General features: G+C 32.5%; 12 protein-coding genes across 28 annotated transcripts; 6 read left to right on the top strand and 6 right to left on the bottom strand.

The window, feature by feature from the left end:
* Nucleotides 1-211: 211 nt before the first annotated feature.
* On the top strand, nucleotides 212-2,132 carry LOC135839240 (aminoacyl tRNA synthase complex-interacting multifunctional protein 1-like). Its single transcript, XM_065355171.1, has 5 exons — nucleotides 212-480; nucleotides 567-722; nucleotides 995-1,133; nucleotides 1,269-1,423; nucleotides 1,493-2,132. Exons 1-5 carry the CDS (start codon nucleotides 400-402, stop codon nucleotides 1,862-1,864), a joined length of 903 nt encoding a protein of 300 aa, XP_065211243.1. The 5' UTR covers nucleotides 212-399; the 3' UTR covers nucleotides 1,865-2,132.
* A 236-nt stretch (nucleotides 2,133-2,368) lies between these two features.
* On the top strand, nucleotides 2,369-5,740 carry LOC135839241 (aminoacyl tRNA synthase complex-interacting multifunctional protein 1-like). 3 transcript variants are annotated; one of them, XR_010557565.1, is made up of 5 exons: nucleotides 2,369-2,540; nucleotides 2,629-2,789; nucleotides 2,872-3,887; nucleotides 4,732-4,877; nucleotides 4,967-5,740. XR_010557565.1 is itself a non-coding variant. In XM_065355173.1 (3 exons), exons 1-3 carry the CDS (start codon nucleotides 3,824-3,826, stop codon nucleotides 5,441-5,443), a joined length of 687 nt encoding a protein of 228 aa, XP_065211245.1. In that variant the 5' UTR covers nucleotides 3,731-3,823; the 3' UTR covers nucleotides 5,444-5,740. The 3 variants fall into 3 exon arrangements, 2 of the variants coding, with proteins under 2 accessions (XP_065211245.1, XP_065211246.1); XM_065355173.1 differs by lacking the exons at nucleotides 2,369-2,540; nucleotides 2,629-2,789 and having other exon boundaries at nucleotides 3,731-3,887; XM_065355174.1 differs by lacking the exons at nucleotides 2,369-2,540; nucleotides 2,629-2,789; nucleotides 2,872-3,887 and adding an exon at nucleotides 4,326-4,463.
* Nucleotides 5,741-6,266: 526 nt separating this feature from the next.
* On the top strand, nucleotides 6,267-7,338 carry LOC135838327 (tyrosine--tRNA ligase, cytoplasmic-like). The gene is made up of 3 exons (XM_065353910.1): nucleotides 6,267-6,436; nucleotides 6,525-6,661; nucleotides 6,738-7,338. Exons 1-3 carry the CDS (start codon nucleotides 6,355-6,357, stop codon nucleotides 7,131-7,133), a joined length of 615 nt encoding a protein of 204 aa, XP_065209982.1. The 5' UTR covers nucleotides 6,267-6,354; the 3' UTR covers nucleotides 7,134-7,338.
* A 198-nt stretch (nucleotides 7,339-7,536) lies between these two features.
* LOC135838326 (retinol dehydrogenase 11-like) lies at nucleotides 7,537-9,918 on the top strand. Of its 2 annotated transcripts, XM_065353908.1 has the most exons (7): nucleotides 7,538-7,959; nucleotides 8,032-8,242; nucleotides 8,348-8,557; nucleotides 8,652-8,810; nucleotides 9,252-9,371; nucleotides 9,470-9,677; nucleotides 9,765-9,918. In XM_065353908.1, exons 2-7 carry the CDS (start codon nucleotides 8,122-8,124, stop codon nucleotides 9,916-9,918), a joined length of 972 nt encoding a protein of 323 aa, XP_065209980.1. In that variant the 5' UTR covers nucleotides 7,538-7,959; nucleotides 8,032-8,121. The 2 variants fall into 2 exon arrangements, with proteins under 2 accessions (XP_065209981.1, XP_065209980.1); XM_065353909.1 differs by having other exon boundaries at nucleotides 7,537-8,242.
* A 110-nt stretch (nucleotides 9,919-10,028) lies between these two features.
* LOC135838324 (palmitoyltransferase ZDHHC15) lies at nucleotides 10,029-15,482 on the bottom strand. Of its 3 annotated transcripts, none has more exons than XM_065353905.1 (7): nucleotides 15,044-15,482; nucleotides 14,798-14,931; nucleotides 14,570-14,690; nucleotides 14,246-14,478; nucleotides 13,612-13,756; nucleotides 13,411-13,540; nucleotides 10,029-11,443 (listed from the first exon to the last, which is right to left on the bottom strand). In XM_065353905.1, exons 1-7 carry the CDS (start codon nucleotides 15,177-15,179, stop codon nucleotides 11,323-11,325), a joined length of 1,020 nt encoding a protein of 339 aa, XP_065209977.1. In that variant the 5' UTR covers nucleotides 15,180-15,482; the 3' UTR covers nucleotides 10,029-11,322. The 3 variants fall into 3 exon arrangements, with proteins under 3 accessions (XP_065209977.1, XP_065209979.1, XP_065209978.1); XM_065353907.1 differs by having other exon boundaries at nucleotides 13,612-13,741; nucleotides 15,044-15,480; XM_065353906.1 differs by lacking the exon at nucleotides 10,029-11,443 and adding an exon at nucleotides 11,836-12,449 and having other exon boundaries at nucleotides 15,044-15,478.
* Nucleotides 15,483-16,282: 800 nt separating this feature from the next.
* Fdx2 (Ferredoxin 2) lies at nucleotides 16,283-17,647 on the bottom strand. The gene is made up of 4 exons (XM_065353911.1): nucleotides 17,153-17,647; nucleotides 16,926-17,050; nucleotides 16,714-16,846; nucleotides 16,283-16,462 (listed from the first exon to the last, which is right to left on the bottom strand). The coding sequence occupies exons 1-4, from the start codon at nucleotides 17,326-17,328 to the stop codon at nucleotides 16,372-16,374; spliced, it is 525 nt and encodes a 174-aa protein (XP_065209983.1). The 5' UTR covers nucleotides 17,329-17,647; the 3' UTR covers nucleotides 16,283-16,371.
* Nucleotides 17,648-23,378: 5,731 nt separating this feature from the next.
* Nucleotides 23,379-72,378, top strand: LOC135839364 (uncharacterized). The gene is made up of 6 exons (XM_065355356.1): nucleotides 23,379-23,653; nucleotides 49,968-50,048; nucleotides 60,133-60,188; nucleotides 64,342-64,516; nucleotides 65,142-65,266; nucleotides 67,783-72,378. Exons 2-6 carry the CDS (start codon nucleotides 50,003-50,005, stop codon nucleotides 70,735-70,737), a joined length of 3,357 nt encoding a protein of 1,118 aa, XP_065211428.1. The 5' UTR covers nucleotides 23,379-23,653; nucleotides 49,968-50,002; the 3' UTR covers nucleotides 70,738-72,378.
* Nucleotides 72,379-75,973: 3,595 nt separating this feature from the next.
* Nucleotides 75,974-77,317, bottom strand: LOC135841312 (uncharacterized). The gene is made up of 2 exons (XM_065358212.1): nucleotides 77,077-77,317; nucleotides 75,974-76,993 (listed from the first exon to the last, which is right to left on the bottom strand). Exons 1-2 carry the CDS (start codon nucleotides 77,128-77,130, stop codon nucleotides 76,109-76,111), a joined length of 939 nt encoding a protein of 312 aa, XP_065214284.1. The 5' UTR covers nucleotides 77,131-77,317; the 3' UTR covers nucleotides 75,974-76,108.
* Nucleotides 77,318-80,219: 2,902 nt separating this feature from the next.
* sim (single-minded) lies at nucleotides 80,220-121,964 on the bottom strand. Of its 4 annotated transcripts, none has more exons than XM_065358167.1 (12): nucleotides 121,813-121,926; nucleotides 116,311-116,579; nucleotides 101,189-101,365; nucleotides 97,856-97,944; nucleotides 97,690-97,779; nucleotides 97,483-97,597; nucleotides 96,663-96,748; nucleotides 93,257-93,456; nucleotides 87,805-87,911; nucleotides 83,090-83,237; nucleotides 82,788-83,004; nucleotides 80,220-82,696 (listed from the first exon to the last, which is right to left on the bottom strand). In XM_065358167.1, the coding sequence occupies exons 3-12, from the start codon at nucleotides 101,361-101,363 to the stop codon at nucleotides 82,382-82,384; spliced, it is 1,542 nt and encodes a 513-aa protein (XP_065214239.1). In that variant the 5' UTR covers nucleotides 101,364-101,365; nucleotides 116,311-116,579; nucleotides 121,813-121,926; the 3' UTR covers nucleotides 80,220-82,381. The 4 variants fall into 4 exon arrangements, with proteins under 4 accessions (XP_065214239.1, XP_065214240.1, XP_065214236.1 ...); XM_065358168.1 differs by lacking the exon at nucleotides 116,311-116,579 and adding an exon at nucleotides 121,689-121,722 and having other exon boundaries at nucleotides 121,813-121,925; XM_065358164.1 differs by lacking the exon at nucleotides 116,311-116,579 and having other exon boundaries at nucleotides 121,813-121,964.
* Nucleotides 121,965-122,587: 623 nt separating this feature from the next.
* Lrr47 (Leucine-rich repeat 47) lies at nucleotides 122,588-124,641 on the bottom strand. Its single transcript, XM_065358170.1, has 6 exons — nucleotides 124,344-124,641; nucleotides 123,985-124,284; nucleotides 123,712-123,915; nucleotides 123,527-123,639; nucleotides 123,244-123,441; nucleotides 122,588-123,158 (listed from the first exon to the last, which is right to left on the bottom strand). The coding sequence occupies exons 1-6, from the start codon at nucleotides 124,497-124,499 to the stop codon at nucleotides 122,828-122,830; spliced, it is 1,302 nt and encodes a 433-aa protein (XP_065214242.1). The 5' UTR covers nucleotides 124,500-124,641; the 3' UTR covers nucleotides 122,588-122,827.
* Nucleotides 124,642-124,747: 106 nt separating this feature from the next.
* LOC135841283 (zinc finger protein ZFP2-like) lies at nucleotides 124,748-132,093 on the top strand. 9 transcript variants are annotated; one of them, XR_010557883.1, is made up of 9 exons: nucleotides 124,748-124,885; nucleotides 124,963-125,171; nucleotides 125,264-125,410; nucleotides 125,507-126,610; nucleotides 127,306-127,442; nucleotides 128,011-128,127; nucleotides 128,205-128,279; nucleotides 128,661-129,715; nucleotides 131,880-132,093. XR_010557883.1 is itself a non-coding variant. In XM_065358169.1 (3 exons), exons 1-3 carry the CDS (start codon nucleotides 125,010-125,012, stop codon nucleotides 126,605-126,607), a joined length of 1,410 nt encoding a protein of 469 aa, XP_065214241.1. In that variant the 5' UTR covers nucleotides 124,748-125,009; the 3' UTR covers nucleotides 126,608-126,703. The 9 variants fall into 9 exon arrangements, 1 of the variants encoding a protein (XP_065214241.1); XR_010557881.1 differs by having other exon boundaries at nucleotides 124,748-125,171; nucleotides 128,661-128,778; nucleotides 129,624-129,700; XR_010557880.1 differs by having other exon boundaries at nucleotides 124,748-125,171; nucleotides 128,661-128,778; nucleotides 129,624-129,715.
* A 463-nt stretch (nucleotides 132,094-132,556) lies between these two features.
* On the bottom strand, nucleotides 132,557-138,951 carry Ms (Myosuppressin). The gene is made up of 3 exons (XM_065357222.1): nucleotides 138,919-138,951; nucleotides 138,086-138,323; nucleotides 132,557-132,654 (listed from the first exon to the last, which is right to left on the bottom strand). The coding sequence occupies exons 1-3, from the start codon at nucleotides 138,949-138,951 to the stop codon at nucleotides 132,557-132,559; spliced, it is 369 nt and encodes a 122-aa protein (XP_065213294.1).
* Nucleotides 138,952-142,993: the final 4,042 nt, after the last annotated feature.

The raw sequence follows: 142,993 nt of genomic DNA, 5'->3' as shown, positions 1-142,993 counted from the left end.
ATCTTACCAAATGCATGATAAAATTAAAAATTTTGTCTGGGTTTACTCTCGAGTAAACATGCATGGTAACATTCCTTGAAATTTTCGTCGGGGTTTACCCCTAGGTAAACCTGATCGTAACATTCCCTAAGGTACACGTTATTCTCGCCTGTGGGTGGTTTACCCGGAGGTAAACCAGAACATTCTCTCTAAATTGACGCGTGTCTGTCAGGTGTGCCGGTGTCTTATCAAAATCAAAGTCGAGTGATAACATGATCACAAGAACTAAGTAAAATTAAACTATTAAAGAAAAGGCTTGTTGTCTTGTTCTAAGCAAATTGGAAATTTACTATTCTCACTCAGTTTTTAGTTTCAAAATACTTACTTTTCCTCTTTGAAAGACATAACGTCATAGCAATCATGATCATTTCGGAAACTCTATCGAAAGTTCATTTGAATTCGTCCAGAATCGCCAAACTTTTGAAATCCATAAATGACGAAGTACGTAGTTGGTAAAACATTCACGTTTCATAAGAATTCAAACATTTTCAATGCAAACGTATTATTATGATTTAATTTCATTTTAGATATCAGAAGTTTCGTCTGCTGCTTTCCAGTTGAATAAGACGAATGGTGAGAATCGAATTTCTCAGTTGCAGGCGGAAAATCGTGTCCTAGAGCAGCAAGTTGAGGAATGCAAACAAGAACTAATTAAATTACGTATTGCCAATAACATACCTCAAGTAATAATTTTTTACAAACCTTACCTAATGATATTATATTGGTGTTTGAAGTGTAATATTGATGTGCACGACCATAGCGAGCGAAAAAATCATTACCCACTTGAAATCATTTGATTGAATTTCAGCTATGTAAATGCCTATAAAACATTAAAAGACCCTTACATAGTCATCTGTTTATTATCACCTTTTCAATTTCTTATTCTTTCATTTCTGTGATTAGTTTATCACTCATACGCCTAGTAACAAGTGGCCTCATTATATTCGTTTTTCAGATTCCCATTTCTCCACAAGCTGCTACCACCACTACCACAGAAGTGAAATGTGTTGTTGAAGAACCTGAGAAGGTTCCTCAAAAATCCGACGTCGAAGAGAAAAAGACTGATGTTTCTAAAAGCAAGAAATCAACGAAAGGTATCAGAGCTTTGGATAGCAGTTAATGTACTTTTATTCATTAAATTTTGATGCCATGCAATGAATGAAACTTGTCTGGCACTTTCTGTTTATTGTTGATACTTTATCCGAATGAAATTCTTAAATTTTTAAAAGGGCAAACCAACGTTACGAAAGCGAGTGAAACCGAACCAGATTTCGGATTACTCGATATCAAAGTTGGGAAAATTGTGCAAGTTGAAAGACATCCGAATGCTGACAAATTGTACGTGGAAAAAGTAGATTTTGGCGGTCCTTCATGTTTGACTATTGTAAGTTGCTAAACTTCTTCACGTTTTGCCATGTTTAATAGTTGATTAATTTTTATGTATCCATTGCAGCTGAGCGCTTTGGTTCCTGTTATTCCGATTGAAGAAATGCAAAATCGTGTGGCTTTATTTCTTACAAATCTGAAACCACAAAAAATGCGAGGCATTACTTCCGAAGGTATGATAATGTGTGCCAGTGAAGGAGAGAAAGTCGAAATTTTAATTCCTCCCGAAGGCAGCGTCCCTGGTGATATCGTTCGTGTTGAGGGATATGAATACAAACCTGAACCCAATATTACTCCTAAGAAAAACATTCTTGAGGTAATATCGCCGCATTTGAAAGTGAATCAAGATAAAATTGCTACTTATAAGGGTATACCGTGGAATGTCGGTGGAAAAGGACCAGCTACCACTCGTTTCATTACTAATGCTAATATAAAATAGAAAAAAAAACTACCATCGTTCTTAGTCATTTTTTCTACTTTTTTGTTTTTTTGATTTGTATTTCGCATGTGCTTACGAAAAAAGTGTTGCATTATTTATTGATAGGTAGATACCTACATGAATAAAAAGCAATGCCGAACTTCTCGTGTAATGATATTTATTGTTTGTTCTTCAGATGAATGATTTCATTATTGAGAGTTGATTTGTTGTGTCTTCTATCGATGGAACACTTTGTGAAATACTTACCCAATAAAAATATGAAAAGCTACTTGTATTTAATGAATTTATGTTTTTGTAATCTGATTTTATTTTAAAAACTTGCTCTTATACTTCGTGTGCGAAATTTAGAAAAACATACCTAGTTTACAAAAGCACGAAATCACTCTAACCTGTTGGTATGCATTGAAAAGTAGCACTGACCGTCTTTCAGAAATTCAAAAAGGAAATTACATGAATATTATAGAGAACTTTTTGATCAGTAATTTCGGTAACATCGTTTGATAAGCGCAATTTGCGATATGTCGCATACTTAAATATTAAAAAAAAAATTCCTAAATTCTTTCTTTCAATTTATTTCAAATGTGATGTAATGCAATTACGTAAATGATGCATTCTTCTAAAATAACCACTTCTCTGTGGTTTTGGTTTTCATTTTATGCGATTGTTTATTCTTTCGGTAAGTGAAATTTTTAATTTTAGTTGATATCTACTGTATCTGATTTTTTTTTTGTCTTGATCAGAGTAGCATGATTTTGCTTTTACAGATTCAGATGAACCTGTTACCGAAAGCGGAGAACTTTACGAACTTGATTTTGGTGACCTTGATATCAGAGTGGGAAGAATTTTTTGGGTAGATGTTCATATAAACGATTTAGGGCATTTTCACATGAAAGTGGATTTTAATAATAGTATCAAGTTGACTTGTGTAAGTAATTTTTCATTTTCGATGTAGGCCATTATACCTACATATGTACAGTTCTTTAAAGTTTTCGTATTTATATGTCTAGGTGTGCGAAATAGCGACTTACTTGAGGGTGGAAGACTTCAGAAATCGTTTATGTGTTTTCATTATCAACGTAAAACCTCTCAAAATTATGGGTCCTATAACTCAAGCAATGATTTTATCTACTGTGGTAGATGATTGGTGGCTCAATGTCATTGATCCTCCCGAGGGTAGCGTAGAGGGTGATATCGTTTATGTTGAAGGATACGAATACGAACCTCTTCCTGAAATCGATACCTCGAAGTCAAATTTCTGGAAATTAATGTCTTTCATGAGAGTGAACGAAGAAGGTGTCGTAACCTATAAAAACATATCTTTGAATGTTGCTGGAAAAGGACCCGCAACTACGGAAAATCTCAATAATATCGAATTAAGGAATGAGTTTTAAAATTTTAATAAACGTTTACACGTGCATTTTTTTCAATCATTCGCCGAATTCTGTTCTTTTTTTATATCACAATGCTCAAGGATTACAACTACCTACTTGATAGCTTTTTAAAATTAGTATTTGGTACCTACTTAAAAAATACAGTTCTGTTAATCTTTAGAAATGCTTTCTTTCATTTTTCTGGTCAAAAGTACAATAGGTATACCTACTTGGAGTTGAGAAAGAATCTCTTTATTCGTTACCAACGCAGATTGGTGTTGTGCAACTTTAAATTCTTCTATACTTTTTTTCAATTCGAAGCTTACCTATTTCAGTCATTTTTCTATTAAAAAGTATTACAGTACGTGTTGGCTCAAGAAATGGGCTACATTTTCCAGAAAAAATTGGAAATCTCCTTCCCCTTTATAAACTATAGGCACCTACTTATATTCAAAGAGAAATTTCAGTCCTTTAAATCAATAAAACCTGTTAGGTAGTAATTTTCGATATTAAATCGATGATTTTAGATTAGGTAACTATTTAATCAATAATAATATTCTCAGTAACTCAATTCAAGTTGCAAAAAAGGATGACGTTGAAAGAAAACTTCAATTTTTTGTGTTTTTTGTTTTGTGTAACAAGTTTATCGTATGGTAGGTAATTATGTATATATAAATTAGATGTGTTAGGTGTAATGTCCAAAACCAAAACTATACCATACAATTCCTAAAATTTGCAACTTTTTTTGTGCAATATCCAAATCTTGCAGTTGATTTGGTAAGAAGTCTGAAGAAGGTCGCACTTAAAGGAGAGCGTTGTGTGTGGTTTAACCCTACTTCTTGGAGATAAATGCTAGAATCAAGAGGGTAAGTTGATTTTATAGACTATCAGTTCAGTAAAAATCGAGAATCCAAATTTTGAATTTGTTTCAACTGTCAGGATAGGTATTAAAAAATAAAGGGAAATGGAATGGGAGAAAAGAATGTGGTAACTTATTGAATGCATATAGGGCGAAAAAATTCTTTATCTGGCGCAGCAGAGATTTCAAACTTGATCACATTAATCTTAATGATGATTGATACGAATTTAAATTCTAAATTTTAACTGGACTTACCAATGAGCATTTATCTTCAATAAATAGGTACCTAGTGATTGAATCACAAAAACCTTCTTTGAGTGGCCTTTCTCAAAAACACGTTTCACAAGTATTCAGGATTCAACTTTTCATTGTAAGTGAGACATGTTTGTATAATTTCGGCCTTCAGGCTTTGCTCAAACAACTTGTACAGAGTTGTTTAAATTTACGATTTTGTGCAGAAATATTGTAGGTACATTTCGCCATTTGTACAAAAAAAAACTGTCAATTTCAGGAATTGTAGGTACAATTTCAAACATTGCATCTAATAATAGATGTACCTACCTATCTTTTGAAATACAATTTACGTAGGTACTTACTTATGTGAAAAATTTATAATATTTTTTCTTGTGATGATATAGGTCAAAATGAACAGAAAGAAACAGAAGTTGGTTTTGGTTTACTTGATATAAGAATAGGAAAAATTGTGCGTGTAGAAAACATTCCTCAAACGAGTGACTATTATCAGTTGAAAGTTCGGTTTGGTGATATGCCAGTTAGAACCATCGTAAGAAACATCTGTTGCCTTCCAAATTTGCTTGTCACACTTTTAAAAAAATTTTCTTCGATAATCTGCGATTGCATATTCTCTTTCAGGTTAGTGGTTTGGCGGAAATCATGAAGATAGACGAGTTTGAAGGCCGTCTAACGCCTTTTTTACTGAACATAGATCCTCAGAACATATATAATATCAGTTCTCATGGTTCGGTCTTGTACACTCAAGGCCCTGATAGTGAAGAAGGCTATACAATGACCGAGTTGTTGAATCCTCCTTTAGGAGCTCAACCAAACGATGTGGTTTTGATTGAAGGAATAAATTACGAGCCTAAAACGTCTTTGGATTTTGCCACGACAGAAAAAATTTTCCAAGATTTGACTATTGATATGAACAGAATTGCCAAATATCAGAGAAAGAAATATTTGAATGTCAGTGGCAAAGGAATTTTGCTGTCAACATACGTGAAAGCTGCCCCTATCATATGTGAAAGCTGTCCTAATAATCCTGGCTTGAAAAAAGAATTCATTGTAAAAAAGAAAAACATTAAGGAGCTTAATGAATTGTTCAATTTATAACTGAACAAGGTTTGCTTTTTTGTTTATTTTAATCTCGTATGAATTATTATTATTTAGGCTATTAAGTATTTATTTATGTATTGTTGTTGCTGCTTTTTTATTTTTTTGTTCTTCAATTTTTTTGTTTGTTTGAAATTAGTACCTACAATTTTTAATTGATTAGTAACTACATAATTAATGGCGTAGGTAAATATCCAATTGTAAATTTAATATCACTTGCTTCATTTTACATTTTTTTTAAGTTTAAAAAAACATGCAAAAGTTTTCAGAAAAAATAAATTAGGCTGTGCCACTGTTCGTCTTTTTTTCGTTATTTTTGGTTTCTTTACGTAGGTAGTTCATGTTTCAAATTCAGAGTTGTTCCTATATTTAAGGTACCTACCTATACTTACGAGGAGAGAAATTAGCTATGATCATTTCATTTTACTTACATGACTACATGAGTCAGTAGTCAACAATGACAAATCTCATTCAACTTTATTCAAATGAAATGATCACATTTTATTTGCAAAAAAAAATTCGTATATATTTGCGTTAGTGCACTATACTTACGTCATTTGAAATTACATGTTGCAGATGTAGGTGTACCTAGTACCTACCTAAGTTTAGTGTTTACTTACTTGATGACGAATCTGTTACAAATTCGTATAGCCTACGTATCGCATCTGCGTAGAGCATAAATTTAGGTATATATCATTTGCTTTAATTAATTCAGGATGAAATGTATTCCCTCATTTAATTCTTGATTGAATTGCTTAGCAAAAGATATGAGCTCCACATATGATAAAGATAATTCATCCGTTATCTCATCCCATCAAAATGTTACCCACCAATATACAAAATAATGTTTTTACCTACCTCAATTTGAATAAGTGATCATGATTACTTAAATTGGTGATATTTCAACTGAAATGTATCGATCAAAAAATTTAGCGATGATTTCCATTAATTTGAAAATATTATGTTGCTGTTTGATCCCTTCACACGTATTGGGTACGTTGAAGATTTCGATAAGTAATTTTGGTGCAAATATGCAGTTATGTGGTAGGCATTTCATTCATTGCAAAATTCTGAAGTGTAGGTACGAATATAGTTGAACCTGATTTTGGAAGTTTGAATATTCGCGTGGGAAAAATTTTGGAAGTAAGCTGTCATCCGGAACATCCAGAATTAGCGCTCATAAGAGTCGATTTTGCCACATTCGCGCCAACAGTGATCGTAAGCGATGCAATTTTATTTTTGAGAATTCCAAGTGTGTATGCGCTAGCTCACCTACACAAATTTATTTTTACAGCTCAGCAACCTTTACAGATACAAAATACCTTTAGGACACCTCCGAAATAAAAAGACATTATTTTTACTGAACATCGCATCACTACAGTTGTACAATATTAGCCATACACCAGGTGAATTTTCCAATGGAATGTTACTTTTAGCCCACGATGGAGAATCAGAAGATATTCTGGATGTGCCTCCAAAAGCTGTTCAAGGAGATATTGTTGAAGTTGAAGGATACAGTAGATATCAACAAGGTACTAATTTGAAGCTTGAAGATTTTGAAAAAATTGCCGATGATTTATACATAAATTCTTGGAATGTTGCTACTTATAAAGACAAAGAATTTAAAATTAGGGAGGAAGGATGTGTTACTACAAAAGCAGTGCACGATTGTCCAATAATAGCGGTTTGAGAATGTCTCACTTACTTATTCAATGATCTGCTTTCGCATAAGTATAGGTACGAGTAATTAGGTACATCTAAGTAAATGTTATATTTTTTATGATTACACGCTTGTTTGGGTAAGCTCTAGTTGGCTATAGGTATACTTACCTAATAATAAAATTTAAGTATTCTTTGCTTCAAAAAAATAATAATAAAATGAGTATAAAAATGTGCCTGCTGAGCTTATTTCAAAAACTTTCACTTATGACTGGTCAAAATGTCAAAAAACATTTGCAAAAGTTACTATGTTTCTATAACCACCAAAAACCTTTCAAGAAAAAAGGATATTCTCCTTGAAATTTTTAAGGTTCGCAACGTTGAAAGGAGGTGAATGAACTAGGTATACGAGAGAAGAACAATTCAATTCGGTACAGTACCCAGTCAGTTGAAATCGAAACGCCTGTAGAGGTACCTACCTAAATATTAAGTAAGTATCTACCTACATTCTACCAACACTAAACATTCATCGTGCACCTGATGGAATGAAATATCCCATCTTTGCTAGTGCACATCACTTGATTTGATTGCTATGGACACTGGACAGGTAGAGGTACCAAGGTACCCACTCCATAACCCATACCATACCTATACCCACTGTATACGTATAGTTCTATACAGTTAGTTGAACGTTTCTAAATTTCGGTTAGAATACCTGTTTCGTTTTTCTACTCTCCTATCCCCGGTGCTCTCTGAATTGTGTTAAGAATGTCTCTAAAAGTAAAAGAGTTCATAACCGAACGTACAAGCAGAAGTGACCTCAATGTACGGCAACAGCAGCCGTAGACAAAGTATAGGTAGATACAATACGCATATCGTGTACCTAAAGTGAAAAATCCAGTTTTATTAATTTTTATCATCATTTTCAGTGTTGAGATTTGTTACGCGGTGTTCTGATGATGTACACAAAATAAAATAAATTAGGTATATTCAACTCGTAAAATAAAATCGTTCCAAAGATGAAATTGTTGAAAGCCGGGAAATGTGTCAGTAAGGCGAGACTTGATGGAAAAACAGCCATAGTTACCGGATCAAATACTGGAATTGGTAAAATAACGGCAAGAGAATTTTACAGAATTGGTAAGTTATAGTATGTACTTATGTATTGAATTTTATGCAATTTATGTAATGTTGAAAAAATATCTACTTATACCTAGATATGTTCCTTGTAAAAATAATTTATAGGTGCCAGAGTTATATTAGCATGTCGTGATGCAGAAAAAGCTGCCAAAGCTGTCGATGACATCAAAGAAACTGTCAAGTCGGAGGACAATCAACCTTTGGGAGAGCTAGTTATTAAAAAATTAGATCTCGGTTCTTTATTGTCTATCAAGGAATGTGCTAAGGATATCCTTCAATCTGAAGAACGTATAAATATATTGGTAAATAATGCAGGTAAGGGCGACGAAGCCAACTTATTGAATTTTTTGCTATTTTAAAAATCGACTAAGTTATACGTTTCATAATATTCTAATTGTTTTTTACGAAGGTGTTATGATGTGTCCGAAAAGTAAAACTGCAGATGGGTTTGAATTGCAGTTTGGAACCAATCATCTAGGACATTTTTTGTTTACTTGTTTGTTGCTTCCTCGAATTAGGCATTCTACGCCTGCAAGAATAGTGAACGTTTCATCTTTAGCTCATAAAAGTAAGTCGTGTCATTCAGGCAAATCTTCTCTTTATTAGGTAAATTCTCTCACAACATGACAGATCGAAAAAAATGTTCTTTACCTATCCAATTATGCACAGGGCGAGTACCCAAAGAAAGTTTTTTATCAAAAATATAGGTTGGCAACGTAAAATACTTAGATGCATTATGATTGGTGGAATATTACCACCTCAGTCCAACAACCAATCTTGTGCTAACATTATTACCATTCACATTCATTGTGACCAACTAAAAACATTTTGCATACAATTTTTTTAGGTGTACTCGATATTTCTGCGCACCCTGTACCTATACTTTTACCTACCTACTCGAAAAGTTTTTTGATGAACGAGCTTTCGCTGCCTCTGAATTTAGATTCGCATTGTAGCATTTTTTGCCATAATAATTATTTCTCATTTCTGTTTTTTTTTCTCTTATCAGAGGGTAGAATTCATTTCGACGATATAAATCTAGAAAACGGCTACACGCCGTTTGGAGCTTATGCACAGAGCAAATTGGCTAATCTTTTATTCAGCCACGAACTCGCGACAAAACTAAAAGGTAATTAGCCTATTGATAAAGAAAGAGTTTTCGCATTCATTTCGGAATAAGAAATACCTATACAAGTAAACGATAATCGTTCGATGTATTTATTTCAGGCAAAGGCGTAAACGTGTACTCTCTGCACCCAGGTATTGTGCGTACTGAATTAGGACGTCATTTAAATTCTATTTATTTCCCTGGATTTCGCTCTGTAGTTCGCCTAGCCTTCTGCCTGTTTGATAAAACTCCTGAGGAAGGAGCGCAAACGACCATTTATTGTTCAATTGAAGAAAGTTTGGAGGACGAAACCGGATGTTATTATAGGTTGGAAAAATTTCTATTCTTTGAATATTTTTCATCAAATGATCAACGAATATGACGCTTATTTTAAATTCAAATTTAATTTTACAGTGATTGCAAAAAGGAGACTCCTTCAACTGCAGCAACAAATGCCGAAGAATCGAAAAAGTTGTGGGATTTAAGTTTAAAAATGACAGGATTAGGCGATTGGGATCCGTTTACAGCGCCTAATGATATTCTGCCACCATCGTTAACGAATATTTAATTTCGTACAGAGATCAAACTTCAACCTTTTTTTCAATTTTATAATTTTGTGCATTTGGCATTTTGAAAAAAACATATTTTCAATGCCTAATATTCATGTTGATGAATAAATTATCAAGCAAAAAATTATTATATTTTTCAAGAACAAAAACAATAAATATTTTTATGAAAAATGGTTTTATAAAAATCATGGAAGGTCAAGTACGTATGTTTCTATGTTTTTTTTTTTTCACACGTGCCTCATTAAATCCGTTCATTATTAAACCGTGAAAATTCCATCTAACTGCACCTAAAAGATATATTAGATCCAATTTTTCTTCTTGTACGTGGTACAGTCGAAAGGACTGGTCGCGTTTGATAAATGAACGACTCAATTCCGAGATCAACTCTACCTACTCTAGAACTGATTGATAGTTGGTACATTGCAATTATTTATAGGTAGGTACTTTACTTGCAACTATTGGCGATTTCATTAATCTACCACTTTTAACTAAAACATTAACTAGTTTAGAACACGAAAAAATGCAGTCTTAAATTAAAATATAAAATATGTACAATGAAAAAAGGAAAAAGACTGAGCCAACGTCTCGAAAATGAAAGTGGCCGGAAGAATGATAGTTTTTTTTGCTTGAATATTAAAAGTAATAATATTTGAGATCAAAATTAGAAAAAAATTTCCATAACTAATTATTAATGATCAAGATATTAATACAAGATATACTGATCAATGTCATTCATCTGAAATCTTCTTGTTAAAAAATAAATACATACTTAAGTACCTAAGTGAAAGGGATGATCAAGTCAAGTAACATGTTACCTGCAGTTTCAGAGAAACAGATAAGCATTTTATCAAGATGAATGTGAATCATACTTCGTACAAGAATTGTACAGAATTATATAAAAATGTCACTTTTCATGAAATTGAATAATGTAGATAAAATAGGGATACAATAAGAATATACTCGTGAGAATTACAATACACAAATCTGAGTATTTCAACACACTTGAAAAATGATTTATTTCAGAAAATTTATTCCATCCCCGGGGGAAAAAACGTACCAGATGGTTCTCAAAAATAACCTTCTTGAAAATATTCAACGTGGAATAGTTTTAGGATTAGTTATTTCAAAAGTATAACGCATATAATCCAGGTTTCTTTAGGTTTTCTTTCGAGTTTCAATTAATTTAAAAAATGGACGGTCGTGGTTTGAAGACGGCCCTCAGAACGTGTAACAAAAATCAATGCAAAAGTATCTTACTTCACAATTCATAGTTCTTCTTTCTCATGACTGAATTTAACGAAACTCAAATAAAAGTAGAATTCACCCCTCCAACACTGAACGTATGAGTGTTGTTATGAAGAATGTTTTCAATACCAAAGAAAACGTAATCGTTTACATTACTTTTACACGAAGAATACATCTCGTATTTCGGCATCATCTTCAGAATTATTTTCATTTTCATCGAGTAATGTTTTCCTGTCAGCATGTTGACGGGCTCGTTCAAATGTTATGCCATTTCCCAAACTATAAATGAAAAAAAAAATTGTTATGAACAAGTATCTCATTATTATCATGAAGACAGAAGGTGAACCCAAAACTATTGAAAAATTGTTGTTCTTAAAGAAATGTTTTCTAGTGTTATTATACGTATATATATTTTTTTTTTTTTTGTTAGAATACATACCCAATTAGGTATGATTTACCTGATGAAAAAATAAAACTAATCAGTAAATGATAACGCAACAAATTTTTGAAAAATCTAATTCGATTTTCGCTATTTCGAATCAAAATAACATGTCATAATGGAATGAGAAAATAATATAAAAACAATTTCAAAAAATTTGAAATTCTGTTCCGTTTCATTATTATTAACACCAAGCAATTATAAACGAACGAAAAAAAATACTGAAACAAAATTTGAACAAATTTATATATTCCATGATCAAGATTTATTAAATTGAATCCTAACTTTCAGTTAATGATTTTAATGTATCTATTACGGTTCCTAAATACAATAAAATATCAAATACAACCATAAACAGAAGACAACACCGGAAAATGCGTCAAGCTGTGTCCCAACGCAAGCACAAGTAACAATTAAAAGCAAATTATTCACAAAAATGAAGTAATAACAGAGCCCCTTGAATAAATGTAATCAGTTATATATTTAGCGTGAAAAAATAAAAATGAAAATATTACGTAAACTACAAAATTTTTCAAATACTTGTAGAACCATAGACAAAAAATAAATTTGGTTCGGAGCGATACTCAAATATTACTATGCTTACAAAATTAAGGAAAACAAGTATTTCGTTTGCGTCGATTTACAATAAACAATAAAATTAGATATACAATTAACAAAGATGTAAATATAAAAAAAATTACTAAGTGAAAAAAAAAATACAGGCAGTCAAATTAAGTACATTATGGATACATCACATCATGAGCTGACGATGAATCGGCACCAGTCACTGTAGCACGAATAGCAACAGATTCAAATCGTTGTGGGAAGCACACTCCATCGCCGCAGCTATAAAAAAAATTCAAATTATTGCAGCAACTGCTTCGCATTGATATTTTTAGTTAATAGACTAACGTTACAGCATCGTCACAATCAGCATTCAACTCGTCTTTAGATATTATTATAAACGGTTAAATCTACAAAAATACCATATTTCCTCAAAACATGCACTTTTTGCAAGTAAAATTTGTCGAAAGAAAGATTCTACTTATAATTTTACATCGTGAGCAAAAATTCAAAATTCCTCCACCATTTTTATGAAAATAAAATTTAAAATCATGAGATATTCTATTGACTAGAATTTGAGCATGAAAAAGTAACTTTTATTGTATTACAACACAAAAAATATCGAGTTAATTTTTTATCTATTAAAGACGAAAATCTCAAATCGATCACATACCGTGAATGAGTTACGATCAATGCAAATAATAACTTATCAAATAATTTATTCATAAACAGCATTCAATTAATGGTCAAACAACACAAAAAAGCAAAAACATTTCGAATGAAAAAATAGCGCGTTGATCGTTGCATTTTTTCTTGTAAAAGTAGTCTACTAAAAAGAATGACCATCATCCAATTATTTCATTTTCACACATGAAAGATTCTTTTGTAAGTACACTTGAAAAACATTTTAAAAATGAAAATGAAACTTTGTTCAAGATATTAAAACTCAGCCTAAAAAGACATCACAGCTTACAATACATTAAAACTTAGGAACAAGAAAGCACCAAAATACCGAACGAGTTTGTTACACTTTTATCTATCAGACATCCAAAGAATCGAGTTAAAATTAATATATCTACCACAATAACTCCATAAACAATTGAAAATGAAAACTTTCGTTAATGTTAACACAAATGTAAAGCAAATTATGTAAGGAGCTCTGTTAATACATGAAAAAGCTATTAACTGTGAAATGTGAATAACTTTTGAAAGGAGCGTTAATATGCCATTTAATAAAACTTACCTGGTAAATATTGGAAAAGGCCACAACGCATATCTGTTTCCAAATATTTGCTTGAAATTATTCACTAGGCCTAAATTGAATCCGTTTTTGTCGACTCTACCGTTCTCAAATACTGGCGCTCTGAAAGCCTCTGCGAATAAAAATTATAACGTAAAAAAACAATCCAATTTTACAAAGTAAGCTCATTTTAATGAATGTTACCTAAAGTAGTTCTGTTACACCCAATGAGATACAAATGGTAAGTGAAAATAGACATAATGCTGAGGAAAAACATTGCTGCGATGATGAATAAAAATAATATATGGATACCTCCTGAAGGCGACGCGGAATGCTGAAAATAAATAATCTATTTATTACTTAGTTGCACAAGTATTTAAGGACAGATTCTGCACCTTTTTGCCTACCCTATGTCATACTAATTTAGATATCAAAAATAGATGTTCCTGGGTCCTTTCCGTTTCAATACCTCAACAGCGAATATTGCGAGAAAGTTGTTTAAATTCGAAATGCGTCAATGTTTTCTGGTACTTTCACAAAAATTGAAAATCATTCCGCATAAAAAGATAAGATTAGTCATAAAATTATCTAATTACCAACAACCAGACGAACGAAATGTTAAAATATTATGCTATCGAATGAACACTTCAAACGAAGTGTGTTGATTACTAATGAAAATAAATGACTAATATGGAACAAAAATTTCCAAGTTCACCACTAACTGCAATTTCAAAGATGAATTGATAAGAAAAATGATCATCTAAATTTAGTAGACATAAGATGGATAAAAAAGTATTCAGAACTGCCCTTCAGTTCGAAAAAAATTTGAAATACTCACTTTCCAAATCAATAAAAAATACGGTAACGTTGTTATCACAATATAGGAACAGAACATAAATGCGTAAAACAGAAACAATACGAAATATTTATAATTCGTGTAGGAAATACAGTTGTTCACCCATGGGCAATGATGGTCCATCTTAAGTACACACACGCCGCAAATCCGACAGTGATGACAACGATCCGGTTTCAAATGATTACAAACGAAACAAAAACGATATGTGGCTCTACCTGATAATGTATAATGTACAAACGAATTAGTAATAAACACAAAGGTATGTCTTCGTGCACATTTGAAACAAGAGTATTCATTCACACATACCACCGATATATGTTCTAGTGACGATTGGTAGATCGTTTCCATACTTTTCAATTGCTTGTAATTTTCCTTCTTCACTAGTTGCAGATTTGAACTGTTCAATTATTTCATCACTTAACTTGAACTATAAGAGAAAAACCATGAATAACAGTCAGAAATAAATCATGGTCCATGGGTGGAACGATAATGATTAATTTTTTTAAATTTCTAGTTGAAAAAGCTTAGACTTACTCTCTTAGGCACAGCACCGGTACAAGTGAAAACGGTTTGCCAATAGGACCAAAGTAGTAATATCAGCAGGACATGATAAATCAATATGTAGAATATTTGTTGAGGTAAAGAAGATCCAAAGTTTTCTAAAGTTCCTGCAAAGAAAAACACAATACATTAATAGCAATTACCTCATTCGGGACAAATAATAAATTTTAAGGAAAGCAAATGAAATTGAAATATGAATACACTTCTGTGTCAACTTACCTAGACATAACTGAATGATGTAACAATAATACGAGTATCCAATTAGAGAACAAACCAAAAGCACTGGTAAACTTTTGGCAAGTTTGAAACAACACGTAAATCTTTTCTTCTTATGCAGAAAATTGAAATCTTCCATTTTCAGCGAATAAATTGAATTTTTAGAAACACATACTCAAACATGAATTCGATGAATGGAAGGTGCTCCTTTACAATGGGCAAATGCTAGAGGTTGTATGTTTTTTGGATATCGTAACCCATAAACCACTTTCACATTGTTGAATACCCACAATTCGATGCGAATCATTAATTAAATTAGATAAAATAACATGAACTACATCACAATTAAGGAAAACATATTGACAAATCATTAGACTACACTACATTGCTCATTGTTCCTACCGAAAAAAGTAAAAAAGTTGTCAATTTCTTCGCGAAATGTTTATCAACTGAGTCATTCAGTTTGTCATCGCACTCTCCACAATGCCTCGAATGGATTTCGGTTGTGTTACAATTCACAAAGGTCAAGGTCAAATGGTCAATCCGTTGCATTTTTCAATTTTTTTTCAAGTTTTAATTTAATTAAATTTTAAATAATTATTTTCATTTCAAATTTAAAGTTTAAACTTCTGATGAAGGATTGAAGTGATGAGTTCTGACGAGAAAAAAAAAGTAAAATCAATTTTCAAAAACACTAATCAATATATCAATAAATATAATTCTTTGCATTTCTGCAATCTGCATCATCAGCAACATGTTTTGCAGTTTCGTTTGCGCTTATTTGCACTTTGCAGAGTCGATTTTTGTGGAATCAATCATCAATCATCATCATTTTAGCGAGCTTGCTTCAATTAATAATATTGCATCTCAACGCAAAAATTTGATTTTTCATATATCTCGAGATTCGAGAATATAATACGAGTTTACACGAATGATTTTGAATTCAAGTATGAGATAAAGAAAAAGAACTGCACTTTTTTCGTATTTTGTTTTGCTCTCTTACTGATTAAATCAAATTTGACCCAGTTATTTATGTACACTGTAATTGTACAGTGTTACAAATAATCAAAGTTGCGTTTCTGCTTCTTGTTGTAATTTATAAATCAACCAGTTGAAATTTACTAGACTTAAAATTCATCTACTTTCCATGCGAACCACTTATCTATTTTATGCAGTATTTTAATATTGTTACTTAGGATAATACGCCCTGAAATTACATAAAAATTGAAATTTAAACGTATATAAAATCAATAATTTAATTTATCGCAAATAAAACAGTTCGTAATAAACTTGATAACATGCAAATTCAACGATGCATTTCAATGTTTAAGTTAGCCTCTGGCATCATTAATTGTTGATGGTAACTGTACTTCTAGGCCATCTAGGTCTTTGCTGAGCATTATTTGACAACCTAATCTGGATCTGCAACAATACAGGAGAAATTAATAAAATAGCCTACTTCAATAAATAATCACTCGCACCAAATAATACAGGTTTGAAAAATGATCTTTTAATAGCTTGTTCAATAAACTCGAGACTTCTTTTTCCTCCGCAAGTTGGACGAACATTTCAAGTAAATTACAATCATGAATGAACGAATTCGAAATTATACAAAATTTGCTAAATATTTTCTACTGGTACGCATAAAATATCTGATCGAAATGAATACTTACGTATCAGTTAATTCAAAAGCTAAATCCAGCATATCAAGTTCTTCTTCACTCGGCTTTTCTGGTAATTTATCATAATCTTGTTTTTTCAGAATGACGTGACAAGTTGAACAGGTCAATGTTCCTTCGCAGGCGCCTGACAAATAAAACACATCATGAAAAATATAGCATTACAGGTGCATGAAAATTCAACTAAACAAGCTTAAGTTACACACCGAAACCATCAAAATCCAGATTATTGTTAACTACAACATCCAATAAAGAATCGCCCTCTTTCCCAGAAGCTTTAATTCTGTCCCCATTTCGTTTAACGAATGTTACCTCGTAAGTTTGAGGAGATCTGAAACAAGAAAGTTCATAAACATAATGTCATCAATACAATCATGTAAATAGTACATTAAATTTTCAGCAACAGTGTTCAGTAGAAGCATTTAGAACTCACTTTTCCTCTTTTTTCACATCATTAGGAGCAGTAGAGAGATATTTCAGATGGTTCAATCTCGTTAATAATCCAGTGTGTGGTCTTGAATCACGCAAACAAGATTGAGTTAATTGACTCACTAAATTAGATAAATAAGCATGTTGTCTGTAAGATGCCAAAAGTCTCATGGTGTGCATTATTATCACAGAAGAAGCAAAAATGGAAATTCAACTAACTACACAGTCATTCTTGTGAAGCATTAAACTTGAATCGATCTGTGTTTTAGTGTTTACATTGGAACGAACTGATAAAGAGAAATTTTCTAACAGACGTACATTAATGGAGTGACTACATATCGAACATGAAAAAACTAGGATGTTACATAATAACCATTCACAATGTGAAAATGAAAGCTCCAATAATTTTTGTTGCTGTCCTTATCACCGTATTATCACGAACTTCGAACTTGACACACCAACAAGTTCTCACACAAACACACTGATACATTCCACTCGCGGCGTCGCGGCACTTTCAAATTCACCAATCATCACGCATGTAGTCGATGGTAGCGCTCCCTAGATTGAACTTTTTTTCCAGTCAGTACAGTAGTGTGGCCCATGGCATGGCATAGGCAACTTATTTGACATCCTAATTTTTATTTTTTTTATAACCGCACCACAAGGCGCAAAACTGAATACCTATTTTGAACTGAACCCTGAACGCATTGGTTTTGCAAGGCATCCTTCACTCTCACGTCATTCAGGTTCAAGAATACGTACAAGAATATGTATTAGTGTATGCGAATTGCGAAATTTTTGTTAGGGCTGTGTATAACACTGAATTACATTTTTTCATTTTTCCAATTTTCAGTGTTTCACTTTCTTTCTTTTTTTCAACTACTTCCAGTTATTCAGTCTTCCTAGGTACCTATATACATTTCTTTTGTGGAGTTATAAAACAAAATTGGAAATCGAAATTTTAAAATGAAACTGAGCGATGACGATGACTGGATGAGGAATGAGAAAATAGTGCAATATCGGTAACCGTAATTCGGTATTGTATTGTATTGTATTGTATTATTATTGTATTACCTATAATATTTATATTTTGTGGGAATGCCGAATGCCTTTAGTGTCATTGCTAGGCGAAGAAAGGACTATTTTGAACTAAACTACTCGTATTATTACTGTATAAGCAATAACAGCTGTCAAAAAAACAGGAAAAAAATTGAAAAAATTTCAGTGTCAATTTTTGTTTTTCAATTTTCAGCTTTTGTAACTTTGTTTCTTTCGGATTAAGTTTTCTTAACTTGCAATTGCAACCCTGGCCTGATTTTAGCTTATCTCACTCCTCGCAATGAGAGTCCTACTACATTTTGAAGGAGATTAATTTCTGGAAGTAAGTATCAGTAATCAGAAAGAACATTTAATTTTTTTTTGCGTTCACTCTAATAATCTTGTCTCTTTGATACCCCTTTGTAAACCTACCAAAAATGGTAATTGAAAAAAAATTTTGGCTCCTCAAATTACTGGAGCTGATTAACATCTTGCATCTTGCAATATTAAAATCACTTACCTAGTTAATATTCAAACAACGTATACCTACCTACATTTTATACCTCGTGTTTTCTGATCACTTCGTTTCTCTTACTTATTTTCTGTCATTACTTATTCAATTAAGTAATTTAATAATTTTTATCAATTAGTAATATTACCTTCCTCTCGCAGAATCTTTGCTGTATATTTTCACTGAAAGGTACAAAAATTAATTAGGTTGTAATCAAATAATAAAAATTCCAACAACGTGTATTAATAATAATAATAAACGTTAACGTCAAAAATTAAACTTTAATAAGAATTTATTGCCGCTTAAGAACATATCCGTAGCTGTAGACTTCCGCAGTCAATAACTTTATTACTGACTTTCTTTACGGGGAGTAAAAATTGTGCATTTTTTTCTGGAAGTGAAAAGATGACATTTTAGACAATTGTATGTAAACTTACGATTAAAGCATTGTACTCGTTCTTCCACGCAATAAAATCATTCTTATGATTCAATATGAGTGCACATTTGGAATTTTTCAAACATTACGTTAGGTAGATATTAAATAACATTTTTTTTCTGCAATTATTCGAAGATTCCGTTAATATTGAGCTATATGAACATGCCATCTGGTTGAAATGTCACACATAAAAAAAATATTACATATACTCACAAGCTTTCAAAATGGCATTACCTAGAAGGTAATTTTTGAAAGATTATAGGTATTAGGCATGTTATAATTTTCTCAAACGAGTTAACTTAATAATGAAATTTTGTGAGCACCGATGAATAATATTATCACACAACTTTCTATACGAGTATTATATGTAGTAGATAAAATGTATAAACAGATGCCTGGATATGTTTTAAATTATTTTAGATGCATTTTTTAGAACATTTTTTTAACAAGTTATTATGCTTAGGTAAGGGCTTAATACTTATTTTACAAAATGAGAAACTTTATGGGACTCTAAGCTAGGAACAACGAATTTAATAAGTACAGCATAGAATCGTGTAAAGTACATAGGCAATGGTAATCGGATTAAAATACATAGGTAATTACCCGTTATGAGTGGAGTTTTTGGTTTCAAGTTACATTCAACCAGTTATAATAATATAAAAATGTTTCACAGTAAGTTTCAAATAAGTAGGTACTATAGCTGACAAATTGAATAAACAAAGATAAACTTGGACAAGTCACCTATCATTTTTAGAAAAATGCCTACATCTGCAATGACTATTCCATAAATTTAATCTAGATAAAAATTATTATTTTTTGCATCGTTTTCCGGTTTTTTTTTTCAGAACAAGTTTTAAGTTTCAAATTAAACAAGCACTTCGTTTTACTTTTCCATATAAATGAATGGAACCTAAAAATATTGGGCACTTAGATACATACGTCGGATATCATTTTCGGAAGCATTAGCGCTGCAATCTGAAATTCGTGTAATTGAGTGCGTAAAGAACCTCTGCCTGTAGGAGGTACCTAGTTAAGGTGATTTACAACGCCTACAAAGTGAGAATATGCAAATTTAAAAACGTCACTACTGACGCAGCGTGATTTAGAGTTATAAGAACTAGAAAAAAATCCACGCTTTATGCAGATGCTACAAAACCATTAAGTGCTTTTGGCATAAAAAGCTATTCCATAGAGAGAAGCTTCCTGAAACAAGCAAATATAAACAAAAATTATCTTAATATGTATCTACAATCAGGGAAACATTTTCATCTACTTAATTTGGATTCCTATGGAGCTAGACATTTGCAATTTTTTCAAATTCATTAAAAACTTGATGAAGTGGTCGGTCCTATTCATTATTATAGGTTAGTACATAAAGCACAGCTAGGAAATGAGAAAAAGTAAAATTCAATATTTTCTCTTAAATAAAGCAGGTAGGTATTTCGTTGAAAATTATACGTTCCCAAGAGAGTTTTTATTTTCTCATTTGATGCTTGTAAATAATTTTTTTAAAAATTAGATGGATATACTTACAAAAATAGTATAAATACCCGCAGAATTACAACAAAACAGAAAACTTTTTTTAAAATCTAGGTACCTTAAATCGAATTTAAAAAACGAAAGTTACCTTCATTTTTTAAAACTTCATTAGGTACCTATTTTCACTTTTCTCAAGTTTCGTTTCCAATACTTTTTCCATTATAAAATTAAAGGGATGTCTTGGTCAGTCGATCTAAAAAACAAAATTAATTTTACCCAGATTCTTTTCTTTTGTGCAAATTGAGTAATAGACCACATACGCTCATAAGACGTCATGATGTAGCCTAGCCACAGTTGTGTTATCGAAAAATATATCAGGATAAGTATTTGGTTACAACAATAAAATTTTATTCTTCGAGGTGTAATCTTATAAAGAGGTTTCGAATTATGTAATGTTTTATAACAAATTTCATTTTCTGTTTGGATTGCATCATTGAAATAAACGCAATGATGTCACCTAAAAAATCTCAATTGATTAAATTTCAATTTTTGGGGAGCTATAAGAAAGAACGAGGAAGGAAAATACACCAGATTAACATTATGGTCTTATTTTCATATACCTACGTTTACGTACCTAAGTACCTACATAGGTAAAGTTTCTTTAATGAACCGTGGATAAACAGATTAGAAATATGTAATTGCTTCAATTTTTCTGGAGAGATATAAAGGTGTTCATTGAATTAGGTATGTTTTTTGTTGGTAGGTATACCCATGATGAGTCCTTCCTTCTATTTTCGACTGATCACTCCTTCCAAAAACTGTATCTTCCCCTGAATAATTTAATATTCTGCAATTATTGTATATAAAAAAAAAAATTTATTAAAAATTTGTAGGTACCTAACTATTTTAAATTTTTTTCTTTTTTTACCCTGCACGAATATATAGGTATCTATATAAGAATTAACTTATAGACGAATTAATGCAGTGTAAGATATAAATTACCACAAATTCGAAGTCCCCGAGTTGAAGTATTAAAATTATGTTTCGGATTCGACCATCAGTGCCTCCCTATTATGCTCACCAATTTTAAAGAGAGTGAGTCGTCAGAGAGGTGAATGGAAGACAAAGAGAAAATGAATCGGAAAAATCAGAAAAATGGATTGATATGTGGGTAAACATTGACTTCTAATTAGAGAAAACTTGATTTTCATGATTTGATCGAACTTTTTTTCAAAATGGATAGCTATATGTTAGAGGCATTATTAAACAGTCGTATTTGAAAAACCAGATATTCAAACTCGATGTCCATGCTCGCAAAATCTTTCCGAATGAAGAGTCACACGTTATTTTCTATATTTTTTGATATTTTTGCTTTTTCAGAGTTATTAGTGAAAGTTAGAGAGATCAGTTTGAAAAAACGAACTCTCATTCAAACTCAAACGTGGTCGAATTCATAAAATATACCAACCTTTAATTTTAACATTTTTTAAAAATTTTAATCAAAAGTGATAACCGTTGTGGTTTGTTGAAAAGTGGAAAAAATCGTCATTGTAAGTTTTTCAAATTTTCGAATACCACTTAGTTTTGTATATTTCATGAAAAGTTAAGCTTTTTCAGCAGTTTCTCAAAAAATCTTAAGTCCCATCCCTCATTTTCTTAGTTATTGAAAAAAGTTTTCTCACGCACTTTCCTATCTAAGAAAATAAGTATATGCTTACCCTATTTAGAATCTAGATGCTATTTACCTGCAAATATTTGTATTCACAAAAGAGTTTTTCATTTTATGTAGGTATTTCATGCTCAAGTAAAATTTTCTTCAGTGATAGATAACAATACCAAGGTAGCGATACCTATTTCAAAAATTTACGTTTCAAATTGGATAATCGTCGGTATGAAACACCTACATACAAAGATAAAATCAACATCGAGGAAAAATTGTTCTAATAATCGTGTTTATAAAAGTACAACCCAGATAAATCTGTACCTAGGTAAGTATATAAGTACCTATCCTATCCAAGAAAGACACACTTCATGAGGCAAATTATAATGTAATGATGATTGTTAGCTGTGAAAGATTATTATAAAGGGAGTATCGACAATCGACATAGATTTGTTAAATATCACCTATAAAACTTATGACTTGTGAGCATAGACATGATTTTTTAGTGGTTCTCATTCTTTTTTAAAAATTTTGAATGATATTTTTACAGTACGATTTTATTGAAATTTTGAAAATGGAACTGGAAGCTTAGGTAGGTACCTATTTTAGGTATAAAATATTGTTTCCGTAGAAAAGATACTTAGTCAGTTTTGTTTAGATTTTTCCATTTCGTTATGATAATCTGTTGTGATCCAAAGTTGTTCTTTCTTTCTCATAATCCATTTCTTTACAGAAACATAGACGAGGTACCCACCTATAGTTAATTAAATCTTGTTTGAATGGCGTAGCAACACGTTGTGCTGGGGAAATCTTTAATACCTACAAAATATGCATTAATAATTCCAATTCGGAATAAGCAAACGTGCTTAAAAACTCCCCTCATCATAATTATTCATAAAATAACACAAGAATGAAAAATTAAAATTTATGAATAACACTCAGAATTTTTTTTAGCGTATTGATCCATTTTGATCTATCTCGCTGCGGCTGTACCCAAAGGAGTCCTTGACCTGATTCGGCATTGCAACATCTTCGTGATAGGTTCATCTTCTGGATCGTTGCGTGGGAATCCGCTAGAAAGAGCTGCTGTTCCGTTACGGCTGGGTCCATCAACTCGGGCACAGCACGTAGTGCAATGTTGTTTCAGGTAAATCGCCTTCTTATTCTTATCACAAAAGTAAATGTTCTCAGTATCTCGGTATTAGTTGCGGCTATGTTGCGGCATATCTTGTATCTTATTGTGTGATGATTTTGTTAACTTTGTGAAATTCTTCCGTAATTCGACTTTTTTCATAAAAGTTTTCTCATTAATCGTTTCGTGTTATGAATTACATTTTATTGAAATTTTAAATAGTGTGTGTTTTTTTGTGTTGGAGAAATTGTGAGTAGCTGTTTGGTTTTTGATTTTTGGTGATGGATTAGTGATAATGCATGATAATAGTGAAGCACGGTAATTGGGTAATTAGTTACATCTAGTTACATGATGATGATTGGTTAAGTTGATGTGTGAATAAAACAAGAGGTAGCTTTGAGAAATGTGCGTACAATTAAGCGATCGATTTTTGATTTTTTTTACCAATATCTGAAGAAGATCATTCTAGACGCAGCCAAATGAGTTACATATGACTCATTCTTTGCTGATATCGTGTTCTCGTGTTTCAAATTTCTCATCAGAAGTACATAGTTAGGTACCCATTAAATCCGGTAAAATGATGAGTTTGAAATCTGCACTTGTTGTTCAGGTTTGAGGTGGGTGGCTGCTTTTCATCGCCTCATCGGTAATTTTCAATTTACATATTATTTTGGGAAAAGACAATGTTAAGGCAGGTGTACAGAAGGACTCTACTGACTCAGCTTTTGAAAATCATGATATCGATGGTTATCAAAACTCAAACTCACTGAACTCACGTCACCCACTGGATACTATTAAACAGTATGTAGCGCCGTGGCGGACTGAAATTATTTTTGTATCGTAATTCGTACCTGATTGCTCCGAAAGTTTGTTATTGTAGTACATACATCAAACTAATTTTCGATGCATACACTTTCAATGAACATGCGAGAAGTACGAGTATTGGTGTGAGGAATCACATGTTTTATGCATTTTTCCTCAATAAACTGTTCCTTATTTTTCAATTTTTGTGATGTAGGTAGATTAATTTATCTATCAAGCGAATCATTCGAAATGTCCACTTCCGATTTGAACGGGGCCGCGATTTTTGGAAAGAACGTGAACTGAAACCCCCATAATCAAAATTTCAGGTGCTCAAATTAATTTTTCGATTTTTGGTGAATTTTTGAAAATCCAAGATTGACTATTTTCAGTGCTTAACGCTTTAAAAAAATATGTACGTACGTAATTAATATAAATGTATAAAAAATGATGAAAATTAGTCCTCAAACTAATATTACCCCCCCCAACGATTTTTACTGTTTCCAGCCACTCTATAGAGCTTCCAACGCGATTTTTATTTTTCCAAAATTTTGAATTTTTGTTCTCGAGCTGGCGTGAATATTAACTCAAGTTGCTAAAAATCGAGTAGTGGCTTATAAGTGCAAGTGTGTTTTTTTGAACAGCTTTTTTATAAGGAAAATAGTCAACAAATCGAAAGTCTCCTGAAGGCTCTAGAATGGTTTGAAACAGCGAAATTTGGACTTCGGGAGAGGGGTTGTTGGCTTTAGACTAGATCTACAGCGATTCGTGCGAATTTCAAACATTTTCTCGCGCTCAGAAAACGTTTGTACTTTTGACTATTTCCTTTATAAAAAGGCTGCTCAAAACGACACACTTGAGGTGCCCGCCTGTGGATGAACCCGTTGAACAGGTGGAGTAACTACAACTCGATTTTTAGCTGCTCAAGTCCGTATCCACATCTTCTGAAGCAAATTTGAAATTCTGGAGAAATCGAAAATTGCACCGGAGGCTTCAAAATGGCTCAAAATAGTGAAATTCAGATTCGTTTTTTTTTAATTTAAAAAAAAATGATTTCAGGATTAATTTTCATCATTTTTATTGATCAAGTACGTTTTTTTTAACAATCAAAAATTACTGAAAATGGTCAATTTTTGATTTTCAAAAATTTGCCAAAAACCGAAAAATGAATTTGAGCAGCTGAAATATTGGTTATGGGGATTTCAGACCATGATCTTTCCAAAAAAAAAATCGCGGTGCTTTTTGAAATCCTTAAAAACTTTTCTGCCAAGTTTTTATTTCATTTAATTTTCAGTTTTTGAAAATGAGTTTGAAAGCTGTTCCAGCAACATTTTTACTCAAGTATATTAGGTAATAAATAGGTAATTAAGTACCTACATAACACACCTATGCAATCTTTTCTAAGATATATTGGGAAAATTTCTTTATCCATATATTTGGAATTCAGTTGACACCTGTAGATTCTTTGGAGCCATGTTGTTGTTGAACTGTTGACAAACTAATTTTCATGTAAAATTCGCGACATACGCTCTTACCTACCTACTCTTGTTTTCTGAAAGAGAAATATGGACTACTTTAAAAAAGTGTACCTACATGTATTCATTATTTTAATTAACTATATGAATACATCTGGTCAGCTATATCTCGAGAATTGAATTGAATAACCTGTCTTATGATAATACAATGTACAATTTTTACCATGTATATTCTTGCAATTAATTATCGTGTCGCAATCTATTGTTATTAATAGGTATATATTCGAATGTTGCCAACTTTTATGAATAATTTTGTTAAAAAATAATCTGCTATTTTGGGTAATATTTAATATTTTAGAGATCAAGGCTAGTGCTTTAATCAATGCTATTAAGTAGTGCAGGGCATGCCGACTTTTGATCTAAAGATTAAAATAAGCTTTTGGAAAATTCTTCGCCAAAATTGTTTCCTTCATTAAAATGTTTTTGGTATTGCTACAAACGAACGTGCTACACCATAGTCGAGAAAATATATGGAAATTTCGAAACAAATACGAGACCAAAAATTGTTCTATTGCTATCTTTTCACTTGAAGATACAAAAATTTCGACTGTGGAGCATTATGAAATTTATATATTTAGAACCTACCAAATCAAAAACCATAAGCGCGCCAGTGTTCATCCAAATCGAAAATTCTCTATTCATTCAAATTAGCGCAATATCTTACGCGTGAAAATAAATTATTATGCATTCAACGTAGACCTGAGACCTCCTCTTTATAGCAAAATTGGTTCTTTGAATCGAGACGTTTTCATATCAAATAAAACAGTACACAACGCAAGATTAAGGATGCATTAACGGTTAATCTATAGAGAGGAAACGAGCGACGCGATTATAAATTCTTTGCATAGGAATAGATGACTTATGTATATCATTCAATAAGTACCGTGACTAATGTTTCACGAAAACAACAAATACTAGCTAATAAAATCATTTCGTTTTCATTTCAGAGAAAGTATAAGTAGGTACGCTAATATAAAATTTGCAATATTATACCCATTCGATAGTACCAACGAATATTAAGATGCGCGAATTCAATAATTGATATTTATTTTTTTGTTTCTTCAAAGCTCTATGCAGTATGACCTGATTATTCTGAAAACTCTTGTAGTACCTACCTCTTTGGGCAGAGGTTAAAACCTAAACCTTGAAATAATTCGTTATTTTTCTCTATATTTCGTGATGATTAAATCTTAATTACGCGTATTGATGATACTGGTTTTGAAATCGTTCCTAGCTTAAAACAGATTTAATGCCTATTAAAACTCATATCATTTTTAATACACCTATTATTTCAACAGATCCCTGTAATATGTACCGAAATATTCGTTACAGGTAATTGGGACTCGATTGGATTACGAATCCTCGGATTTTTTTCACGGCGAGAAGATTAATTTCATTTTGTGAAAAAGGCATACCTACTTACTCATTGAAATTATTTTATTCTTCTTAAATTTGATAAGTAGCTATCTATACGATGAAAAAAAGGGAGCTCCGTAAATTGAAAAATTTCATGCCAATAAGTAAACAAATCAAATTTGGTTATGTACCTTTTACCATTTTTTATTTTTTTGAAATCCCTCTCGTTTGATAATTTTACTTACTTACTCAATACCAAAAAGTTTTGTATTGTCTCACTAGCTATGATAAGGGTGTCATAAAAGCATCTTCCACTTTGTAGTTTGTTGTGTGCAAAATTTATTTCCATTTTTCATCGACAAAAAATTTTAAACAATTTTTTTGAGTTTTCAAAATTAATTTTTGATATTTTTTAGGCAGCATGTGGACCGTTTTCGCTCCCTTGTTTCTCCTTGTTCATTTTATTCTCTCAATCATTTTCCTAGACCGAAATTTTCCTCGATAACTTATCAAGTTCCAGCTTCAATTCAACATCTGTGAATTTTAAAAGCAGGTATTTTGAAATCTCATTTTGAGCGTTTTTTTAGGATTTTGAAATTCAAACTTTCATTTTTAATAATCTGAATTTCCACAAGTTTTTTTAATAAAATGACTTTTGGTCTCTTGGTTAGATGTTAGTTGTAGTGTTAAGATCTCCCCATACTTGTTTGGCTCAAAAGGACGGTCTTAACATCCTGGAAAAATGAGTTGAAAAAAAAAAAAAACTTGAACTAGTGTACTTTGGGGCTGTTCTACCAAGAGTAGGTATTTCTCGGACTCCTGTTTTGGAAAATATCCGCAACAATTCCTTTTTGCTGAGTTGTTATTGCATGATTAACGACAGTGGGCCTTTTTTGTAAAGTAACATTGTATGCAATAAAGATCACCCATTGATAGGCACATTTCAAAAGAAATGAAATATCGCAAGAAAAAAAGATCACCCGGCCAAGTTTACCTATGGTTTCTAACTTGGATCCTCCATAATAAAAACTGCGTGACCAAAACACGTGCTCGAAGGCATGTAAAAAACTATACATATTCATACACGTATAGGTACGAGTAAATTCGTTTACCTACCATTTGGGCGCTTTCATATCATTTCTTTAAAAGAAAACGAAAAGGATGCGATTTTCTTCCAATAATATAAACAGACAAGAAAATTACATTCGATAATATGTTATTGATGGCACGCAATGTGATCGTAATTGTTTCACGCGGAACCACGCTTTATCTTGTTACGGCATGGCATGAAAAACACGACAGCAGATTTTCGTCGTGAAGTTTACATTATACCAAACTACGAATAGAATACTCCAAAAAGAAGGCGAATTCGTTCGCAGATGATTATAATTTGTTTATGTTTATAACGGAAAACGTATTGAATCGGATTTTTACCAAGATCCGGATACTTTTAATGGGCGGCCAAGTCTGCATTAGATACCTACATACTATGGCTAAGTTGTCAATTTTAATTGCAAAATTTTACGAGCCCGGAAATATTTGAGAATTTACGATGCCAAAATAAGTGAAGTGAAGGTAGAAGTATTATCTATGTTTAGTATAATTTTAATTATACATACTAGCCCCTAAACAGTGGTATAGGTCGAGGTACATACCTTAAATTTCCAGCGGCTAAGCTACCTGCGGGTCTGGGAATTCAAAAAACCTAAAAACTTGCTGCTGATGATATAAAATGATGCAAGATAAAGTATTAAAGATCATTGACCTATAAGAACGGAGTTCGCTGGTAGAAGATGCAAGTGTTAAAAACTTGAAAAAACGTCTAAATCCAAAAAAAAAAAAATTGTTGGAAACAAACGCAAAATTTCAACTTTTTTTTACAAATTTCAGTTTGTACTCGAAGATACTTCTTACTTCCTCATGGTGTAACTAACTAAATTTTGTTTTCTACCCTAAAAGTTCTGGGATTTGGATTTCGCCGCCGTAACTGAACCTCACTAGCCAGTAGTCTGAAATTTTTTTATAAAGCATTTTCAACTTATTATCATGTAATTATCTTCAAAACAATGTTTCAATTCACTTATTGGAAAGGTTACAGGAAGATAGTACCTAACTACCTATTCTGTCAGAAGTTTTACTTCCATTAATTTTGTCAGGTTTTACTTCCAAGGAAATAAGTTTTCCATAATGATCCTTTTATTTTTAACCTTACAACCCAGCTCATCCATTGTTTAATTGTTTTTATTACTTTTATCAAGAGCAGTATGAATGAACCAAAATTTCGGTTAAAATAATACTTACTTAATAATATTAAATTACCCTTGCAACCGTCATACTATCAAATAGACAATGATAAATGTTTATGTACTTCATGTACTTATCGAAACTTATCCTTCGTTTAAAGTACCTACATATGTAACATGAAACTGAGATTTAAACACATACAAAAAAAAGATATGTATTTAATTACTAGGTACCTGGCTTGTAATGTATCTTTGCAAAATTATTGGTTAATAATTGAATGTGATAAGAATCTTAACCGAGAGCGAAATAGACACGTCAGATAGAAAGACATGAATGTGTTCTGTATTTAATATGAAATAACTGTATACTATTTGTACTCTAATATGCTACCGGAATTTTAATATAAAAGAATCGATATCTTAATCCAAACACTGGATTACGTATGTGCACGGATTTGCCTTTATAAAAGCGCGTTCGATTTATGAAGATTTCAGATAAGTAGATAGAGGTAAAGTACATAACTGTGTAGGTATTATTATTACCCTAAAAATTGAACACGTTATTTTTTTTTTTAATACTTACATACAAATCAACGATATGGGTTTACGATGAAAGTGAAACGAAAATGTAGTTATATATATCTTTTGTTAATAATGTGGGATGTTGTTATTAAACATGATTGGAATATCTATCTAGATACCTTTACCTACATATCGTATACATATAATACTCGTACATAGGTACTCGTATGTGTCTAGTATGGTACCTGTCCGTCTGCTTTGTCTATAGTTCGTAATATTAATGTCCGAGCACCAGATAAATTATTTTCGTTTCAATTTCAATTTCGAGATTTATGGATTATTTTATTTCTATTTTGTTCCCAAGTTCCAATGTTTCCATTCACTTCTGGGGAAAAATTATAGTCAAATATTCACGTATGTACTTACTTACAGTACATATTCTTATCTAACCTGAATTTCCTTTATGCAGGTGAAATAATCGAATAATTTTATGTTTCAAAATAGAAGAGAGTTTTTGTTCAGAATTCCATTTTTGTATAGTGCCAAAAATTAGTTTAATTCCATCTGAATCCGCTGTGATTATTTACCTAAAAAATTAGGTATATTTTGCAACTTCGATGATCAAACGTCTCCTTGCCTTTTTAGCTACGATTGTGAAAAGGGTTTGAATAGTTGCATACCTATGATCCTTGAAATTTATGAAATGACTTAGCTTGCTTAGAAATACGTCATTAAATTTTCAACTAATCCTCTTTTTTTGAATGGACTTATAACTGAGTTGATCTTCGATTAAGCTTTGCATGTGATATGTAATAAAATCTTTCTACGATTATGATTGCACGACTTTATGGGTAGCCTACATAGCTTTTACTATCTACTCATTCTATTATTATTTCAAATATATCGATTCAAATAAGTTTGTAGATAGCTGAAATTGGAAAATTTCTTTCCTGTGTCGCCGAGAACCAATGTGGGCCTGGGGCAAAACTATATTATGATGGTCTCTTAAAAAGTTTTCACACCTCCTCCCTTTTCTGAAGCAGGTATATGATGTTTTTTTCCAAAAAATTTGATCGGAAATAAGTTGCTACAAAATAGAATTTTTCCACGAGTTTTCTCCTATGAAGAAGTCTCCTCCCTCAAAATAATATCATTTTCGAAAAAAGTTTATTGGAGAAGTTTCTTCTAAAAAGGTTTTTTTTAAAAAGAAGTTTTCTCATATGTGAAGTTTTTTGTTTCGCAAAAAATAGCATTCAGAGAGGAAGTTATAGTTTTTTTTGAGAAGTTTTTTTTTACAAAAAACTGGTTTTTAAAGTAAAGTTTATTAGCTTTTTGTTGCATGAAGTTTCCACTTTCCCTTCAAAAATGAAGAAAGGTCTCATTTAAAAAAAAAAAAAGAAGTTTGCATTTTCTGTTCCAAAATGAAGTTTTCACTTTTTTTTCTTCAAAAATGAAGGGCTCATTTTTTTAAAATGTAGTTTGCATTTTCTCTCCAAAAGTAAAGTTTAAATATTCATTTCAAAAACAAAAAATTTTCGTTTTGTGTTCAAAAACGAAGTTTTTAGTTTATTTTCAAAAATAGCAATTGCATTTTCTCTTCTAAAAGTGAAGTTCATAAATTTTTTCAAAAAATGCAAATTCTTTGGAAAACGCGGGTCGGGGAACAAATTTTTCCACTTTTGCTTCCTTGTCGGTGGCATTTTTTCTTTCCAAAAGTGACCATTGTGTTGGATCAAATCTGTTTTATAGAAATTCTCATTCCAAAATTCATTAGATATTTCAGTATTTATTAAAAAATGGATTGATCCATTAATCATGAAAAAATTAGATTATTGATTAAACTAGTATGTTCATTTTTAGCCTCCCTTCGCCCATGTAACCTGCTGAGAGCCAATTATGTGCGGTTTTGGAAGGATGTTCAGCTGGTTTCTTTTTTTGGAGTGGAAGAGAGTGGGGTCTTTTTAGATGCATATAATGAAGTACAAAACGTTATAATGCCCTTGATCGATTGAGCATGCCCTAAAAGCGGCATACCGACAATTTATAGGCTCAAGTTCATTTTTGATGAATTTTTGAAAATTTTAAAAGCTCAAAAGAACACTTTTGAATATGTGTAGTAAATTTCCAAATTGTTCACAATGTGATTTTATACAAACAAAACGAACCAGTACAAATGTTTCACCATTTCAACACTGCAACTAGAAAACCACCCCTAATGTACATAGTATGTAGGTACTACTTTTGAACCAATTCGAACCCATAACCTTGACCTTCCAGCTCCTACTAAGTACTTTAGTTAGTACTTATTGGAAACTTTAAAATTACTTATTATTTTTAAAAAAATGATTTTGTTTGTCGCAGAAAATAAGCCTATATAAGCAAGTGCTAATGCAAGAAATCTACATACATTAATTTCATTATCAATAATTTTTGAAAATGAAAACCTACCTAAGGCCCCTCCCTCCTACAAATTTTATAGGTGAAGTAACATCTAGATCTATTATGTACTGCATGATGTAAATTCCTGGCTATTTTATATTGATTACCTAGGTACTCCAGGTACCTCTAACTAATCACCTTATATAGAACTTCATGAGATTACTTTTGACGAATTATAAGGTACTATCGAAAAAAATATTTTTTTTAGCGTAAACAAAGAAAATTACATCTTTTATGGATGTAATTTGCTTTTTGGTTATAGTGTCGAGTAGAATACCTAGCTACCTAGTAATTTGAACATTTTGATTTTCTACGATGGCGCATTTAATTACGGTAGAAATGCAATTTATGATTGGTGACCGATGTGTTTACATTTAGACGCTCCTCACAATGACCTTAGCATTTCTCTGTCGCCGATCTAAATGACAAAATAACTGGTCGCTAGGTGTGATGACAAACAATTCTTTTCATTTGGCAACGAAGATAACAATTGGCAAGAGATCGCCAGACGTCGCTTTCTCCTAAAGGAACAGCAAATACGCCGGCATTAAAGCTAGATAAACAGTTTAGTTGGGACACGACGTCACGAGATCATGTTTGCATTAAACGGATAAACATTTCCCAAAGAAAAGAAACACATGTGCTGAATTTACCGTCGGCCGCCGCCATCCCATCCTGCACGACATTCGATGCCTGGGAAATGTCTGAAATTCTTTCGCTAGGTAGGTAGTTGCTGCCTTTCATCGACATATGTCATGAATGGCTACAGAAAACAAAATTCTCATGAAATCTTTATCAAAATTGAAGAAAATTCTTTGAAAAACGCGAATTAATGAATTTTAATCGAAATGTTGCCCAACAATGGTTTATCCGATTCACATAACCAATCTTAATCTCATAACAAGTTTAATGAAAATCAATTTTTATTTTGACTAACTGGCGAGATAATTACCTGTGTCTGCGCTCTGCAAGATAATATCAATTTAATTAAAATTTTTCGTATACCTATATTATCATTCGAAAAGGATTTTTTGTTAATTAAATACTTACATTCATGCTGTGTACTCGAACCAATACGCTAGCGTATAGTATTACCTGCCGGTGTGTTATCAAGTTGTCTCATTACTCGAATATTTTAACATGGGATATGTGAGTGTGTATTGTCTTGTATCTTAGATCTTGGAAGAGAAGATCTCCGGTAATATATTGTAATTCTAAATCTCAGGAGAAACAAAAAAATAACCGTTCTGAAATGGTACATAATACCCGTATCATAGTTTCAGGGCGATAGGTGATAATGGTAATTTTCAATTCTTATTCTTGGCAGTAATATGGTTATTAGCTTACATTTTTCATTTTACTGAGCTGGATCGAAAAAAAAAACATTTTGAATTTTTACTGAATGTACTGAGGTGCTTCACTTTGAGTTGAGAGTATCTCATAAAAATTTTCACACCCCCAACTCAAAGCGTGGAGAAGCTGTAAGTCCCTAAAGTGTTTTCACTGTTTTGTGAGGGAAGGGAAGTGTGATAGATAAACATTTTTAAAGTAAATATGTATGTAGGTAAGAGCGGATCATGGAAAAAAAAGTTTGTGGATTTTGACCAAATTCAGCAGAGACCTTCGGAGGTGCCCCAAGAAGGAAATTTAAGCTCTCAAAGAAGGGATATTTTCGAAAAAAATCATGTTTTTTTCGCTCTCTATAGTCTCTATCCAACTTTTTTTGGGGGGGGGGGAGATGGCCCAATTACAAATGACCGTATCTATTTGAGATTCTACGTCGATCTATGCGATTGCCGTCAAAATCCAAGTCCATTTTCAGGGTTCTATTGAACGTTAGAAAATTTGCAATTATCGCCTGATTTTGAATAAATTCATGTTTTGAAAATTTTTTCTTCGTAAATAAGTACCTATGTATTTCGCATTAATTTGGCCAAAATATTAATGAAAGATATCATTTCTAACACTGGGGAAATATTTTGGAACGCAGTGGTGCCAATTTATTGATCATTATTGCCATAAGTAAATAAGCTGATATAAGCAGGTAGGTACTTGAAAAAAATCACATAAATAGACAGGTGAATACCTTGATTCATGCCAACATATTTTCCAACTTACACTCATAGCATAGATTTAGTTAGTATCAGCTAATGAATAAAAGCGGTAAAGAATGGCGGAAAATGGTTGAATTAATTCGTTTTTTATTTTGTTATTTAAGATGTTTCCATACGGTACCTACCGTGTTATTCAATAGAAATAACTCGCAGTAAAAATTTCTTCTTAAATTCATTAAGCTGAGAAGTACCTAAATTCATGTGAAAAAAAAGCTTTATGAAAAGAAAATGACAACAGAAGTAAGTATATGTAGTTTGGGATTACAACCTCCAAAAAGGAAGTAGGTTGTGAGTTATTATATCGTGATGCTTTATAATTAATGTGGGAAATGTTTCATAAAAAAATGTTATCCGTAAATCTTATGTTAGCGAACTAAAGTAAGATTAACGGACAAATACACAATTTTATCGCGAAAAATAAACGCAAAATTTGCGGGAAAAAACAGTGGCGCAGCCAGGGGACCGGGCTGGGTTCACTCGAAAATTTTTGGACAGTATTACTGAAAAGTGTAAAAATGAAAAAATCATGGGGAAGTACTTAGCTATAGGTACTCTGCAGTGACAATTTCTGTTAATGTTTTCAATATTAGTTTTGAAATGTTGATTTGTTTTTGTTTGGTACTGTACGGTAGCCCTAACCAAGGGTCGTCGAGCTAGAGGGTGGCAAAGAGGGTAGTTTGCCCCGCACCCGCATTTTTTGTAGAGTCCGACCAAAGAATAACATTGTTTTTTTACTTCTCAAAGTACAAATTTTCAAAAGTTTTCTCCCTCGCTTCGCTATAGGGTTAATTTGTTTCTTGTTTTGCAGCAAAAAAGTTCACATTTTAGACCTCCAAAAAGAAAAATGAAAATTTCTTTATGATTCGTGTTTTTCCCCATATCAGTTGGCAAATTTTCAGTCGACACTCTCCCTTCTTATGAAAAAGCCTATAATTTTCATCTCCAGAGATGAGGCCAAATGATATATGACCCAGCCTCGCATTGGCTTTTCGGCTCACGACGACCGTGGCACTAATCCTTTTTCCATTGCTTTAAAATTCTTATCAGAATACACCTTTTTTCTTGAAATTGTTGAGTATCATTCACTAGCCCCCGCAAAAATTGAAAGTTCGCTGTCCCAATCCTCCCCTCCCTCTCCCCATCACTCACCAACATGTACAGAAAAATTAGTAGGCCCTCGTGCAATTTTCTTTGGCTTACGTTCGGCCCAAAACTGGCTACGCCAGTGGAAAAAAATTTAAAAAGTGAATTATCAATAAAATCGAGAGTTTTTCCTTATAGGTTGGGATATCAAACGTATGTGTGTTGTGTATCATACACGTTAAGTATGAATGAAGAATGTGTAATGAAATATGACCTGGCGGAACTTGAGAGTTTTGTTGTTAAATATTCAGTTTCTTTGACCGTGGCCAGCTAGCCATCCGTAAAGAACACATAGGCGTTAAACAGGTGCATATTAGTTTACATAACTATTATCAGTGTTGTTTGTGTAACACCATATAGGTATATTTATATTTTCCTCGCATTATGATGCTGTTAATTATGGAATAATTGCAGTCTTTATTTATTACGAAAATAAGAACACAAATGTTCCATATACGTTAAAATAAATACCTAGGTAGATACGTTTAAAAATAGGTCATCTTTTGAACACACTATTTTTTTATTTTGTTTTGTATTCGGATATATTCGCACGTAAAGAGTTGGCCCATATTTTGCATACATACATACAGTATAGTCTTCTTCTATGACTGGGTAGGTATACTGCTCGTCTAATGTAATTAAAAATTTTTACTCGATTGATGTAGGTATGAAAAATAAACATTTATATGAATTATCACGTCTAATTGTTTGCAAAAAGTTTTTTTGGTACGACTAAGTTGTTATAGGTGGGTAGGTATCTATTTCAAAATTACGTATATAAAATTTAGAGTCTATTCGTAATTACTTGTATTAGCGAGTATAGGTATTTAATATTATAATGAAGAAATATTATACACAGGTATCTAATTATTTTTCATTAAGTAGGTATCTTATACTAGTAACAAACCTGAATGATTGTATGTATTATCGTTCATACTGGTATGTTGCGAGGAGTGATTCTGCTACAAAGGTGTGTTTTTCATAAATTAAATAATCACTGTAATTTTCAACGAGTTGTTTAATTGATTAAAGAGATGGGCAGTTCTGTAGTGTTATTTGCGGATTTTTAAGCGCGAAACGAGTTTAGTGATGGCTTTATCGAGCGTGAAGTGATGAAAAAATACCCGCAAAGTTAAGGTGGGTTGGAAATTTTAATTTCTTACCTCTAATTACGAATCCGGAATTTGTTCTTTGACTTGTGAACTCTTACGATATAAGTATCTGAACTTCAAATAATAAAAATCAAGAATCGAGTTCGTTCGAGTAATACTTAGATATATGTGAACCTATAGGATGTAACGAGTACTTACATACTTATGTAGAATTATAGGTAAATCTTCGTTATGCAAAATAAGCGAAGGAAGCAAGGAATTTGTTAGTCAAGAGTGGATCTATTTGTAGGGTAAAGATTGGAAGAAGGAATTAAGAATATTAAATCGAAAGTCCAAGGAAATGATCCTAAAAAAATGCTGCTGAAGTGGCCAATCAGGTACATGATAAGTAACTTCTTGTTACTCGTAGTTTTGTATGGTTGGAATTTTTAAAGAATATTACGTACCTACCTACTTACTCACAATAAAAAAGTTCGCATTGCATAATTCCTTTCTCATCATCTCCGATGCACAACAGCGCAGTGCAGTATGGCAAATATGAACGATTTTAAAAAATTACGAATTTCGTTTTTTATAAATTTCAAAGTGTAAAATTGTTCAAATAAGTACTTAACGTAGGTATAGGTAAAAATTCGTGCAGTACGATTTGGGTAAAGACAGCATTCAATCTAGAAAATTTCGTCAACACTTTACTGTTTTTTTCAAATACCTACTGAATTTTATGTTTATTGAACACTTTAAAATTCACAATTTTAAAGAAGGGAAAAATGAGTGAATTTTTATGAGTAGGTATACTTTCTCTTCGAAATGTTTGATAGGTTTGACGAATTTCTTGAGATTCTGGCAAGTGGCATGCATAGCTAGTTTTCAAAAAAAAAATCATTTGATGACTTTTTTGCAGGAATGTTAGACATTTCCATATTTATAATTTTTTGAAATGTTTTCAAGCAGGTGTTCTGAGCAAGACGTGCAATTTCAGCTTCTAAACAGCATCACTTTTGAACAACTTTTCAAAAAAATCTTCGATAAGTGTATTTTTTCAAATTGAAAAAAACTGACTTAGGTTAGACGAAAATGAGTAGAAAAAAAGTTTGATGTACGTACATCTCAATGTACCCATAATTTCGAAATGGCTTCTGGATGGCTATAAACTGTGAAATTTCAATTTAGAGGGTTGATTTTAGTCTGAAACAGCGATTCGTCCAAGTTTCGAAAATTTTGTTGTGAACAGGAAATGTTTGATTTTTCTTGATGGATGGATGGATGGATGGATGGATGGATATAAATAGTTTGGCACTTTTTTGTTTGAAAAAATTCTGGACAAAAAAACACAACTTAACTAGGTACTAGATTTGTTTTTTTTTACAAGGATTTTGGCAGATTTTCGAGAATCTGGATTTTGGCAGATTTAAAATCCACCAGAATCTGCTAGGATAGTAGCTTTTGAAAATGGATTTTGGATTTTACTTGAAGAGAGAAGACTTCTGGTGTTTTGAAAGTTTGTGGTGGGGATCTAAAAAGTGTTTAAAAAAGAGATTCAAAAAACGTCCAAAAACCAGATTTTTGAGAATCCGTGTAAAAAAAACATACTTATTGAGATGTACGAGAAGGTATGCCTTGAAATCGGTCTAAATGTGGATAAAATTGCTAAACGAGTCGAGTGTAAGCCTCAACTTTATTTTTGGCTGCCCTAGTTAATTTCTACGTGTTCTGGAGAAATGTGAAAATTCTGAAGAAATCGAAAATCGCGCTTTGAGGCTCCAAAATCGCTTCAGAAGGTAAAATTTGGATTCGAGGGATTAACATTAGTTTCAGGACTCATTTTAATCATTTTAACCAAATAATTAGGTAGGTACATACTGACCTTTTTAAAAAAATAAATGGGAAAAAAATAAAACGAATTTCCTGAATTAGGGACATACTTACTTATACCTGAAAATAGTCAAGTTTTGATTTCCGAAAATTTACCAAAAATCGAAAAATCAACTTGGGTGGCTGAAATTTTAGTTAGGGCGTTCCAGACCATGCAATTTCAAAATCCTTGAAAAAATAATCGCGAAATTTACGTAAATAAATTCCCCACTTTTCACGATGGAATCTTTTCACTAGGCCATTTAATTCTAGAAGCTAAAATTTCTCATCACGAGAATGATGTAATTCAGTGGAATAAATGTCGAACAACGATGGCTAGTCCGTGTTAATTTTTGTTTTTTGACATTCTTCGATTTCTTCTTAAACATCTAACATTTTTAGAATTAGTATCGCAAATCGCTTTTGATTTACAGACCACCTGTAAGAGTACTTTGTTGAATGACCTCCAAGAACTAGTAATTCACATAAAACAGGAATTTTTGGAAGTACCGAACCGTACTATAATACCTTATACCGCAACACCTTAATCGGTTACTTATTACCATATACTATACTTATACCTTATTACGAGAGAAAATTATAGTCTTTGATGTTTATAGTAAATAATATCGGGCTTAAATGGGAATTGCTAATCAAGTGCATATGCTCGCGTTTACGCTAGGTATCCTATCCTATCATAACACAATTTTATCCGACGTTAAAATTCTTTCGATGGGTTAATTTATTTACAAATATTCATCTCACCTTTCACCGTTAGATAGGCACATCGTGTAACCTTTAGAATATGATTTTTTAAAACGATCGCGTTAAAATATTTTGTTTATATAGAAGACAATTCAATTACCGATCAGTTTATCTGTCCTAAATAGGTATAGTATGTGGTACCTCTACCTTTACCTATGAGATTATCATAAAGGTTAGCCTATTCATTGATCGAGTATGAAGACAGATGTGCATGTGCGGCTATTGTTGAAGTACCCTTGTATTGTAATATGTAGGTATAGGTACTATAGGTAGAGGTACGAGTACATATCTCTATATACAAATAAAAATGTGTTATTATATTTACAAAATACGTATCTACACAAACGGATACGCCTATATTCAATTTAAAAAAACGTTATTCTTTCGCCCACGTAGCCATTTATATTGATTGTGCATTATATTATATTATATTAGGTACATTATGTACGACATACTACGATAATTTGTTTATTATTGACCGATAATGTTCTCACAAGAAATTGACAAAAGTTACTTTCGTGATATAATCTCTTTGGGTGATGTCACACAAGATTAAACGTTACGTAATTATTGGTATCGAGGTTTTCAAAAATGAAAAATACATGCACGTATATGTACATATAAGTACCTAAGGATACCAATTTTCAATATTCTGGACGAGACAATCAATCGATTTATGTTTGAAGTAAATCAAGCTTTTGAATGCTTGTAGGTATGTTGTGTTGTACATAGAGAAATCCTGATGAGTAATTCTATAATAATTTTTGAAGGGGGAAAAAATCTCCATTGATAGATTCCTATAGGTGGGTACCTAGACCTACCTACCTACTTGCATCGTGTGAATTATGGCACTTGTTCGTTGTTTTGCTTGAGACATAAGTTAGAATATCGAAAACTTTGAAATATTCGATTGACACACTGCACACGCTGAAGAAATAATAAAATAGACGGAAATGTTTATCTAGATTAGTTTGCAATATCCTGCAATATGCCAGCAGGGCGATTCGACAATACTCTTGACGCTGGCGATACGATGTGGTAATTCGTTATAACGTCGATCGCGAGAAGAAGGCAAAATATAGTAAGCTCAAGTTAAGAGGTAATACGGGGTATTAATATCATTCAAATGGAACGTCTAATTTTACCCATTTTATTGCTCAAAACGTGGAATATTTTAGCAATATTTCTGCCTACACGTAGATTGATGAGTAGAAGTGTACCGTATACCTATAAGGTACAATAGTCTAAGTACGCAGAATATGAATCCGCGATATTATCAGTTTTTAACGTATTAATCTGAAACGAGAGGGACTAGAATATGAAAATAAAAGTAAACGAACAGAAGAAAGTAAATACGCGAGTACTGTATTCTCTCACGGATTAACTTCATTCCGGAAATTCCTCGCAGTCAAATGAACCGTGTAATTGCGGTTTGACCTTAGACAGATGCCTAGACTTGGTTATTATTTCTAACCATTTAAGTAAAGACGCTTTTCGGTGCCTTATGCGTTGCTTAATCGTTGCGAAATTGTTACGTGTGCCGATTATTAGCTCGAAAACCAGTAGGTCTCTTCGTTAATTCGTGGGTTAATATACTACTTTGATATTTTAAGATATGCGTTGAAATCTTTTCGTATAATGTACTTACTTACTTGGTGTAGTATACTAGGTGTATATGTAGAATGTAGATGGATAAGTAGGTATACGTATTATGACTACACGGTGTTAGAATGACAAACAACTTCAAGTTAATCACTTCGAAACAGGTATAATGCACTTTTGTATCGAAATACGTAGGTTTAAAACGAAAATATAGTACCTATAACAACCTACCTGTCTGTTTATAAATTTTGTTGCTGGTTCTTGAACTTTGTTTGGAAGATTTCGCGAATTCATTTGACATTTTGTGTCTAATTCGTTTGCCAACTTCAATCTCTCAACGTCGTAATTACTGCCAAATCACCAGTGCCACCGACAGGGGGGGGAGGAGATAAGGCACTTTTCCCCAAGCCTGCGTATTCCGGAAGGCCGGCGTTTTTTTTTTAAATTGCGAACTTTATTTTTAGGAGAGAATAACAGAGAAATGCCTTAATCAGTTTTGAGTATAAAATGAAAATTTCATTTTTGAACAGAAAATGAAAATTTCATATAGGTTTTGAAAAGAGCATGCAAACTTTATTTTTGGAGAGAAAATGTAAACTTGATTTTGAAAAGAAGATGCAACGTATGTAGATTTTTGAAGAGGAAAAAAATGAAAACTTCATTTTTGAATGCTGATAAAGAAATACACCGTCTTACTTACCTACTTTTTAATTTTCGAGGAAAGAAAACTGAAAACTTCATTTTTGAAGAGAAAATGGAAACTTCATTGAAGAAAAGCTATTAAACTTTGCATTTAAAAAAATCTCGTGTGAGAAACTTTCTCTCCAAAAACTGCTTGCCGCGAAACAATATTTATTTTTTACTCTCAACTTTCAAAAATTAATTTGAGAAAAATTCTTTTAAAAAAAAAAAAAACTTTTTTAGAAATGATATCTTTTCATGCTTTTGGATAATGAACACGTAATATTCGGGTGGGAAATATTTTCAAAACACGAAATTACAGAAAATAAGCTATTTGCTCCCTTCAACCATCCATGTAAAAAATTAGAAGTGGTATTGGATTTCGATGGCAATGGACGAGGTCAATGCAGGTTGGATAAATTTCTCCAAATGTGGTCTTGCATGGATTGAAGCAAAAAAAAACTCATTTCTATCAAAAATGTCTTCTCTTTAAGAGAAGATCTTTTCAAAGACATCTTCTTTGAAGCTAAGTTTTTTATGGTAACTTATATATCAATAGATACAAAACGCAGGTCTTTATGAAATTCGACAAAATCCTCTGACTTTTTTTCATGATGTAGGATGCAGCCTAATGTTTTTCGATGTAGTGGTACCTAAGTATAAGTATTGTAAACGTTTCTTCTGTTTTAATCGAAAGGAGAGTGAAAGGGGCATCAGAGGTATGTGTCAAGAAAATTGATTTTTACGAAAAGTTACAAATTTAAATTCTGCTTCCAAAAATTCAGTACCTAACACACAATGTTATTGCACATTTTTCAGGAAATCGTTGAACAAATTTCAACATTTACAGATCATTGACGTTCTGAGTTATCCTTTTATTTAAATTCATTATTTTTATGTTAAAAGAAGACCAAGAATAAGGTATTTAAATGGAGGGATGGTGAAGTTCCTTCGACTCCTCTCTATCTCAGCTTTGGTAGGTACCGGCTAAGAAAGCAAAAATTCATGGAAAAAAATATTCGTATTAAGTAGGGTTCATTCTTACCATTGGAAAATGAATGATGCGAAGTAAATAAGTCTAAATATCCCATATGGATATGAAATGAAAAATATTTGTTCAGTAAATACCCACCTCCTATACATATCTGGTACCTACCTACTTGTATTTATGTATTACTTATAATATGTCATATTATAATGATTCAGGGAATGATTTCTGTTTCATCATTATAAAAAATTCAAATTCTAAAAATCAATTTCGTTTTTCAATTAGAGGTGTTTAAAAGTACCTTCTCGTATTCTATCCATAGGTAAGTTTATTAACACTCAGGTTACTGTGCGAGTGAATGTGATTGGTTTTTTTGTGCACGTTAATAGAAAATCTAAATTATTGAAACACGGAAACGAAATAAACTTTTATATGTATTGCCTATAGGAAATTTCCTGTTATAAAAACCAACCAATTAAAATACGTCCGAAACGCTTCGAAAATAGCCTTTAAGTATTAAACCGGAACAAAATCGGACATGGGCATGTACCTACCTAATATTGTTTTAAACTTGTAAAATACGAGCTCACTGTGTAAAATTTATCCTATAGGAAGTGTAATTGTCACATAATCATCACGAAAATTATGATTCAGTATATAGTAGCCTACATAGTATTTTTTTTAATTGACCATAATAATTTACTCGTATAAAATTGGGCTACCTGCAGGTAGGTAGGTACATACATATAATATAGGTATTTTTTTTTACATATTAAATTTTAAAACTTTCTTCGGCGCTATTTAAAAATTGTAAAAACTGGGTTCTTTTTTTATCGACAAATTGCCCGTTGTAAAATTTTTATTGCATACGCATCTATACGTACTTTCGCTTTATTGTATCAGAAGTTCATGAACACGGAGAACCAGAACGTTATCGTTGGCGTAGGAGAGAGACTTGATATTATTAGGAATAAAAATGTTGAACTTGGTTAGTAGTCACGATTATAAAATAATGGCGAGTACTCATGAAGGTTCATTTGCTTCATCGAATAAGGATACGAAAGTGTGAGTTGAAAATTTTCAACAGATAACTCAATGTGCAATGTCATTTTAGTTTAAATAGGCTAGCCTATCATCCGAATTCGTACCATCTTTATAACGACTGCCTTGCCTTTCGCGTTACCTAAACGTTTAATAATCTCGTATATTCCCTCACGTGATTTTTTTTAAGCAGCATTGTTCGCCTTGTGCGAGTCGTGAGTAATAATTTTTAAGTCAGATTCGCGGATAATTTGAGTTGTATGAATATATTAAAACTTGTTCTGGGTATTTATCAACGTGTCCGTTTATGTTTCGGATACTGGGATACTAACCCTTCTTATCCTTTAAATAATCTTCATCATTAATCAAAACGGAACTCGTTTTTAATTTGTCATATTAGGTATCAAGTTAATTTTTAGCTTTTATGTTCTATTTTGGTTACCTGGGATTCTGTCGATGCCATCTCAGTGGGTGATTATAAAAAAGTTTGGTAAAAATTGTCGTATATTTTTGAGTCAACTTTCTCAAAATTGTTAATTTCCTTGTACATGAACCTGCACTTTTTCATTATATGTATGTTCATCTACATACTTGTAGGTAAAAGATTAATTGACTCGGAAATAATTTATAGCTATTACATACTATTAGGTAAGTACTCGAAAATAAGATTTCGGTTTAAATGCAGAGATATTTACTTTTTGGGTGGATAATCTTACATTTTGGCATAACTTGAGCAAGAGGATAGATAGGTACAAATTATGTATCAATAGGCCTATACATACAGCAATTACAGATCGATGGTACTTACACATAATAAAAACAAGTAAATCAATCACCTCATCGTTACAAAATCGACAGCCGGCCGCGCCGTTGACCATCTTAAGAATTTTCTAATCACGCTTCATAATCTCAATGCTGCTAGAAACTTTTTAATCAGATTCAGATGGAAGTACTCAGCATCAATCATCACTGTTTATTGTCAGATCGAACTATTGACCTTTATTGATGAACTAAATAATCAGTCATCGTTTTGTTTCGTTGTTAAGTAGTTTTTTTTCTTCGAGCCAATATTTTCAGACGTAAGAGCTGAAATGTAGTCTAATATAGAAGCAGCGTGAGGTTTGATGGTATACGTAAATGAAATGAGAGTTATTTGTTCGCGGTACACCTTTGGTGTATCAACCAGTAGGTATGTGATACTGATTGATGGATAATTTAAATTGTATCAGTTGCTGAATAAAATCAACGCTGGAATCAGCGATTCGTTAATTTTTGCCATTTGTGAACCTGATTTGTGCTTATGTAGTTTGGTTCTGTTAAATAATAACCTACTCATTATGTCAAATGAAAGTGAAAGTTTTTCAATTTAGATGTTCAAACTTGCTGTAAAATTCCAAATAAATCGATATAATGATGTAGAGAATTTCCTGAGAAATTCATTGGGAAACTAACGTGAATTAATTTTGAAGTGTTAGCTATAGTTTCTTACTCGAGTTACTACTCAGGGAAGCAGGCGAGATGTGCTGGGCTTTTTTGAAAATCATCTTTTAAAAAAATTACCCATCTAGCGAATTTACATGACTGTTGTAATATTTTCGCAGGGTTGTTCGCTTGCTTGTGATCTATGTATTTTATGTAGAGGATTTCGACCAAATTCAGTGGAGACCCTTACCTTCACTTTGAGTTGAACTATTTTTTCCCTCAAATACTTGTATTAGGCATTATGACGAGGAGCTTGGAATCAAAACTCACTTTTGATATCGGACAAAGTTTCGAGAAAATCGACAATAACTGATTTCGCCTAGTGCGTTGGTGAAAAAAACGCCGCAAAGTGTGTCGAGCTCTTGAGTAAGACTACTAAATAGGATTCCATGAGAATTCTTTTTTTTTTCAATTTGCCATATCGTTGCGGTATGGCTATCAAGTTTGGCAAAAGTGAGTTTTGATTCCAAGGTGGGGTAATTTAACTTTCTTTTGCAAATATATCGAAAAATAAGCCTCCTAGAAGAAAACTAACGACATTGTGTCGATTGGAAATATAATTCTCTACAATTTCCTTCGACCTAATTTTTTCGTAGAATGCTTCGTTCCACCTCCAGAGAGCTTTAAAAGTTTTGAGCGCTGAATTTTTCCAAAAATTATACTTTCTTTTGCAAATATATCGAAAACTAAGCATCCTGGAAAAAAACTAACGACATTATGTCGATTGGAAGTCGATTGGAAATTTAATTCTCTACAATTTTCCTCGACTTCATTTTTCTGTAGAGTATTTTGTTCCGCCTCCAGAGACCTTTAAATGTTTTGAGCGCTTAATAGTATGTACTTTCACTTTTTTACCTCCTCAGTTGCATATCTTCCAAATTCAAAACGACCATTTTCGCTAATTTCACTATCAAAAAATGCTTCCGAAGTTGCAATTGAATTATTTTGGCTTTGTAGACTGTCATAATACACGTTTTTTTATGGCTTGGAGTCAAAACTCACTTTTGCCATTGTCACTGTCAAAAGTGAGTTTTGATTCCAAGGGCACTTTTTAACACGAAATTGTGAAGACCTGAGGCCGAATTCGGAAAAATTGATTTTGTAGGGTGATAGAGAAATTGAAGAAGTATCCGAATCCGCAAAAAAACGCATATCGATTTTTGGTGTCAAAAGTGAGTTTTGATTCCAAGCTCCTCAATTATGCCAGAACATCGAAAGTTATAATTGGTTTCTGAAATTTGGAGAATATTTTAGAAAACAGTCTAGAAAATTTGATAACTTTTTTGGTTAGGTATTTTTCTCGATTTTAAAAGAAAAATTATCAATAATGATAAAAAAATTAGCGTCGCCGGTTTTCGAAATGTTACCTTTGGTTAAAGCACTCAGTGCTTTATTTGGTTACCCCTGTTTCAGAAAAAATATTATTCGATGGTACTGCTCAGTAGAGCCCTGCAAACACGAGTAGTCTTTGATTTTGATGGCAGTGGCCTAGGTCGACGCAGAATTTTAAGTTCTATCTCGTGGAACCAGACTATTTTCCCCAGAACTGATTGGGCAGAGGAAAAAGCGAAAAAATACGATTCTTTTGGAAATACCAATGTCATCTCTTTTAGGTCCTTTATCTCCCTTCTAGAGGTACCTTCACAATTAAATTTTTTCTGGAAGATTTTCAACTCAAAATGAAAATCTCTATTGAATTTGGTCAAATCTCTTCTCGGAGGATTTATATAGGGAGTGTTAACTATCTCAGTGTAAGGCAAGGTCCATGACCTTAACTTGTCTGATGACTTGAAAATTAGAAAAGAAATGCAAATTTTGGATTACAAACATTCTGTATTGAAACAAAATACGTGTTTATGTGCAGGTATGTACACGAAGTCTTTCAGCTATTCCGAAGGTTGCTTCCAACAAAATGATAAAAAGATGTGAAAAGACAAAATGTATTTCATCTCATGATGTTCATGTAGACTATACCTACATTGTACTCGTACAGTAAAACAATAGAACTTTTGAAGCAGGGTCAGGCAGGTGCCAATGGGTCGATAGAGGGTTGAAAATAACTTCGCGCTCCCTCACACCATTTAATAGATTTTTTTGCAGCGATTGCAAAAATTTATTTGTTTGCCCTTTCCTTCAAAAATTGAATTTTTATCGTTTATAAAAAAATTAACCGATAGCTATGTAAATTAAAATTTCCAAATTTAGCTCAAAATATTTTAAGCGAAAAATTGTATTACTTACCTATGTTCTACGATTTTATTCTTTTTCATGTTTTCTGCAATACTCTTTGTTTTTTCTCAAAACTTGATTTTTGTGATTTCAAATTTTTTATCACAAGCAATAAATTTCTTGTGGAAAGCTAGGGGTCGTCCCACTGGACAAGTTGCATATTTTTCGTATTGTAAAAATATTGTAAAATAAAAAAAAAACTGAAAATACAAATTAAAAGATGAAGATTTTTTTTAAAAAAAATCAAAATTGGTCCTTTCATGTAAGTATGCGAGTTTTAATGAACCAATTTTCAACAATAATTCTAACGTTGATCTTTTACGTGTGAGTTGTGGAGACATTTGAAATCAAGGAAGGAGGAATTCTTACTTATTACTGGTAGGTAATAAAGTCATTGATTGAAAGAAAACAAGATGAGAGTTCAATAAGTAGATTGATATTATCTATTTGTTTTTCTAGTTCGCATAGACAACTTATGGTCAATCCATAAGTAAATTATCCACCTCTCCTGCTTCAACGAGGAATTTTGTTCCTCAAGAATGTACTTCTGTCTCTACCTTCATCATACTCTAGCTGGAGGAGGAGCGGATTAGATGCTATGAAAGTCGGAAATCGATTGTTTGTTAAATTTTTATAAATAGGTATGACTTCTATTCCTGGTGACTTGTAATTGAAAAGAATAGCAGCTACCTATGTTCTACCTCAGAAATTCATCAAAAATCGAATTATGTAAAATTAGGTAATTATTTTTCATTCTAAAAACAAAAGTTTGTCAAAAAAAATGTTTGAAAAGTATTAGTATCTACGTAAGTTGAATGAAAAATATTTCGAAACTCTTATAAAAATTCTGGAATAACGAATCAATCGCCTAATAAAGACATTTCTCTTTTTTCACCTCTCCTGCGAACTTCATATTCTGAAACAAAGTGCATGTAGGTTAATATTTCAAAATGATCACCCAAAAAGAATCACTTTTACTAATCATCCTGCCAAAAATATTCATTTTATGCAAAAAGGTGTCAATGACGTCCTCGAAATTTAAATCACCAACTGTTAACTAATTTATTTATTATGTCAGCTTGTATCATAGTGAGTTGCAAAAAACCGTTCTTATGGGCGCTGCCAATTTTCTATGCAAATGAGATGCACCTGCGTGTTGATGTAACGTGATACCAATTACACTACCAACCTACGCAAGCATCTAGTGAGTAGTGGCCATCAAAAATTCATTGTTTACCTAGCGTTTGTATCACAATATCCATAGGTATGGGTACGTTCGTTGCATTTTTTAAAATGGAAATAAAGTAACGAGAACTTGAAGCACACTATAGCGTATCTTATTCAAAATTCAAGTAGGTATATTCGATAATTAAATTATTGTAATATGATTTAAATACCTAAATCTGTTGAAATCGTAATGTTGAGGTAGTGTGGCATGCAATGAAATGTGAGAAGAGGGAGACGACGTAGTGATGGGGAAAGTTCGCGACATATTGAACTTAGGAGTAATTCGTTTTAAACGTTTTACGTAATTCGTAGAAAGTGAACATGTAAATTAGTATTAAGAGAGTATCATCCTCGCGTAAACACACTGACAATCTGTTTCGCTTGAAAACTTTAACATCTTGTAACATAATAGCTTTTTTTAAATTATTGCTCGAAACAGTTCAACTGCATAATTCTTTCCGTTTCCTTTGTTTACCTATGGTACTGATCGTAATTAGACTTGGGTTTCATACTTGTGTGTGATTTGAGGGCCTAATACATAATTTGATTGATTAAATTAAGGGTTGACTTTTTTGCATACTTACGTAGGTATTGAAAGATGAGATAGGTATAGGTAAACTGCAATGAATATCAATTTAGGGTTGAGAAAACAGGAAATACGTGTAGGTGGCTCACGTAGAACGTCGGCATAAATAGCCTATTTAGCCGTATCGAATCCGCGTAAAATTTAAAATTATAATCGAATAAATTACCAAAGGTATTGGTTTCGATGTATTTTATTAATGAGATAAAAATGGCGAAATTATATAAATTGCTACCGTGCGTAAATATATGCGCAAGTTTTCGCTTTTCATAAATTCATCGCATCTTTTCTGCAGCCTGCCTTCTCTTTTACTTTTCATTCATTCGAATTTCATATCGTCTCTCGTGCTAACTAATCACTCCAACTTACTAATAAAATAGTATCTATTTTAATGAAATAGAATTAACGCGGATTTTTATCACGTTGGCTAATGAATCTGATAATTTGCGAATATCACGAATAGGTAGGTAAATTATTTATTTCTCAATGTCGTACTCAATCTTCAATCTTGGAGAGGTCGATTTAATTAATTAATATTACGTAGGTACATACTTTACTTTCTCATACTATCACATCGACGATTATTTTTTCTTCAAAAATGTCACTTATCAAGTTGATTCAGTAAAGTACCCACATCTACGAATTTTTTCTCCAAGTTTCCACGATTATCTCATCATGTATAGTACTATAATCCATGGCGATGGTAACCTACCTGATATCAATTATACATTAATATTATATAATTAAATTCTTTTGTCAGGTTTTACCTAATACTCGACTATCCATACATGTGATATTAAAAAATTCTCATCAGTTAATTTCTAATTGGTGTAAAATTTGTTTTTCTAGGCGCCCAAGAATAAATTATACCAGATGTAGATACAATGGTTGTTAGGTGCTACAGAAGTAGATGCTCAGCTGCGGTGTTTAGTGAGTATTACATTTACCTATATCTATTACCTACCTGTATTATTATTTTTATAAGATCTCGAATTGTAAATTTTTCAGTAATGAAAATAATGCCATCAATTAGATATTCGTACGATTTCTATACTTATATATACCTATACATTTTCATAATGTTATCTTTTCATCAATGCTGGGACATATTTATTTTGACGATTTTTTTTCACGAATGTAGAATCACATTGGGTATACCTATTACCTACCTATCTTCGTATAGCTACTATACCACTATTTACAAACTGATTACTCTGACTGATAAAATTGAAAAAAATCTTCAAATGTAGATAGGTATTAGGTATAGGTATACATAATATTATATTCTCGTGGTAATGTGAATAGCTATTGACACTGAATTTATTATAAAGGATTGTTCTTCATCTTGTGAGTATTGAATTTTTCGTTAGCATTTTGATGGCTTAATTTTGTATAAATTTTTCTCTTGTTTTAGCATTGATGAATAAGATTTAATTAAACAATTTGTTTGCATACATATAATTAGGGATTATTAATCTGACAATTTGTTCTCACCGCGAGAAAATGAAAAAAAGTTGGTATGAGAAATTAAGAGGAATCTCTTGAATTTTCTTGCGCTGAGGCAAAATTTCAGTTTTTCAACCCGAAAACGTGAGAAATTAGGCAAAAGTAGAATACATATGTGTAGGTATATGGATTATTTTGTTTAATTTGTTTTTTTTGAGGTGGGGGGGGGGGTGAGGAGTTGAAATCAAATCCTGCAATAAATTTAAAAAATGATATTTCTGATAATACTGAAAATCTAGTGTAGATAGGTTATTTATGAAGGTACCCTGTTAGAATGAAATTATTTGAAGAGGGGGTGGTGGAATGGAAAATACCAAAGATATAAACCAAAAAAGCAATTTAAAATCTTCCCATATTAGAAGAATTCATGCATTTTCGCAAAAGGTTCATTTAAAAATGAGAGATTTCATCGAATAATGTGCCAGCTTCTTTTTAATAACCAAACTGGGTATAATACTCCTTATAAATTTCTAGTTCAAAAATGATCTCTACTTCAGAGGTCCTGTGATTTCTAGATTGGTGATTGTATATATTATTACATGGTTGAAAAAGCAAAAGATATTGCTCAAAGAAATTGAAAGATAAGTCTTGCGTTTTTCATAATTCTTATACACAAATTATAATTTACTTGAAAATTGTACGTACCTATCTGAATATCTACATACAACAGTTGGAGTGAGACCAAAAAAAATGACGTTATCCAGAACTCGTTGTTGATTTTTCAACATTTATGCCATTTTTGCTTCATTTTGGATGTTCATTTAGAATTATTATCAAAAATTTTGGTAGCAGATCGCAACATTTTCTGTTTCGTATTTTCGATCTAGACGATATAGATATACAATTTTTAGTGATCTTATGAGTGAGTCTTTGGTGCATTTGAATTTTCCTTCGTGTAAAAATTATGCAGGTAGTTGATGAAAATATTCTCGTCGTTGTTTCTCTAAAAAATTATCCTACCTAGCCAGTTAGCCTTATTAATTTCGAATACAGGCCACATGCTAGATTGCTCGCAAAGTTTGCTCGTAGATACTTACACAAATTTAGGTACCTATCTAAATCTCGCACTCTGAGCGCAATGGTGAATGAAAATTTTGTTGAAAAATGAGCTGAGAAAGACTTGAATTTTTATCACATATTATTTTAAGAGGCAGATAGGCACGCGTGTAATTTTATGTGGCTATTCTCGATCAGCTTTTGAAAAAAAAGCATCAAAATGCTATTGCATGTTGAATTGATTTTTTGCAAGAATCTATCCGCAGGTTTTTATTGTACCACCCATCAACATTTTCTAACCAAAGTAGGACACTTTGTATCTGTTGTGCAATTATACTTGGGCGAATACTGACTCATAATTTCGGTGAGATGATCTCGCGTTCTTTTACGATCGGTAATCGGTCCTCGGTTACCTATAATGATTACTCAAAGGGATTAATAGAAATGACAATATCTAAACGATGAACCGCGACCGAGCAGTAAACCGGTATTGTTCATCCGTTCATCGTTGCATTCTCTGAAAACTTATAGTTACCTATCTATGTCGTTTTGTGTTGGAGTTAATTTAAAATAAAATGTAAGTATTATTCATATTCGTAATTATACATCACGATGTAAACTTTAACTCTTACGATATAGTTTCTCGATAACCTACGAATCGTATCGTCTCTTCTTCTTCGGCATATACATACAAATAATACCTACCTACCTAATAATTTCTAGCGATCTGACAATCGTTCTTCCGGGTGCATTTTTTTTTTACAACTCGAGTGTGCATTTTCGAATTAATTCCGATGCACGTGAATTTAATTCAACGACAATTAGTCTTGTATGATTCGACGAATATGGATATGGTATTCAGATGAAAGATGGGCGATGAATTACTTTCACGGAATCTCGCGTAATAATTATTCCTCGGTGGAATATTAATTCGTAATTTTTCAATAATCTTTTATTTACGGTGTCGTATCAATTTTACCTATCTAATTTACACATAAAGATAAATAAAACCAAATGTATAATTATTTTCAATCATCGAAACCTCTTCAAAACAATGTATCGGTGTTATTCAAATCAATATTCTGTAACTTTCTCGTACTCATTGTCAGGATGCGTACGCGATTTTTTCACGAAAGGTGGTATTATTTGGATAATGTTATGCAACTACATAGTACAGTACATACATAGGTATACCTATGCAAGTTTTTAATTTCATTTCGGAGGTAGAGGTAGAGAATTTTCATTTTTGTGGGTGTAGTGATTTCGCCCTTTTGATCGTACTCGTAAAGATACTTATGTCAAGTACCACATACAGGAAGAAGCGTTTATCATTTATGAACAATATTGTATCTACGTACCATATACGTAGGTATCCATATACGTGGATATAATTGCATGTATTTTTTTTTTAAATCCTTGTAACTTAATTTTAATGCGTTACGCGAAAAGCCTCACCATTAAGTAAATTCGCGAAATGATTTAAATGATTACACGTCTTTATAGTGGAATTTTTCTTACACTCGAGAAGAAAGTAGAATACCTTTTTGGGTTATCAATAAAACAAAACTGTTTTTATTTTTTTATTTAATGATCGGCTGTACAAGAAAATCGAATTATCTACACGTTATTTGAAAAATCACGATGGTTAAAAATGTAATTTTACAATAACAATATATACCTATAGTCTCAGCTGTATTATTCTGAAAAAATAATTACTACAATCGAATAACCATTACGAAGAGGTCTCAACGATCATGACATCGGTTGACCTGTGGTTTTTTCGCGTATTGAAACTTGAAACACCTTAAAGGTATACATCTATATGTATCCTATACAGCTTATAGCTAGGTGTAAGTACATATACCATAAGAAAAAGGTGATTGGCATCTACGAATAGAATAATTTATAGCACACAAATAGAGGTGTCGAAGTGGTTAAATTTCTCGCGTATAAAGGAAAGGAATTGACCGGTGATTCATTTAATGAGCGAATCTTAATTACTATTTTATTATATCATCGGAACTCATTAGATATTTGAATTAGAATTGATGAGTATTTGACGTTTCCGATGTCTAATAGGTAATCGATTGAACCCTCAATGTAAAGTGCTTAGATTACCTGCCTAACTAGTAACTACTAACTACCTACTAGATTACTACCTCGTATAGTAGAAGTACTATACAGTATGCAAGGTGGTCGGTCAATATTAAACCTTTCACATTTTTAGCAATGTTGTTCTATTCGCTGAAAAATCACTTTCAAGCAAATCTGCAGCGTCCAACAGAAGTATGGGTTTCCTTCCGGCGGGTCCAGTGCGTCGCAACTTTTTTACATCGTGCTGTAATCAACATTTACATTGGGTGCTGAAAATTTAGCAGTTTGCCACGTCATAAATTCGTCTTTCCGAATCGATTAATGCAGTTATAATTGTTTTATAAGCTTAAAAAATCTCAAATTTTAGAAAAATTCCAAAATCGTCAGCTTCTGCTTCAAATTTCTCGAAACTTTTTCTATGTCATAAAATTGACCTCCCGAGTAGATTGTCACTATTTTCGTGCTGAATTTTTCTTCAGCGATCTAAATCACTTCAGAAGGCGTTCTAATCAACTTCGGCGGTCGAAAATTTGCTCTGGTCATAAGTTTGATATCCTGGACCGATCTCAATAGTCAATTTTAGGACGAAGAAAATATTTTGTGTACCTATAGATAATTTGCTACAGAAACTGACAGAGATGATTTGAAATCGCTCGAGAAAAGTTGATTTTTATTGGAGGCTTCTGATCAGCGCGAAAATGGCAATAATCTATTCGAGAAGTTGATTTTATAGGAGGTAAAGAAAGTAGTGAGTAATTTGTCACAAAAACTGACGATTTTGGATTTTTTTTTCTAATTTGAGAGTTTTTTAACTTGTAAAAAATATACTTTTCAACTCGTCTTCTTGCATTTGCGATTCATTTTACCTAATCGATTAGAAATGTCGAATTTATGACGGCGTTAAATTTTCAGCTGCCTAAGTTGATTGCAACACCTGGAGCAATTTGAAATTGCTGGGGAAAAAGTCAATTTTTGCTGGAGGCTCCAGAATAGTTCAAAATTGCTCGAAATGGAATCGCAGGTCAACTGTGGTATATAAACTCGGTTTCAGCTTTTTATCCCAATATTTACTCTTTTTGTAGAAAATTAATATAGGTACCTAGTACCTACCATAGGTAGGCTGTTTCCTACATTTTCAAAAATTCTTCAAAATCGAAAAATCTGCCTACTTTGGTGGTGGTTCTAAGATCTGAGTAACATGCTGTTTCAATGAGCCAAATAAAATTAAAAAATCAATTTTGCTGCTCATATTTCGAATTTGAGATACGGGTGACATGACATGCTCTTTAATTTAATGAGCCTTCCAGATCTACTGGAGGAGAAAAGTTGAAAACGTTTCCTTGTTAGATCAATATGATGAGAAATTTTGAATTGAAAAAAAACGTTACGTTATAATATCTATACCTACCTATTGGTTTTTTAAAAATTTCTTGAATAAATATTTTCAGTTTTTCGTGTGCTGTGTTAGGTTTATTGTTTACATCAGTCATCCATTTTTATAAAACATGGGCAAATGTGAAAAACAAGATTTCAGCTTGTAATAAGTAGGTACCCATACCCACGCATTTTTCCCTTTTTGGTAAATTTTTAACGATGTTTTCTCTTGAAGGCAGTGCTTGTTAGTCAAATAAAATTTCAGGTGAAAGCACAAAAAAAAGTCAAGAATTTTTCTCAAAAAATCATCAAGTGATGAGAATTTTTCATTCAGAAAATTATCGGCAGGTATCTGCACTTTTTTATCTGCATAATTATAAAAATCTCACTTTAAAAATCATTTTACCTATTTACTCTGATTTTTATGCAATGATTTTGGATTTCTTAATTTTCAAAAAAAAAAAAAAGGAGAATTCAATTTTAATGATGACATATTTTAACAAAATTATATTAGATACATTGCTCAAATAATTTTTCATTTTAAGGCAATTTTCCAACAAATGAAAACTAAGTGAAATGTGAATAGGTACCTATCAAACTATTTGGTATGTTTGCTTTCAACGAATTACTATATAGCCATTCCAACTATGCTCATCGATGTACAAATATGAAAATTTTCAAACGATTATTAAATTATAGCGCGAATAATCATAATTCACAACGCCTTCCGTTATTGTAGCCTTACAATGTTACACTTGCGATTTAACTGACACCCGGAGTACGTATTTCATTACGGTAGGCACTAGGCAGGCACTTATCGGTCGTTAACGAGAGAAGAAATCCGCGTATTCTTTCACTTATTATACTCGTGGTTACCTGCTACCGTTGGCGTTTGATGTTTTTTTTGATTCACGAATATAATTTAGCCTTATCTTCCATTAGGTGCTTACTACATATAGGTACACTTTCGTTGTGACATCTCTCGATCACATGTTATCTCTTTACACTGGATTATTTTATTAGCTGGATATTTTTCAAACAATTGAAGCGATTTTCTACCTATCACGTAGTGTGAGATTTTGATTAAAATATTTACTTAGATACCGTTACGACTTACGATCGATAGGTATCTGTCCCATGTTTCATCGTATCGTACTCACCTAATTAGTTTGTTTGCTATTGCATGATAAGATTATCTGCGGTATCAGGTACTACAAGACACATTCCTATTTAAAGATGAGAATCAACGATTAACATCTTGTTTATAAGAATAAGAACACAATGAACTCGTTATCAGATGTTTAACCGCAATGCCATAATTAAAATCAATTTGTCACTTTTTCAAGGTTAATTTCAAGTGTTGGTATAAGTCTAGTTATTACGCTACCATCTTAACTTCTGCATCTCGTATTGTTCTCGATGGAATAAATCATTAGGTGTATAGCAGACACCTGCGATGCTTTCTTCGTCATTATTATTCTTTCGAATGTTTTAATTTCATCAATTCGCTGCATCGCGCTCCTTTTGATGAATAATTACCGCGTGAAATAAGATTAATGGCAAATTACCTGTGACATTTCTTTCTTTGCGTTTTTGACACATTCAATAAGCATGCCTACTGTTTGTATGTACTTTGTAATTCGGCAATTCTAGCTTACATAGGTGCGAATATAAATGTAAATGTGAGCAATATTAACGTTTTTGTTGATGCATGTCACACATTAACAATCGCATTTATGCGATTTTGCATTCTTGGAGAGATGTAGAATGTAGGTATTAGTTTTAGGTACATATATTCTGGTCGTGTGTTTTGTCAGGACGTTTTCTTTTCACATAGAATCAATCTTTATGATTATGAGTCACTTTAGCTGTTTATTTCCTCATGCATAGTATATTTCACTTGCCTCTTGAAATGTGACATTTGTTTTCCATATAGGCCTACATACGCAACGTTGCCGGCTAAGTATCCATGTAGGTACATAAACACGAAGAAAAATAAAGTGTTTATTTGGTGTATAGGTTTAGGTACATATGTAAAAAAGAAATGGCGAAATCTAAATTAATGGTAGTACATACTTACCTGTTTAGGAAATGTCATAATTTACTTTTTTTATGCACTTTAAGAGCAGCAATAGCGAAACTATGGTTGCAAAAGTACATATATTTTTTCCATTCATTGCTCTTTTTCCGTTTTTTCCTATTCTTGCACCATCTAACGAGGCAAGTACCTATATAAATTATGAAGGCAGAGTTTTTCACTCTCAAAAAAAAGGTATCATTTGAAGAAATTGTTGGTGCTGAAACCCCTTCTGGTGCTGAATATGGTGATCAGGGCTCTGGCTGACGACGTTCTTGTTATGAAAGAGCGATAGGAAGGGGAGAAAAAGATGAGAGGAAATAACATAAGTATGTACTATTACTTTTCATTATTTTATCATGAAATTCTCGTCTCAAAATTTATTTCCTATTTTTGTGAGAAAAAAAAATGGTAAATTCTCCAAAAATCTAAAAATCAATTTGTGCAGTTCAAAATTTAATTCTGGGATATGCTCTTTTAGATTGTCTTTCAGTTTGATCGGAATTGACCAGCTATAATATTGAAGTAGTGAAGGTTCTTCGTTTTAGTTAAAATAAAAAATAGTGGTTTAAGACAAAGGATTTCTCACCAACGAGCTATCAATTTCAACTTTGCATCCATGTACCTCCTATCATCAATTGTGTTGAATTTAATTTCTCGATTGTTAGCAAATTTTTGAATACTCATAATATGAGACTTAGTCTAGGTTGATAATTAGTATTTTTTTTTTCATAAAAAAAATCAAAATTGGGTCTAATTGAAATTAAAAGCCGAAATGTAGTTTACATTTCGATTCCGATTTTACAAATTGAAAATCGTTCTGTAGCATCGATTGATAAATAATGAATAATGAATTTTCTAATTTTTGAAAAATTTCATAAAAAGAACTTTAATAAGATTCATCATCGAACTCGGATTAACCGTTTTTAGGAACCATTTTAATTGATTTTATTGAGCAAAACTATCCAAAATGTGGTCTTGCTTTGTTCAAATCAAATCTATATCAGTACCGATTTTTTCGATCGATTTGTGATTTTAAAAAAATTTAGCAGCAATTGAGAGCTGTCCTGAAGCTATGAATACAAGACATAATCCTCGTAATTTCTTCCGTACATCAATGCTGTGCAAAATACATATATTCCTGAAATTGAACTTTTTAAAACAAATTTTCATAAATTTTACTTAAAAGTCTAGGTATATGCTCTTTTAAAAATTTTTTTGAAACGGAAAATCTCTAATAAGCTTTTTATTCTTCAACTTGATCAATTACGTATTTTTCGCAAACACAAGCTGAACACGTATACCTATTATCTAGCCAAAATTTAAAAAATTAAATTCAGTTCTCGAAATTAGCAATGTGGAGTGATCTAAAATGTTCTATTGAGATCTCTCTTTCTTTTTCTTGTTAAATTGAAATTTCCTAACGCACTTTAAAACTTTTTGACTGAAATTGCAATCTTATCGATTTTAAATTACCCGGTTTTTGTACAAAAAACTATATTTTTTCTTCAATTTTCTGAGGAAGAGCTTCCTTTTTCAAGCCGTTCGTTGTGGCTCTGGCATTGGAGATGTACTTACCCAGCGATTTCTGAACTTGTGCGTTTGAGAGGGCTGAGGAGTTTCAGATATTTTATTATGCTTGTTTTATAAAAATTTTGAAATTATACTTACAAAAGGTCAGATGTCTCTCAAATTAATTTCAAATTCGTCTGAATTTTTAAAAAATTCAGGGGTTCACAAAATTGTGTATCTAATGTTGAGAAATTGAGCTATTTTTTCTATGAGACGTAAAAAGTACAACATACTTATTGCAGAAAACGTTACCTTTCTTTTTTTAATTTAATTGAATCACTAAGATTCGATAAATAATCAATCAAATTGACAATCTTCTCTTCATCTACTGCAATTACTCAATTAGTTTTTAATTTTAACACAAAAATTAAGTACCATTATCTATATTTCTTAAATATCCTTGTCCCTTGATGAATGTACCTAGTACCTACGTATCAAAATCGATCATGCTTTGATATTACGATGAAATGGTGCTACCTATAATTTTAAATTTATGCACTTTTACCTGTCTGCATGTATAGTTCATCGATATGCAGGTGCAAAACGTTCAATGTGTGATGTGATCCACTTGAAATGTGATAAATGAGAATATGTAGTTGAGTACTTTGGAAGTCACGTTTTTTATTCGTAAATAAATTTACTTTTTCATATAATTTATTAGGTACCTATATTATTTACGTGTGCAGTATTTTGTCACAGTTGAGTTGATTTGACTTCGTTTGGGAATACATGTGTGACTAAATTATTGAACTTGATAATTTTGTGTGAATAATTAAGTTTATCGTGTATTTCGCGTCTTCAACAATGCCATTTTTCGTCGGTCGTCTTTGCACGACTGATTTCAAATTGAATTTCACCACGTCTTTTTGTCGTCACTTTTACATGTGTCTGTCCTACCTGTGTACGAGAACACAATATTATCAGTATTGTACACCCACGCGCCTTTGATTAGGCTACCTGTACTGCCCTTTGAACAATATCTATTTTCACACTGAATCAAGGTTTTTTGGGATGAATTTATTTCAAGTTGAGCATGAAAAAATTTTGAACATACCTACCTACGTCCATCTAGATAATACTCGATTAAAGCGATTGAGTTTTTTTTTTTGTAAAAGGAGGAAGTTGAGACCGTCAGGTTACTGGTACGACAGTAAAGTAGTGATCAATAATTATGCATTCCTTCGCATTTTAAAAAATTATTAGGGAGTTTCCCTTTTAGCCTATAAAACAACTTTGATGGGGATATTTCAGTCAATTTACCTACTTTCTTTTTTCATGGCTTTGATATTGTTTGAATTTATTTTTAATTCTTTCCCTTTCGAAATACATAAATACTTACCTACCTTACCTGTACTATTTTCGTATTGACTAATTGTGAAATATTGTTGATTTCAGGTGCATTTTACATATTGCTGTCACTTCAATGCATGGTTTCATCGTTTTCCACGAAGGTAAGATATTTTTAAATTACGTTGCCTGTAAACATAGGCACAATCTTGCACCATAATACACATTTTAAACTCGATCTAAAGCATGTTTTTCTCAAAATGAAACGCTGAAAAATTAATGGTGCTTCGGTCATCAGTTAAAATATCAAAGGATTACGTTGGTCGAAAAATTGCTAGATGATGTTTTGAAATTTAGATGTAATAATTCACACCTATCATCGATGAAATGGCTCAATAAAAACATCATAATCGAGTAACATTTACCACCTGTCGCGATCTTTGAAATTGCTACTGACTAGAGCGTCTGGGTATCTAATTGAGTTGAAATCTTCCTATCCATTAACTTTGTTGAAATGATCCGAGTAAGTGCTGTACAACAAAAACTTCCTTAATCTAGAAGCGGGCGGGCGTCCATTAGTGGCATTCGTTTATTTGTCCATTTTATTTATCGTTATTTTGTTGTACCTACTCACGAGGGATTCCTAATTTACAAACAGCTTTTCGGATTCACAATTCATGTTTGCCCTGATCGACTCCCAATTTCATGAACCGATTTTGAGGCTTTCATCTCAAGATTTGAGTACTGTGTTTGTAAGAGATCAATGTACCGATACCGATGGGTTATTTCTGCCATTTTTAAAAACGTCTAAAAAAAGTGTAAAATCAACTTTGGCTGTTCAAATTTGGTTCTGAAGCGATGAGTGACACGATTTTTCAGTGAGTGAAATTTAAGCTTAGTTCGAGCTGATTGGTTGCACCTACGGAGAGAAACTTTATTTTTACATATAGACAAATTTGATGTTTCTTTGACAAGCTGTTTTCCCCAGTTCTAATTTATTAGGTTGTTAATTGTGTACTTAAACTTTTCAATTTTTCTAACATTGCACAACGAATGAGATAATAATACTTCTACATGATTAATTAATTAATTTTTATGCATTTAATTTATGAAAATTTGTTGGACTTGGATCAGCGAAAGCTAATAGGAATTAATTTTTCATATCAGCCTAAAAGTTACCTACTTACCTCAATTCAACACGTTATGAAACGAATAAAGTTGAAGATACTCAATTAAAACATTATTTGTTTTGGTATTTAAATAATCTATCTACCCATGTGTTAAAACTCGTATTATGACTTAATCTAACAACCATTTTTCACGTTGAATAAATTGATAGCTGGGTTCAGCGGGGTCTATATGGTACCTCATACGCTAACATTGATCAATGTAAAAATATAGGTATATGTACATCGACCGGTAATCTGTTGATATTAAATTTAACGCCATCAAATGAAGGAAGTCGAAAGCGCGAATTCGTTTGTTTTTAACATTCTCATCGTAAATCTGTTAAATTCTTAAACTGCTCTAGTTTTTTACGTAAATCATCTTAACATTGTCGGCCGCACGGTTGCTCTATTGTGTCTGATCGCCTGGCTCCCGAAAGAATAGCAGATAAAATAGAAATAGGCGAACAACACTGAGTGGGTAATGGATGTTATGTAATATAATTAACAAATATTTCGATTCTAGACACAAGCCAACGCACGAGATACTTAATAATTTGAATACCTTCTTATGTAGCGTTTTGCACTCGACTCGGTGCTGCTAGTGTTAGATAGATAGTACCTTAGGTACTTTGCAGAAAGAACAAGGATTTACTTAGGTACCTTTGAAGAAGAAAAAAATTGCCGTTGTAATTCGTTTTAATGGGTTAATATGCGGTGTGTCAGGAGTGCGAGAAGCGAGATGGCTTGTGTTGTTTCCTAAATTGAAATACTGCCGAAGATGATTCTTTAATGTAATTATTATTGTTTCGTTGTTATTCTTTTATTTAGGGTAAACTGAGTGGGCGGCCTTTTTATCATTTTTTTTTTATTTTTTATTTCTTTGACTACCTACTAGTACTTAGGGAAACCAGTGATCTAACAAGTAATTTGGCAAATGCGGTTAAATACCAATGACGTGCATTATCTTTCATAAGAACGAATACCATTAGATATCTACCTATTACTTTTTGAATCGTAATACGTACGTCAGAGAAAAAGTTTCATGTAAAGAAATTTTGTCGTTTTTTCGCTCATAATACTTATTTGCTGTCGTATGATTCATTGACATGAATAAAGTACTTATGAAAGCTATATGAGAGTAATTTATTCGTTGATTCCCTAAAAAATATGATTCTAATGAAATTATGTATAATAATTTTACTTCTCATTGATTAGTGTAGCCAGTGTAGGTGCCTTCTTTTTTTTTTGTGAAATTCTCTTTCGGCCATATTTTAATCACAGTGAGTATGCAGGTATTTAAAACATTAAAAATTATCACCTTCAAATTCAAAAATTTCACAAAATTGAAATTGGTAAGTAAATTCAAGTGTTCAAGTTGAACAGCTACGCAGGTCACTCGTTTGAAAAAAAGTTTCAAAACAAGACGTGTATGGAGGGGGAGTGATTTTGTGCAGTACAAAAATTGAAAAAAAATTCTAAATAATGTATGTACGAGTATGTACCTACTTACGTGGCTTTTCGTAACAATACTTCAAGAAAGTACATATGATATGTAATGTTATTAGAGTCGAGGGGAGGAGGAAAGTGAAAGTGCTATTATTTCTTTCGATTTCCTTGCAATTTGAAATTTTCAATAGATTATATATTTGGAAAATATTGATTGATGGCGTTAGAGAGAATATGTCGGATGTCCAGCAACCTTTTGGCACAATTTTTGAATCCTTGTTGAAAAAACTTCACGCCAGATTTAAACGGCTTTCCCTCATTCTGAGGCAGAATTGTCAAATGAAAATCTGTCTATTCAACCTAACCAACTTGACCTTGAATGAAGGTAAATATTTTCATTTTTCAAAGACACGTCGTACATCCATTTCAAGTAGTGTTGAGGCAGGTTATAGAGATTAAAATTAACCTAACAGAGCGCAGAATGATACTTTTAAGGAAAACATCCCAACAAGCTTAAACATTAATTTCAAGCGGACAAAAGGCAATCGAAGAGCTTCAAAATACACCACCAGCAAAGTTTTTAAATGCTAAAATTCATTTTTAGTGAATTTAAAAAAATTTAAAAGGCCATTTCTTGTAAAAAAATCAAAATTTGATCAAACATTTTCGGCCTCCCAACCAGATTGATGATGGTTTGAACCGTTCTGGATCTTCCAGCGGATTTACAAATTCTCCAGATTTTGAAACAACGCTGTACCTAAGTAAGTTGGGTGAAAACGAAATTTAGCGTCTATAAAATCAGATTTACCTTCTTAGTGATCATTTCGATCGATTTCGGCACACGTTTTCAAAATGTTTTTGTGTTTGCTCAAACCCAAAATTTTCTCCTGCGATTGTCTTTTAATTTTTTCAAAAATAATTTCTAAAGAAAATTTTGAATTTGAACTCGCATAAAAAGATTTTGAAAATATTTTTATTAGATACTTTTTTTGGAAAAAGCTGCAGTGTCTTTTTTCAAACGTGACGATCAAATTTCCCGTTTATCAGAGAGCGAACTTCCTTCCTCTCCCCCTCCTAACCTTAATCTAACCCTGATTTTTCAACAAAAAAAAATAATAATAAGAAGAAGAAGATTATTATGCATCTAGGTAGGTAGGATATCAACTAATTTACTTTTAATTTGAACACACCATGACGAAACTTCCTTTAAACTTTAAAGTGATCGTGAACTATGTTGTACATGCAGGTGTAGGTAGCTAGGTACCTACCTAATATATATTTGGATTATTAGGTATAATTTTTTCTCGGATAGAGCACAATTTTTTGAGCACATTCAAACTGATTTTCCAATGCAGATTTAACCCATATTTTAGTCATGCTGCATTATTTTCTTTGAGCAATTATTCTTTATCGAAGGTTTAAGAGCAATTATGATAAAAACGACGCGACGATGTAAGAAAAATAGCGCTACCGAAGTACCAGCCATACGAATCGATGATATAATAATACGCGATTATCTTATGTGAATTCTCTCACGATACTCATTCACAGTATTAATTTCCTTTATCTTTTTCTTCCATCCAATGAATTTACCTATTTAAAGAATAAGTACACCTAACACTTACCTACACTCACGAGACTAATAAATTTTACCAATTGGTTCCAGCGTTATAATTTACTCTATTTTTTCTTCTTCTTATAGGCCAGACTTAGAGAAGAAAGCAGCGTTAGTAGGAAACCAATTTATGTCATAGCTAATTCTGAAAACACAAGCGAGCAACCGCAACTGTACACGAGACACAGGCGGAAACTGCCGGCCGAATCAAATGACCAGTTAAATGCCCTCGACGATGATGTCCCACTGCAGGAGTATCAAGGTGAGATGGGTTAAATGGTTAAATTCGGTATCTATTTTTTTTTCTGTCACAGGTAATCTGATCTGCCTCTGCGTAGTAGGTTGAGAGATGTATGCTTACTGCGAAGTAAATCAATCGTTTATCCCTTTCAAATACGTACATAAAATCATCAATCAATCGGTCGCTGCGAAGTTACGCAATTTTCTAATAACCAAGAAATAGGAGTTTATTCGGGGCAACAAATAAATGGCATTGTATTCGTATTTAGTGTAGGCAGCAGTTCAATGTGTTTTAAAAGAATAGAAGTGTACCTATTGCAAACTTCTTCAAATAGGAGATATAGTCATTGGGATATAAGAGGAGACAGAGAAAGAGAGAGAAAAATGAAATATCGCGGAAGTACCTAAGAATATTAGCGCAAACGGATGTTAATGTAGGTACTTGAGTAATCTTTGTTGTTACGTTGTGACAAACGGAAAACATGTTGAGCGTGTGTGCTCCTCTATGTACCATTATGACCATTAGAGAGAAAGAATTACCAGCGAACCTATTTATTAAAAATGCGATCAGCTTTTAATTCAAACTTCAACTTACCTAAGTGCTTGGAAAAAGTAACCAAACTAAAAGATTTCTGTTCTTTTTATAGGTGTATTCGGACGTCCAGGCATCGACTTTCCGGTTTTATCAAGTATTCCGGTGACAAAATTCAATTGCAGACATGTGAAAAATTCCAACACCGGATATTACGCTGACACCGATACAAATTGTCAAGTAAGTACAATACATCCTTAAGGTGACCCATGTGAATACGTATTTCTGAAGTGCATTTCGATGCCACACTATGACAATAATCATCTTTGTATAACTTAGATATTGAGGTAAAAAATTGCCGGACAAACAATTTCAAAATTATGAAATTCCCGTCTATTTAAATTCAATTTTTTCGTAATTTTTCCCCATTTTTCAAAATTTATGGATAATTTTTTTCCATTTATACTGAAAGCATCCGATGAGTAAATATCAAGGCTTATAGATAGGTATAGCTACAGGGTGCGCAAAAATATCGAGTAGGTACCCCATAGAAAGTTTTTTTATTAAAAATAGAATTCTGTATGTAGGTTGACAATAAGTATGCAATTATGCATAGGTACTCGTATGATTGGTGAAATGTCATCACCTCTGTTCAACAACCAAACCAATCATGTGCCATCATTATTATTATTCACTGTGACCAGCCGAAATGTTCAGCAAAACACTTTTTAGGTGGTAGGTACTCGATATTTCTGCGCTCAAAAAAAACTTGTTCTAGATGGACAGGTCACCTATCTTCAAAATTGAAGGGACAATTGCCCAAAAATTAGTGATACTTATATCTTTATGCATGCCGGAAAAATGAAATTTCCGTTCTAAATTTTTTGCATTCCTTTAAAATTGAAGTGGTCGTTAACATTTTAAACAAAATTATATCCTTACTTTAAGAAATTGTCTTAAAAAAGGGGGGGAGGAGCGTTGAAAATATGAAAAAAAATTCTTAAAGGTCAAGCGCGTATTTTCAACAACAAAAAAAAACAAAAACAAAAACAAAAAAAAGGAGAGGAGATGGAATAAAAATCTGGAAAAATCCCTCAAGATATTGAGTATAGAAAATCGGAGAAAAACTGTCTAAGGTCATTACAGAAATTTTGAAAAATTCGCTGAAAATTCTGCGTTGATTGAAAAATTATGTAAAAAAATGTTTCTTGGCACAGGAAAAAATTAGCTATTTCTAATTAATTTTCACAATAAATTCATTTTTATTTTTTCAAATTACTTAGTGTTAAAACAATTGAGGATGAAGATTCACTCTTTGTTTTCACTGAAGAACGTATATTAGAGTTACCTAGGTACTTTCTTTATGAAGAGAAAAAAGTGAAAAAATTATGTTATGAAAATCATTTAAAATAATTTACCTAAATATCGAAAAAAACTTGTGGCTTGAAATTAAAAAAAAAACAAAAACAAATCCTGAAATTATAATTATTAATTTTGCAAAAATGTGTGAAAAAATATAATATTGAATACCATGTGAAAATCATGAAAAATTTCATAAAGCTGATTTCCAAAATTTTGATGAAAATTTTCGAATAGGTAGATACAAGTAGGTACTATACCTACTGATTAAATTGCTCGCTGAATTTTTTTTATGTTTCAATTTGTACTTGTAGGTGCATAATTACCAAAAATTTGACGAAATCCATAAAACATTTTCATACGTCTTATAATCAATATTTCGACTCATTTTTGCGACAATTTTGTGAAATATATTTCATGAAATTTTGATAAGATATTTTTCAGGGATGGAAAGCTAAAAGATGAAACTTTAGCTTTAGCTTTTGGCTCTTCAAATTAATGAAACTTTCTAATGGCTAACTTTAGCTTCCAAAAATCATTGGCTTTCGGCTTTTATTTAGCTGTTGACTTTCAGCTTTTGGCTTTTAATATTTTCACATATTGCTACAGTACAGAAAAGTACACCATGGATATTGGATACTCACAACAACAAAAAAAAATAAATCGGAAAAATGGCAAATGGCTATAATATAATTACAAATAATTGAAACTGAAACTGATCCAGAGAAACATGAAACTAAAAGTAAAAAGCTGAAAGGAAGCTGAAAAAATGAAGCTTTTGGCTATAGCTTTTACATACCTTTCAAAAATCCCAAACTTCCTTTGGCTTTCAGCTAGGTAACTTTCCATCCCTGATATTTTTTATCAATTTATAAGTACTTACCTAAGTGGGATATTCATAATTCATTCTCAATTTTTTTTGTTTTTAATAATAGAAATCTACAGATTTTTCAAGCTTTTCTTCAAAATTTTGACGTAAAGATTATCATCAAGAGAAAAAATCTAAAATTTTCAAATTAAGGATCGAAAAAATCAAAAAAGCGCTTTTTAATTTTTTTTGGACTGTTATAAATAAAGGTGAAGATGAAAAAGTTCAGTTAATTTTCATTCGGCCACTATGTAGAGATATTTTTTTAAATCGAAAGCTCTCGACCAAGGGGGTGGAGCTCTTATTTAGTCTTGATATAATGTGTTATACTTATGTCACCTACTTTATACATATTAAATTTTAAATATACTTAGGTACATACGAGTACATATTTCAATTATTTTTAGGATAGATATGCCTCAGAAAATTAAAATTTTTGGCGACAAGAGTATATAGGTATTCTTAACGTACCTACAGATATTATTAAAAATCGTGTTTTACGTTAAATTAATGAATGGCATTTTTACAGGTATTCCACGTATGCGATGCAGGCCGAAAGATATCATTTTTATGTCCCAACGGTACGATTTTCCGACAATCGCATCTTATCTGTGATTGGTGGTTCAGAGTAGACTGTGAACGTTCTCCGGAACTATACGACCAAAGTGTGCAACAACTCGAGGCCGATCAAAATGTCCACAACAATAAACAACGCGTCGAAAGTATCGCCAACGCCATGCAAAACGCCGTAAATAACAAAAACTCCAACGATTTTCCTGTGCTTTTATCGTCACCAGCCCCCGTAACCAATGCATTCAAAGAAATTTTCAATTCCGAAAGTGACCTACCAAACAGAAATGGTGGCAATAGTCAACGGAACACTTTAAGACCGCAGAATTATCAATCGAGTTCAGAGCCAGAAAATCGTAATAATTTCAATGCGATTACGTCGCCTCCGCGACCCAGCAGTTTTAACGCCATTAGTCCAACGTTTACCACCACTGAGTTACCTTACATCAGTACGCGATTGCAAAGTAGCGAAAATACGAAACCAAATTCCGGTGCTACAGCAAGTTATACTTTTGTTACCAGTACATATAAGCCTGATGTGACTCCATTAATTCATAACTTTTTGCCACCTAATGATCCTGGTGAAGGTTTCAGAGAGCAACAAGTACTCGCTGAAACCGCCTCGTTTGCCGGAAGTGGTAAATTCCCGTTTCAAAATTATTACTACATGTTGAACTATGTTAAACATCCGAGTAAAGAAAATACTGCGAATAAGGCAAGCGAATTTACCACGTCGAACCAAGGTATCGAAACCACTCAATATCAGACCGAATCGTATACCGATAATGACGAATCATTTAGGACTACATTCTATCCTAACAATGCTGAATTCCGCGACTCGAACTTCTTGAATACGAATAACATCACTGAGAATGATAACAACTCTTATTCATTGTATTACTCGCCTACCAACGAAGGTATAAATTCTTTCGGAACCACGTTACCAGATGAATTTCGAGACGTTGGCTCGTCTCTCTCAATAAATGACGTTTCGAAACCGCAAGTTTCCGAATTCATCTTGAATTCGCAATCGAATTCAGAATCGAATGGTGAAACGCCTACCGAGCAGAATCTGCCCTTGTTGACCAACATGACTCAGGAAGCATTCAATCAGCTGTTCCCTAAAGACGAAAAAGTAGCTGAACAATCCAACACGACGAGTATCTTCCGTAATTCTGATTTAGCTACAGAACATTCCAGCGGTATTGTTCAATCCGATGCTCAAAAACCTCAAAAACAAGAAATCCTCTCCAATACTCTGCAATTCAAAAGTTCACCCGATCTGAGAGAGTTGGCTCAAGTATTTAGCAGAGCTTTATCGGCCTATCTCGAGAACCCGGAACAGTTCAGGAAAATATTATCAGAGGTTAGACCTACGGAACCACCTTCGACAAATGATAACGCAAACGGGGAAGCGTCTTCGATCGACGATGAAGTGTTGGCATTCTCCGAAGATGTAGGAATGAAATCGACACCCTTCCCGGTAAAATCAACGGTGGCTAAGAATACCAATATTCCTATCGATCGAGTCACATTTACTACGCCTGCTCCTGTCAAGAGTACGATCAAGGATCCTGAAACGTTCGCTGAAGAAATAAATAACTTTATGTTTGCCGATCCTCATAACTTCCTTGGACATTTGGAAAGCAACGAGTTTAACGTTAACGAAACTTACTATCCGACACCTGGACATCCTTCCAATATAACAACGTTGCCAACAACTCGAACGCAATTTACCGTGTCGCCCTTGCTCGACTTCACTAAAAATGTGACCAGATTTTCGCCGTCGACTTCATTTACCGAAGCTGCGTCCACCGTTTCGACCACATTCCGCGGTATACCCAAGAACGATAATTTGTACACCGATTTAAAACCGCAATCTAATCCAGAAATTGGTCAATCTTTATCTGAAAAAGAACATTTTATTACCGCCGACACACAATCGTTCGTTTCGAGAGATAATTTGTTGAGATATCAGAATAATTTCAAACCTTCTCAGAATATAAAAGCACCCGATACGACTCAAAATTTCAAACCGTCGCCAGCCAATCAACTGCCTAGCGTTTCGCAAACTAAATACGATTCCGATTACCAATCGATCAAATCGTCTAAAAATATGCAATTCGGAATGCGAACAACCTCCGTTACTAGAGCTCCTTTTGTAAGTTCTAGAGCAGATTTCTCATCGTCGACTCCTTCAAATACGCTGACTACTAAAGCATTGCCTACCTCTAAGGCAACCACCTACCATCCGGAAGCTCGTACTACGCAAATTTCCACTTATCCAACCATCAATAATTACCAACAATCTACCGCAAATTCTGTTCTTGATAATAGAAACTCTAAGAATTATAACAGTGATACTTATAAAGATATGTCGCCTGATTCGGGGCATTTCAACGAAACAGCCAAAGCGTTGATTAATATGATGGAAGAAGCGAAATCAAACAACGTTTTACGCCATCAGTTAGTTTTATTGTTAGTTAACGATAAAGGCTTACCTACTGAAAATAAATCAGTCAAAGAAATGAAATCAAAACTATTGAAAGCTCTACTTAAGCCGGCACCTGATAAAAATACGCCTAGAAATTACAGAAACGATAGTGAAAGAATATCCAGAAGTGATCATAATTCGAGTATAGTTACCCCATTGCCTACCAAAGCTCGAAAAGAACGAGTGGTGGTGCATAAACACAAGGTTTCATCGCCGAACCCTCAAACGACTGATTCTATTTCTAAGTCAACAGCTTCCAGTTTTCAAACAACCAGAAGCGAAAGATCCACCTCTAAGCCGGTGGTAGTAGCGGCGCTAACTGGTGCTAACGAAACTCCCGAATTATCAGAATCTGATAGCAGAGCTGTGGATTTATTAAAGTCGTTGTATACGATAGCGTCAAACAATTGGACTCATTAGTCGAATTAGATTTTGTTGCGATTTTATTAGTTCCTATGTGAAGAAATGAGCTACACTTTCAAAGTTTTCAAACCAGTATTGTTGCGATCGAGGATGACTCGATATTAACGTACCTACCTAAGTAAGTACATAATACATATGTACTACAATTAATTAGAAAAATTACCAACTATTGTTTTAGTCGTGTTTTCGAGTTTCTTTACACGTGTATGATTTGTTACCTTATAGTTGACGCATTATATTTTGTATTTATTAATTGAAAAAAGTGCCTTATTAATAATAAAACAAATATACCAAAATGTGCCTTAATACGAATTAGGCTTAAATTATTTTGTTTTTTTTTCCTTCCTTCCTTAAGTTATTAAGTTTTGTAATTCTTATTCGTTTAACGAATCATTTACTTCAGATGACTATATTTTTTTTCTCGTACTTTTTATTATGTTTTCTCGTTGAAAATGTTATTATTTTTTATAAGATTTTTATTAGGTACTTTACATTTTATACCTACAGTCGTATTGACATGGTTTTCATATATTGCTCATTATTTATTTATATTTAGAACAATTCAAGAGTAAATAATCAAAATCAAAAATGTAAATGAAACGTTATTTAATTCGTATTTTTGTAAAATTCGTGATTAAATGTAGACTTAAGTGTATATTATTTACCTTTTGTACTTATTTCGCTTGACGAGAATTTTTTATGAATGGGTAGGTGAGTAATTTCATCTGCAATACTTATGTATTACCTACATAAAATGTGGTTTTGAAAAAAAATCAATTTGTACTTATGTTAATGAATATGTACTTCTACTTACCTATCTATGCATTTTTACGAATTTATTTTGTGCTTTAATAATTTCGTAAGACTATAAAAATATGCATGTTCAATAAGTTCTTACATACCAACACATTATTTTTTTCTATCGAAATACATTCCAAAATACTCCACTCGTGTGCGTAATTCTAAGTTTTTATAAATTTTTGTTAAGACTTCTATATACTTGTATTATTTACCTGTATGTACATATTGTTACAAAATTCTTTTTTATAAAAACCTATTTCGGGCCGTAAAAAAGGATAATCGAAAGAGATGTTTGCCTGGCATGCTCCTTACAAATTTTATTATGCAACTTATTTCTTAGTGGCGTTGAAACTGTAGAATAACAACCCGCTGTTGCAATACGAAATCCGTATGAGAGAACGTGTGATGTAGAATGCATATTATTTCATGTTTTTTTTAAAAAAAAATTATGATTGTAATCAACAAAATATTTAAAAAATCATTTAAAGATGATCACATTTTTATTCAATTTAAACTAACGCAATTTATGGATTTTCGTGTTTAAAAATAAACGTAGGTAGTTACCATTTATGGAAATCCAGAGTACACTCTTCGTTTATAAAATGTAGTTTCTTTATCAGTGATAGCGAATTTGAATTGCCTATATTTTTATTAAATGGATAATTTTGTATTTGTATGTACAGTATTGATACCCTCGCAACAATTGTTAAAAACTGCCAATAAGCTACCTATGAGAAGTAATTCGATAGAAATATAAAATTAATAATGGTGTACTTTTATAGCCAAAATTTTATTGTTTTTTTTTTGTAAATAAACTTTGTAAACTGATTGACTGAATTTCGTATGCTATTTTCTGTTTTAATTTAAAATGTTAGGTAAATTGATGTGAAGCCAAGCCGCGAGATTCAAATAAGTACAGAAAAAACACTGTGTGAATTAAGATGTTGACTTTCTGTAAAATTAAAGAACGAGCAAACAAACAATTTCAATCAAGTTTTTGACCATGAGAATGAATAGTAGGTAGGTAGGTAGGTAGGTAGGTAAGTGCTTCAAAAATTGAATAAATTTCGTTATGGATTTGTAATAAACATGGTATGGTACTCAACTTTTTATCTACTACTTATCTGATGAGAGGCAATGGATTATTTTATGAGAAAATATAGGTAATTTTTCCTCTCACATAACTTTGAAAATCACACAAAAAATATTATGATTAATTTTCGCTCTAGTTTAAAATTGAAAAAGGCACCGAAAACTTCGAAAGAAATCAATTTCTAAACATTTTCAAACACTATTCTGTGAAAAATTGTTTTTATATTTGGTATGATTTTTTTTTCTTATCAAAAACAGTTCCTAACGGTTTCAATTGGATAATAGGAGAAAAACAAGTTATATGTAGTTATAGTGAAATTTAGATTAGGAACCATTGGGTATATAAAATTCGAACTGCATAATGCACCTATTCATGAATAAATTTTTCTCATGCATATGAAAATGTGGGGCTACTTTTTAAAAAATGAAATATAAAAAAGACATTTATACACATCGGTATTAGGTACCCTGAATTCGATGCATTTGCTCCTATATTTCACATGTAGGCAACTTATTAATAGCGTAGGTACGCTCGCATGTTTCCTTTAGGTACTAGTACCGCGTAATAATATTCAATAGCTCGTGGATTCTTCACCATTCCTCCTTGTCCCATCCTCCCAGCTGTCTCAATTTATGAAGAAATGTTTTTATGATTCTGGGTTCTCTCCAAGAGAAAAATAAGTAAATACCTAGTTCTAACGACTAGACGTTAAAGTGCACTAGTTTTTTTTTCCGGTGCAAAAACTCGGAAGTCATCGGGTACAGTCGGAAATACTTCGTTCGACTTGTTCTATTTCTCTAGTGTGATAACTGATATGATAACTCTGTAACTCTGTTCTGCTTTATAAAGGTGAAAATATAAAATACCATTATGAACTACGTAATATGATTACTTGATTACTTATTCAGCATGCATTTTCCATAATATTAATCGTTATATAGATCACATATCATCATTTCCAGGTGGTTTTTTAATAAAGTTGAGCCTGATAGTGTTGATACATATCATTCATCAACTGAACATACTCCACGAAACATAATTATGTACGCAAATTTGGAATATATATGAGTTGAAAAACAATTGTCAAAAGCTCGGAAATACGTAATAATCTACCTAATTCAACTTGTTTACTGTTTTTTCATATTTTCTTTCTATGTTCGCGGTGATTTTGTCAATAATCTTCGCCTCTGTACGTAGTGACAGCAGAGTTGGCGCGATTCCTCGATTGGTCAGAATCGGATTCCTGAATTACGATTCTCGTACATGGGAGAATCGCGATTCTCTAGTCTCGATTCTTTCACAAAGCGAATCCGGTTCTGAATCCGATTCTTTAGCAGTTCTCGATTCCCTCCGATTCCGATTCCCAAATGGGCAAATACTAATTTTTTTCAACTTCGGGACTTGACAAATGAATTTGAAATGAAATTAGTAATTTCCCCAACTAGGTATATGATCATTTTGCATGTTCTATTCTTTCATTTATTGCTGTAAGCACGGAATCGCAGGAAATCGCGAAGGCGCGATTCTCCATTAAAGAGGATCCGATTCTTTCATTACGCGATTCTTTCACTGCATAGAATCACTGATTCGCAATATTTTCACACAACAGCCAACCTTTAAAAAAATGTCATCAGTCCCGAACTACAAAATGCAAATGCATCAGTAAAATCCATTAAAAACAGTACATTTTACTGTTTTAACACCTGCAAGGAATCGCAGGGAATCGAGAAGGTGCGATTCTCTATAAAAGGGAATCGGATTCCTGCATTTCCCGATTCTTTTGACTTGGGGAACCGCGATTCGAATCCGATTCGAATCGTGAGAATCGGATTCTTTCTCGATTCTTTCACGCGATTCGAATCGCGCCAACTCTGAGTGACAGTGGTTTTTCAATCAACATCAACTATCAAGTAAGTTCATATGAACATCATTAGTATTAGGCTTTAGTTTTGGAAAAAGAAACCGAAAAATACTTGACATCAAAAATTTGAATTTGAATAACCAGTGTCGGGGAAGATTATCTGACGAAGTGACGAATTGACGATCAAATGATAAATACAAGTTGAACGAAGTACCGCCGACAATACCCGACGGCTTCCGAGTTTTTGCACCGGAAAAAAAACTAGTGCACTTTAACGTCTAGTGTACTAACGGATCAATTTGATTTTTGAGAAAAAAATTTTAAAACCTAAAAGTAAATAAAATAGATACCTACTTAGGTATGTCATGTTATTGATTGTTGCCATAATTAGTATCAGAAATTACAAGTTGAAATCTGCTCAATTCAAAAAATCCATAGGTAATTTTAAAAAAAATCTTAAACTCACGTATAGTAACATAATTTTCAACGGTGAAAATGGATAATTTTTATTTAAAAAAATGAAAAAAAATAAGTTACACTAAAACAAGAATGATATGTAAGTTGTGCCTGTTATTTTTTTTATTTTATGTTTCTTTTTTCTAATTCGCCGAATAATCGTTCATAATTGGCTTTCAAAATAAATTTTCAGCTATTTAGGCCAATATTATATGTACGTTAATATCCTCTAATTAGAAACGACTTCATCAAATCTATGTAAAATTACTTACGTCAAATTTGTCATCGTCAAAAGCTGAAATTCTGAAAAAACATTCGACTGACGTTTTAAATTGTGTGCATGCTTAATTCGAAATTGTGATCACACACGTTAATAGTTTTATTTTTCTATCGTACAAAACAAAGTTAGTAGGTATGTAGAAACACGTGCCAGTGGTTATTGTCTTTTGTTATTGTTTGTCGAATGAAAGAGAAATCCCGTCGTCAAACAAATTCACCCGCGATTTTTTGTTTTTTTGCAAGTTACCCATCGTGTACGAATACGTCAACGGTCGACGTCGTATTCTTATCATAATATGAACTTTGGTATTAATCCTGGGAAAATGACCGGTGTTTTTCGACCGATTATACTTCTATACGTTGTAAAACAAAAAGGAATCATCAGGATAAATCTGAGTAAAACGTGACGTTACTATGGTTACTGAAGCTTTTAAACTAGACTGGTGTATTTGATAACGGGTAGTTTATGAAAATAATTATCTTTTGCAATGTCATCGCTTTTTTATACGGTTTCAAGTTGATACTTCTGCGAAGGAAAAAAGTGCTACATAGATGCACCTCTTGGAATATGTACTCGTATATCATTAGTGGAGTACTAATGTTTTTTTTTCACACAACCATTTTAAGTTCACTTCTCGCTGTATACCATATTGTCTAGCTGCCTTGTGATAAAAACGATAACGATTTTTCAATAGCACTTCAAAGTTGTGCTTGAAAACTGATACTTTCGTTTGGATATACAGGGTGTTCCAGAATAACCTTTCACTTTTGTTTTATTAGTAGCTCTGAGAGAAAAATGGTTACGGAAATTTTTTTATAACCAAAATGAAGTAGAAATGTGCCGTTTTTAGACCATATATTTGAGTTTTCATTATAAATTAAGTTTTAAAAATTATTCCACCAAGATGTTTTCCATCATTTTTGACACAATCGACCAAACGTTTTTTAAAATTATTGAACACTTTGTTGAGCATTTCTCTTCTAATCAGTCTTGATTCACGAATAATATTATCTAGGAGCTGTTTCAGAGTCCTAGGATCATCTTGATATACTTTTGACTTGAGGTAACCCCATAAAAAAAAATCACATGCTGAAAAATCAGGGGATCGAGGTGGCCATGAAATTTCTGTGTTCAGCGAAATTATTCGATGACCAAAATGCTCACGCAATAAAGAAATCGTGTCCGTTGCGGAATGACAGGTAGCGCCATCCTGTTGGAACCAAGTAACTCTATACTTGTGTCTGCGTTTCAATTCAGGAATGAGAAACTCGTTTAACATTTTGCGATACCTCTCACCGTTCACCGTTTCATCAAACACATACGGTCCCACTATACCGAATTTAGCCACGCCCATCCAAACAGTCAACTTAGCGGAGTGTAGAGGTTTCTCGTGTATTATCATCGGATTCTCTGTCGACCAGTAGCGCATATTTTGTTTATTCACATCACCGTTTAGATAAAAATGAGCTTCATCAGTAAAGAGTAACGAGTTCAATGGAATCTCACCAGTATCAATTCTTGTAAGCATATCCTCGGCAAATGATTTTCTTCTCACAAAATCAGTTTTTTGTAACTTTTGAATGATTAAAATCTTATATGGATGGAAACTGAGGTCTTCAGATAAAATTCGTTGCAGAGAAGTTGGTTTGATTTTTAAATTTAACGCTCGTTTACGTATTGAAGTGGTAGGGGTAGTCTGTACTGAATGCCTTACTCGGTCCGTTGTTTCTGGCGTTCTTACTGATCTTTTCCGACCTGTAGGCTTATTTTTACAAGCATGAGCGGTTTTCTCGAAGTTTTTTACCCATAATTTCACTGTTGGCCTCGATGGCACTTCACTTTTACCGGTAAGTTTAAAATGTTTGCGGAAGGCACGAATTGCACTAATGTAAGAGTCATTATTTTTGAAAAAGGCCTTTACAATAAAAGCGCGCTGCACAGCCGTCCACTTCTCCATGGTAAAAAATTAATACTGAAACATAATTCGGCATGTGTTGGCTACCTGGAACCGCTTTTACCATTCCCCTAACACCATTTGAACGCAGATCAGTGCTCACCAAAATGTGAAAGGTTATTCTGGAACACCCTGTATTATGGTAAGTGCGAAGCATTGTTTATTAAGGAAATCGTCGCCGTAATACCGGATGAAAGTTGCAGTTATTTTTTTCTCAATCATTACAGAAAAAATAAAGTTTTCGAGTCGGTAGGTACGAGGTACATACCTATCTGTATTTTTTCGCTTTTGAAAATATTTACTTTTAAATTTGAGTTTTTGTACTGCATACTTATACGATTAAAATATGATTTAAATATCTCATCGTTTATAAATATGTTGGGAAGACATGAAAAAATGCAATTTGCAGGGTTCATCATTTATAAACGTAGTAACTACCTGGTAGCTAAGCTGTTGGAAATTTTGCGATTTTGAAGTGACATTTTCATCATTAGCGAATAAAGTTTTAGAGAAAATGACTTTAGAAAAATTTGTTATTAGAGAAAATGTTTTACAGAAAACGTCATAGAATCATTTTCGAGATCATCTCTCCCCCCCCCGTCCAAGTAAAATTTGTTTGTTATGCTCCTGAACATGAGTAATGTAGCTAAAACCATCATAAGAAGGAGCTAAAAGTTCAAAAATTGCAAAAAATGTTGATTAATTGGTATATCTTTATCTACTAGGTACCTACTACGTATACATAAAGTGGATCTGGGTATACATATGTAGAGGGACATTAAGACATTTTACATACTTATTACGTATGTGATGTGTTTTATTTTATTTTATGTACAGATCTTGTTGATGCTGAACATTAAACACATTGAAAGATTTTTTTCATATTTTTCGCAACATTCATTACTCATTTTATGATCATAATTCGCATTCGGCATTTCAAATTATTTGAACAGAAAATCAGTCAGTTTTTCTTTTCTTATTCTTACGGTTTACCTTCTTAGTTCTTACAGCACATTCTTATCTTGGAGTGCCTATTTAATTATTAATAATATTTTAATATAAAAAATAAAATTTAATTATCAGTGATTGATTGATTATTGGTTTTGTTTAATTAAATAAAAAACAGTGGGAAAAAAAGTTTAAAAAAATCAAAAAATACGTTTGTTGAAAATGGCGGCAACGGTCATTAACCAAAACACGTGATGTTGATCTGTTATCACACCTTCTTATCAGCGCTGAGCGCAGTCAATCAGTCATTTGCGAAATTTGAGAACAAACGGGACAAACATGGCTTTTGTATATTTGTTGCGAATTTTAAACAAATTTGTTAGTTGGTTGATTGAGCTTAGCTGTACTATTTTCAAATCAACGTGTTTTATGAACTCATTCGTTTTTGAATGAGACAATGTTATGATTTTTTTGGTGATTGAAACGGATGACAAAAGAATGATCGAGTAGTTACTCATGTTTCACTCAAAAAACATACCTACTTTTTGTTATTTGAGTCGTAATGCCAGGTAAATATGTTTTAAATTTTGTACAGTGTAAAGCACAATCTCTTAAATTTTCAGAAAAATCATGGTTACATGTATTTTCTTTGTAATTTTAGGTATGTATGCTTCATTTTCATCAGCTTTCAAAGTTATCAAAAACACAAAACAAGTAAACCATTTTAAGGTGCTGCTCAGCGTTCAGTAATCAGCTGTAAATTTTAAATTAATGTCAACCGTGTTTACTACATAATTAGACTGCTGTACTTGTTGGAGTATTCTTACTATGTCGTTTCTCGACGCAACAATTGTATCTACAAAATGTGAGTAACTTTATAGGAGTATTATTGAACAATTTTTCACTTAAACTGTTGCCCATAAATGTCACGAAGAAGGATTTCGCTACTTCGTAGTAATTCTTCAAGCTGTAAGTACATATAAATTAGTTTCGTAATTGTATATGTCACACTGTATGTAAACAGAAAAAGTCACGTTCCACAGCTTCCATCCGGTTGTAAAGGTGTTTTCACGGAAGCTGTTGAACAAAACAAAAGCTGATATTTTAATCGCGACACACATACATCAACGACATAGACGCACGGGTTGTATCGAATTAGCGCCATTGGTTTTTTTCACAAAGACTAAGACTGAAGAAAATTCTTGAAATTTCGAAAAAAAATTGATTGTAATAATACCCATGGATATCCTTTATAGTTGGTAGATACGTATGTTTAAGAAAAAAAAAACAAAACAAAACGATGACGAAGTCTTTAGTATTTTCAATTCCTTCAGGCGTGTAAGTATTTAACGCGAGAGTCGATATACGTCGCGCGTCGTATAGATGACTTCCCGACAGAAAATTGCCAGCTACAAGGATCACCAAGTTTATAAAAGTTCGAATGAAATGACTCGTAAAACAAGTTGGAAATTAATTGGAACATACGGTAGTTTGCAATAGGGGACGACTCGACTATTAGCGAGTGCTCAAGCTGAGACATTATTGGGCGGGAGTATCTTTCAGAGGGCGCGCTGGCTGGCTTCCGTTTGCACACGCTCAATTACCCAGCACCCCTGTAGAGAGGTTCTTATGTGCGACAAACAACCCTTGTCAGCTCATCCAATTAAACAAATCACTTGACAATGCTTTAATGTACTTTCTCACACTGTCTTTTTACAGTCTGTTTATATCGATACCTTTGAGGTACGGATTGCGGTTTTGCGACGAATAATTATTTGAATGACGGAATTTAACGACAGCGGTCATCGTTTTTACGCAATAACTATCGATTTCGTCCTACGATCCTATTATTATTATTACTACAATTTTACGAACCTAGGTATCCGAACAAGTACAGGCGTTTATAATGTCAATTTCATCTTATGGCTATTAGTGATCACGACTAGCCTCGGATTTTATATTAGTCACGAATCATCGTATTTTTGACCGCGTGCATCTTCGATACAGTACTCTTATTACCTCTGCCTCCATATCGAAGATTTTTCATGACCTAATATCAACATTCGTGGATAACAATCCGCTCGTATAATTACATCAAAATACATATATTTACCGAGTAAAAAATTTTACACATTTATAAATTCAATACGTTAATTACAAAGTAGGTATATTACAATAACATGATATAAAAATCAGGAGTATCGCAAAAATAAATACATTAAAAATATTCGATGAAAAGTAATCATTATGGAATAATAGTTGAGGTAAAACATTCAACTTGCTTATCCACCCCCCTTCCCCCGGTTCTCATTTGCTTTGTTGAAAAACTTAAAACTTTATAGATATGTTTCATAGAAGTGATAGGCAAATGCTTTGAGAAAACTTTCAAAACGTTTTGAACATACTTACGTAGTTTGAGTTTTAATAGCGCGAGGCGATCATTATGTCAGTTTCCACCCTTTTATTGTTTTACCCCTTTTTTTTAATGAGGTTTATATCAAAGTGAAAGACAACACTCGAATACTTTTTATGTAGTAGAACATTAATTAAGTATAAGAAAAAATTATATTTTTTCTTCAAAAAGTACAAGCGTGAATATAATAGTCCAGTTAATTTAGCGATGAAATTTTTCATCTAGTGAGAAGTGTGGGCCACTAAGCCTAGGTATCAGCCAAGTTTTTGTTCATGACTTTTGGCTATTTGAATTTTTATATCCTGAAATTGAATGCTAAGTAGGTATAACCTCACACCATTGTAAAAAATCCCAATTTTGGAAGTGGATGGTTGATACTTTTTTAGAAAATGATTTATAAATACTGTCTGACCCTCTTATTTTCATTTCAAATCTTTATTTTATAAACTGCTGTTGGAAACTGGTTTCAAATCTGCACTGAGAACTTATTTAAATCATAATAAATTAATAAATATCAAAGGGGTTCCCAAAATAGAATTAAAATGTCAAACACCTGTTATTTTTTTCAGGACAGTGTACACATTATTCATTTTCAGGGTACTTATTTTGGAGTAGTTCAGATAACATATCAAAAGAAAGCTACTCTACAATTTTTCAAATTGGAATGCGAATCGAATCGACTTTTTAAATTTTTTATTTACTCGTGCCTGAGGTAATGGCTAAATTTAAGGTCACCTTTTTGTAAAATTACCTTTTAACATTTTTTTGCACAATATCTGTATTTCTTAGAGCTTTAACAACATGAGAAAATGAAAAATAAAGGATCAAAATCCGATTAAAAATAGAAATGGGTAACAAAACTTGATTGTTTATACATATAATACCCCTGTTAAGATAACGAACCCATTTTAAGAATTCGACAGGAGATGAGAAATTTGTTTTCTTCACACATGCAATTGAGAATGTATTCGAAGTATGTATTTCCAATTTTTTCCTGTCTTTTGGTGCCATTTCTTCAACATTCTGATTAAATCCCCCCTCCCAAGAAAAGGTCAACCTTTTTTTGACTGAATTCAGCAGAAACCTTCACTTTGAGTTGAAAGTCATTCAGAAAACGTTTTAGCTCCGGAAGTGCCCATGGAGAGGAAAAATCAGCTCTCAAAAAAAGGGCATTTTCGAAAAAATCGTGTTTTTCAACCTAACCGATTTATTCATGATTTGAAAATTTTTGTTTTACAATACTTCGCATTAATCATGCCAAAACATCGAAAAATATAATTTCTGAAACAGGGAAAATATTTTAGAACGGAGGTGTGCCAATTTTTGGACCATTATTGCTAAGTAATTGCAGAAAGCCAAAAACTTATGAAATTTTCAATAATGACTGAAAAGTAGGCACCATTGCGTTTCAAAATATCTTCCCAGTTTCAGGAATGATAAATTTCGATGTTTTGGCTTAATTAGTCGAAATATCGAAGAAGAACAAAATTTTCAAAACGCAAATTTATCCAAAAATAAGCGATTTGCAAGTCTGCTCTAATTTATAATCCGGTAACGGAAGTTTGCTATATAGTCACACACTCTATGAAATGAATTCCATTTCATAAATTAATTTAACTGGACTAAAAAATAAAAAAAAACATCATTTAATGATGAATATCTACTTACGCACATAAATAGACTAAAACCTTAAAAATTAAAAAGGATACGTAAAAAAAGAAGTAATACAAAACAATTGAAAAGTATTGTCAAATCATTTCGTATAGTCATCAAAAAAGAGAAAAAAATATACGTATTTATTCTGAGTATCAGTAGAAATTAGGGCGTCTAAAGGGCTAGTACGCGTGAGGAATATAATGATTTGGAGGATCGTACGGAGGCTGATAATGATGCAAAGGAGGAGTTTGCTGGGGAATTGCGTTCGTTTGAAAAGAACACGGTAACATTTGCTGATTGTCTATTGCATTTGTACTGCTGCAACTTTCATTCGAAGAACTGGTGTTAGTACTGGTAGAACTGGCGCTAAATGGTCTCACTAATCCATTATATAATAAATCTGAGCACATGTAATCGTCCACTGTACCAAAATTTGTAGAAGATACGGGAGTCGAAGGCTGATAAGTTAGCGGAGTTGATGTGGCGGCAATATGCTGTGTAATCGATATATTACAGATTAATTAGCATTCTGGAAAGATCAAGTGGCTGAGATGGTTATTGGTTTTAATATCGCAGTTTAATTACCGAATTCGTTGGATAATCGTTGTAATAACCGCTTCCTCCGCTCGAATCACTATATTCGTCTTCTATTTTGAAATATTTGGATGGCGGTGGAGGAGGCGATGAAGATGCTGATCGCTTTACTCCAGACATTCGAATTTTCACTGACATTGTGGGTATGTCGCAGAAATTATCTTCGGTCGTAGGGGAAGCTAACATTACGTCTTTATATTCTATATCACTACAAAGCCACATTAAAACATTAGCTACCTCTATACCTATCCATTGAGTACAATGTAGTTTTTGAGTTTGCACGTTCACCTTACCTCAATACATAATTAACGCTGACTATACAATGAGGTCTAGATGACCGACTGTTGTGCACAATGGTTGCATAACTTTGCATCCACACCCAGCCTCCTTCTTTTGTTAAAAATCTGTAATATTTGGTTGTGACTTGGCCTTTTTTTATCACTAAAAAAAATAAATAAAAAATATAAAAAAATGTAAAACTGATGGTTTTATTTTGAAAATGAAAGATTTTCTAGGAGGGGGTGTGGGAAGGGAGACTTGTTGGTGATTCAATATTTGAATTTGGTGGAAAGGAAAGGGGTAAGGCAAAAACAGTGATATGGAAAAGATGATTATGTACTTTTTACTAGTCAAGAAAAGCTTTCGAGTGAAGTGTGAGTCGCTTTGAGTTGTAAATTCACAACTTTTCAGGACAACTCAAAAAAAGTTTCTGTGTGTTCAAAATTGAAGGATTTGTGATTTTCTGATTTTTTGGAGTAATTAATAGGTAAAGCTATAAAACCTGTTTTTTTCATGTTTTATGGAGCTATAGGTATAGGTAATTTAAAAACGTTATGGAAAGATTGGGCCCAATTCTCACCTCCCAGTTCGGTTTTTCAAAATTTTACAATTTTATTTCCAAAAACCAGAAGGAAGAAAAAACCGAAAATATTACGAGTAATTAAAGAAAGCATTGCTTAAACATTTCTATTTTTAAAAAAATACCCTACTTATGTAATCCAAAGTACTGTTATTTTACACTTTTATCGTTTTTTTTTTTTTTAGTGTGCGTAGCACACTATTAGTTTCGGTCTGAAAGTGGAAAAATTCTTTGGAACGAATGTTCTCTAAGATGGATGGATGGACCGATTTTTTTTAAATTTTTGTAGGTAGGTGTGGTTTAATGTGAGGCATGGAACGCCGTAATTATAATTGCAATTACTCAATTAGCTTCTTGAGTAATTGCAATTAATTACGAAAATTTGTACCAAAAAAAGAATAAAAAGGGGAAAAGGGCCATATCAAAAGGAACGCCGACAAAAGCAAAGCCGACCTCAGTTAAATTTTGCAATTTATGTAACGCCACAGGGGTCTAAAATCTTTTCTATTGTTCAATTTTTGAATTTATTTTTCAAAATTGAACAAAGGAAAAGATTTTATCAAAAGTGAAGCCGACCCCCTGTGGTGTTATATTTATCAAAAGGGAAGCCGAAATCCGTTTTAAAATGTAACACCGCAGGTGTCCTAAAATATTCTTGTCTACAGTGTTATCTTTCCCTTTGTTCAATTTAAAACATTTCTCTATTGTTCAATTTATTACGAAAATTTGTACCAAAAAAAAGAATAAAAAGGGGAAAAGGGCCATATCAAAAGGAACGCCGACAAAAGCAAAGCCGACCTCAGTTAAATTTCGAAATTTATGTAACACCACAGGGGTTCTAAAATCTTTTCTATTGTTCAATTTTCGAATTTATTTTTCAAAATTGAACAAAGGAAAAGGTTTTATCAAAAGTGAAGCCGACCCCCTGTGGTGTTATATTTATCAAAAGGGAAGCCAAAATCCGTTTTAAAATGTAACACCGCAGGTGTCCTAAAATATTCTTATCTACAGTGTTATCTTTCCCTTTGTTCAATTTAAAACATTTCTCTATTGTTCAATTTTGAGAAAGGTTTTTAGAACGCCTGCAGGTGTTTCATTTACACACATTCAGTACCTAGACACCGCAAGCAGGTGGTTACCCTTTCGGAATCAAAACCCACCAGTCATTTGTGATTTTGCTGTGCTCCCAAGAGGTTCTCTCAGTACCGTAGCGTTTTTGGAGTCGCATATGCTTTCAACTCAGGAGCTTTCAGAATAGCATAGTGTACTTATTCGGAATCGCTTTGTGCTTTTTATTTCAAAATGATGTTGTGTTTTTTTTCAAATTCGCGTTCTTTTTTTTCAAAATCGCATTGTGCTTTTTTTCAAAGTTGTGTTGTGCTTTTTTTTCAAATTCGCGATGTGATTTTTGTCAAATTCATGTTGTGCTTTTTTTTCTAAATCGCGTTGTGATTTTTTTCAAATTCACGTTGTGCTTTTTTTTTTGAAACTGAGTTGTGCCTTTTTTTCAAATTCGCGTTGTGCTTTTTTTTCAAATTCACGTCGTGCTTTTTTTCAATTTCATATTGTGCTTTTTTTTTCAAAATCGCGTTGTGCTTTTTTTTCAAATTCGCGTTATGATTTTTTTTCAAATTCGCGTTATGCTTTTTTTCAAAATCGCTTGTGGTTTTTTTTCAAATTTGCGTTGTGCTTTTTTTTTTTAATTTGCATTGTGCTTTTTTTTCAAATTCGCGATGTGCTTTTTTTAAATTTGCGTTGTGCTTTTTTTTGAAACCGACTTGTGCTTTTTTCCAAATTCACAGTGTGCTTTTTTTTCTGAATCACGTTGTGATGTTTTTCAAATTCGTGTTGTGCTTTTTTTCAAAATCGCTTGTGGTTTTTTTTTCAAATTTGCGTTGTGCTTTTTTTTGTAACCAAGTTGTGCTTTTTTTTCAAATTCGCGTTGTGCTTTTTTCAAAATCGCTTGTTTTTTTTTTCAAATTTGCGTTGTGCTTTTTTTTTTCAAATTCGCGTTGTGCTTTTTTTCAAATTCGCGATGTGCTTTTTTTTCAAATTCGCGTTGTGCTTTTTTTTCAAATTTGCGTTGTGCTTTTTTTTGTAACCAAGTTGTGCTTTTTTTCAAAGTAGCGTTGTGCTTTTTTTCAAATCGCTTGTGTTTTTTTTTCAAATTTGCGTTGTGCTTTTTTTTTCAAATTCGCGTTGTGCTTTTTTTTCAAAATTGCTTGTGGTTTTTTTTCAAATTTGCGTTGTGGTGCTTTTTTTTTTGTAACCAAGTTGTGCTTTTTTTACAAAATCGCGTTGTGCTTTTTTTCAAATTCGAGTTGTGCTTTTTTTTTCAAAATCGCTTGTGCTTTTCTCAAATTTGCGTTGTGCTTTTTTTCATATCTGCGTTGTGCTTTTTTTCAAATTCGCGATGTGCTTTTTTTTCAAATTCGCGTTGTGCTTTTTTATGCTTTTTTCCAAAATCGTGTTGTGCTTTTTTTTACTGAAATCGCGTCGTGCTTTTTTTTTGTAATCGCGTTGTGCTTTTTTTTTCTAAATCGCGTTGTGCTTTATTTTGCTTTTTTACCGAAATGGCGTTGTGCTTTTTTCCCCAAAATCGCGTTGTGCTTTATTTTGTTTTTTTTCGAAATCGCATTTTGCTTTTTTTCTTGAAATCATGTTGTGCTTTTTTTTTCGAAATCGTGTTGTGCTTTTTTTCTGAAATCGCGTTTTCCTTTTTTTGACTTTTTTCAGAAATCGCGTTGTGCTATTTTTGACTTTTTTCTGAAATCGCGTTGTGCTTTTTTTTACTGAAATCGCGTTGTGCTTTTTTTTCTGTAGTCACGTTGTGCTTTTTTTTGAAATCGCGTTGTGCTTTATTTTGCTTTTTTACCGAAATCGCGTTGTGCTTGTTTCCCCAAAATCTCGTTGTGCTTTATTTTGCTTTTTTCGAAATCACATTGTGATTTTTTTCGGAATCGCGTTGTGCTTTTTTTTGAAGTCGCGTTGTGCTTTTCTCCGAAATCGCGTTGTGCTTTTTTTCAAATTCACATTGTGCTTTTTTTTCCAAATTTGCATTCTTTTTTTTTTTTGAAATCACGTTTTAATTTTGAATTTGCGCTGTGCTTTTTTTCAAATTCACTATGTGCTTTTTTTTCCAAAATCGTGTTGTGCTTATTTTTTCAAAATTACGTTTTTATTTTCAAAATTGTTTGTTTTTTTTTTAAATTGCGCTGTGCCCTTTTTTAAAAAATCTTATTGTGCTTCTTTTTTCAAAATCGTGTTTTGCTTTGTTTGGAAGTTGTGTTTTTTTTAAAATTGCATTGTGCTTTCAAAATCAAAATTGTGTTCTGCTTTTGAAATCCCAATTGCGTTTTTTCAAAACCGCGTTGTGCTTTGTTTTTCAAATTCGCGTTGTGCTTTCAAAATCAAAATTGCGTTGTACTTTTCAAAATTGGGTTTTACTTTTGTAACAAAATAAGCGAAGCACACTGTTGCAGCTGCGCTAAGCGCAGCTGTCTAGTTTTTTTTTTTTTTTAAATTAAAATACAGGTTTTCAAGTTTGTAGATGTTTTTCTATCATGAAAAATATTAAATTTATACCAAGACCAACACCTATTATCAAAAAATTGTAAAATTGCAAGAAAATAGGAGGTTCAGAGTTTTCCATTCCTCATTTTTTTTTTTACAATTTTCACAAATTTTCTTCAATATTTCATCAGGAAAAATTGGTCATTTATGTAGAATTGGGTAGGTTTTTTTAAAAACTGTTTGATTTTAGTTCTGGAAAGAGCTTGTATTAGTAATAGAATGAGCACGCATAAGAAAAGAACGATCAGAAAGTGCATTTTCTCCTCAAAAGTGAATTTATTTAAAAAATCGTTATAATTTTTTTTTTAAATCTTTTCTCCATTTTTTTTTGTTTACTTCCTCCAGTATTCAGAGAAAAGGAAGAAATAGCGGAATGGGCCCAAAACGAACTAATGGTTCAGCAAAAGAGCAACCCCTCTAGCTAAAGAATCAGGAGAAATAATTGTTGCTGAAGCACGACGAACCTAAGCTGATTCTTATCTTATTTATCTAATAATTATTTCACTAAACTTAAATTTAAATACCCATTATCTAATTAATTTTAATACCAAATAGCCAAAAATATTTTTTACTTACAAATTTCATGCGCTACTCTCATGTGGTAGACATCACTAGCATGAATATAATGATATAAAGTCCTTTCGATTAAATCATGAGGCTCGTAGCCAGTCAACTGAGATACCCTGAAACGTATCGATACAATGATTTCATGCTCACAAAAATAACTTATTTTTAAAATGGCTGCTTCGAGCTTTAAATCGAGGGTACATTTTCCGTTTCATGTCACTGGAAGATTTATCGCAGTTCCAAAAATATACAAATGTATTCTCAGCCTGGTGTAGGGATATAATTTTTCTGGACTGAAAATACAGGCTAATGGTAATTTCAAGATAGAAAATGAAAAAGAGCTACACTGCTACGTCGTCGCGGGAAAAAATTATTCAAATATTTGTGTATCTATATATTAAAATTATGACCGGATTCTTGTGACAGCGAGATCTCAGGAACGGCTGAACCGATTTTGATCGACGAAGTCTCAAAAAAAAGCTTTTGACCCGTAGATGTGCAGGTTTTAATCAAAAGTTCAAAAAGTTGCGCCGTAAAGCTCAAAAAAGCTCAATAATTGATTTTTGTCCATACGTAGCGCATTTGATGTATACACAGTAGTACGTATATTATACCTTGAAAGAGCATCTAAAAAAGTCAAATGTTGAAGAAAAAAGTTCACAAAAAAGTTGTGCCTTAAAGCTCAAAAAAGCTCAATAATTGATTTTAGCCTATACGTAGTGCATTCGACATATATAGAGAAATATGTATATTATACCTTGAAAGAGCATCGAAAGAAGTCCAATGTCAAAAAAAAAGTTTACAAAAAAGTTGTGACATAAAGCTCAAAAAAGCTCAATAATTGATTTCAGCCTATATGTAGCATATGTCACGTATTCACAGTAGTACGTATATTATACCTTGAAAGAGCATCTAAAAAAGTCAAATGTTGAAGAAAAAAGTTCACAAAAAAGTTGTGCCTTAAAGCTCAAAAAAGCTCAATAATTGATTTTAGCTTATACGTAGTGCATTCGACATATATAGAGAAATATGTATATTATACCTTGAAAGAGCATCGAAAGAAGTCCAATGTCAAAAAAAAAGTTTACAAAAAAGTTGTGACATAAAGCTCAAAAAAGCTCAATAATTGATTTTAGCCTATATGTAGCATATGTCACGTATTCACAGTAGTACGTATATTATACCTTGAAAGAGCATCTAAAAAAGTCAAATGTTGAAGAAAAAAGTTCACAAAAAATTTGTGCTTTAAAACTCAAAAAAAACTCAATATCTATATATTAATAGCAAGGTGTTTTTTTTGTGATTGTTCGTTTGGAAGAACCGCCGAACCGATTTTGTTCGACGATGTCTAAAAAAAAAAGCTTTTGACCCGTAGATGTGCAGGTTTTGTTCAAAAGTTCAAAAAGTTTTGAAAAAAGCTTTCAAAAGACTCAAAAAGCTCAAAAATTGATACAGTATAAACAAGCGTGACGATGTATACGCGAAAGTACGTATGGTCCACCTAGAAAGAGCTTGCCAAAAAATACTTTTTGACCATATTTGTTAAGTTTTATAAAAAGCTTAAAGCTCGAAAAAGTTGAAAAAGCTTTGTACATGACGTAAACAATTAGAATTCTTCAATACCCCATAAACATTTTAAATTACGTAAGAGGTCTACCCAGAAAGTGCTTGCCAAAAACTACTTTTTGGCCATATTCGTAAAGTTTTTGAAAAAAGCTTAAAGCTCAAAAAAGCTCAAATGTCATATTTTCCTTATATTATATTGTGTAATATGTCGATTGATATGTTTTCGAGGTCGTAGAGTTCGAATCTGGAGTCAGTTTTTTGGTGGGGTTGTGGTATCAAAACTTTGGAAAGTTCTGATTCAAGCTTTGAAAAGCTTCAAAAAGCTCAAAAAGTTCAAGGTAGTATAAATGACTGTGTCGATGTATACGCGCAAGTACGTATAGTGTACCTAGAAAGAGCTTGCCAAAAAATGTTTTTTGACCATATTTGTAGAATTTTGTAAAAAGTTCAAAGCTCAAAAAAGTTCAAAAAACGTTATACATGACAAACAATTAGAATTTTTCAGTACCCACCCAATAACTATTTTAATGTATGTATGGCCTACCTAGAATGTGCTTGCCAAAAATACTTTTTGACCATATTCGTAAAGTTTTGAAAAAAGCTTAAAGTTCAAAAAAAGCTCAAATGTCAAATGTTTCTTATATTATTGTGTGATATGTAGATTGATATGTTTTCGAGGTCGTACAGTTCGAATCTGGAGTTATTTTTTTGGTGAGGTTGTGGGGTGAGTCATGGAGGAGCTTAAAGCTTTAAAAAGTTCAAAAAGCGTCATACTTCATGAGAACAATTAAAATTCTCCAGTGTCCAATGAATATTTTAAGTATGTATAGTCTCCCTAAAAAGAGCTCCCCAAAAAAAAATGTTTGACCATATTCGCAAAATTCTGAAGGAAGCTTAAAGCTGAAAAAAGTTCAAAAACCTTCAGATATGATGTAAAAATTAGAATACTCCAGTGCCCAATGAATATTTTAAAGTAGGGTGGTTGCGGGTTAGATGCCCATAGTCGGGGGTTAGATGCCGGTGTGTCGCGGTTTTTCGAGCCTCACTGCCATAATTTTCATCGAAATGATTTCAAATTTGCGCGAATCGGTAGAGCAATTATTCCTCTATATTATACTAAAAGCGTAATTTTTTTTATCCAGTAGTTTTTTTGCAATTTGAAAAAAAAACAAGGTCACTTTTTGACCGGCATCTAACCCGCACCTACTGGCATCTATCCCCCCAGTGCGGGTTAGATGCCGATTTGGTGAGGGATAGATGCCACTACCCAAAACCCCCCCAAAAAAGGCTCCTGGAAGATTGAATTCGATGAAATTCTTATATTTCATGCACAATAAATAAAATGAACATCAAAAATTCACAATGGAAGTTTAATTAATAAAAAAATGAAAAAGGTGTTTTTGAGAATTGACAATATGTGTTAAAAATGAATGTAATTCCAAAAATTGACCACGCCAGTTGAAAATATTTAAAAAACCATCATTTTTGGACTTTTTGCCGCAGTATTGACAAAAAAAATTTTCACCTTCCTCACTCCCATTTAATTACTATGGGCATCTATCCCGCTCACAAAAACCGGCATCTATCCCGAAATGATGGGTCAGATTGCAAGGTCAATTTTCATACCAGAATTGAAACAAATTTTTGTAAATTTGCTTGAATATGTTAGTTCAAGGTATATACTTATGCGTGAGATACTTACATGCAGTTTTGAAACACTTTTTCTGGAGAAAAAATGCGTTTCAAAAATTAAGTGAAAAAAGTATCACTGGTTTTAGCTACATAAATTTTTTCATTCGCATATCAAACCAGGTTAACAATAACCGTCACAGATCAAAACTTTAACACAAACTATGTTCACCTTAAGGTATAATCTGTGCTAATCAGTTTTCAGAAAGAGTTGATAGGGAGCGATTGGTGACCACACCGGCATCTAACCCGCACCGGCATCTAACCCGCAACCACCCTATGTATAGTCTACCTATATCGAGCTTGCCAAAAAATACTTTTTGACCATATTCGTGAAATTTTGAAGAAAGCTTAAAGCTGAAAATTGTTTAGAAAGCTTCAGATATGACATAAAAAATTAGTATTCTCCAGTACCGAACCAATTTAGAGTACTCATAGTCTACTTAGAAAAAGCTTGCCATAAAATACATTTTGACACATTCGCAGTTTTGAAGAAAGCTTAAATGAAATCCTAAAGCTTAAAAAACATGAAAAAGCTTCATACAATCAGTATTCTCTACTTCTCAATAATATTTTAATTTGAAAATAGCTTTTAAACTTTAGTTGTGATGGTTTTTATCAAAAGTTGAAAAGTTTCTGAAGGAGCTTTAAAAAGTTTTTAAATAGCTCAAAACAGAAAAACAACGGAGTTGATGTACACATGAAAAAGTGCTATTTTTAGCACATTGGGTATCAAAATTAATCCTGGAACCATGGTTTCATTTTTTTGAGTTCTGGAGTGGTTATATCTAGCATCTCACTTTTTCATCAACTTATGCAAGTTTCGTACTATTTGGGAAAATGTCTACTGTTATATGTAGGAGTTTAGATTTTTCAACTGAGGGGTTGAATTTTTTTTGTGAGTCCTTGACAAAATTAGAGTCACGTTTTAAGGAAATTCCTAATTGCATTTTTGACTCGGAAATCTTGGAATATTTCTAAAATTGTGTCAAGTAAGTACCTAGGTATTTTATTGAAGTACATATTCTCCAGTACCGAACCAATATTTAGAGTACTCATAGTCTGCTTAGAAAAAGCTTGCCATAAAATACATTTTGACACATTTGCAGTTTTGAAGAAAGCTCAAAAAATTTCCAGGTCAAAGTTAAGTGAAACTTTGAAATTTTCAGTTATGTGGTATTAGATCCAATCCGATGTGTTAGTTTCATTTCAACTGTAGGAAAAAAAAACAAGTATTTTTGGAATTTTTCAGCAACTTCTGCTAAAAAAGTGATAAGTAGGTAGCCTAATTCGCAATTTTGCCTAAAACTTGAAATTTTTGCCAACTTTAAATGAAACCATGACTTTTCAGGCAATTGTTATAAGAAAGCTGATACTTTTTTTCAATTTTTGTAGAAAAGTAGGACATTATTTTAATGAATGATAAAGCGATGACAGAGTGATGCTTTTCAGGATATTTTAGAGAACAATTTACGCTTTGGGTTATTTTTGATGAAAAAGTACCAATTATTGGAATTTTTGCTTTGAAACAATTTTTTTTCTGACAATTATTAAAGCAGCCATGAACTTTCACAATTTCCGGCAAAAAGCAACATTAACAATGTTAGCAAAAAGCAAGACTTTTTGGGAATTATAGGCGAAAAAAGATACTTTCAAAATTTTCAAAATGAACAATTCACGTCTAGAAGAGGAGCGCAGTATGCGCGAAAAACGGGTTATCTAGTCTATAGAAAAACGACGCGGCTATAAAAACATTTTTACGATAGTGCCATAAAATTCGTTTTTAGAATGTGTTAACTTTTGGTCGGCTAGGAGCTGACACGCGGTGGTTGAAACGCTGATATACGATGCCACCGAAAAATGACACCAGTTCAAACACTTTTATTGAATATTTAAGCCTGGTAGAGATGTTCATATGTAAAGAGGGAAACAAAAAAAAAAAAAAAAAGTGCAGAGCAAATAAAAAAACAGCGTTTTGTAAACGCTGCCGGTTTGTTTGTCGAAGGGTTTTCGTATAGGCGGCAATTGATTTTCCTGAGAATGCGCATCTGAAAAAGACCACTGTGCGCGTATTTCGTGTAAGTAAATATACGAGCACGAGAGCAAAGTGAACTTTAGTGAAACGAAACGGTGTGTACCTTCTGCTGTTGTACAAGCAACCACTACATCATGCCAAGTTCTACGCGAGTATATCTATTATATTTACCCGGCGTCCAGGAAGATCAACTTGAAATCCATACTTGCACGAAACATGAACATATTACAATGTAATTTTATCTCCGTAATAGCAGAAGGTGGTAAAGAATGTCCAATAGCGACTAAACCAACATTATGGTATTGCGGTGGTCCAGCACCATTTTGTGGTATAAATGGTCTCACCTTTAAATAACCCGAACAATGTATCACCTATAAAAACGTTCAAAAGTTAACTCGCGTTTAAATAAACAGTCCAGTTGTTGGAAATACCACGCGTACTCGCTTTTCTTCCTTATATTCCCTCAGCTATGTTATATTACTAAACCTTTTTTTTACCTACAATAGGTATATCTTTTTTTTTCTCATAACCCGTGTGCTCACCTACGAGGAATTTTTCACATTTTTTCTCCTACCGCGTGAATGTCTTTATTGGTAACGAACGTGATCTCGTGAATAAAATAAGACAATTCAGAAATGTAACTAAGTATACGAAACATTGTTGTGGATGCAGCGTTTTTCTTATACCTATTCTCGAATCGATTTTACGTGAATTATAGAAAAAAAAATGCTTTGTGGGTACCTGTTGCTTATTTCATATTCTCAAGCACGTTCCAGATGTTCAAGGAAAAACCACCGATTTCGAATTACGCACCTACCTGTGCCTATTGCCTACAGGTGTAAAGTGGCTTCCATGTGCAAAGTATCTAACCATCTACGTACAATACATTTTTGTGTGACTTTGTTCCTATCGAGTATTTAGTTTTGGGTTCGAGACAAATTTATGTTGAATTTCATAAAAAATAGTGAATGAACGACCCTTTTGGTGAAAAAATTGAAGTTTTTTGTTTCAATTTTTTGAAACAAGAAAAAATGGATTTTAATTCTGCATCAAAATATTTCAACATCAAGTTCAAATTTTGAGGTCAAGTCGGAGACTGTTTCAAAATAATTGATGAATTATTGAAATGAGCTTGGAAAATAATTTTAGGCATCGTAATCTCAAAAAGAACCTCTTCTCTCTGCAGGATTTTAGCTATCTACCAACGTTTATTTTTCAATAGGTAAAAATAAAAAAATTTTGCATAAAATTTGAAAATTTAAAAAGTTTAACCCCTTACGACGGAGTTAAGTACCTACTACCAACCATTTGAAATTTTTTTAAAATAAATGTTTATCCACCGCTTTGTAATCGAGTACCTATTTTTTTCATAACAAAATACCTTCATGATATTCGCCTCTCACGTAAAAAAAGTAATTATTAAATAATGAAAAATTTGTATTTATGAATTCAAAAAAAAAATGTAAAATTCAATTCCATAATTTCAATTTTTAAAATTTTTGAACAATTGTGCACGTTATTGAAATTTTGAGATACCTACTCTAGAAATGAAACGAAGTATTCGATTGCAAAATTGGTAGAAACCAAAAGTTTTATATAAAATTTTCAATCATCTACTTTGTCGGTAGTTTTGTTTCTGAGATAGTCGTGGAAAACTGAAATTTCTAAAATTATAAGTTCTATATACATACTATAAAGTAGTTCCCTCATCAGCCCTTCCCATTTCAATTTTCGACAAAAAACCAATGTACAAAATATTTTATTTTTTCCCGTAAATGTTACCACCGCCGAACTGGCTTGAAACTGCGAGCTGTCGCGACTTAAAAAATTCAAATTTGAGTAATATGTACCTACTTCAATGATCAACATTTTGACTTTTCTATACAAAATATAGGCGTCTGAATGTTCAAAAATTCGTTATGGCGATCGAAAAGTGGAACTCAGTGTTCAAAGTTTAGTCCGTATATTTCTATAGATGCTCTTTTGATTTTTTTTTGTCTGGTTCAAAAATTTCTTGCCTGTTGGGATACCCCATCCCTTGTACCTATTGTACCTAAACCTAACTGTATCTACTATTTCACTACATTTTTTAATGCACATTTTTCTGTTAGGTACTTTAAGAAAAATTTATAATTTTTTTTTTTTTTTTTCAGTGACACTGTAAGTTTTAATTTCTAATTCATAATCAAAAGCTGCGGTTTTCGTGATTTGGAATCTTAAAATTGTGACCATAAAAAGAAAAGCTACGTAGAATCGATGATTTTCCGACAAAAACTAATATTGATTTTTCAATTGCAATCTTTCGACTCAAACCGCAAAATGTCCTTATAAAATCGTTACGGTCTCCTGAGTAAGTGAGAGGGAGGGCCGGAGGGGTCATCTTTTTTGAGCCAACTTCACTTCGGTATTGAAAAAAATAGACTATGGATCAAGATCAAAGAGTTTTTCAAAAGTCGAGGAAGGAGGAGTACATGAAAATCAATAAGATTCATCGATTCGTTTTTGATGAAAAATTTCTTCCAGTGTAGAAATTTCAACCTCCTGCAAATTCTCGTGATGGGCGGTAAATAAGAATTATATTATTATGAATCTCCCGGGGGAAAAAAATGAAAAAAATCAACCTATGAAAATGTTAGAAATGCTTCTAAGGGGGAATAATAGTGTATTGTATGAGATTTCAGTTGAAATGTCCCTAATCCTTCAGATAGGCCTATCCATTGACAACATTGTAAACGATCCGCTTTAATATAAACACTATAGCGCGAAAGCATAAAGCGAATAGGTATTTGCCACAGGTGAGCCTGATAATGTATGCGCCATCACGAGGCCGCCCTCAACATTCAGTTCCCCTTACAAAGCACCGCCTATAAGTAAACAATATACCTTACCTATCTATGTATAGTAAGTTACTAGTATTTGTACAAAATGGCGTGGTAAGTTACAGTAAAAGTAAACTTTACCTTCGGTACAGTAGATGAGTTGATATTTGTTGAAGGACTGGCAGTGAAGAAGCTCATAACTATTACAAATTAGGCTTACGTTCAACATAACACAGCGTATACCTACTATTAATATTAATGAGTTACCTATTGTTTCGAGATTCTCTAAATTTACCAATAATTTAATTTTTAATTAAAATAAAAGAGTGTAGATTCCTAATATTGTAATTTTATTTTAACTCTGTCTAATTAGGTAAGCGACAGCGACTAATGAACTAATTAGATATTTAGAGAAAAATACGTTCTCTGAATTGACAATTAAAACGCTGCAGATAGGTATTTGTACCTACAAACTACAATGATTCTGCTCACGACTATTATAGATTCGAGACTAAAAAAAATAGGGACACAACGTTAAATTCAGGTAAAATTGTATCTTTTTTTTTACATCCGCTGCAGACAATAGATTTACAAAAGTAGCACCCTGAACTTTGGTTTTGTTGAAGGAAAAAAAACATTTCTTGGCAAAGTGAAAGGAAGAGAGTTTTTTTTTTGTTTTGTTTTGACCGTGCAAAAGGTATTCACGAGACATGCTGTCTTAGTAAAAATCATTCATAAATCAACATGAAAAAACTCACCTTGTATCCGTTGTTCGTTAAGCCGGCATTTCTCTTAGCTAGGACACATTTCATTCTCAAAAAAAATGCCTTTTCGACTTCGAATTCTAAAAACATCAATACCTATAGATAATCAATGGACTAATCCTCGACATAGGTATGTGTAAAGTTATGGTAATTTTCATTAGTCAATTGTAACCTTCCACGAAGTCCAGGTGGAAATTTTTTTCGAGAAAATCAATCTTTTAAAAATAGATTGTCTTATTTCCTTTAATTGTAAACAATAAACCTTATCCTGACTTCGTAGTAGATCGAAATAATAAGCAAGTGACAGGAAATCCTAATCAATAATTATCGATAAAGAATAAGATTAATGATAATCGATAAAATCTGTGATTTATCCTTTTCTTTTTGAGAATTTAAAAATGATTGCGATTTGTTTAAGTAATTTCAAATTTTTATTCCAGAATATAATCAGAACATAGCGAAATACAGTATAAAGTGTTTAAAATTTAGGTAGGTAGAAAAATAAAATAATCTAATTTTATTTGAATTTTAAATTTAAACAATCGACTTTTTGGAACATGTACAGAATTTATACTTTTCATTTTTTTTTTTTTTAGTGTAAGTATGTACCTACCTACTACATACTATCTTTAATAATTCTTTTTTCAACATTGAAAGAAATCAAAGAACTTGGAAAACTAATTGAATAATTATCGATAACTATTGATAAGACATTCCAATTTATCGAAAGATAATTAGGTATCGACAAGAGGTTTTTTAAATTTTTTCCCATCACTAATTAGATATCTCTATAGTTACGATTAGATGGGCTTACCATGTAATATGGGCGATGGAGTTGTAATCGGAGGTACAAAATTTAAAACTTCGTACAACTCATCTTGATCAGTTGGATGAATATATTCGTACAAATTATTGCCTGTTAATTCTACCTGTCCAAACAGATGGAAATTTTTTTCTATAAGTATGAAGTTTTTTGGCGCAAGGAGTAGGTAAAGTTACAAAGTGTATAATTCTATGTTACCTGAGATAAACCTAAAAGCGTCGAAGCTGTTTCCGATATGTACATTATTTTACCATCTGGGGCTACTACGAACACGAATCCATCTATAGTCTGGAAGTATATTTACATTAATAAATTTACCGCAAGTTATGTCAAAAATTGAACAAAATCATCACGTGATAATTACCTTTAATAAATAACACGCTAGTTCTTTACTAATATTGCAGTCTTGATCATTACCGCCGTTGTAGATGGTTCCCCATCGATCCCCTAGACCTAAAAATTCAAATTACCCGTTGTTCATTTCAATAATAATGATAATAATAAATGCGTTTATTTTCTTAAAAGCACTCGTTCGTCTCGAATAAATGATTTTTTTTCCAAGGTTTGGATATACCTACTACACGTTTTAGGCCTGTATAAATTGTTGAATCATATTTTTTTAAATTACCCAATTCTTTCCATAAAATGTTTCAACAAACGTCATTAACGCTCTAAGATTATTCCAGAAATTCGTGCTTGTGAATTTATTCGCTCAACCCCAGTCCACTTGAGTATTCCCCCAATTCGAACTACTTATTATGAAAATATGTTGTTCACTTAAGACGATCCGGCAGCAATCGACGTACGCTACAAAATATTCTATTTACAAGGATTTATTTACATCTCTTATCGCTTCTACGTCTTTTACGGAAGTATTTAGCTAGAGACCCTTGGATTTATCAGTGTTTATCAGATACCTATGTAACCCTTATTATAATTTACGTTCGGTTTACGCGTTTCGCATCTCTTTATGAATGTGCCCTGATCATCGAATTTCATAACATCTCGGCGTAAAGGTGTTACTTTTATTATGATGTTGAATGAAACGACACTGCTGTTGTTGTTATTGTTTTTTTGTTGGATAATTTATCTGCGCTGCATACGAGTAGGTATGTACAGTTGAGAAATTGGAAGTTCGAGTTTTTAAGGTGCCCAGAAATGAACTGAACAAGGTTCAGAGGCAAACTGATTTTATTTTTTTTCAAGTTCAGAAAATCATGTTGAATTGTTTTTGAACATGGAAAAAACATTATAGGAATTAGTAGAGAATTAGGTATCTATCTAGCTTTGGAAATATTTCAGTTGGAAAAATTTGAATTCTCTGTCTCTAGAAATGCACAAAATTCGAATATCTAGGAAGAACATCGCTGTATTTTTATAGGTGACCAAATCACTTTTTAAGAATTTTTGAGGATTCGAAAATCTGATCGAAAATGTCAATAAAATAACAACGAAAAATTATGGCTCTCTTGCTGGAAAAAATATAGGTATGAAGTGAAAAATGAGAGCGTTTAATTTCGTGAATCATAAATTTTCAAAGCGTTTGCCTTCATTTCTCAGCTTGCTCAGACTAATTTTATAGATTGAGTTTTTTTTTTTTTGAAAAATGATAGGTTTCGAAATTTTTTTTGGGAATTTTATAGCCTATGTGAGTAATAGCAGATTTTTGATTCCACAGTAAATATCTAATTCATAAAAAACTCAAAAAAATTACTCAGGTAACTAAAAATTTATTTTTCAGGAATTTATAACACGTTCTATCCAAAAATGGGTGTAGAGGTTTTACGATTTGAAATTAAAAAGCTCCCTTGACTCCACTTTTTGATCATCTTTTTTAAATACATTTTTTCAACAAAAAATCTTGCATTAAGTATCTGCAGCTATTTGTTTGTCCCACTCAAAACCCGTCACCCGTTCTATCACAGATAGACCTTCAAATCCAAAAACTTGTCCATTTTGAGAAGTACAGTAGAACCTCGATTATCCGACCTCCGATTATCCGACTTCTCGATTATCCGACTAAAAAAATGCATCCGACTTCTTCCGATTAACCGATCAACAAAAGTCGGATAATTTTTTACTATCCGATGTACGCCAAATTTTTTATCAAATCAATGTCAAATCATACTGATTTTGCCTTTTGTATTTATTCGGGGAGCCCACTTAAGGATAAATTGCACCCCCCCCCCCCCGTCGATCTTCCGTGACAACTTTTTTCTTAAATGGGGAGTCCTAAGGAACATTTCTAGTTCTTGTACTCAAAAAAAAAAGTGGCCCTACATACAAAATGGCGGCCATTTTGATTGACAGGTCAGCCGAAATCGCAGATTTTGCGTTCCAACATAGGACTTGCACAAAATTTTTCAAACTGTTCAAAAGTAGATCGATAGATCAAGCAAAAATTTATCACCTGTCAAAATTTCAAGTGCTAAAGTGCGTTTTTCGATTTTTGGTGAATTTTTGAAAATCAAATTTAGGCCAAAAATGAGGGGAAAAATCAAAATTTTACCAAATTGACCAAGAAAGCTGAAATTTGGGATACACTCTATTTTCGACATGCTTAAATTGATTGGAAACTGTTTCAAACCGTTTTGAGCAGTTCTGGAGCCTCCAGCAGATTTTTAAAACTCGAAATTCCCACAAAATTTCACCAAAATGGAGTTGGAAATCTGAAATTTATTCTGCAAACTAATTTCAATACGCTAAAAAGTCAACTGCAGGGAGATTTCAAGTCGTTTTGGAGTCTCCAGTGACTTTTTGAGAATTACTGGAGCCTCCATCAGATTTTGAACCTTTAAATTTTTACAAAATTTCATCAAATGGAGATGGAAAGCTGAAATTTACTCTACACTCCAATTTTAACACCCTCTGAAGACGACTTCAGGTGGGTTCAAATCACTAGGTAACTGTTTTTTTTTAGTCTAGTCAGTTGTCAAAAGTTACATATTAATTTTTTGTTATTTTGTTAAATTTGTTTATTTTATCGAGATGAATCCGAAAGTAAAATCTAAACGTAAAGTAATTAACAAAAATACGCCGAGAAGTGTTCATTTCATTGAAAAAAAAATCAAAAAATCGATTATCCGACTTCTTTGCGTATCCGATGTCTCTCCGCCCCGATTAGATCGGTTAATCGAGGTTCTACTAGTATATTTTCTAAAAACTTTGGAATTCCCTTTTCTATCCATAATTTTGAATATCTGAAGCATCTCAACATTACTAGAATTTGAGAACTCAGAACAGAATTCACAATTGAGAAGATTGAAATAAAAATAAAGTCATCCTCATTGGATTCGGACTAGTTTCAAAAAGCTGTTGAGAGGTGCGAAGTTTGGAGTTTGGATTTTAGTAATGACGATGATTCATCCAAAGATTGATAATCCCCCAGCAAGGTACACAGTAAAAAGTTCAGAATTTGAATATTTTTTGAAAACGGAATGAAAAATCTGATTGAAGAAATAACCGGATTGAAAGTAAAATATGAAAAATTATGGAAAATTCACTCTGCTACACAAAAAAAGAATTCCGTCTTCGAATTCTGTGCTTATTAGTTTCAGACCATTTATAGTTTTTAGTTGGGCTCGGTTTGCTTTCAAGTCAACGAGCGCCTGAACCCACTTACATATAACTACCCTAAATTCTACCATAAACAAAAAGATTTTTGTAAGTATCATGTACAGGACGCAAAATTATTTACCATCGGGAAACACATCTCGCATCTTTAAATAACTCGTGGTTAATCGTATAATAGACGCTTTGTCTAGCTGCGAAGTGTTGGCTGGTGGTAGGGGTAATAATTTGGCTAGTTCCAAAAACTCGGCATTTTCCTTTTCCCTCCGACTTCTAGCTGCGTTCTTGCTTTTTTCTTTCATTTCTGTAAAATGAAAAAAAACCTTCAGTTAAAAAATATTTCGACGTGTACAAAATTTGCATATCAGCTAATGACTCGATATCTACAAAATGCAGTTTTTTTTTTACCGAGAATGCAATATCGCGACAGCGACGACGTTATTGCAACCGGGCCGCGGTATTCGTAATGATTGTTTTAATTACATTTAAGAAAAACGTGCGTAATCTCGTTTCACACTTTGAGATTATAGTTTCAGAGAATTTTAGAGTCATGGTTTTTTGGATTAAACATGCGATTCGCGAGAAGAGGGAGAAAAAAATAGAAAAAAAGATCTTGACTTATTGTATAGATCTGTGTGTGTGTGTGTGTATGTGTGTTTGACAATGTAAGTAAGCTGACAGGTTGGATGGGAAGTAGGTACGTAACAAAGACAGTAAGTTTTTTTCCTGCCTAATGCATTTGTCAGCGTAAACTCGGATTGAATACTATACACAACTTTTGACTGAGAAAGATAGTAAGAAGTGATCAACGCCAATCAGAACGAAACTGTCAATGACATCTAAAAAATCAAAAGGGTAGCATGTTTCCTATAATTATTCAGTTTTTATAAAATTGCATAAATGGATTATGGAAATTGAAAGAGTACCTGCTTCAAAATACCTACTTGAAAATGAAAATTTGAAGTACCTATGGAACCTGATATAAAATAACTTTTGTTGACGAATAAAAGTATTCTTCATTAAAATGATCTATTTCTGAAATTGAAAGAGTTACAGACAGCTAAAAATTATTTTGAAATTGAAAACTTCATTTTTCTAAAAAAAAAATTTGAATTGATTTTTTTTGGTTTTGAACATTAAATTAATTAAACTACACCATTCACAGCTTAAAACTTTTGAAGACGAATAAAAAAAAAAACAAAAAACAAAATTAGTTACCATTATTTTCAAAACTGAAAAAGACACCTACCTAGCTATTGATATTTGTGCCTCTCCCTATGAAAATTCAAATCTATAAATAAAACTCATTTGATTTTGAAAAGAGCCTGAATAAATTTTCCTATATTTTTTACACGTAAATAAATCAAATGAAATACTGAAAAAAAATTAATATTCAAACGTAGAAAAATACATTGCATTAAATTTTTACAATACGTAAAATGTAAACATAATGATTTTGAAAATTTATATTTTCATTCAAACAAGTTGGCTACTGGCTGAATCTTTTTATTACAGTGAATGGTACAAACGATTTCCTATATTATACTCGTAATAAAATTTCATTCAAACGATCCTACCTCATAAAATTTACTCAAACATGGATTGTATAATCACGAAGGCAAAAAAAAACAACCGGCACGTAAATGAAAGAAATGATGAAGGAATATCAAACATACCCAATGTTGTTAAATCATCATCCCTTCCAATATCTACGATTGCATCTTTGAAATCTTCTTTGGCGAAAGAAGACAACTCGGACGAGTACATTTTGTTCACGAAATCACCGCGCAAACACTCTTTAATTAACACCTACGAACGTTGCTCGATCACTGCTGAGGGTAATTCGATTAAAAAAAGTAGACCTTGATGGGTTATTGTCCCCTCGGATTTTTGTTTACATTACAGTGTGATTTGTTTTACGTTTACTGAATCATCGTTGCATGGCTGTAAGATTTATACCGATTATTGTCCGAATTGTCCACCTCAGCGTTGTCCATCGTTTATAAACATTAGTACTGACCTTATACCACGAGTATTATACGCTGATGACGCATTTTTTTCCTACGAAGGTATTGAAATTATTTTCTTTCATTAATGGTCGTTGTTTGAATTACACGCGAGTCGATGTCGATGACATGATCGAAACATATTTTTTTTCTTGCTTTCAATTCGCCACTCCGCCACTCGTTCGTTTCGTTCGTTCTATAAGTTATTATACTTTTAGACGACGTTGTTGTGAGACTTTTTTATTGCCTTTGGTCGAGTTTTATGTACGAATTGGCACAAAATATAGAAATTTCCCTTCACGAGTACGCGAGTATCATCGTCGTATTCGATAATCGCATCTGATCGTAAAATTTTTAACGTCGTATGTAGTAGCTATCCAACATTGGTAAATGTATTTGTTGAACTTGGAGATTTCGGTTTGAACTTTTGATAGATTTAATTTAGCAACATTAAGGTGATTTATAGTTTCATTGAAAAGTATTGTAATTCCAACAAAAACCCAAAACAATGTCGAAACCGTAAACCGGAAACGCATTGTGTGTATAATGACAAATGCATATACTTAGATACACGAGTTTGCTATAATTTCAACTTGAAAAATTAACCTGCTATAGGTATGCGGAATTTCACACTCTTAGGTTAGTAAAAGATTTGAAAATAAAACCGAGAAGACAATTCAGTAAGTGGAGGTGTATCTTGTACCAATACTACGCGATGAAAATATCGAAAAATTCTTGCATCGAACAAATCATCGACCGATCCATCCGTTGTCTTCTTTTTAAAAGAGAGAAAAAAGAAGAAAAGACCCTACTACATATAGGACAAAAAAGTCTGGCAAATACCTGAAGATACCTTGAAGATGAGTCATTTGCCGACTGAAAAGAAAATTACGTACGTTTTCTAAAGTTGACGGTGTTTTGTAGATCGTAAGTATAAAAAAAAAGTCGAAAAAAAAGGTCAAGTTATAAAATTCTTTTATTTTGACACCTTAAAAAGAAACACGCTCACCTGGACCTAAGACAAATTACAAGAGTACGCGACCAAATATAACTTGACCGGATTAGCAATTGTGTTTGAAAAAAGAACACCAATGCGGGTCTTTTAAAAGGCCTTTACCTTTACACCAATATTTAGGACACCTATCCCGTAATAATTAAGTCTGATAATGGACCACAATAAAACTTCTTTCTCCCTTTTAAAAAAGTGAAAAAAAGAAGGAAAAAAATGCGTCCTTAAATCGGAAATTTCTCCCATTCACAATTCCAGAGCGGAAGTCGGGTCGTAAAACATTAACTAGAATAGAAATCGTACACCTGTGACAGCCTTCGCAGGAATGCTAAAAATCAAACCAAAACGGTTGTCTTTTTAAATACATATAGGTACGTGTATACGTTCTTTAGTCTTTTTTTCACACCTTAACTGCCCGTTTGTTTTCGCATTATTAATCAATGTTGAATGCATAGGTATACTTATTTCAGCGTGGTTTCTTTTTTTTTTTTTGTTTTCTATATGCGAATTTTTCAAAGTATAACAATGGCTAAATGTTTGGATAAAGCAAGGTTGAGGTACTCCGAGGAAATAGTAGTATGGTTTTAGTTATGAATGAGTAGGTATTCGTTCATTGATTGCAGGACCTTTTAAAACTAAAAGTCAACTTTTAAAATAATGAAGTATACCTAAACTACCTTCATTCATGCGGATGATATTATTCAAATGTTGTGTTACATGAATTGTCGTTCCAGTTGTACGTAGGTAGGTACCTACACTTTTCTTCGTGATTAATGATTGCTCGCCTGCGCGGTCAATCGCTGTAATTAGAATAGTATAACCGTAATATGAAGGCGAATGTATTCGGGAAATCATTTTTTTACCGTTTATTCAGTTCCTTGCGAATGAAATACCTTTTTATCTATTCAAAATATCTACTTCGATTCCAACAAAAGTTAGATTTTTTTAACGTGAATAGGAGGTCTTTTCGGGCGACCTGCACACGCTGCACACTCTGCAAACTGTGCAGCTGAAACCGGTTAAGCGACGCCCCTTGCACACTTCACTGCGAGAAAAACCCGCAGCAGAGTGTGCAGGTTGCTCCGATTCTGCGTTTTAGTCAAACTGTGCAGCGTGTGCAGTAGTGTGCAGGTCGCCCGAAAAGACCTAGGGTCTAAAATCTTTTGGCTGTAACAAGTACCTACTTCAGTTAAATTGATCATTTTTCCAATTTTTGGCGAATTTTTAAAAATGAAAAAAGTTTATTGTTGAAGTATGGCGTATTTTCGGTAGACGTGGGGAAAAGTTATCCCCTAGATACTTACCTAATATCGATTAGTAAGTGTACGGTCTAGTAAGATTTTTTTTTTACATTAGTTTGAATTTTATTTCTAAAGCATAAGAGCTGCAAATTTGATTTTCAACTGAAGGGCTAATTGTGAAAGTCGCCTTAGCCAGCAGTGATTTTTGTACAAATCAATGAAAACGTTGTTGTCCTGCTTCAGTGATAATGTAAAAACTTCATGGTCAAGTATTAAAAAAACATCTTCAACTATCCCAGAATGCATTACAATACTCATTTTTCCCTTTAAAATTGATGAAATATGAAAAAAAATGTTTAAAGTTGTGTGAACAAAAAAATGACTAAGGCGACTTTCACAATTAGCCCTTCAACTGTTTTCAATTTATCAACATGTTCAATTTGAAAATTTACTGTTCCCGCGAAAGCCAGTCGCACATTTCTTTATATAGGTAGTGACAGTTTTCAAACTTTGGAAAAAACGAAGAAATATCAGAGAGGGTTCAATTGGCCTCTTCCTATTAGCACGTTGATGGGAAAAAATTCTCATCATTATCTGGAACCTTCCAGAAGAAGATATTTAGATCCAATTATAGAAATCGAGTTGATCCAAGTTTCAAAAAAATGTTCATTCGATTGGGTCCCAATTTACGTAAGTTCCTATCTACTTAATATGATCCTAATTAGATTTGACCATATTTAACAAGATTCGATTTGATAGGCAAAATTCCGTGGTCTAAACAAAACTGAAATGAGGTCCAGACAACGAGCTTTTCGCCTTCCAAAAACAGGTAACATCCTCGTTCAAATCGGATGCAAACACCTCCACTCATCGTTCCCCTGATAGACATCTTATCGCATTTTCATTCATCATTTCTGTCGTTTACATCCGGAAACATGCATCTTCTGTTTTATTCTAATATGGCTAGTGCTATAGACTATATAAGGAAATGAATTTTTATAGTGCGAAATTCTCACGATACAGGTATTCGAATTCTTTTGTTATTAGCTGTGCATATCCTTCACATACGAGGTAATCCCTTTTTCGAGGTTCGAGAGTCAGTTGTCATCTTTATAATGATGCACGTGTGCAAACGACTTTCCCGATTTACGAAGTTCATTAGTTCAGAATTGTTTGGCACAAACGAAAGTTTCGTTTTACCGTTTTCTTGTTCGTTTCTTCTTCCCGCCATAGAAATACTCATCTTAATAATGTTTCCAGTCTGACAATGTGTAAGTAGATTGAAACCTCATATTCGAAATGAAAAATCAGCGTTAAATAAATTCGTAAATCATCGTATAGAGTTTACTTTGTTAATAAATGCGATAAAGTTACATTCGCGGCGAGTAATTTGGGCAAGTTGCACAATTGCACATGTTTCAGTGACAGATGGAAAATCACGTCTCAAGGTTACCTTAATCGAATACCAATATTCCCCTGTACAGAAGCAGGGGCCAAGAGGGACGCAATAATGGCAAATTAAGCCATCTCGATAGCAATCCAATTAAAAAAGTTGAAATATTACGATAACTTGTCAAAATATAATGCATTTCGTTGCACTCTCGCTCGGGTACCTACACTTTCGCATAAATCTAATATAAACTCATTAATATGCTCGTACAGTGCTGCCTTTTCCAAATCCAACTTGAGTATAATTTTTTAGGCTGGAAAAAGTTGTCGATCGTAAAAGCAGCGGATTTTAAACGTAAAACCATTAATAGCCGGTGTTTTATTGTTTATGGTGATTCACGTTCAACTATTGTGAAGAACGGTCACGGAACATTTGATAAAAACTGATTTCAGGGTTCGGTGTTTTTTTTCCTTCTTCTTCTTCGGAGCTGAGTTCTCTAACTCGCGAAGACATAGCTGCGTAAGTATTATGTCGTCGAAATAAAGCATAAATATTATAACCAAACAGTAAAGAATATAGCGAAACGTCGATTCAAAAATAGGTATTTAGAAAAAGACGACGATAAAATAAAAAATATACACGTGCATGGCTGTGTAATCTTATTCGTCAGTTTTTCTCGCAAGTACGGTCCGATGTGTTTTAGCTGGGGCTTTTCTTTTCCTTCTCCATAATATTTACTTAGTAGGACCAGGTATTATTTGGCTGGATATAATATACGAGATTACGAGTACTTCAGTCTGTGCGAATAATCACGACCGCTATGGATGACGATGACGAGAATTCAAAATGTTTACGCTCTTGAAAAAGCAACAGACAATTAACATTTCGAACACGCCTTTGTAGTACAACATATCTATGAAACGAGTTCCCCTCTTACGTTAGACGAACATTTGGTGCGAATGAATCGAGCCGACAGATCGACCTATGTAATCTTGAATTATGTACATTTCCCCCCAGAAAATGTGTTAAAATCAGACAAGAAAATTACATTTGCAATTCCGTATCCTTTATGGTCAGTGTTTTTGAGCGGATTACGTAATATTTGGTGTAATGTACGGATACTTAGTAGTACGTGGCTATAATTTGTTGTACATTTGTTGGTACGTCTAGGTACGAGTATATCTTGTACGAGATCCAGAATTTTTCAACAAAAAAAAATCCATATTTGTAATGGACGAAATCCGCGGTATTATCTTATAAGCTGTGAATTTATACGAAAAGTGCGAATGTTGACTTTTATAAGTAGGTACCTGCGCACCTTAAACGATAAAAATTAAACTTTAAAGCAATCTATTTTCAATTATCGCCGATCATTCGATAATAAACTTCTCATTAGGTTTATTACCTTATTAACGTGTAAGTCAAAAATTGATTTATAAAGGTACGAAGTAGAGGTGCCTCCCTCCATCTATACCAACACCCAGATTATAGCTAAGTGAGTTGATAACTTTTTCATTGCTGTGTAATGAAGCGATTGAGAGCCAATCATAAAAATCAGATATTCGTATCTTTGAATTTTAACTTTGTTGCGCGTGTATCTATAAAAATTACTAATTACCTATGTCGAATACGTAACTAATATTTTAATCAAGCTTTACGTGGTTTATCTATCGGTTTTGTATAGTGCGAACCTAATCGTGGTAAATTTTTGAAATTTTGAATTTAATATAAGTAAGAAGAGTTCTATGTATGGGTGCTTACTAGTAATTACTGCATATATTTGCCATGTGTACCTTTACCTACTCGTACCTACCTACCTACCTACCGCTACTTGTATCGATATCACAAAACCAATCGATGGCTGATCAATTAATTGATTAATCAGCTATCTTTCTTATGTCGTGGGTCTGTGAATTTGGCAGATTTTGTTGACAATGTAAAATAAATTTGTTCTGCGCGGTTTTGCATTATAAATATTAGCTACTTCGTTGTGTGTAAGTAAGAGAACGATAAATATAAAAAGAAATTGTTTATTGTAGCAATAACCAATTGCTACAATGCTACGTACAATAACGATTTCGTGTCAGCGATATATCGAATTTATTACGATTATGTAGATGGTATAGATACGTTATGACATGGTAGACCATACTTAAAACTATTGAGTCGACGTTTTCTCGAATTTCTATCTTGAGAACTTTTTTTTTTTGCAGAGAATACCTAATGAGATATACAGGCTAATTGTGTTGTAATGTAGGCCTATCAATACACAACATTTAAAATTTCAAAATCGAATTCAGGTCTAAAAATTTGATTTTTTAAAGCTCCATGATCCAAAATTCCAGATCCTCGTTTTTGAAAGTCGGTATTTTGCATTTTTTTTCTCCCTAATGGTTCCATCATTATAAGTCGGGGTAGAACAAATTAATTTTATAGTGTATAAATTATTTCTTCTCATTCCACTGCAAAATCTGGCAGTGTTTTTCAAACAGGGTATCAAGTTTCTGGAAAACCGAGAAAAATCAGGGAAGACGGTCAGGGATCTTGTAGTCTTCATTCTATAAAATCAGAGAAGTTCTGTCATAAAATTAATTACGTATGGTGGGTAATTGGTAATTCTGTAGAAATTAAAACAAATTCTCCTGTTTTTTTCGTTCAGTTTTCCTTGAAAATACAATTGAAAAATTGTTCGCTTGAATTTAGTTTTTATTTGTGTAACGCTTTCAAGGTTTTCAAATTTACTTTCAGGTAGGTACCTTCTTAACTGAATATTATTTATAAGTGTAGGCAGGTGAAAAATATTTTTATTGCTGGTTTTCTTCATGTAGGCACAATAAAGAATGAATAGCTTATTTTACATAAATTCAATTTATTCTCACGAAGTTTCTTTATGCTTGATAGAAAATTTTTCAGAATTTCATTGTTTCAAATCGAAAAATTAGTTTATTTTTTTAAAAAAAACTAGATTCTGAAAATTTGCACGTATATATACGAGGTACAAAATAATATCAAAAAGTAACTGTGTCCGAAAATTTGTGAAAATAACAAAGACTTGTTTTGACTAAAACATTGAAGTTGACACTTTAATTATAATTGGAGTTGGCCACGGATCTTCGTATACCTACTGAGAGGAGGGTGAGTTGAATGTTCCAAAATTTTTATAACTACGAAAATTTGCTACGTTCAGGAATCTTTGATTTATGAATATTGAAATAAATTCTGTAATGTGGAGCATGGTGGACTTCGACTTGAAAGGATTTATTTCAAACCATTCCCTTCAATCTCAGCTCGATGTAGGTTTCCAAGTTATTCATTTCAATGTTTTAGTGAGAAAAAAATTCAAATTAAGCAAATTTTTCCTGTTTTTTTTTTTTTTTTTTAATTTTAAAGCACCTTTAAAGACGATCGAGACCATTGAGGTCAAAAATACTCTCTGAGGTTTGCGTTTCATGCAGGTTTTTCTTTATAGTTTTGGGGTCAAAGAAGGGCGTACTGAAGCCAAAAATCCAAAATATCCAAAAATTATCAAAATTGTACTCATTTAAAAAATTATCAGGATATACTTTATTTCCTTCTCCTTTGGCTCGTTTCAAAATCCTGATACCCTAAATACATATGTATATGATTGAAGTCCCTACTTATGAAAGTATACCTTTTTCGTCAAAAATTCTGAAATAATACAATTCAGCTCTTGGCGGAAAAAATCTTGATTTCAGCATCATAAACACCTGGTGAAAGTTAATAAATTAATTTAGGTTTGAAAAAGTTTGCTCCCCCTCTTCATCGTTATTTTGTATGTAAGTTAGGTACCTAATTTATATTTGAAAAATCTGGAAAATGGATAAAATTGTCAAGGAAAACCGTGGAAAACGGGGAAGTCAGAATACACCACTTTCTAACATCCTGAAGATTTTTCGTGTTATTAATCTTTTCATAGAGGAAAGAAGAAGTATTTACATAGGGCATATTTTGAATCTCGATGATTTTGCGACACGTATCAGATTTTGTTCAAGTTGGAAAATTATAGACAGATGTACCTGTATGTAGATAGGCAGGCGGGTACTTGATTCATTTAGAATCATCAGTTTATCGCCATCATCAAATCATCATGGCAATCTATAATTTGTAGTTACACGCGTTTTTTATGTCACTACGTCAATATTTGACAAGAATCGTGCGTAATATTTTTTTTTAGTTGGTAATAGTAGTAATTACGTACATCGTTTGTAATGAGTTAATTTTCTATTCTCGAATATACATGATTCATGGGTTGAAAACGCAACGTTGCATATTTCGACTTATTACGTTGAAATCAGCGTGTATAATATTGTGCGAAGGCGTAATGTACTCTTGTTTAAATATTCGTACAAATATCGAAATATCATATTCAAATGAGAGATTTTCTCGTCGGAAACGTCTTCTCATTCGAGATTTGAGAAGACGCGTGAAATTTACTGCAACGCCTTTCTGGAGGATTTTCGTTGGGGGTAGAAATAAAAAAATACATAACTTCCCCAAATCCCATAACTCTGTAACAAATGTTCTCGTTTCGCGGTAAAAATCAATAAAAAAGTATGTACTGCAGCTACAGATGAAAATATCGGAATCGTATTTCACATCAGCGTAGGTCTCTTTGCTGGTAGCTCGGTGGTCTCGCGCTATGGCAAAGAGTGAGTGTAGAGTATTTCCATATTATCATCCTGTGTCGTTGAAATTTTGATAAAACGCGTGAAATGTTACGTCAAAATTGATACGCCCTCTGAATTCGTCGAGAGTAGTAAATTTTAAACGTCATTTCCCTCGACAAAGCGGCTTCCTTTATCTTAGCGTGAAGATGGATTATGGCTGAACAGATTTCAGCTGTGGGGTTGAAACGTATCCTGGCTTACTTGCAGCACTTTAGTTGTCAAAGCATTAATTTTTATAGCGTTTAGTACGTATATTCGACGTCGCCGCTGCGAAGAACTGAAGAAGAGGGTTGCATATTCGTGACCGGATCTGCTCGCGTATGATTTTAAAATCGCTCAATGATAAATTTTCACTAGACTGTGTTTAAAGCCATTTTGATTATTTTTTAATTGAAAACGTTACCCCTGAAAATGTAACCGATTAACGGATATAAAATGGCGTCGTTTTACGTTATATAGGTCTTTCTAAGAGGGTGGTTTTCAATAATAATTTCGCGGAAAGTCCTCTCGTTTAAATTTTTTTCATCGTGTTGAAATTGAGCCAATTCAGAATCACGTACCTACTTTCCATTTTTTGCGTAAAAACCTGGGGGGGAGGGGAAATACTGTGTTTTTTCTAGAATTTGTTCGTCATAGTATCGGTCAAAAATTTATTTTTTGAACTGATGTTCCTAAAATTTCGGAGTAATAACCTGAAATGATCGAAAGGATCCTCAACAAGCATCAACCAAAGTGTTATAGATGCTGTTCACTTTTGGTTGTTCTGACATTTGAAATTCTTGGAGAAAATTGAAAACTTTTTGGAGGCTCCAGTACGTTGGAATGAAGTAATTAGGTACTCACACTATTTGGGTTCGCAAAGAAAAATAATACAAAGTTGGAAATTCGTCATAATTATGATTTTTGTTTGAATTTTTCAAATTTTCAAAAAATTTTCCATCAGTTTAAAAATGGACTTCGTTGCTTTTACCCTGTTCACAGAGAGTATACCTACCCAACCCACAAAGCGCAATAAAACTGTTCAAATTTCATCATCAATTCGACAATTTCTCCCCATGGTCCGATCTCGAAAGTGTTAATTTATTCGTAATCGTTCTCTATCGATCTGGTTCTTTTTTCTCTCCTTTTGATATTCAAAAAACGATAAATTATTCCTGTTAAAGCGTCGCAACCTTTAACACAGGTACCATACGAGTGTAGGATAGATCTCTTATTGTTTGACAAGGCCTAATTTACGCACTCGAGTCTGTTTCGTTAAATTCTTCCCGCACTTGTCAAAGTGACGCGTAAAATGAAACAAATAAACAGTCCAACAGGTGGATAAGAATTGACTAAGAGAAGGCAACCCTTCGCCGTACAATAACATAAATCTACTGAGAACTGTGAAATTGCCATCTTGAACGAATTTGTCACGCCAAATTGCCCGGCTACATGTCTTTTCTGGTTAATTTAACATACATAAAAGCAGACTGCGCATTTCGTATAGTTACAAATTAATATTTATGCAAATGCTCGATGCAGCGTTTATTTTAATTCACTCAAAAGTGTGTACTTCTTAGAGGACCTGTAGATAAGTACTTAACGAAAGGAGGTGTATCTATCCAAATACTAATTTATGAATGCGGATAAGAAGTTAATGAATTTAATAATAAAGTAAATGAGGAATTAAGTAGGTATTCTTATTGGAAGATGATAATGAGTTTATGGGTTCGTATATTATTGGTAACAATATTTTAATTTTACCAATAATATCTGAAAAATTGTTTGAAAGTTTAAATTTTTTCTGACAACATAGGTGGAGGTGCCTAGTTAATCGTTATGCCTACTCAATCAACATCGTAAAGTAAGATACCTATTTAGCTACAGTTTTACGGTAGTCCTCAAAATTAAATAGGATTGAAAGGGAGAAGCTTACGTTAGTGTGTATTTTAGCTTTATCAACTAGTTTTACCTCCAAGAAACTTTTAATGAGTTTTCCATACTGTACATGAGGCTATCAAAATGAGAATTTAATTGATTATTAGGTATAAGTTGGCATGTCTTCGTAATTTTTGTTGTTTCACAGTATTTTTTAAGTTTAAATTAATTTTGAGAGAAGAAAAAAATTGTTAATTTTTTTCACGATTTGGAAGATAAATAAATCTTATTTTTTACAAACTCCTTGAAATTAATTTTGACGAATTAAAAATGTATTTCTGGCTAGTCGGTTTTTTCAAAAAAATTTTGTTCTCATTTTAGTGCTCAAGTTTTTCAATTCTCATTAAATAAAATTATTAAATCATAATTTCATCGAAAAACAATATTTTAGGTGTGGATACATTATCATTTATCTGTTTCGATGTCAACGATTTTAAAAAATAAAAATAAAAATAAATATGAGTTACCTACAGGTTTTACAAAAATCGCCATTTTTTAATTGAAAAATAAAAATTTAATTGATTTCTAATTAGCGCTGCACTGATTCAAAAATCAATAAAACATTTTCAGCTTCTTCAAAAATTGATTCTTTTTACTTTTGAGTTTGATGGAGGATAAAAAGAGAAGGAAAGTCTTACAGCTTACATTCAATAGCAAGGTTTACAAACATTTACCTATGACATGACTAAAGGAATGGGAAATTTTATGAATTTTGCAATTAAATCTAAATTAACTTTTCATCGAGGTATTTCAACGTTTTCATTTTTCATAACGTTTTATAGAAAAAAAACAGTAAATAGATACGTAGATAAATCGTCATTTTTTCAATTATTAATACCACTCAAAGATTCATCCACCCCCCTCCCCACCCCAGCTTGATAGGTTTCTGTTTAACCTAAAAATATCACGTGCAAACAATTATTTTCAAATATACCTATGCCTATTAGATATCATTTTTGCCACACTTTAGAAGCTCTCAATTTGAAAAGGATCAAAAAAAAGTATGACGGAACGATGATAAATATCTGAATTCCAAGGAGTAAAAATTTGCAATTCTCTATGCAAAAATCTCGAATTTTAATACCTACTTGGGTAAATATCAATTTTTAGGTTAATATTTTCCACCCCACTTTCGAAAAAATTGAGAATGTACAGTCATATTTGATGCATTAGAATGCTGTATAAAATCTAGCTCTTTTTCGTGTTGCAGGTAATGTTTTTTATAAGAACATTTTTGATCCGAAAAACAGCAACAAATGGGAACAAATTCTAAAATGAATAATTCACTTTTTTTAAAAAGAGTTAATAAAATTGTAGAAAAAGTAAAATAGACCTATCTATCACATTTTTGCCACCTTTTTAATTAAATCGTATTTTTCTTAATTCTTATTCATCCAAGTACCTACTGGGGCATCCTAACTATCCTTACCTTTTCTTGTTGTTCAATTTTTTTGTATCAATCACAGGATAAAACTAGGTATAAAAAATCGTTACAGTAGATATACCTACTTTGAACTTTCATTCTTTTATTTACAAAATGTCTTAATTGCTGCCTTTTTTTAGGGCAGGCCGAAACAAAATAATTTTAGGAAGGGAGAAGGGAGGACTAAAATATATACCTGGATGACTGAAAATTCAATCATTTCACCCTGAAAATTTCATCTTTATTTTCAATTTGTGTGCAGTTCTTTCCAATTTTTATAGAAAAAAAGAAAATCATCGCGAATTTTTGAACGTTTTTTATCTTCAAAGTCAGTTTTGTCAACATCGAAGATCACCTAGTAAAAAGTTCTTTCCGATATAAGGTGAAAAAAGTAACCGATAGTAACTTATGATAGCAAATAACTAGTAACAAAAAGTATGTAGGTAATCAAGTTACTAAAAAGTAACCATATTATGGCCTGTAATAATCAATTAAACGCAAAAAACTAATACATAAAATTCGTATTGTTGTGATTTCAATTCAAAATCATGCATCTTCAATTGAAAATTTCACGAGTAGGAAGGTATTGGTAAATTCTCAAATTCGAACATTGACTCATTCGGGTTGGTAGCGTTGCTTCCTTTTCTTTGTAAATATGTAGGTGGCTTATAAATAACACTATCAAGTTTTATAAGATGAAATTACAGTATATCTACAAGGAAGTTTGTCATCGGAAATTCACAAAATGCGGGTACCAATACCCGGCCTTTTATTATATCCCAACATTACAAGCACCGATTGTTTATTACGCGAATGAAGACTTAGAACAATAACCCATTAGCGAGGTATCTTTTTTACTTTCCTTGTTGTTTTTGTTTTCAAATCATAAGTATGTAATCTAGATAAATGTTTCATTTTTTCTTTACCCTGAAAACAATTTAACCCCATTTTCATCCTTTTGAAACTACTCCAGCTTCTTCTGAAATGAAACTGTAGGTACCTATCATTTTCGTGTTTTCAGGAATAATGAAAATTGTACGAACGCGATGAAAAAATGTGATACAACTTGAAAATGTAAGATGCCAAAGGCTTATGCTTATGCAAAATCGCGGTTCCTAATTTCGAAAAGTAGTCGATCATTTAAGAAAAAAAAAAAAAAATCATGCTTGTTTCAAATTACATATTTCACTTTGATAACCGAAATCTGTAATAATTACCTACATTCAGGATTCAATTCAGAAAAGTAACCAACTTGAAAAAAAAATAATAATAATGACAATATAATGAACGAAGAATGATAATAAAAAGAATTGACACTGCGCAAGAGGGGAGGGGAAGGTTAGGTAAATATAGCTAGGTACCTATCTAACTTGTATGTAGGTAGGTACATTATTAGACGTGGGTACGTAACAAATACCTACAAGAAAACTAAATTTGTTTAAAAAACCTCACTATCACTAAACAATCACCATCGTATAGGTATACTCGCGAACACAAGAAAACAAAACAATGCAATCCCCTCTCTGTGTAGGTATTATAGGTACATAAAAAGTCTGGTCATTTTTATTGTCTTACCTTGACTGCTTTCGAGGGATAAGGCTTTGGTATGGAAGTTGGAAAAAGTGGTAACTAATTATGGTAGGTCCTTCTTCATATTAACGAAAATTGTGTAAACCAATCGTATCCTCGACTCGACTCTCGAAATCTTCCAATTTCACGAATAGACACGATGACGTCGATAAGTGATAATGATTATGACGATTACCCGATGATGTAATGAGTGCCGACGATTATTACAACTTTGGTACGTGACTTAGCAAACGGAATAACTCGCTAAACTAAATCTGTAACATTCGACAAAAAGCATGTACATAGCCTTACTTAACCGTAGAAGGCGGAATCAAGGAGGAGCCAAATGCAACCAATCCGACAATCAGCTACCCCCCTAATCTATATGAGATGCTCTTGTAAACAAACGTAAAAACCCTGGCGCTTATCAAGGATCAGTGGCGAGCCCTTCAAAAAAAAGGTGCAGTGCACGAGAAAATTTGAAATTCAGCTGCCTGAGCCAGTGCTGATTATACCCGCCCTTCAATTGTTATCTCTCGAGCCGAGTGTTACAGGCCTTTGTTCGATTTTTAAAAGTCAACGCTCGGTAAAGTTCCATTAGCGGTATTAAATTTTATGTGATCAAGTATTTGCCCATGTTTTCTTATACCCGGTGCTGTATTTTATCATTTTATGCGAGACCTGTGGAAAAACTGACTTTTTTCAATTTTAAAAACGTCTTGTTTGTATGTACCTACTTTTAGGTATGCCATCTGCTTAAATAATTTTGTTGAATAGTTTTTTCGCGATAAATATCATCAGCCTGGCGAAGGTGTGTATAGTATAAGAGTTTGAAGCTAGTAAATAAAATGGGTAATGAATAAATTGCTTTCTTTCTTTTCTATTCTTATACAAGAAGGAAAGGCTTTGATGATAAGAGGTATATCGATGAGAGCATGGTACCTGAGTGACAACGACAAATTTGATTGGAGGATTTTTACGTTAAGTACAAATGAATAGGTATGAATAATAGGTATGGTACATAAGTATATCTACCTATTTATAATAATTTTTATTCCAACCTCGAAAACAGCGATTTCACCGAATTTTGGAAGGAGTAACGTAATATGTAAGTTAGAAACAGATACCTACTTGAGAAAAAAAGAAAGTTACAATACAAGTTCTTCTGCATACAATTTTTTTTTACGGCGCTTCAACATTCAGACATACAATTGGGAGAATTTGCTAGCGGAAAAGTAGAATTACGTACTTGCTGGCTATCATAACTGCAGCTCTTAAAAAGTTGTGGAATAAAATAGATTCGGGATAAATTTCAAAATTTACAAATACATGCTGCATTTTTACTTCTTTGCTTAGAGGAGTAATTCTGAGAATTTCAACAATATTAAATTTGTTTTTTTTTACACGGACTCTGACAGATTATCGAGAATCTGGATTTTGGAAGTCTAATCTACCCTAGCCTGTAGGGTAGATAGTAGCTTTTGGAAATGGATTTTGGATGTCACTAATTTTACTGAAAGAGAGAAGAGTTTTAAGGTTTTGAAAGTTTGTGGTAGGAGCCCAAAAAGTATTTTAAAAAGAGATTCAAAAAAACGTTCCAAAATCAGATTTTCGAGAATCCTTGTTAAAAAACAATACCTACCTAGTATACCTATACATAACAACTGCTTTCCCATGATGGCCAAAATTAATATAATGTCTTAAGGATTTAATTGAGAATGAGGTAAATTTTAGAAATGAAGAACTGCAAACGAAACAAACTGAAAAAACTGGAAAGATTGATTCAGGGTAAAAATTGTAACTTGAACTCAAACTTAAGCTTCTGTGAAATTGAAAAGTTGAAAACTAAATTGAAAAAAACATCAGTTTATTACACTTGAAAGTTTTCCCCTGAAAATATATGTAGGTATAGGTACATGGAATATTATTGAATTTTGTCCCAAATATATACTGATTGTAAAACACTAACAATGTCAAAGGCTTATCATTGGAAATTACCACGAACGTAAGTTTTAAAATTTCAGTCAATTATGACAAAATGCAGTCACAGTTTCATAAAACATTGTTACAAATCACTTTAAACTGAATAATATGAGAATATAGCATCAAGATTGCTGAAAGTATAAATTTGAAAAACAGGTGTTTAAAACATGTTAACATGATATACAAACACATGAATAGCATTATTACAATCAATATCAATGATCAAAAAAAAAGTCAAAATTAAGTAAATTGTAAGAAAAGTTATAAGTAATAAAACGTTGCTGAAATGGCTTTAATTTGGAAAAAAATCAGCAAATTTGCACGAGACTCGTTGAAACCACTTCTAAACACAAGAATAAAAAGCATTTTAAAAAACACTGTAAGCTAATGAAATGACCCGATCGCGCAGTGGCAATTCAAGTGGCACCTTTTTTTGTCATCTTAGCTCAGATTAAAAGAAAAACATCACAATTGGTATTTTTGTGAACTGGCTACAGAACAGATTGCACTCCATGTTTATGCTAGTTTTGACAAAATTTTGCCTACGTTGATAAAAACGTCCTTTAATTTCGAAAAATTATTTATCCAACTATAATTTGTAAAAATTCAGGGAGTAGATAAATACTTATTAGCCAAAATATTTCAATCGCTTTATGACACCTTGTCAAACTTTAAAAACAAAAATAATTGATCAATTTCCAATATTTTAAATTTGAGTACCTATACGTAGTCGTACTTTTCTATTACCTAATCTGATTTTTTTTTTACTTTTGAGAACTCGAAATAAAGTGCGAAATTCTTAATATCTAAGAGGTATTTTGTCAGTGTTTCTATTTTGAAAACAATGTCAGACTTTTTAAAAGCTTGAAAAAAAATTGTTGAATTCCTAAATTCTTAGCTAAGTTACATTTTGAAGTCCTGTTTACAATGGCTGTAAAAAGCTACGAGAAAAACGTAGACATTGATAGACAAAATTTCAAAGTTTTTTTACGTTTTTTTTTTTTTTTTTTTTTTCGTATAATAGTAAGTATTATTTGAATCGGTGGGAACAGAAAGGGGCTAAGTCCATTTTCGCAGTTTTCAGGAATAACAAAAAACTGATTTATTCGGAAATCAAAAATTTTTGGTAAACATGCTTAAGGTCATTGTAAGAGGACCCCAAGACACAATTATTAGCACTGTTTAGAAAAAAAAAATATTCACGTGCGCCGGCGCTGTTGCTGCATAAACAAATGGGACTTAGACCCTTTCTGCACTCAATCACCAAAATTTCTCTTGAAATCGCTCGGGCACGAATGGGGCTTGATTCTACATCTAAGTACATCACTTAGACTGCTATCTCGTTTGAATTGACCAAAAACCCCTTGAGGTATAAGACTTTTTGCCAAAGTTTTCAATTTTTTCGTCTTTTTTCTGTACAGAGATAAACTTAAATTTCAAAAAATGGTCTTCTCAAAAATGTTAGTTATTTTTCACGGAATTCAATAAATTTTACAAAAAAAGTCATAAATGCGGATACGCCTCTTTTCTGCACCCAAATACCACTTTCCCGGGAGTTTTGCGGAAATCTGACATCACCAGTCGATGCGCCGTACTTTGAAACCCCCATATCCGTGAAAAAAAATTCCGAAAATGTGACTTGGTCCCTTTCTGTTCTCACCGATTCATTTGTAAGAAGCTGCGGAAGAATAAAATTAATTCTGCTTTTAAGTTAAAAGGGCACATTGAAATTTTGTCTACAAGTGTCTAATACCTACGTTTTTTCCGTAGCTTTTTACGGTCATCATAAACAGGCCTTGAATTGAAAAAGTCTGGACTAACTTCTCTTTAGAACTCAAAACAATTTCTGAAGGATTTTTTCCACGATAAATTTACATTACTTGAACATGCACTTTATAGTGAGACAATATCACCATTATGACGATGGTTTTTTCTCCAAATAGAAAATCATTTCACTAGTTTTCGATTCTCGAAAATCATCAAAAATTCCTTTATGCCCACTTCTTCTGTTCCCCTTCCAATCCAATGGAGGAATGACGATGAAAAGCCCAGGTGGTAGGTTTCCTAGATAACTATCAATGGGTTTAGTTACAATGTTGCAATGAAACGGCGTGATTTTCACATTCATTCTCCATTTTAATCCTTCTTTCAGTTCTAGGGGTGGTCTTAAAGAGAGTAGAAGAAGGGATGAATTGTATATAAAAATCAAAAAGGATTTTAGAAGTTGTTTAGTAGAAATTTAAAATATCGAAAAACTCGCTTAGAATGTCGATACCCGAATGAATCATGTTATTTTTCCCTTCTTCCTTCATTAAAATATAGTCGAACTGCCTTAGAATTTGTTTTGTGCAAATAAAGATTTAAATTACAATTTTTTCCTAGCAAAAAATGAGTCCAATTAAATATCTAATTTTAGCGACATGCAACACCTATCACAAAGCTGCGTAGGTACTTAGTACCTACTACATACATGTACATAGTTACCTACGAATGATTAATTCAAACATGGCACATGGCTATGGTTGGCTAAAAAAAGTTGATACCTTTATCTAGTGAAATGAATTCGTAAATTTTCATGAGTCAGGTTGAAGTTTTAAAAAAATCAATCTCAGAAGTTTTCATTAGAAATTTCTTTGAATTGGAGTAAGGTATAGAAAAAAAATCATGATCTTGACAAGACGCAGAAAAGTTATTCAATTTTGAGATACATCATCTTAAGAAGGTCGACATTGAACAATCACAAAATAATATTTTTGAGAATTTTCATTCATAGTTCAAAGGATGACTTAAAAAAGGCTATCTATTCTTACAAGTCACAGGTACTGATCAACATGATAAAATATCATGAATTCATGAGACTGACGATTATTAAATTAATTAAAATCATCTATCGATTTCATGTTGAAGTTTATTTTAGCACATTATACACATGGGTTGTTTTCCAAATCAGTCGCAATTTATTTCGAATTCAACGAAGAAAATATTAGAAATTTAATTTATATAGGTAGTTATCACGAAGAAAATGAACGTTAGATTTCGCGGAGAGGGAGACGGTAAAAAAAGTACGTTGGTACGTTAATATGTGAATGAACTAGGTAATATGTAGCAGTAGCTACTGAAGAATGGACATTCGCGGTAGATGCCCTTCCGTTTTACTGTTGCACGATTTAATTTGTACCGCCGATACATAGGATGAAAAAGGTTTTGTTTTTAAAAACAGTAGTTGAGCCATTCTATTCAATCCAAATAATTATTAGTTATATGTTTCACATCTGATTTAAAAAACAAAAAAACAAAAAAAAACACACAATTCTACCGCATACTAACGTAGGTAATATTTACACTCTACATACCTACATAGGTTCCTTAAGGAACGTATGTACATACTGCAAATGATTTACCTTTAGAACTGCTCACGAAGATTTTTCAACGCCACTTTTTAAACAATACGCACAATACGAGTAAGTAAATAGGTATCATTAATCCACACCTGTCACATGACGTAACTAAGGAAACTTCACTTACCTAAAATATAATCACGAGTCCATCGATAATTTTTACAACACGATTTAGTTACACTTTTTTTAAAATCTTTCAAACTATGTTTTTGGGTTCTCATTATAACTTCTGTTGGATAACCTAGTGCCCGTCTGAACAAGGACTGATAATTTTTCAGACACTTCCTTTCGATGTGTTGATTTTGCTATAGAAAAACGAATGTTTAAACCTGCTTCGAGAGAAAATAAAACCAACGGGAGATAAGAAGAGCGAGTCTGCTTTTAAAATAGTGACCTACCAAAAAAAAAGAAAGAAAAAAAACGGAAACAGTTTTATGATCATTTATTATTAGGGGATTTTTTGTAACTGTGGAAATGTTATGGAAAAAGATGAACTCGGTTTGTTGTTGTTGTTGTTTTACATCTTCAATAGACATTTCTGCGAATAGGTAGTTGTCAGGTACTAACAACGGATATGTCTTCAGGACCTTTCATTCATTGTTGAAAAAGAGACGAGCGGTCTGTCACATTACCGATTCTGGTCGTAAAAAACGACCTTTAACGTATTCTACCCATTGAAAAGTTTGTATTCATTTAGTAGGTTTGCTTTAGTGATAATAGTGCAGTAGATCACTGACCTACGCCGCCACGCCGCACCTTATTCTTATTTTGATTCCAAGAATTCCTGTTTTAAAAGACAATTTGCATTGTGTTAGTGTTCAGAATTGATTCGAATTTCTATTTCATTTGTTTTTGTATCGTTTACCTATGCCAGGTATGTAGCCTAAAAAAGGAAAATCGAGTAAAAAAATCAATATTTATTTATTATGAATGCTAATTTTACACACTTGTGTTCTATACGCGATTAAAAACTACGAATACGAAAATAAAAAGTATCTTTTTCAAATTGGAATGGAAAAATAAGTTTCCTGTCATTACGAAATTACCTATGTCAATGTGAGACAAGAATGAGACAAAAACGAATTACTATTGTTATTCTAGGATCACAGCTGGAATTAAAAAATACATTTACTGAAACGTTTCTATCCTTCAGTCAATTGGTAAGCACTGTGCTGCGATTGATAATTTTGATTTTTTACTTTTTCACAGCGATCAGCATAAGTGCAAAAGTGGTAATGTAAAAATATATTCCCAATTCCATTTCCTTTATTCTGAATACTTCGAATAGGGCCTTCTTGGAAATCACTTTTCTGAGGATGAATTTTGCTGCTCATAGCGAATTTAACACCTAACAGAGCTTTATAGTATTGGGCTGGTTTGTAAGGAGTTGACTTGGCTCCACAAATACAAAGAGATGAACACCGCAATCTATCCAGTAATCTAATCGGGCAGCTTTCATACGATAATTTACGTCTACGGATAAATAGTCAACATTGTAGCTAAATTATTTTATACGCGAGAAAAACATGCATAGTTGGAATTGAAATTAGGTACGAACCTTTCAAGTCCTCTAACTGCTCTTGCTGCTAAATCTTGTAAACGTAAGGAAGGTATAATATTATCTTTGGAAGGATTAGGAATATGTTGTAGAGTGTTATTCGTTAAATAATTATACGTCAGGTCTATTTCTTCGAGTTTTAGCATCGTGATACTCGCAGGTAGAAATCTCAAGTTGTTTTCAGATAGATTAAAAATCCTGCGGAAAAGAGGCATAGCAATTAGATTTGAATTTAGATATACATGTACATTGAAATCAATCAATACACGAATATTTCAATTACCTCAGTCTTCCTAATTGACCTATTCCTCCTGGTATGTATTTTATACAATTGTTTCTCAAGTTTAACGCATGTAATGATGAATAGTCAATTAAAACAGACGGAAATGATTTTATCTGAAAGCAATTTGAATTAAACAAATTTTACAGACGAATATTATTAACAAGTATTTGATATTGATATTATACCTTATTTCCAGCTAAATTTAAAAACCCTAAGGACTGTCTAATTGGCATTTCATCTAGCCATGCCAGATTCGCGTCAGTTATTGCATTGCCTTCTAAATTAATACGCTGTACACTAATTCGTCCTAGTTTTCTCGGTATTTTCGAAATATTACTGTTGGGAAGTTCTAAAACTTGCAGATTTTCATCTAGTTTGCTCCATCGGTTCTAAACGAATAAAATGATTCAATTATCTATCGAAATAAATGTGATTTAAATAAGAGAAGTGTTTTTTACTCGTGCATTGTGTATCGGTGCCGATGGAGAGCATTTATCCAATACTGTACTGCTAGTGGAATTTTTAGAAAACTTCGAGGTGGTTTGTAATTTTAGTTTGTTTGGTGCAGGAATGACTGGTATGTAATCCATGTTTTCCACAATCTTTCTACTGACTAGTTTCTTCAGGAGGCCGATAAAACGGCTTAAATCCTCAAAAGTGGAGATGATAAGAAGTTGATGAGGCGGTGCTCGAAATTCGATGCCAACTTTCCCATCTTTGATCTCATTCTGATACACTCTTTTCACATTTTCAATGAGCTGGAAACAACGACGTATGAGTGATATTTAATGCAATTAATACAATAAAATAATCTCACCTTGAATTCAATTATACTGCTTCTTGTTACTAAGACCAGTCTAGGTTCTTGAATATGACTTTTTCTTATTCCTAAGTAGATATTTGACTGCACAGGACGTGTGAATGAATTCTTTGGTGAAAGAGCAACTAAACGAACTTGGCAATCGATTATCATTTTCAATATAATGTACCATCAAAATACGCATAAATTGAAAGGAATATAATCAAAATTGTTGGTAAATTTGATTTCGATCTTCAATATTTTAAGATCTCAGATCTTTTCAAAAATTTCTTCTGTTATCTTTTTTTTTGGCGGCTATTATCAATTAAGAGTATTTGAATAAATGCGGAAGCCTGGTATCTTTTTCTCACTTTTTGATTTGAAAAAAAAGTGTTTGTAAAAATGATCACTAGGTGCGCTGCAAAGTTGAGTCAATTGTCAATTCGATTCAATTTCGATTGTCGATCAAGTCATCGATGTATCGACAACTTGTTTTCATTTTCTTATCAATCGTTTTTTATTATCACTTGAAATTTGAATTTGAATTTTTCGTGCTAAAAGTAAGTAGTTGAACCGGTAAAAATGATGTTATATTCGAAAAAGTGTTCAATTTTTGTCTCTTTTAACACTATTTTAGTGTTCCCGAACCTTTAATGATTCGATCCGTCATACTAAGCCGTAAAAATGGATCTATATAGTGTAGATGAACTGATTTTCTTTTGTCGATTATGTTTGCAACGATGTGGAGAACACGAATTTGTCGACATTTACAAAGATGACGATTATTCGACATATTCCAAAGAACTGACGTTATCCCACAAAATTTCAGCCTGTGTTTCTATCGAGGTACAATTTTTAATCAATTAATCCTCTGGTCAGTTTGTATGACTTGTACCTAATATTTCATATTTCATTTTCATGTCAATAATTTGTTGTAGTTATCTCTGTTCAATCATGAGCCGAGGAAGATATGCATAAGATGTTTGAATCATATCAATGCGTGGTTCGACTTCAAGACATCTTGTAACGCTGCAAACGATGTTTTACAAAAATATTTACGCAATGCCGAAGAGAAAAATACACCGGTAATTATTCATTTACTCGCGTAATATGTACTTGAATTTGTTCTGGTTTATGTATGATGATTGATGAAATTATATCATTTCCTTTTTTCAATGCAGGTATTTTCTGGAACGAAGACCGAAGATAGTTTATGCTTTCCAGAAGTTAGTTTGCTGAGTTGTGATACATTGCTGGAGAAAAGTATGAGTTTAAACTCAAATATCTCATCCATCGTACATTATTTTCTAAATCCAGAAAAAAATGATGATAAGATTGGAACTGAATCCCAGAGTGTTGAAGTTGCTGATAGTTTTAGTCAAGAAATTAGACCATGTGATGATAATCAAAAATCAACGTTCAACTCATCGCCCATTTTTCCACCGGCAAAAATGGATGAAGCTAAATCTATAAATGATGGCAGTGGTTACCATTGTACTTTATGCTACAGCAATTTCAATAATTTCTCCTCATTTCTATCTCACGATGAAACCATTCATTCTACGGAAATGCGAAAATATTCGTGCACTGTTTGCGGTAGATTGTTCATTTCTCAAGATCGTTTGAATATACATACTAGATTGACTCATCGAGAGAAAACGCATCAATGTGAAGTATGCGATAAGCTTTTCGTTTCCAAGAAGTCGCTTCAAGTTCACAGTAGATTACATACCGAAAAGTATAAATGTGAAAAGTGTGGTTTCCTGAGTACTTCTAAATTATACCTGAATCAGCATATGCAAAAGCACGATAGTTCTTTTGAATTTTTCACATGTGATATTTGTCAGCAGAAATTTTCCCAAAAACAGTCGCTTCTTCGTCATAGCAAGCTGCATTCGAAGAACCATGGTAAATGCTTCAAGTGTTCGATTTGTTATTTATTATTCAGATCGAATAGTGAACTTGTAGCCCACAAGAGTAATACGCATAACGGAACCAATACATCGCGAACTCTTAAATGCAGAACATGTAACGAGTTATTTTCATCACGGAAAACGCTCATTGTTCACCAAAAGAGACACCAAGAGCCTCAGTTTAATTGTTCTGTATGTGAGAAAAAATTCAAATCGAATTATGATTTACGCATTCATATGGGTACACACAGCGATAGCAAGAATTTCAGTTGTTTCCACTGTAATAAGAAGTTTAGTTTCAATAAATCTTTGACGAAGCATTTGAAGAACTATTGCCCTAGGGTGCGTTCTGATCTCATTGTAGTTTGAAATGTAAGTTTTTTTGTTTTTGTGTTTTTTTTTTGTTTAATCATCAATTTTTATTGCATTTTTTCTCCCCAATAAAATCATTTTCGCTACCTACAACGGATTACTTCAAATTTATTTTGTTCAAAGAATTGGAATGTAAATGAATTTATTGCATGATAAATTTGATTATAACAACGTACAAAATACTTTGCGTAGTGGTATTAACATTAACAAAGATAATTAATTATATTGCTTATTTCAACAATTAATTACAGTGAAGTACGCATTAATTTATTTTTCAAGAAAAACTTACATGAAAATTTTTGATTTTCTTTTAAAAAATGTTCAATCGTGTGTAGAATTTATAAAATTTAATGTTGCTCTTTGTTTTTTTGTGAAATTTATTAAAATTATTACCTATAATTTATTATACTGGATTCGAAGATTAATTCTGAATCAGCCCCGCTCTAATAATATGTATTAAGGTAATGTAATATTAATTTTGTTCAGTGATGTAATGTTTGAAGCGGTCTTAGATGTATGTATTTTTTTATTTTTTTAAATTTTTGTCTGGTGTCAACAGCTTTACTTTACTTATTGTTTTGAATTTCGTTGCTAGATTTTTATTTTTATTTTGCCCCAGACTAATTTTTCTTTCACCAATGATTTATTTGCGCTTTTATACTTCTTTTCTTATATATAATTATTTTTGTGAACAGCGATGAAGTTTGCGTGTTGAGTGCTATTGGAACTGTTGCGTTAGTAAAGATTTACGATGGCTGTAGGTACTTTCTTTTTGATGGAGAACTTTGGTAATAGGAATCCAGCAAATAAATCTGTGAATATGGAAAACGAGGTATGATTTTGGTATTATAGCAGCGAACACTGTTTTGTCCGTATTCAGTTTTTCTCTCCAATTTTAAAAAATTACGTAATTATAATTAAATTTACTTATAGAATAAAGAAGAATATTTTGCTGGCGCTAAAACATGTGCTATTGAAGTAAGATCTTTGTAATGCTCATTGACGTAAATACTTTAATATTTTTTGAGAATGAGAAATCCGCAATGATTTCTAGTCTCGTCCACGGAAAATTAATTTTCGGTTCCTTACCTTATATGTTCCTAAAAATATTCAACTTTTCGCTCATGTTTATCGATATCGTCCAGTAGTTTCAATAAGATTTTTCTTCGTATTGTCCAAGCAAGTACCTTTTTTTTAGTGCATTTTTTCCAATCAAAATTTTTTTTATTTTACTTTTATTGGGAGCACAACATTGGGGCACACCCCCACCTCTTCAACGTGCCACAAGGCTTTTATGAGGGGTCAAGCAAGTACCTAATTACGATGCATATCTCATGAATATGTAATAGTATATTTCTTCGCCAAAATTGAGCAAAATTAATAATGGTCTTGTTTTTCAGCGTTTATGTATGAAAATCCATATCCGTATCCATTCCCTATGTAGTTTGGGTAAAGTTTCTTTCAAAATGGATATTCCTGAATCCTGACGACCGACGAGTTACAGATTGGAATCGTTGGTAAGTAAATATAGTTTTACGGTTTTTACGCTCATTATCGTGGCAGCTATTCAATTAATTTTATTCTATTGTTTCAGGCATGGCAATGGGTTTAAAAGAACCAGAAAACGCATTCGAAAGTGTTTCTACTAGCTGTTTGTCTTTTTCAAAATGTAAGTTACTAAAAAATATTTGTTATAATGGTTTTGTGCTCCCCTACAAATTTCTCGCAGTTTTAAAAATTTTTGAGCATTTTCATTTCTCCGCAAATATCTTTTAGAGCTAGAAAAGTCAGTGCGACTGCTCTATGTCCAAAAAATGAAAATGATATAATTTTTTAGTACAAAATGTTGAAGGAATTGAACCTCGATCCATGCCCTAAATGTGAATGTAGAGATAACAATCATCAATTTTCTAATCGAAAAAGTTCTGCAACTAGGCGAATATTTTAGCCCCTTTCATATCAAAATTATTCCTTGAAATTCGTATACGAAAATCACCGAAATATTGATTTTTAAAATTTTGAAATTGAGAACATATAACTTTTCCCTCAGGAGTCGCCTGTTCCAAGACCAGACGACCAGTGTGCTCTAAATATGTGCATAGATTGATGTATTATTTAGTGTTGGCCATGAGAATATTCTCAGTGCGAACATTCGTCAATATTATTAGGTACGTGGTTATTTTTAAAATTATCAAATATTCGCGTTTGAGGAAAATAAAGAGTCCAAATTTTGACGAAACTTTGATTTTTGCTGCAAATATTTGCGAACATTACGGAATATTTTGCTTTAATAAATTCAATACCTATGTGTGTGAAAACCAGAGTGTGCATCAGTTATTTTTGCTTGAGAATTTGAAAATAAATTATTTGGAATTAGAAAATTTTCATCAATGTTCGCAAATATTCGCAGCAAAAATCAAAATTCGCGAATGTTGTCAACACTAGATTATTTATATTTTAACTGTTTAGGCACCTAATCGAAAAATTCTTAAATTGAGCAAACTTTCACTACCTATTTAAAGATAAATTTTTCCTACCCCTTCAATTTAAAAGTCCGGCAAAAAAACAGATGAATACGTATTTTGCTTAAGTACTAATCATACCATCCATTTTCATAATTAACGAGTATTTATTTGTCTTCGTCTATTTTGGTTGAGTCATTTAAGACAGCTATTTATATTTAAGGAGCTGTAGAATAAAATGATGTACGTAGACGTTACTGTTCAGCTTTACCCCTCCAAATCTCAGTATATCGACAAATGTACATACATACTCAGTTACTCACATCATTGAATTTTAAATTACTTGCGTCTTCTGAAAGAATGTTGGTAGTGTCTCACGTTCCGTCAAATATTACAAAATGAGTGACGTCTATTAGAACACCAAGTCATGAAAATGCCGATTTTCTTCAACCCCTTTTTTTATGTTAGTTACATACATAGAATCCAATTTCTTTTATAATTCTCGTATTTTATTTATTTTTTCTTACTGTAAGCGACGGTTTAATCCTCAGTGCGAATACTGAAAAGGATCTCGAACCATTGGATGCTTTGATTACTTATATACTCGTCGAAAACAGATGACTATAACGTAAGAAACTCGTACGTAAGTTGATTACAATAGCTCTTATTCATTACCATGGGCATGGGCGTACAATTTATAAAAATTTGAAAATTTTATTCGCTTTTGTAATTTAACAGAATGAATTATTCGATAACGAAATACATACCTATCATCTCACTGTCGTACATTCGGGGGGCTAATATAAATTTTTATTTGGGTAATTTGAATTTCGTCTTCATTCGCGAAAGTACCATGGTGAAAGAGGTACGTATACGTCCTACTCCTAGATATACGACACGACGATGTACCTACACATTATATGCGTCCCTCGAGAAACCTCGGTTAAAAAGTTTTCTCTTACTTCACAGCAAACCGGCGGTGTAAATAATTTCGTAAATAGTCCCTAGTGGCCACGAATCGCATATAGATATATCATTTAAAGCGGAATGGAAAAGTATAGCTATGGTGATTTAGAATATCAATTAGATATATATTTACTACAGCAAAATTTTCATTTGCAAGTATTCCAAGGAAAATAGTAAATGTATATCTGAGGGATATTAAATTAAATGGATAAATTTTGACCAAATTCTAATATCTATGGTACATTTTTTTCTGCTTTAAATTGACTCTTAAAATTGAATGTCTGAGAAATATACCATGGATGTATCAATATCACCAGTAATTTAGAATTCCAACTTGAGAAAAAGTGTATATCTATTCTTCATTCATTAGCTATTATGAATAACCCATTTCAAAAATAGCAATTTACCCAAAAGGATTCGAAAAATATGCTATAAATCGCCTATAGACATCTGTTAATATCTATAGGCGATCTATTAGACATTGTTCAATGGTTTTGGAAAACGGTTATTTTCAAAATTTGAATTTACCTAATAGATTTTGTTCAATATCTATAGGCGATTTATTAGACATCCTTCAAATCGTTTTAGAGAAACGTTATGTTTTAAATTTGAATTTATCATCATCGTCAGTAATAGAGTTGAGTGTGCACAGTGATGGTGTCTTTTTGTGTGCAGTGGAATCAATTTGATTCTTATTTGATTTGTAATTAAAGTAATTTTATTCGCGATTGATTTTAATTAAATATGTGAAGTGCAAACTCACGATCGAGAGTGATTTTAATTAAATAAGCTATGTGAAAATCAAACAAAGTGCTCAACAGGGGAAAACTATTGCCAAAAATGTCAGTGCCTTTAACACCATATTGCCTCTTTCTAATGGTACTAAATTTTTTGAAATCTGCAAGTCTTTTTTGTGAAAATTACGATTTTACAAGTAAAAAAGTTTTTGTGATTATTGTCTCAACTTTATACTTTTCGCACACCAGAATTTTTGAACCACTGCGACAACCATATTATTTCAAGGTGCAAAATTATAGAAAATTTTATCCTCTTTCCAATGGCACTAAAATTTCAAGATCCACAAAAGTTTTCTTGGAGAAAATCACGATTTTACATAAAAGCTGAAAAATGTACAGTGGGATTCATTGTTAGGTACCTACAAATATCTACCATTCTCTGTTCGTATACAACATCTTCATAGCACTTGTGTATAGCTACATTGGAATGTCTGTGCGTGATTCATAAAATATAGAAAAGAATCGCGTATAGCCAGCTTGGAATATCTATGGGCGATTCATATAATCTCAAAGGAATCGCTAAAATACGTTCATTTCATATATACATACGCCATTTGGGAAAGCTACTCATCAGTTATCCATAGTATATTTTAAAGCGCATAAAATAATGATTGACAAATAGCGAATAGATATCTATGACTTCTACAAGAAATAATTTCCAGACATTCAAAAGGCAGTAAAATAGATCTATTATTTGGAAATTTGTATATCCTACAACGATGTATGAGACATGTATTAGCTTGAAATGGTGCAAAAACGCTATTAATTTGATGGTTTTTTAGCGATTAAAGATATTCCACAGCCTTTTGAATGTCTGGAAATTATATCTCAAAGACATCTATGGGCTATTCGTGGCCGCTAGGGAGTCTCTTGTCCGATGTCACTTCGATAGTTAAATCACACGCTGCAGGTATCGGTGGCAACGCCGTAGTCGACTTTTTTGTCAACGAATATGCATGTTGAGTAGACGTACGTCCTTGCGACGTTTATTTTATTCCTATTGTAATTTTCTGTTGTTTTAATTGATCGTCGTTTTCTCATCAGGGACAGTGTTTGATTAATGTCGGCGGTGACATATCTACTCGTAGTGCAATACTCTCTCAGAACTTATCGTTTGGATACGTGTTAACTGTTAATATCGACAAACTGGGATGATGCTTAATGCTCAAGTATTATTATAACCATAAAGGCCAGCCACATGTTTTTTTTAAATCGTTCATGTTCGTAAATTTTAATCAATATATGTATTTTTGAGTTATGCGACGTCCATGTTTAATTAACTAAAAACGATCGAATTACCAGTTTTCGACGAATCTACACACTATAGCGAATCTAAGTATCTTGGGAACCAATTACGGTCGATAGGCAATATCGTACGTAAAGAAATGTAACTTGGAATTTTATATCCGACCAAAAAGGCAATGTACCTACTCGTAATCGTGTGCCATACTGTGGTCAATTATTCTTTCTCAGCGAAAAATAGCGAGTACCTAATTTAAAAGTAAAAGAAATCACTAATCCGCTGTGTATGTCAATAACAAATTGGTCTTAATCGTGTATTTTTAATTATCTACAGGTAGAGAGAACTTAAAATGACTACAGACATTATTTTTGTTGTTTTGAAATTATGGAAATTGTGTATTAAACATTTTTTTTTTCAATCAATTGTAAATGAAATAAAAACTTAAAAAGTACATTTATAAATATAGAATGGTGATTAATCAACGACGACGTCTTCCAAATCTAAGAAACACGTGATCCAGGTCTTGCCTTTTCACGCTGTTGTCGAATCGTTCGTTACTGTTACCGGCTCTTAAATCTGAAATCAGAATATTGTTTTGGTTATAAATAACTATATTATTTGGTATCTAGTTAAAATCACATAATTTTTATGTTTTATGAATAGGAATCTAGTAGTCTGGAGAAAGGGAGAGGGGGGTTCGCGCACTGGCTTTTTACAACGTTAAAGCTTGGATTACTTTCGCATTTTTTTTTCTTCTTCTTTGAAAATTACAGATAATCTAAAAATTTACTGGACCCTTCATAAGTGTTTGAATTGACACCAATCCATTCGATTCAGCAATCCAAAAATTAATCTCGGTTCTGTATAGGCACTAGAATTTAATCTAATTTTGATATTTTGATGAGTAGGTACCCAAGTGGATAAAACTCCAATTTCTAAAAATCCCCTAATAAAACTCAAAAAAAAAAAAAAAATGGAATTCTGTACTCAAGATTTTGCTGGATGGTGCCCGAAAACTTATTTTTATACCAAACATGAAATTTCAAGATTTTGAATTTTCTTTTTTTTACTTATGCATGAGGATTCTTTTGAAAGTCGACTCAAACAGGTGTAAAAAATGTTAATTCAGCATCTTTGAAAATCATTATATTATGTATGTTTCTTTCAGAATTTAAATGCGCCGAAAACGTTTAGGAACCACTTGGTGTTTTCGTACCATTGACGGCGCATCGTTAAAAAAACATGTTAAAAGAATTGCATACTCGGTTCGCATGTGAATACCTACATGAAAATCAATATGATATTTTCTATTAATATGTACAATAAAACAAGTGAACGCTCAAAAATATTTTGATACAAGTCACAGAATTTTCAATTTTTGAGCATTTCCGACCAAGCTTCTTCTGAGTTTTGTCTCAAATTAATATAAAAAATGCATTCAGCGTCTTTGAAACTCCTTCTTTACATACAGTCTACACGTTCATTTTTGAAATTGAAATTTTTACAGATCACTGAAAGTTTGTTGCATTATTTTAAATAACGTGTTAATAGGAAATTGCATACCTGATTCGCCGTAAATACAAATGTGGTACGTGAAAATCAACATGATATTATGTCTTTTAGCTCTCGCGAAGAGCGCATCTACTTTCTTATCAGTCACACAATTTATTCATCAAAATAATTCAAATACGTATTCGAATCATTCTTATTTTTTTTCTCAAAAATTTCATAAATTTTTATTCAAAAAAATAATTTTAGAAGTACCTAATGAAAATAGCGAAGAACGTTAATTTGAATAAATAACATGAGTAATTTGAAAAACAATAATCGATAGGTGACGGATGAATTTTTATGTATGTATTTACAATTTTTTAAATCAAAATTTGAAATATAACATCCCAAGAATATATCCATGATTTGAAAGTGTTCATTCTGGTGCCTTACCTGAGATAGGTTAGCATTTAGGTGAAACTTGAGGTCACTTTTTCCCAATACATAAACAAGATTTCACATCAGTTGACATATTTCCCTATTTACTTCCAATTGTAAGATATCAAAAAACCGATGAAACTAAAATAAAAGTCATAAACTCTACACACCAAACCTCAGTAAATCTCAAACATTATTTTCCTTCACAAATATTGGGGAAAAATCTGTCCCTGTCCGTGTATGTACCTAGTGTCGTGACAATATAATCGATGTCGATTTATTCGGACTGTTTTTATTCTTATAAAATAATCGCAGCTGTAAAAAATAAATCGCAAAATACGTGGGTACGTGCACGTAGTTGGTAGTGGCCTACCTAGATTTTACCGACGGCTACAGCCGAATATTATAATTGGAGAATTTTCCGTCGACGACGACGGGTTTCCAATACATAACGTAATCGCGTTAGCATTAAAAATTTCCAAAAACACGAAAGACGAATAGGAAAAAAAGTGTACCTAGCTATGAATCATGTAAATTAAATTAATCCGTAGTATTACATTGTTATTGAATTTAACAATAGAGGAAACGCCGAAAGCTGAATTACATTTGCGAATTTCAATTCCATCCGTATTCGAATTGAAATTTCGTTCACGCTTTTTTTTCCTCAATATTTTCCTTTCCGTAAACGTGTGCAACGCGCTGAATAACGATATGTTCTATACGTATTGAAAGGGTTACAGCAATTAAAAACACCTGCTATCGTCGCGGTTTTATTACTTTTTTCATGTGGTTATTCGCACGTACGAGTTCACGAACGTTTTCATAATCTTATCGTTAGTATATTGTTCGCACGAGTTTATGTAAGGGATGTGTATTATGTGAGATGAGAAATCTTATAATGCAGCGTGTTTTCCAGCAAGCATATGTATGTATTACGAAACGACCTGTTGATGGTGTCGAATAAGTGGGCTCTATGTGTGTATTGTGTATAGACAGGGACTGGCACTAGCTACCCTTTGTACGTATATCTACGATTTAAATTTGAACTTACACTCATACTCATACGTTTAGAGTAAAGTTTGACGTATGAGGACATTTTTGGAGCACCTTGCGAGATACATTAAGGTATTTTTTGATCGATAGGAAGGTATTAATTCGTTGCTTAAAATAAGATGTAGGTATTTTAGGATAGGTAGATTATTGCCAAGTGTGCATACTAATATGCACGCCTCAGTCATTTTACTGTGCTCCTTTTTTTTGGGGAGGGGGCAGGTAAGTAATTAACTAACTTGGGCAGAGGGACATATTATTGATGTTTGGAGATAAATTTTGCAATACGGAAAAAAATCAAGAAAGTAGTGAAAGACGAAATGTTGGAGAACGTATATAGCAAACATTGAGAACTTTACGTTGAATGCTCGATAACACGAAGATAATAAAAATAGCTACTTACAAATATTTACGTGAGTAAAAAGGGAGATGAAATGAACCCCAAGTACAAGCTTTCCAGTTTTCTTATCGAGAATATTAACAGCGACATACTTGTCATAACTAAGTACCTACATATAATCGAATATGTGGGCATGGTATTATATCTGCAATGCTTGTGGCGTAAAATTTTACCCAATAAAGCTAAGTTTTTGTATTTACGAAAGATTATTTTTTTAAATTGAAAATTTTCTTCAGGTAGGCTACATTAGTACATAGTAGGTCGCCAGACAACTTGTTTTAGTTTGGCATTTATGTATATCTATTTTTTTTCATAAAGAAAAGAATTTCCTCTTGTCAGTGGGTAAGTACTAGGCAGTAGATACGTACTCGTACAAAATTTGTACAAATAATTGGAGTTGACCAAAAATTGTATTTATTTAGAAAAGGAGTTCTGCCATTTATTCGTGAACCTTTTTTTTTTGTGCAACCTTCCGGCTTTTTGGGAAGAATATGTACGTTTCACGTACAGGTATTTTTGCTCAGTCACAATACGAGGTGTCTTTTTTTCAAACGACTCCCATTCTTCGGATTTACGTAGGTAAAACCAGGTAAGAGAAATTATAAGGATTCTTATTTGTAATCGGTGGCATTTTTTTAATTTTTTTTTTCTCGTTTTAAACTTCTGAAGCTGTTCCGTTTTATGGAAAAAGTACCTAATCTTCTTTGTAGAAATTTTTCATCTTTTTATGTTCTGACTAATTAGTGCCGGTATCTCTTACTTTTATTCATCCCCCCTCGTCCGCCCCCCAAACTTGAAAGGAAGTATTACTGATTTATGCGAAATCAAAAATTGCTTATTTTTATTATACTCGTAGGTAAGTACATTAAACTTACAAGGTAGGTGCCCCAGGTGACATGCACCGATTTCAATGATTCTTGCACCATTGGATAGAGGACATCGAACTTAGTCAACCACAAAATTTTCAGCTGCTGAAGTTGATATTTCAGCCTTCCAGGGCAATTTTTCGATTTTTTCAAAATTTCAATGTGAAAATCGAAAAATTGACCTGGAAGGCTGGAATATCAACTTCAGCAGCTGAAAATTTGGGGTTAGGCTATGTTCGATGTCCTCTATCCAATGGTGCAAGAATCGTTGAAATCGGTGCATGTCACCTGGGGCACCTCCCTTGTTAGTAGATGAACGGTGGGATGAAAAACGCAAGGAATTATTGAATAAACTATTAACATTTCTATATTTTATTTTTTTATGATTTTTTAATATTGGTTGAGGAGTGAGTATTAATACTGCCTCCCCAACCAAATACCACTTCTTCTGGGTCGGAAAAAATAACGAAATTGAGAAATAATTCTTATACAAATGATCAACTTTGAACATAACAATAAAACATATCAAAATTAAAAATGAAATCCACCCTTTTAAGTTTTGAATAGGAAGCCTAACTTTAAATTTTGTAAAAAAAAACTTTAATTGTTTGATATTAAATTTATTGAATCAAAAATTAAACTAAGTAGGTACTTAAGTAGAATAAAAAACCTTATTCTGTGACAAAAATGTGTAAGTTTAAAGAAGTTCGAAGTAAAATTCTTTCTAACGGTTGAAATGTACGCTTTGGTATATTTTTCTCTGGAGATAAATTTCACGAAAAAAATACTTACACAGAACTGTAGTGCGTATAAAAAGGGCATAATATCGGTATCGTTTTTGTTTTTGGTTTCGTGTTTTGCTATCATAATAATATCGGTTTAGTAAATGTTTAGAAAATTGAAAAATTTTATGTTAAATTTTTTTTTGCCCTGCTGGCACTTCTAGCGTTATTAAATTTGCCTTTTACTTTAAATTTACAATCATAAAGTCGAAACGATATCTAATGAAAGCAAAAAACAAAAATTCATTTTTCACATTTCAGATACCTACGTACGATTTTATTTACACAAAAAAAGGAAAAATAATCATCTCACACACGAAGGGTTGGAAAAATTATCAAAATTGGTTGATAATGACAAATTAGAAACCAAAAAGAAAAAACAAAACGAAACGCTACTCATTTGTATAACAGTTTTAGCAATAATGTATTTTAATCGTCCCTAGTTTTTTTTGAAGGGTCAAGCCAAATAAGATAAAAAAACGGCCTTTTCTTTGATTTTTTTTGTTAGTGACTTCAAATGATGTCCTTTGATGAGAACATTGTTTCCAGAAGCTGTTCAGTGTTCATTCCTCCGCCCTCGCTACGTCTTCACAGATTCTTGGCCATTTTATGACCTTATTTTATTTTTATGTTGATTCGCGTAGGTAGGTGGGTAGGTAGGTAGGTAGGTAGGTAGGTCTAGGTATCTACAAACGAAAGGAATTCTCGCTCTTGTGCATAAGTTACATCTTGTGTAGGTACAGATTTCCTCCTCTATTATTTTTGGTTCATATTTTTTTTTCGTTTGAAAATTTTCAAACATGAAAAATCTAAGCAAAGTAAAGAGAGCTATGTAATTTCTTTAAAAAAGAAAAAAAACGCAAAATCATCCTTCGCTTCGGTTTTTTTGATTCTATTGTTCATATACGAGCCCACAATATTATGAAAAGCTATACGACAATGTTGTTTTTTTATACAGTACCTAAGTAAAAAATGCTTACATTGTAATTGTCGCGGTGCTTTTTCTTCAATATATGATTCCATTGCATTTGATAACTGATAAATGGTTGACAATGCGGCACATACTTTACGTAATTGATACGGCGCTTCTTCTATAACATTTGGATCGCATTGTGGTGGTGGTGAAATTGTATCCGCTTTACATATATTTAATGTGATTGTGGCGGTTGTCAGAAATGCGAAGACATACAGGAATTTCATCTTATACGTACACAGGTTCTGCGAAACAAAAATATTACATTTAAAATGAGATAAATTTTGGCGAATTGAAACGTACCTAATGTAACAATAAATCACGTTGAAATAACCGAAAAAATGCATTGAAAATCAATTTCCAATTTGCCTACCTAACGCGTGTATTTTTTCAAAATTAATGCTTTTGTTTTTTATTTTATTTCAAGCTGGACGGAAGTAGAAAAAAATCTTACCCGTCAGTAAATCTTATTAATAACGTTAAAACAATTGTAACATTCTGCCTCTTCCTTTTTTTTAGAATAATTTTTCGTTTTCTTACTTTCCATTCTACACATAAGTATCTATAGCCCTATGGGGTGGAAAATTTCAGTTGGTAGATAAATAATGAGAACTGTTGAAGAAGTCGATCTAATCGCTATTATATTACGTAATAATATGAAGACAAAAAATTTTCCGTAAGTGTTTTTCAAAGGTCAAAAATTTGACCGAAAATTCATTTAATAATCTCAACGACTACCACTCGACTAATTACTCAAAGACTTTCAGGTAAACTCCAGCTGCGTGAGAATCAACTACGGTAATTAAAAGTTGAAAGTTGTTTTAAAAATTCATTTCTTACTCTATTACAAAACCATTTCGTCACTAATTTCATTTGGCGGGATATTTTCGAAATTTTTTTTTCAAGCGAAACTAGCGTTCAAGCGTAGCCATTGTTATTTGTTCAAGAAGTGGGATCTCAAAGCCGCGACGAAAAATGAAATTACAAAAGTTTGTGTGAGAAAACATGATTTGCTGTTTTAAAATTCAACACCTCGGCGGAATTGTAATTGTCTGGTTTGCTTATTTTCTTTGCTAATTTTATTACACCAACTTGTTGTGCAAAGGATAACAAATGATTAATGTAATTTTATTACACCTCTTTACATGTTTTCAATGATTTTTTTTACTGCAGTTGGCTCGGAAGATTCTACTGCACACGGCACGTTGCAGGATTTTCGGTTTTCTATGGTCATTAGACTGGGTACTAATAAGGTGATTGAAATGCCTGCGTGAAAATTGGCTTCGCGTGAAATAAATCAATAGGCTGTCTGAATGTGTTGTGTATATTTGCTGAATGGTCATGCTTGACTTGGTGTTTTGGTGCTTAGACACAGAGTAGCGACAAGTCCTCAAATGCGTGCGATTTTTATTTTCGTTTGTACGTGTAATTTGTTACGAATGGAAATGCAATTGCTAACAATTTGGTATCAGAATTGTGTAGAAAATATACTAGAGTTTACAAATTTCATGAGGGTCGTGATGTCCATTTACATGAATAGAAAATTTGGTCGAGAAATGGTTCATTTCTGAAAATTCAGTTTTCTGAAAGATCAATTGATCAGAGTTCCAATTTTCTAAATTTTTTTCCTGAAACACTAGGTATTCATGAAATGAAATTGAAAAAAAATTAAATTTCTATTTCCAACTAAAAATTATCTTTTTTCATTTCTTATGTAATTAGGTACTTATCTTTAAAACCGAATTAATTCGAAAAATTAAAATATAAATTCAAAAGAAATTCATCTACTCAAGATGGTTCCAAATTGTTTCTAATCGATTCTGGTGGATGGAGGAGGGAAGGGTAGAAAATAGGGTACAAACCAAGTTTCAGCTTTCTTGCTCGATTTAGTGACATCTTGACTTTTTTTTTGCATTTTTGGTTCGATTTTAATTTTCAAAAATTCACCAAAAATTTAAAAATGCATTTTAGCATTTCAAATTTTGGCTGGTGATGTATTTTTGTATATATTTTTTGTATGCTCTTTCGAATTGACTTTGTCTGGTTCAAACATTTTTCTGCCAAGTGCCAGTTATGATGCCTCCCTTGTAAGTATAAACAAGAAGTATTGGTGATGGGGAGGGAGTCATACTGCATTGTAAATATTTTAAATTTAAAAAAATTCATTCGTGTTTAGTATTGTATAAAACATATTACCTACACGTATTTGAGATATCGCATGACTTTGACACTTTTCCCCCCAGCTTTGTTTTCTCTTAGGAGAGCTTGGGGGGGGGGGGGCAATTGAAATTATTTTCCCCAATATCAATTCTTCAGTGGTCAGATTTTATATTTCAGCGAAATCGGATGATATTAAGAGGTAAAAGCGTTGGTCAAATTGACATGGTGACCCTAAAAACAACTTTTAGTCGAGGCTAAATATGAAAAATTTGTGGAAAAATTAGTGTTTATATAATTTGATCTATTTATGTATTTGAAAAAAATAACTACCAAAAGTTTAGATTTGAGGTTTCTCTGTAAAGTTTTACCAATTTTTATGATAGAAAGGGGAAACTCGAATTCCTTACTACGTGAAGGTTCCATAGTTCTTTTCGAGTATCTGTTGACTGTCTCGTCTTTTAATGGGCGAATTTCAATGAAAATAAGACGTATACCTATCAAAATAATCTTTAGAAATTTCGTGTTACGCGATTCAGCCATAAAATTTAAATGCACAACGAATTGCGTAGGTATTTTAAAACATTCTAAAAGGGAGATTTCTTCTCTTTATAGGATATTTTTATTTTGCGCAAATTAACTACCTATTTTAGATCTTTTTGATCTAACACCTTCAGAATACAGCTGTATCTTGCGAGGATTAAACGCGATTCATTTAGCAGGACTACCGCATTACGCATTCAGTTCTTTAATTTACTTCCTTTCATGAAATTTATTCGAAGAAATGGAAAATTTTTACTTTTTTTCCTTCTTAAAAATGAATAAGAGCTTACAAATTAAACGGCAGTGGTGGCGCTATTTAAAAGTTGTTGGTACAGTGATAATAAATGTCGTATCATCGATTATACAGCAAGGTGTATTCTTTTAAACGTAGCGAGCTGATTTAGAAGCCGACGTAAATATAAAAGTGTATAACTTAAAGTTGGCGGAAATTATAACGAAGGGTTAATTTTATTTAAAAAGTGAAGCGTTCTTGAATATAAAAGAAGATATTGGAAAATGTGATTAATCACTGAAAAAAAAAAAAATACCAACACGAATACTCAAGTTTCCCAGTAAAAGTATTTAGCAAAGGGATGCCGTTCATTGTGTAGTGTATAGGTTCAAGTTGGTAGGTAGAGGTACACCGATCTAGAACCGTAAACGGATAAAATTTTGCATTCGTTTTATTATGAAGTTTCTTCTCTTCATGAATATTAATACCGGCTCGGATAATTTTTCATATTGAATTCATTTCGATACTGTTAAATGCCTTAAAAAATCTCGAATGAATGTAATTTTTCCACGTAATTAGTGCAATATCAAATCATCGGTCGAAGGCAAAGTTTCGCCGCATATTTATTTTCAAAGCGAGAAAAAGTTTTTTCAAAATAAACAGGTAGGTAATAATAATGTTGAAAATGTTTATGCGTTCGAACGATCGAATCACCAGTCGCATGGAAAAAATACCCTACAAAACAGTCGAGTCGCGGGTCGATCTGTGTATTATTTTTATACATTTTTAAAACTCCGTGGGTGCAAAAGGTTGGCGGTGGCGCTGGTGGTTCCAGTATTTTGTGCAAAATATCTCCAACTCGAACTTGTCTCAGAGAAACTTAGCCATGGCGCAGATGTTCTCGCTTTTCAGACAAAACGCTCGCGACAAATTAGTTTTAATTCGCAACTTGAACATGTTGCAAGTTGTGTACAAACATTGACCTTCTCCTCTCCTTGCCCACACATAAGCGATATGAAATATTACAGTAGTCGTGTTCTGTTAACCTCTAACCACATTTGGAGATTAGCTTTTCATATTTGACCGTAAAGTTGACGAACAAAGCATTTAACACGTTTTAAAGACATTTGCCAGCTATGACATTGGTACATCTTTGGTGAAACTTGTACTAGTATTTTATCGTTGAGCTTATAAATGGGCATTTTTTGCTTCAGATATACCTACTATCTACTACACTATAGGGATTTGTCTTCAGGTAAATTGTGAAACTTTCTTTCTTGAATCGTGCAAGGTGAATGTCTTATTTTAAAATTACCTACTGCTGTTTAGTCGAGTTGATGAGTCGAAAGTTTATCGCCTTGCTATGAAGGTTATGTATTCTAATAAGCAAGACTCTTTGTAGTGATAGAAAAAAATTATAATAAAAAATAAAAAAAACAACGAAAAATACGCCTTCAAGTAAAATCTTTGCGGTATTCAAACTTCCCTCAGGAAAGGAACAGTAGGGACCTACAGTCGGATAAGAATCATAAAAATGGTGACTTGGCCTTGAACAGGGATTTTGAAACTAAGTGGTGAAATTTTCGTTCAAAATTTTCACCTTCAGTAGGAAACTTCTTACACACCTGCAGATTTTCAAAAAATCGGGAACGGGTTTTCAGTGGTACAAAAAATGATTTTCCAGTGATTTTCCCCCTCAAAAAGTGATCAATTTTGACCGATTATTTTTTCCTCGCGATTCTAATTTGAATCCACCGTTTTAGAACTTTACTTATATACTCATTTGGAAAAATTGAATCACACCATTTTGGGAACACCTAGCTCTCTCTCAGGTGACCCACCAAGCCAAAATTCCTATCTGATTGAGTAATTGCGTAGGCACTATACTCGAAATCCATTACACTTTGCAATTTTAGTGGAATTAAAAATTGTTGAGTTTTTTTAGCCTTAAGTACATAGGTATTTTTAAATTATCCGATTTGA

Source organism: Planococcus citri, chromosome 3 (assembly GCF_950023065.1).
Source record: "Planococcus citri chromosome 3, ihPlaCitr1.1, whole genome shotgun sequence".
NCBI lineage: Eukaryota > Metazoa > Arthropoda > Insecta > Hemiptera > Pseudococcidae > Planococcus > Planococcus citri.
This window is presented reverse-complemented; position numbering and strand designations above follow the sequence as displayed.

Bases quoted from the DNA above. Each gene is read 5' to 3' on its own strand.
- Fdx2 (XM_065353911.1), bottom strand. From the start codon at position 17,328: ATGCACACCATGAGACTTTTGGCATCTTACAGACAACATGCTTATTTA. The intron at 17,051-17,152 runs GTGAGTTCTAAA...TTCTTGTTTCAG, and splicing joins GATGTGAAAAAAGAGGAAAA to ATCTCCTCAAACTTACGAGG. The intron at 16,847-16,925 runs GTGTGTAACTTA...TTTATTTGTCAG, and splicing joins TCTGGATTTTGATGGTTTCG to GCGCCTGCGAAGGAACATTG.
- Lrr47 (XM_065358170.1), bottom strand. From the start codon at position 124,499: ATGATAATCGATTGCCAAGTTCGTTTAGTTGCTCTTTCACCAAAGAAT. The intron at 124,285-124,343 runs GTGAGATTATTT...CGTTGTTTCCAG, and splicing joins GCAGTATAATTGAATTCAAG to CTCATTGAAAATGTGAAAAG. The intron at 123,916-123,984 runs GTAAAAAACACT...TTATTCGTTTAG, and splicing joins CACCGATACACAATGCACGA to AACCGATGGAGCAAACTAGA.
- LOC135838327 (XM_065353910.1), top strand. From the start codon at position 6,355: ATGTATCGATCAAAAAATTTAGCGATGATTTCCATTAATTTGAAAATA. The intron at 6,437-6,524 runs GTACGTTGAAGA...TCTGAAGTGTAG, and splicing joins GATCCCTTCACACGTATTGG to GTACGAATATAGTTGAACCT. The intron at 6,662-6,737 runs GTAAGCGATGCA...TTATTTTTACAG, and splicing joins CATTCGCGCCAACAGTGATC to CTCAGCAACCTTTACAGATA.
- LOC135839240 (XM_065355171.1), top strand. From the start codon at position 400: ATGATCATTTCGGAAACTCTATCGAAAGTTCATTTGAATTCGTCCAGA. The intron at 723-994 runs GTAATAATTTTT...TTCGTTTTTCAG, and splicing joins TTGCCAATAACATACCTCAA to ATTCCCATTTCTCCACAAGC. The intron at 1,424-1,492 runs GTAAGTTGCTAA...TATCCATTGCAG, and splicing joins GTCCTTCATGTTTGACTATT to CTGAGCGCTTTGGTTCCTGT.
- LOC135841283 (XM_065358169.1), top strand. From the start codon at position 125,010: ATGGATCTATATAGTGTAGATGAACTGATTTTCTTTTGTCGATTATGT. The intron at 125,172-125,263 runs GTACAATTTTTA...AATTTGTTGTAG, and splicing joins CAGCCTGTGTTTCTATCGAG to TTATCTCTGTTCAATCATGA. The intron at 125,411-125,506 runs GTAATTATTCAT...TTTTCAATGCAG, and splicing joins CCGAAGAGAAAAATACACCG to GTATTTTCTGGAACGAAGAC.
- sim (XM_065358164.1), bottom strand. From the start codon at position 121,906: ATGAGAACCCAAAAACATAGTTTGAAAGATTTTAAAAAAAGTGTAACT. The intron at 96,749-97,482 runs GTAAGCCCATCT...TGATGTTTTTAG, and splicing joins TCCATCGCCCATATTACATG to AATTCGAAGTCGAAAAGGCA. The intron at 83,238-87,804 runs GTAAGTAAAAAA...TATTTTTTTTAG, and splicing joins GAGAGTAGCGCATGAAATTT to TGATAAAAAAAGGCCAAGTC.
- LOC135839364 (XM_065355356.1), top strand. From the start codon at position 50,003: ATGGTTGTTAGGTGCTACAGAAGTAGATGCTCAGCTGCGGTGTTTA. The intron at 64,517-65,141 runs GTGAGATGGGTT...TTCTTTTTATAG, and splicing joins CCCACTGCAGGAGTATCAAG to GTGTATTCGGACGTCCAGGC. The intron at 65,267-67,782 runs GTAAGTACAATA...GCATTTTTACAG, and splicing joins ACACCGATACAAATTGTCAA to GTATTCCACGTATGCGATGC.
- LOC135839241 (XM_065355173.1), top strand. From the start codon at position 3,824: ATGACGTTGAAAGAAAACTTCAATTTTTTGTGTTTTTTGTTTTGTGTA. The intron at 3,888-4,731 runs GTAGGTAATTAT...GTGATGATATAG, and splicing joins TGTAACAAGTTTATCGTATG to GTCAAAATGAACAGAAAGAA. The intron at 4,878-4,966 runs GTAAGAAACATC...ATTCTCTTTCAG, and splicing joins ATATGCCAGTTAGAACCATC to GTTAGTGGTTTGGCGGAAAT.
- LOC135838324 (XM_065353905.1), bottom strand. From the start codon at position 15,179: ATGGAAGATTTCAATTTTCTGCATAAGAAGAAAAGATTTACGTGTTGT. The intron at 14,691-14,797 runs GTAAGTCTAAGC...TTTCTCTTATAG, and splicing joins CCGGTGCTGTGCCTAAGAGA to TTCAAGTTAAGTGATGAAAT. The intron at 13,757-14,245 runs GTGAGTATTTCA...AGTAATAAATAG, and splicing joins ATTTTTTATTGATTTGGAAA to ATTATTTATTTTCAGCATTC.
- LOC135838326 (XM_065353909.1), top strand. From the start codon at position 8,122: ATGAAATTGTTGAAAGCCGGGAAATGTGTCAGTAAGGCGAGACTTGAT. The intron at 8,243-8,347 runs GTAAGTTATAGT...AATAATTTATAG, and splicing joins AAGAGAATTTTACAGAATTG to GTGCCAGAGTTATATTAGCA. The intron at 8,811-9,251 runs GTAAGTCGTGTC...TTCTCTTATCAG, and splicing joins TTCATCTTTAGCTCATAAAA to AGGGTAGAATTCATTTCGAC.
- LOC135841312 (XM_065358212.1), bottom strand. From the start codon at position 77,130: ATGACTCTTACATTAGTGCAATTCGTGCCTTCCGCAAACATTTTAAAC. The intron at 76,994-77,076 runs GTAAAAGTGAAG...TGTAAAAATAAG, and splicing joins CAAACATTTTAAACTTACCG to CCTACAGGTCGGAAAAGATC.
- Ms (XM_065357222.1), bottom strand. From the start codon at position 138,951: ATGAAATTAGTGACGAAATGGTTTTGTAATAGA. The intron at 138,324-138,918 runs GTAAGAAATGAA...TTTGTTTCGCAG, and splicing joins CGAAATGGTTTTGTAATAGA to AACCTGTGTACGTATAAGAT. The intron at 132,655-138,085 runs GTAAGCATTTTT...TTCTGATTTCAG, and splicing joins AGCACCGCGACAATTACAAT to ATTTAAGAGCCGGTAACAGT.